Source organism: Leptosomus discolor, chromosome 6 (genome assembly GCF_034619465.1).
Source record: "Leptosomus discolor isolate bLepDis1 chromosome 6, bLepDis1.hap2, whole genome shotgun sequence".
Lineage (NCBI taxonomy): Eukaryota > Metazoa > Chordata > Aves > Leptosomiformes > Leptosomidae > Leptosomus > Leptosomus discolor.
Genome location: NC_141396.1, coordinates 50,802,899 through 50,914,994, shown reverse-complemented (window position 1 = coordinate 50,914,994; position 112,096 = coordinate 50,802,899). Strand labels below are relative to the sequence as shown.

Genomic DNA, 112,096 nt, shown 5'->3' with positions numbered 1-112,096 from the left:
ACTACTGATGTATAACCTGAAAGCAAATAAATCTTAATATCTGAAACATAAACTTTGCTGCTGCTGCTGTATCTTGTTCTATCGCATACAAGGATCATGAGAAGCAGTTATAGTAGTGAAAGCTTAATTATTCTTTACTAATTACTGCCTGAAATAAATTAAATGTCAAGGGTGTCTGTAGTAAAAAATTGACATCATGTATGATATAATTAAACACACAAAACTATGTTTAAATAGCTGTAAGTGTCTGGCTAAACCAAATCAACCAAAAAATTCAAAGACAATATTGACAGACTGTTACATCACACTGTTCTGAATAAAAATTTGTCACAGAAATCGTGTTAATTTTAATTATGAATTTTCTGTAGGTTAAGGTTTATTTTGTATTTCATGATTATTCATTTTTATTTCTATGGTAACAAAAGCCAACGAGAATGTTATATTGAATAGCTGGCATATTTGAGGGGGGATAAAAACGAGTTGATCAATGTATAATATCACCTTGTTTATAGATACAGATATAGTTATAGTTTTAGTCATAGATGTAGTTATAGATACAGATATAGATATAGATACAAGTTGCCTACAGGCTCTGGGAAGAGCTGTCTAAGTGTATAGTGTGACTGCTACCAAGTTTTGTGCCTTCAGCAATTTGGACCTCATGTGATCACAACAAAATGTCTTAAATTGAGTGTTCTTGATGTCAACATGGCTTGAAAATGTTCGTGCAGTCTGACCAAGACGTACAAAAGCCTGCGGCAGAGCAGGAACTTGCAGTGGCTCCAGTGGTAAGTTTGATGCTTGGCTGGAGCTTCTCCCTTCCTGCAGCTCCAGAGAAACTCAGCGTTGCTCTTGCTGACAAGTAATATCCTATGTTTCAGGATGTAGCATATGTTAATGATATTAAGAGAGGAACTTACATGGTGTAAATGCTGACAGAGACCAAACAGGAGTAGCATGAGTGGTTACTGTAATGAAAATCCTTAAAAGAAGGATACCACAAAGAAGGTATAAGAGAAGGATGTCATAGCTCCATATTATTTAATACCACAAACCTTGATTAACTTATACTACCCATTGTCACATTTAATTTTTAATATCAGGTGCTCTTGGCTGATTTGAGATGAGGAAGCTCAGCCTCGGCTCTTCGGCCGAGGTCGCTGTGGTAGAAAGGCGGTGGTGCTGGTGCGGCTGGCGGCACTCGGGCAGCAGGCTGGCTGCCTGCGAGCTTTGTTCCTTTGTTCCTCTCGGCCCTGCTTCCCCATCCAGACCAACCTCCATGCAGCCTGGTTGTGGCTTTGCTTTTCCACCCCCCTGCTCACCTGCAGTCTCTGTTCATATTGTTTTATGGTACTTTAGACAACGGGTTTTAACAGCTAAACATAAAAGCCACTGAGAGCATAAACAGGAAACTTGTGTTTAGGTGGGAGTGCCTAGGAATTTTATACTGCTGACCACAGAGGCCATGGGAGAAAGGAAATAGGAAAAACACTGTAAATACCTGGGTGACTAATGACTTGTGCTGCTCATCTGGCTTTTCAGAACATGAAAAGTTCAGCCTCTTCCAGGCGGAACAGCGCAGGGCAGGCAGAATTGCTCAGGTCAATACTCTCCACGCCCCTTCGCTGCCTGTTTCCCCACTCCACTCCCACCACGGAAAGCATCTCGTTCCTATAAAGTCAAATAAACCTGCAATAATTTGTCGCCTGGCCCTCGAGGCTGCGCACATTGATGGCAGAGGGGGGGAGCGTGACATGTGAGGGTGTGCGCCCGCTCTCCACATTTGCACCACCTAAGAGGATTTAGATGAAAGAAACCAAATTTGCACCCCCCCTGTTTTGTGCTGAGGCAGCAGCTGGAGTTTGGGGGCAGCATGTGCCTTTGTCTGGCCTTCCATCGCCGGCTCCCGAAAGGATTGCTATTGTTCCTGAGGGGCCTCTGCGGGGCTGCTCCCGCGCCCGCTCCCTTTTATCGGCAGTTGCATGGCTTGTGAGAGGTTTTGTCTTTTGCTGGCAGCAGCAGATTTGGCTGATCGGCATCTCCCACGCAACGGCACTGGGGCGGGATTTCCAAGTTGGCCATCTGCACAGAGGGGACTGGCAGAACGGGGCATTTCGGTGGCCTGACAATTCCCTTCCCAGGGCCGGTGCTGCTGGTGAAATGACCACATCTGGTCACCTTCACTGGGAATGTGGGGTCCGATTTCACTCGAAAGCTGAGGGGGTTTCTCACATTGAGATTGTGACCTGGCAGAGATGGGGTGAAAGCAGATGAGGGTGCTCCCTGAGTGTCACGTTTCTAGGGGGGAACTGCAGCCCTGCGGGAAGGCATCGAGGCCAGGCCTTCAGCTGGGGCATGGGACACGAGTGCATCCCTCCGTGGACCGCGGAAGCCCATCTGTAGCTCTCTCCAATGCCCACCCTGGCTACAGAGGGAGCACAGCTGAAGGGCTAGTGCTGCAGGCAGGGCAGGGCAGGGCAGGGCAGGGCAGGGCAGGGCTCTGTGGGCTCTGGGACGCTTCAGGATCCTTTATTCAGTCCTTGCTGCTTCTGTCTCCCACAGCAAAAATATGACACAGAATAACTACTTCATCAAGCTCCCATAAAACTAATAACCTGCAAGTAATACTGACGTGCCCAGGCTGCTGAAGAGAAGGACCAACATGTCCAGGGATGGGAGCTCTGGTTCAGCAGCTGGGTCTTGCCAAAATCAAGTGTGTTACTGAACAGGGGTGGAATTTCACTCATGGAAAGTTAAGCACATCTGTAAGCAGTTCTCTGAATCCAGGCTGGGGTTTCATCCATAATGAACCTGTTGTTTGATTGCTGAAGAGATACGTATGATAAGCTATAGCAATGTCTGGCAGGGAGCTGGGGAGGACAGCTTTGTTAATATCCAGGCACGATCACTTCCAGACTATGCAAACAGCAAAGTTTTATTGATACAGATGTATGTATATGTTACTTGTATGTATACTTGTATGTACAGCTTATATAGATACAGGTATAGATACAAATTGACCCAGTCTATAATAGCATAGTTACCTCTTCCTACGCCCTTATAAAAATATATAGAGAAGGTGGCTGTGATCACAAAACAGGAGGCCAAACATCTACAATTAGATTCTTTCATTTTTCCATGAATATTGTAGCAATGAAGGGTGCTGGGCTTTCTGAAGTCTCCTCTTTTCCTAAGGACAAGCACAGACCAAGAACACAGCAGTACAAGCTGACCCACGCTATGTTTCCATCCCGATCTGAGAGGACCCACTCAGACTCTGTCCTCTCAGCAGGCAGTACCTCACCTGCAGCTAGCACGCAAACTCACCGCTGTCGAAGCTAACAGCTAAATGCTTGTCAGGCAGGTGGAAAATGACATTGCTAAGTGACAGCCCCCACTCAGAAGTCACAGAAGGACTTAGCGGTAGCAGTATTGCAACAGTGGAGTTTTAGCTCCCTGCCACGGCACATGCAGTGTGGGTGCCTTGTTTTGCTTGCACGTCACCTGGAGGGGATGCAGTGCTTGGAGGCCAGCGAAGCACGCATGGCACTGCCCGTGCTAGCCTGCAGCATGGCTAATTCAGGGTGGGAAGGACGTTGCTCCTTCCACTGAGCTGAGTACCTAAGACAGCTCTCACACACTGACTCTGAAGCTGTGTTCAGAAGACTGTAGTGGCCAAAGTACTTCTCAGGTTTTTATTTCTAAATCCATTCTCCTACATAACACTGAAAAGGGGCTCTGACCCAAGACTCTTCTCGATTAAATACTCAAGCTGCCAAGCTATGGATTTCAGAGATTCCTTTTGAAACTCTTCCACTCTGTACAAAGCGATTAAATATTCATTGGTGCAGGGACTAGGAGCCAGCCTCCTGGATAAGCACCCCCACCCCAAGCCGCAGAGCCCTTTTCACTCCCATCCTCTGAATATTTAATCAGCTCATACAAAGCAGAGAGGCTTCAGCAGGGAAAGGCCTGGGTAGTGAGACCCCCTGATCACGGTACGCAGCAGAGGGACCCGATCCCAGGGCCCTGCTCCAAAGTAGGCAGATGAAGGATTTAGGTGTTTCGTTCAGCATGGCTGCGAGTGCGTTAGCTATTCACAATGGAGGATGTGACACTCCCTTTCTTTTCGCTCTCCCACCCTGTCTTTTATGCCAGTTAGATGTGGTTTAACCACCTCGGAGTCCAGTAGGAAGACAGGATGAGGAATGCTTCATTTGTGCCCTGAAAACTGTACAAAATGAATGGATGAAAATTTGATGAGAAGTTTTTCAGCCATTCAGGCACCTCTCTTAATAATTCAGATGTTTGATTTTCTTCTTCAGTATGCAGTAAGGATTAATACACTTTGGAGATGATACAGAAACTTTAGTTTTCAGAAAAGAAAAAAAGCCTCAGGTTTGAAAAGAAAGTCCCACATAGGAGTATGACACTATCATGTGAGCTTCGACCCTCCTGATTCTCTTTACTGGGGACTGGCACAGGCTTTGCGCTGAAATTTCGGCATAGAGAGCTATTTTGCAGCCAACCTCTAATAAACAAAGTTCACAGCGGAAATGCTGACAGGCTGTGATCAAAGCAGCACCCTCAGGTGTTGCTGTGATATACTGCTTGCTTACTAAAACACAGCAGTTCAAACAGCCTGCCTGTATTTAATTGGGATCTATAGTATTTCCAACTTGGGAGAGCTCAACACCAAAGAGGGTTTCTCTTAGATCTTTCACTCTGCGATTGTTCTGCTATTTGCTCAGAAGAAAGACATTTAGGACACCAAGTTTTGCTGTTTCAAGTGGAACAAGGACTCTAGGACTATCATAGCATTTCCTTGAACTTTATAGGAGGCTGCCCTGTGAGCACTCATCTACTGTTTTCACTCAGAAGACCATGTTCTCCTCTTCACAGCTCTGTGAAGCAGCTCTTCTCCAGTGGTGGCTGAACATCTTTACTTCAGTCACATCAATTGCGTATGTAAAAAAGTGACACTAACAGTACAACATAATATAGTTTTGGTGTCTTTAAAGTATTACAACAGAGAAGGAGAAAACCATCCAGATGGTGAATTCTTGGAATTACCAAAATAGGCTCTACCAGTCACCATTCAGGACTTGCTACAGTCTGGAGCAGTGCTTGACTCCATCCTCAAAGTCCACAACTCATTCTCTGAAATTCAGATGTGTGTCTAAAACTTTGGCCTTGCCTGACCATTGGAAATACAAGCTATGTCTCAAGGATGCCAGTTGGATCTGAACTGCTCTAACACTCAACCTGGGACTAGAGCTGAGAGATTTCTTTAGGGACACTTCTTTCAAGAGACCTCTGCAGCAGTTAGAGAGAATGGAAAGGAAGTCTTTCAGGCAGTAGGATCTGCTCCTATCTCAGGGAAAGCAAGGGAAACCTTGCCTGCTGAGTGATACATACTAAACATAGTATCATAGAATCACAGAATATTTTTTGTTGGAAGAGACCTTCAAGATCATCGAGTCCAACCTTTGTCCTAGCTCTATCAACACCATGGTGCATCTAGATTTGGGGTGAAGCCAAGTCATTTGGGGTATGGTCGTCTCTACTCTCAACACCATGCCCTTGGATAATGCACATTGAGCAGAGTTCCTAAGATGGGTAGGGCACAAGTCAAATGCAGGAATGTGGATCAGCATGGTTCTCCCCACAGTCTTTCACCATTGAGTCGGGGCAGGGGACAGACTTTGACATCTGGAAGGAAAGTCTTGGGGAAGATGACAGTGATGTTGCATGAGGGAAATGTCAGAGAGAACAAAGGACTTCTCAAGAAAGAATATTTGTTTCTTGCTGAGTTCTCTCACAACATGCACCACAGTCCCAGATCCTGGCTCTCAGCCTCAGCGTTCTTAACCGAGCACTCCATACCCCACCACTGTGACCTCCCTCCATCTTCAGTCAGTGAATTCCCATTCCTAATCAGTTTCTACTGCTTGGTCCCACCATTTATTTGTGTTTTTCCTTTAGTCGAGTTTTTGCCTCCTTTCCAGTTGCTCCAAAGAATTCCTTGTTTACACTGCCTCAATGCCAGCAAGGATGTTTCTGAGAGCTCCCATCCCTGACTTTTACCTGGAGCAACCACTACTGGAGAAATCCACTTTCTTTGACTTTGGATGGAGGACATTCAGCCCAGGGTGAAGATGGTGCACACATTAGCTTGGTCCCAGGCAGGAGCTGCGAGGGGACAGAGCATGCAGCCACTCTGTGTGAATGAACAGCATCTTCTATGCTCCACTCCTGCAGCCCTGAAAAACCTGCATGTGTGCCTTAAAGATGGAACATATGGAGATACTAGTTCCTACAATAAAAATGTCTCTACTTAGCACAGGCAAAGTCGGTGTAATTTCAAAAGTTTCTAACTGGACCTAAACGTCAGACTTCTATAAAGACAGCCACAGGCATTTCACAACTGAAAAGGCCATTTTGCCTCCACTCCTGCATTTTGTGTCACTGCTACAAAACCCCGAACTGCTTTTTGAAAAGCAGTGTGTTAGCATTTTTTGTAATATGAAAAAAACAAAATGTCTTCTCTATTCCTCTTCCCAGAATCTGCTAAACTGTTTTGACAATTTTTTTTCCAAAAATTCAGCCTTAGGCATACACCTGGAATATAAAATATCAGCCCAAATGGTTAAAGTCTGACAAAGTCTCAAGATGTGGTTTTATAATAGGAAATATTGGGCAAACTTTGTATTATGCATTATTAGCCCCGCCTATTAAAAATATTTCCTTAGGTGTAGCAAAGAGCTTTATACAAACTAGCATTTGCAGATGTAGTCACTATTTCCTAGTGTGCAATAGCTCAGTAATTTTAACTTTTTCAAAATTACCAAGTGCAAGAAGACAACATTAATGGAATAACCCCTTGATGAATTTATTCTTTTAAATAAAAGCTTGCTTTGAATTATGCTGAAGAGAAATGAATCTGTAAATCTACTAATTTCCATTGAATTACATGGATATTAGTTAAAAACAGCTGAACAGACTTTTTATTTTTCAATTGTGAAAATTCTCTCCCAGGCTGAGCTCTTCCATGCCAAGTTTCTGAGCTGAGCACATTTTTACGGTCTAGTTATAAACCCTAGAAAAACAACGTTTATAGGAAATGTTGACACAACCTTAACTAAAGTGGTGCTAGCTGACACCTCTATATTTTCAATTTGGGGATTTCTACTGGGAAAATATAAACGCTAATGCAGTAAAGGAAGCCAACTATAATAAAACCCTCATAGTCTTCCTGTTCACCCCATGAAGACCTACTTCAAAAAGCACCAACTCAGACTGAGAGATGAGTTGAAGTTAACTGCATTCCTCTGAGGGTACTAAAAATTACCTGCAGGTAGTTCAGACTTACAGTTACTTGCAGGACTTCAGTTTGGTCAAAACCACGTGAATATCCATTAAAAAATCCTGAAAATGAGAATGTGCATAAGCTTAAAAAAGGGTGCTAGTCCATTTATAACCTTCCTAGCACAACCTAAAAAGAGGAAAATAGACTTTACAGATTCTAGTGAAACAAATGTAAGTACACACAGGGGTAAAATACAAAGATGGAAAGTGAAAAGTGAAGTTAGCTTTCCTACCTGCTTCTTTTAAGTCTGGCTCACCTAAAATGAACTAATAAAGGAAGGGCCAGGGCCTCTTCTTAGCCTTCTTTTTAAAGGTGTTTGCACAGATTCATCAGCCAAGTGAGATCAGGATGATTGTCAGGACATCTGAGTCTTGGTGAAAGAGATCTGAAAGTCTTGGGTAGCTGATCCTGCCTCAAGAATGAAACCTGATCATGTTAGTGATATATAGGGAGATAGTGTTGGAGGGAGGGTGTTGGAAAAGGTCGTAGAGGAATCTTAGGAGTTAAATATGAAATTCAGAATGAAAAAGAAATCATTTTGTTTAAGGGCAAATTGTGCTGAACCAGCCTGATTGCCTTCTGTGATGAGAGGACTGGCTCTGTACATGAGGGGAGTGCAATGGATGGTATTTATCATCTTTGAAGATTATTTCCCATAGCATCCTTGTAGCCAAACTGGGGAGACATGGACTGGATGGCTGGACTTGAAGATGTGTGGTAAACTGGCAGAATCATCAGGCTCAAAGGACAGCAGCCAATGGTTCACAGTCTAACTGGTAACCAGTTGAGTGGTTTTCTGGATTTAACAGTGGGTCTGATATCGTGTAATGTTTTCCGCAGCTACTTGGACTATAATCTATAAGGCACTCTCAGCAAATTTGCAGATGATATCAAATTGGGAGAGTGGTCAGTACGCTACAGGACAGAGCTGCCATTCAGGAGGACCCTGACAAACCGGAGAAATGGGCCATGAGGAAACTCTTGAAGTTCGGCAAAGGGAATTGCAAGTCCTGCACCTGGGCTAAATTAACCTCATGCAGCAGAACAGGCTGGAGTCAGCTGGCTTGGTGGTGGCTTGCCAGGAAAGTAGCTGGTAGTCCTGGTGAACAACATGTTGAACATGTCAGTAGTGTGTCCTGTGGCACCAAAGGTCTATCTGCATACCGGGCTGTGTTAGGAAAAGTAAAGCCAGCAGATCAAAGGAAGTGACAATTCTCCCCTTCATACTCAAGAGACCTTGTATGAAATAACGTGTCCAGTTTGGGGTCCCCTGGTACAAGAAAGACATTGATAAATGGTGGAGAGTCCAGAAGAAGGCCAACAAGATGCTCAAGGGGCTAGAGCACAAGGCACGTAAGGTGAGGTTGAGAGAACTGTCTTTGCTGAGCCTGGGGAAGAGAAGGGTAAGGAGAAATCTCACCATTGTCTTCAATTACCAAAGAAGTGGTTGTAGAGAAGATGGGACTGACTCTTCTTGAAGCTGCACAGCAGGCAGATAAGAGGTAAGACAAATATCAGCATGTGAAATTCCAATTCAACATAGGGGAGAAAAAATCCCAGTAAGAATAGTTGAACAATGCCCAGGTTGCCCAGAGAGGTCGTGATAACTCTGCCCTTAGAGATACTCAAAACTCAGCTGGACAAGTTAACCCTGCTTTGAAGAGCAGGTTGGGCAAGGTGATCTCCAGAAGACCTTTTCAACCTGAATGGTTCTGTTTCTATTTGCTATTTAGAAACCATCCTGACTTGCCAGTTCAAGAGCTGGGTGGAGAAACCAAGACTTTCCAATGTCCCTTCTGGCATTTACTTGCTCAGTGGAAGAGGAGCAAGTGGGACAGTGGCACTCTGAGCAGCCGCCTGCTGGGTTTCAGATGCCATTCGGATTCCTCCTTTAGACAAACCGGCTGCTGCTGAAGTGGGATACTTGCCTGCTTCTGAGAGCCCAGCCTTCTCTGTTTTTAAAGAAAGGCATGCTGAACTCTCTAGCAACATTATAAAGTATTGGCCTGGCTTTTTCTTTAGTTGATATCATACCTAACCTTCACCTCCTCAGAGGTGAACACTAAAATGTTATGTAAAAAGCCAAACTGAATCATCCTGGTAAACAAATGCAAAACATATTGACCTTGTCTTAGACTGGTAATGACCTACCCTTATATAGCTGTAACCCACTCCACTTCATGCAGTGAACAAACTGTAGTCCTTTGATTCAGTGAGATACTTGCTGCTTTTACCATTATTTTTGTGTTAAGTCTAATTGTCTATTAAGAAGGTAATTTGGGTTACACCCCAATTAAAGTCAGACATATCTAACCTTCTGCAGCTCCCAAGAGACCTTTCCCTAAGGTATCTCTATGTGCAGAAGAGCTTTGGATGATGTTTTTTTTTGACCTTGCTAACATTTCAGCCGTGCTAGCAGCAATTTATATAGTTTCTGCCCGCTGCCTCCTTCTTCTTCTGTTTTCCCCAAAAGGTTTCACAAGATATCACTGTAACCTTGGCAAAAATGTGAAGTCTACTTTAAGGTTAATGCTAAACTTCTGTAGTACATTATTTTAAGGTTTAAAAGAAAGATAGTAAGTTCCAGTATGTACCTGTCAGTACTAAATGATTGTTCATTTCCTGTGAATTGGGAATAAAGTAATAACACACATCTGGCAAGCTAAGACATGTTGCTTATTTCTTTTTTCTTCTCTGAGCCATATCCTTCACCAGCTGTGAGACATCACCATGCAAAATCTCCAAATACCTTTGAGGAAAATTAAAACAAAGGAACAGAGGGCTGGAAGGGACCCCCTGTGTCTCCTAGCCCAGTCCCCCACTAGCCCCAGGCCACATCACACAATGCCTTTCATCAGCTGTTCGCCCTCCATCTTACAACCCCTCTTGTGCCCCCATACTGGCTTTGGAAGTCTGCTCTCTCCAGCACTGATTGCTCAACTGGCTAGATAATGCCTTTCAGTTTCCAGTCAAAATGCACTCATGGGCAGTTTATGCCCATTTGTTCTTGTGCCAACACTGTACTTTATCTTCGAAAGATCTTTCCCTTCCTTGATGTTTAACCTCCCGGTGTATTTATAGAGAGTAATGACATTCCATATCAGCTTTTGTTTTGTTACACTAAGTAAGTGAAGATCTTCTGGCCTCCTTATGCAAAGTAGGCTTTCCATTCCCTATCATCACAGTACCTCTTTGCTGCCCTTGTTCCCAGGTCATCTTTGGCCCAGGGGGCTATTGCTGCACATGGTGTTCCAGATAAGGTCTCACCAACTTATTTTATTAGTTGCTAACCGATTTCTCATGTGAATCATGCCAGAAGATGACATGCTAAAAGGATATACATCACCAAATGTACTAAATACGTTGAGAAAAATCCAATTACAAATCTCCTTCCCTTCTTTAATGTAATATTTCTAAATGTTAGGTGCTTGTGGGCTTTGCAGGACAGTGGACTTCTGATGATGGATACTGAAGCACACGTTAGAGCCTAGAAAAGGAGGTTGAGGTATGACAATAACAGCCAAGGAAATGCAGTGACCAGAATGAAAAGAGTCCAAGGGAGAGGTGAAGTAGGATTTATTACTGTGCTGCAATGGATGATAAAGGAGGTGATTAGAAATTAACTGTCAAATGCAATTCTTTACACTGTCCTGGCATGAAAAACACTTGAAACAGAACGATACATATTTACATGAATAAAAACCTCAGTCTGTGGCATTTTCACAACATCTTCCATTTGAAAGCATAAAGGATGGCAAGCAAAATTTACTTTATGCTATAAATACTCTTTGCTTCCTGCATATCTCCAAGTCAGAACAACAGAAAAATGTAACCAGCATGATTAAGTGGAGAAAAGAAGGTCCTTTGCATTTTTCTCCACATGCACTCAGTCTACTCAGCTCTTGAGTAACTTAATGTAGAAGTTTAAATTTTATGTTCTCATTGTTCATTCCCGAGGCAGGACCTGAACAAAATCCTCAGGGGGAAAAAAAACCAAAAAAACAAAACCCAAAAGGTCTTATTGATTGAATGTTAGTTGTTTAGTTAGTATACGTTGTTTATTATGATACTAAAAAACCAAATTTCTTCAGTCTTTCAGAGCAGTTCCAGAAATTAAAAGTCTCTTTCATGATTCCTGCCAGCACTGAGCTATGCCCCAGTAGAGTAATTTTCTTTAGTATCGTACACCACATAAATATCATAGTTTTATCTGATTGTAATGAATCTTAGAGGCAAATAGTTCTTTTTCCAGCCCTTTCATATTATATTCATAAAGGTATGAGGGCAGCTTGAATCATTAAACATTAAACTGAAGGCAGCATTCGGAAGAGAGCTGAATGGGGACCTCCCTGCTGGATTAAATGTAATGCTCTCCTTGCAGAAAATGGCTAACTCGGCTGCACGCAGGTTAGCTCAACTGCTCTGCTAGCTCCCTGAGAGAAGAAACTGTGGTTTGTGCAATTTTGCTTTATGTAAGAAGCAGACTCGCCATCATTGTTCAGATGCAGTTGCATTAGGCAAAGTCTTTGTACCTCTTCTGCCCTTTGTGGTTCTCTAGATACATGAGCGTTGTCTTTCTGCATGTAAATCTTGGTGTGTTTTGAAGATATTTTTCCTCTGTGACCTGCCTGTTGGACTGGCTAAGGCTCAGATTACAGTGGTTTTCAATGGACATTAAGCACATGCTGGTACATTTTCAGGCAGGAATGACCTCTTGAATCCAGAGCTGTAAAAAGCAGCTACTGTGTTTACTCAGTTGAGGGACAAATCGTGCTCCACAGGCCTCATATTCTCAGGTTGGTGGTAAACCTTTTTGTTTTGCTTATACTATGTTCTGGGACTCAAATTTCTCACCCTCCTGGGGTCGCTGCTTGTATGAGACTCTCTTGAAAAATATGACTGATTCAGTCCTAGTTCTGCATCAGTCACACGTCCAAATCCTTATGTCAGCTTAGGCACAACGCCTGATAATGGAGAAAACTCAGGCACTGAAACAAAGTTGCTACATGAGATGGTCTTTTTTTATTCTAATATCTTCAAAAGAGGCTATTTCAGGAATTGAGAATAATTCTCTTGGAGCAACAAAGTTTATATAGCCAACATAAACAAACCTATGCTTGCTTCATGCCAGGGGAGGAGAGAGGGGGTGATATTTCTTTTGCTCCTAACATAGGCTCTTTTGCTTGAATAGTATTTTTGGCAGATGCTACCATATTTAACTTCCTACAATGGCACTGTTTATTTAAGGCCAATATAAAACATCTCTGGCCCTTCTCTTAGATTTTTCAGTCCCTTGGTTGACTTTCATGCATCCTTTTAAGCACATTTTTTGTGGTGCCTTTGGAATCACTGCTCCATGCCTTTAAATGAAATACTGCCAAAGAATGAGAACTCTATCTTAGCAAGGCAAGGAAATAACCTGTACCAGCTACACCACTGCTCATGGATTTCACTACTTTCTGTACACCTTGTTCTCATGAGTAGTTCACAGGAACAAAATAACTGCCAGACCAGAGGTCTACCCAGCCAAGTACCGTGTCACCAACAAAGATCAGTTGCAATTACTTAAGAGTGTAAAAAAAGTATAGTGGTGCTCTGCCTAATACATACTTGAGCTTCTGGGGGTCATTTTGTCCAAGGCTGCACTCTTTTGTTTTATCAGATTGACCTAGAAGAAATTTACTTCTGCGTTTTGCTCTCTGCATTTTTGTGGTATAGAAAAATGTATTTGCAGCTATAAATCTTTCCCAGCTTTGCATTTGATCTTAAATCAGATACCTGTAGCTGTAAAAATAAGTTTTAAATCCTTACAGGAAGTTTACTAGGTCCTTATAGATAATGGCTTACGGTCAGCCAACACACCCTCAGCTTTCTACAGAACAGAGATGTTTCTCACCCATGATTTCAGGCTGAAGCCTCCTTCTCTATGTGACACTGTTTCTATTCGTACCCGTTATGTGTAAGTTGCTGGTCTCTGGCTTCACATATGCTGCAGCAGAGCTGTGCTCCAATCAAAGCCATTACCTAACAATATCCAGCTGCTCTGCAAGCTGCCACAGCTCCTGATAAGCCACCACGGGCTGCCCCTTGTGAGTCACTGTGGCCACACTCATAGGACGCCTCTGTCCAGGAGCACCCTGCAGGTTTGGGGTTGGATGGCTCGAGCAGCCAGTGCTTCGCCTGTCTGCCAGGGACAGCTGGGGAATGCAGTCTTTACCCTTCTTGTCTACTGAAGCAAATGCATCAGGGATGGACTTATAGTGGCCTATCTGCATCCTGCCTAACCTTTCTCCCAGATGTGTTATTTCTGCTAAACAGTATTTACTGTTGGTATTTAGGTAAAGCTCTGGCTCTGGATGCTCAGAGCTTCTGGTCATGCTCTTCTACTGTTTTCCCCAGGTAAAAATATCACCTATTACTTTAGTACTTTCACCACCACCATTGCTTTTCCCCTGTGTTTTGCTGTGAAATAGTGTGGGTGCCAAACACAACCCAAATAGCCATCTGCAGAAACAGTGTCTCCCAGAGGAGGTGCAGAATGTGCACAAACATGTGCTCTGTTTTCCTAAGGACACCTGCCAGAATCCTGCTGATGCATCAAGCATAGGAAAATATTTGGCACAAGCCATGTCTCCAAAGATTTCTCCCCTTGTAGGTAGTGGAAAATACTCCCTTTTTGAAATACTTATTTCATTTTTTTGGTTCTCTCTATATAACCGAATTCTTCTGTCTTTCCCTGCTGCAGTGTCCAATAAGCACAGCCACTCGTGGTTTCTCAGATCTCTCAGAGCACTTATCCAGTCCCATTTTAGCTCCTGCCTCAAGGTGAGTGGTGTGAACTGTTGTCAAGCTGCACTCTTTCTGCTCTGTCCTGTGCTTCTGAGAGTCTCCTTTTTCCCCAGAAGTCTTCCCCTAATTATTTTTCAGTTTTTCAAGTCCTTGGACTTTCCAACAAATGCATCTTCTTAATGGCACTAAGATTTTTTTAACCCATTAATGGGTACTGCTTTCTCCAGTATAGTCACAAATTGTGCTGAGGTGGTGGCATGACTAGAATATTAATGAACAGAGCACTAGCTTGCTCAGGAAGGACAGGCAAGTTTAGTTGGAATGAGATAGACTGCTCTGCATTCAAGGGTACATATGTGTGCTGGGAGATCCAGAATGTGGAGGAACTTACAATCTCTGAGAAGGTAAAAGGTGAAAAGAATATGAGGGCTTTGATTGTGGGGATCACAAAATATCAAACAAGGAAGACCTGAGGCTTTTTGTGTCCAAAAAGCAGAATCAGCCAAAGGACAAGATTTTATATTAATGAGGGATTTTAACAATCCAGGTATTCTTTGGTGAAAGAATACAACAGAATGCTGATGTCCAGTGAACTCCTGTAATTACTGGCAATGTTGTTTAAGAAAGTGGAAGAAGGAGTCAGAAAGTAGACTTTTCCAGATACGATGCTAAGCATTAAAGGATTATGTGAGAGTGTCAAGGTGAAAGATAACATGTGTAAGAGAAACGTTGAAGTAACAGGGTACATGATCCTCGGAAAGGAAATGAAGAAGAGCAAAAAAAATGTGATGGACTAGAAGTGCAGAGGCTTCAATAAACTACTAGATAGCTGGTAGCTAAGTGAATAAAAGCATTAAAAACAGCTGCAAATTCCTCAAAGAAATGTTTCTAAGGACAGCAGTATACATTATTCCACATCAGAGAAACTATAGACAGTGTAAAAAGAGACCAAAATGGTTAAGCTATGATCATTCATAATGTATGCCCAAAGGAAGTAAAACGAAATCAAGTCAGATTATTTAGGGCACTGAAAAAAAGTAGCCTGATCATGTAGGACCAAAATCTGTGCTTTGTCTTTTCCGATTCTATTTTTTCTGATCCAAAATTAGATGTAAAGAGCAAGAGACAGGCGGCCAACAAGTTCGGCAGTAATGAGGGTGAATCCAAGCAATGTGATTGTTTCTACTTAAAAATGAAGGAAAGCTATAAAGCCAAGAAGGCTGAAGTAGATGATTTTGCATCAGTTTTCACTCAAATGATCATCTCTAACCAGCTGCCCTAGCACAATGATCGCAGAGCTTAGAACAGAGAATAGGTTAAGGAATTCTTAGAGAAGGTTAGGTGCTTCAGATTAGTTGCACCTGCTTGATAAACTCCGTCTGTGGATGGCACAAAACATTGGTTAGAAAACTGTATCCAGAAAAAAAATCTATTGGCAGCTCTCTGTTACAGTACAGGTATATTTTTGGAGGGCTGTTCTGGATCATTTCTGCTTGATGTCTTTCCTGAGGACCTGAATAATGCAATATATTTAATAAGTCTGCAGATGACATAGAGCTGGAGGGACTGCAGATAGACTGCACAACAGGATTAGAATTCAAAATTATCTTGAAAAAATTTATTGAAGAAATGACCTGCAAAAAACAGAATGAAAATGAATAGGGCCAAGTTTAAAGAACCACACTTGTGCAAGAACGATCACCTGAACACATACAGGTTGCAGGGGCACCTGGCTACCTGTCAGCTCTTCAAAAAGTCATCTGGGTCATGAGCTGAGCAGGACTCAACACAGTCATGCTGTTTCAAAAAGGCAGACTATGTAAACAGGAGTATAAGTTAGAAGGCGCAGGCAAGTTTTCACCGGCTAAATGCATTGCTAGGGCATCAGCTGGAGCATCATACCCAGTTTTAACCAGGAGAATGATTAGAAGAATGAAGGATGCTGGCAGGAGCACACAGCTTGAATGTAAATTCATGGTACGGGGGCAGGTTTTGTTCACCTTTAAGATTTTCACTGGAGTAAGCCGCAAGGTAAGAAAGAGAATCAGGAGGACCTAATGACTGAGGCCAGCTCCTCCTCTCTTCCTTAACCCCACTCTTCTTAGCAATTTTCTTAGAGATCTTGACTTGTACTCAATTTCCCCAGCAGCAGAGTTCATATGTACTTGATTACTCACACAGGAGACAATTTAACCATGAAAACCTCATATGTGAGGGATTAGCCGAGGGCAAAGTAGGGCTCTTAAACTCTTACTGTAAGTATAGTCATGACAGCACAGTTTGATTAAACTGAAACATTTCACTTAGCAAAGTATAGATTTAATTCTAGTAATTTTAAATGTATCAAAAAGGAAGGAGTACTCATTTCATTCAGCACATACTGTCTGCATATCTGTCTCCCTGAGAGGAACAGTGAACAAACCCTGCACAGAAAAAAATAAACAAGTACCTTTCCTGTACATCATTCATCTTCTGGTACTCGGCAATTGTTACGGACACATCTTCATTATCTCTACAAACCCTATTACACCTCATATAGAGAAATGAGGTTAGTCATACAAAGTTTTATTTGAGAGGCAGGACAAACTGTTTGCCTGTATTAAGAGAAAATATACTCCTGAAAGTGTTAGAAGTTCTCTTTTATTTCCTACAGATATAAAAAATAAATTTGTGATGTCATGCATGCAAATGTTCGTCAAGATAGTACTGCCATCTTTTTCACATTGTAACAGTTTCTCCACTGACCATGGTTTTCATGCTTAATTTTCATGTTTACCACCAGTCATGCAATGCCAATTGACATATGATTTGATTTTTCTGCTACGTAAACCAGTTTTACATCAGTGTAGTTCCAGTAACTGGGGCTACTCATGCCATAAGAAAACCACCAAGCCCTTTTTTATTTCCTTTAGTTTTTGTTTCCCAAAGTTCTTGGGCCAGATTCTTTGCTGATTTAATTTTTCTCTCTTGTCTTCAGCACAGCTCTGTGACTTACCATATCGGCAAAATATGCCCTTCATCATTACAAGTTAACTTTGAAATGAGTCAGTTAAAACTTCTGCTGTTCTGTTTTACTGAAATCTGTCTTCTGGGTTGAACTTCTTGAGCTCTCTTCCTGCCCTCATGGGCATGCATGTGACTTGCTAAAATAATTTGTGTGAAATTGCAGGCCCAACTTGCAAGGTAACAGCCTAAAAATAATTGCCTTGAAATCAATGGTCTTAAGAAACCTGGTTTTTACATTTTATGTGACGTGTTACATTACTGTATTAAGAGTTTATACTGAGAGTGACTCAGGTGGATGGTATGAACTGCTTTATCCACCAGCTAAAAATTTGTTCTCTTCTGCCTCACTTCTGCCTTGTAGAGAGGGGAAAAAACCAAAGTAGATTCCTGACTGGTTCTGACTTCAGTAACACAGAGAACAGCCCCGCAGGTGCATGTGGAGACTGAGAAAGTGTGCAACCGTCACCCTCTTACAATTGCTCACAATTTAAAAGCCAGTCAGCAGCAGGAACAGGAAGAGAAAAGGTCACAAGAGGACAGTGTCCATGGTCAGCATCAGGTTTCAGAGTAGGGACCACAAGGGAGAAAATGAAAAACATTTGGATTTAATTAAGGCACTAATCTGGAAAAATGAGGAACAGTTGAAAGCTGCAGAGTTGGGGCATTGTGTGAACTTCTTTTCTTGATTGCAAAGCAACCTTGAAATAGCTTCTGCTACTGAGAATAAGGAAGGAAGAGGTTGGTAGAAACTGTGGCTCTGAGGTCTATCCTAGAGCACCGGGTTTTTGTAGTGCAGTAGCATCAATAAAGGCAGAGGAGAGAGTACAATAGGAAAGGAGTCTGGGAGAAAATGACATACGTTGCTTAGAGCTTTGCTGCTCTACCTATAGCGCTTTCACATCTTTGAAAATATGTATTCTCCTAGAAGTAGCTTTTCAGTTGTCATCTTAAATTTTCTGCTAGGAAATTCTCCTTGTGCTTATATATAGTATAGAAATAGCTGGTAAATCTTGAGTTATATAAAATAACACTGTGGATAATATGCACGTATATTTGCTTGTATTTATCTCAAAAAAGGTAGTGAGGACAGGTGCACAAAATGAGATGAAAGAAGACAAGATGCTGGAGTCCCTTCTATCTTTTGCGAGGCCTATCTACTCTACAGCTCTAATTAGCTATAGGCAGCGATATACAACTTAGTTCCAGTCCTCTGTGGTTTGTCACTAGTTTGGATAAACCAGTGCTGAAGAACAAAATTAGGGGACTTTCTTACACCCAGTGGCCCGCCCATACTTCAATGAAAAGCACACTAAAAAAACGTTAGATCTGGGCATGCCAGACAGGCAGACACTGAAAATGCTTGACCTCAAAGGCTGTCCTTTCAACTGCTGTAAGTTGGCATAGCTATCCACCCAAGCAATGCAGTGCTGCTCAGTATGGCAGTGGTATAAATTTACTCATTAGAAGTTGTATGCACATGTATGAGGCTATTAAATAAGCAGGAATTCCAGTTAGAGAAGTTTCAAAATGTATGTTGTGTGTCAAAATGCATAATTTCTTTTTTCCTTTATGGCCAAAACAAGAACTAAGAAAAGTACGCTTTGTTCATGCGCAGAGACTCCGGCAGATTTGCTACAAGACTGGGTAAGCATGTGTTATCCAAAACTTGCTATGGAAAGCAGATTTCTAGCCCAGGATTCAGGACAGAGGGATGCTCATGAGCAGGAAAAAAAGGACACAGAATCTATTATTTTACGTCAGCTGTCTTCTAACTTTTAGAATCACATTTAATGAAGGGAGACAATCAATTTTCAGTATAATCAAATGAAAAACAGGGCATTAAACTCTTTTTTCCCCTTCTAGTTTCCACCTACAATTTCTCAGCTTTACCAGTTTGAGGACCGCTATGGCCACATCCTTATCTACAGAAAATTGCCTCCACTAAGACTAGAACGATGTCGACTTATATCATATAGGGGTGTGGCCCTCGGTGCAGGTACATCTTCAGTTGAGTGTGGGGCCCTGATTCTTCCATGCACTGCTTTGTATGCATCTGTCTGGGCAAATCAGTTGAAAACTGTGCATAGAAAGTGGCTCCAGTACCTGGTAGTAGCCTGCATCTAGTTTCCGTGATAAGTATAATACATAAAGACAAGGTAGTGCAGAATCAAAGCAACCTCTTGTTCCCTCCCACAACATACAGGAAAAGGATGGAGCATTGTTGTCTACTGAGGTAAGGAATTATGCAGTAACTTGATATTATTAATTAAAAAAATTAAATATACCTTATTTTTGATAGAAATACATACTACTCAGTAAGGGCACTTAGAAGTTTGTGGGTCTCACACGGAAGTTCTTTTAAAATTACATTTTGTGGCAATTCTAAAAATGGCTGTGGCATGCAGTAAATAGCACAGTTGTTGCTTTGAAAAAGTCTGTGTCTGCAGTGGTATGAAAATAAAATCCCACATCAAAGAGTACATTACAAGTTAGCCCTGACCCACAGACAAAGGATATTTATGGAAGGATGTGTGGGGTTTTTTCTAAGCAATGCTTTTCCATTTTGTTCTTTTTGAATTGCAAATGTTTTTCTTTTCTCTCGTTTTCCCATCACTGGTGAAATATGTTCCCTTTCAACCTTAGCAGAGAACTGGACAGGTGTACTGAAAGCCCCAAACTTGCAATTGAAGGGATGCCTGCATGGCCCATTAGAAATTAGTAGAGATTATTCTGGTATCATTTAAGCCAAATTTATGCTGATGGAACACCTCTGGGTGAAATCCAGGTCTTTTCAAACTCAGGGCAAAGACTGACTCCAAGGACGGCCAAATGAAATCACCTTATAGAGAAAGCATTGAAAATACCTTTATTTATACATCTGACTTAAGCCAAGTGATCTAACTCTTGATGAAATTCAGTAACTTAAGTCCCAACTGATGTCATTAAAGTCAACTGAGTTAATCTTGTTTTACATATGTGGGACTGGAATCACGATTTGTCCCAAAGATATTTTTCATTTGTTTAAGTGGAAGAAGTGAAACTAAAGGTTCTTATTTACAGCTAAATAAGGATGTAAAACCAAGAGTAGACATGGGAAGAAAGCAGGATTACAGTGAAGTTCTCTAAAGTGTCCAGCCTACTAGGGATCAGCTTCTGTTGCCACTGCCTCTGCCAGCCTGTATAGTTACATGCCATCCTTATGTTTCTTCCAGAAGCCTCATCAAGGAAGTTTCTGCCTTTTCTTCTGCTACCTTGCTCACGTGGAATATCAACAAGCAGGTTTTCTACTCCTTTTTAGCTCTTGAAAGGGTTGGCAGCATTTTAATATTTGTAAGTGGCATCTGTGTAAGACAGCTAGATGGGGACTCCTTTTCTTTTTTTAACCTTTACTGCTGTCTGAAGCAAATTTAGCCACAAGTGCCAGGCAGTAATCACTAATGCCCTGCCATGCACATGTGTAGACTGCTGCAGAGGTCCTGGGCTCAGCCCTGTCCTTCAGAAGCAGTACATTTAGTTCCATCTAGGAGTCACAGAACAAGAACATCTAGAAGGCACTGTCAGAGCAAATGAAGCAGAAAAGGTGCTCCCAAAAATCAGTGGACACAAATACCTCCCCTCTGCTTTCTAAAGAGCTGCCAGTTCCTCCTGTGTATACACCTGGTAGAGCAGCACTGCTCAAAGAAACATCTCAATCTTCCATGGCAACAAGCCCAGGAGCTGATCTGCCAGCCCCAACCTGGTTAACTACTAACAGGCAGTAAGTGGGGTTAGCCAGCTTCCCAAAGATCAAGACCAACCTATTTCTTCTGCATTGTGGACAACTGTCATACTGCTGCTTTGGTGCTGCAACTCTTAACTGACTTTTAGGACACAGATTTCACGGAAATGCCCTCTGTCTTTCTGGCAATCTGCTATGACCCCCAGTCATCTGAGTTTTGCTACACCACCTACCCCAGGAACTCTGCTAGCTGGCTGAGTCCACAAGCATGTCTCGTATCATGTGCAGCGATTCCAGACAAACAGCCCTTGAGTCTTCATCGTCCTGCTCCTTCTCAATTAAGCATACTCATATGTCCTCAGAAGCCCTATGAAACTACGCTGCCAAACGTGTCTGCTTGCACGCTTGCCAATGCACGTGTACTCTGATAGACACACTCGTGGCTCTCGGCAGCATCCCTTGCGCTGCTTGTCAGCAGGTCAAAAGTGGCACTGGCAAAATCATTAGATGCCAGTGGAAGAATCATGGGAGTTGCTAGTTTTAAGTCCAGTCTCTAAATTCCTATAGTTTCTGGTAGGCACCCTAGAATTCACCATTAGAAAAACCACTGTGGAGTAGCTTCATGGAATACTGAAGGATTTATTCATATAGACGCAGAGCTGTAGAGACTGTATGATTAACAAGATGAGCACCTTGACTGTGGGGGGAAAAAAAGGTGGTATGGGTGCACTTCTGTTTAATATAGTTTAATTACTGCTCTGTTAATGAATGAATAAACTAATCCAATGGAACGATGCCAAGTAGACATATCCAGGAATTTCTCAATGATGTCCCCCATGGCATACCCACGCTTTGCATCTTTTGTGTTTATTGTTCAGTAAAAAGGACTTCTAATTTTGTACACTTTAGTCTTCAGTCTGTTCCAATTAGGAGTCCCCCTGCAATAACTTTGTTTCATTCTCTCTTCTGTAGAGAGAAAAGCTTTTATGTTAAAAATGAAAACAACCCTTCTCCCATATTCTGGTTTTGTATTGTGTATATTTTGGCATCTTGAATTTTACCAATGCATATTCAGAGACATGATCTCTCTGCATGGGGGAAAGATGTAGTTATTTACACATAATATAGAACATGATTTGGTATGTGTTCCTAGCTAAATATATGAAAATGACAACTACCAACTCAACAACTCCTGAAAAATTAACATTCTCAATTCAGTGACATTTTTCATTGTGCGCCTTCATTTGGCTTAGTACTCTACGCATGAAAGCATCAGATCTACAATCATTGGTGACTAACTAACTTTCAGCTTTTACCCTCTGTTCCTAGGTTTAGGTTTGTTGGATTTTTATTTCAACATACTTCTGACTACATTTTCAAGTCTAAAGCACATGATTCATAAAAATATTAAGCCATTCACATACATCAGAACTTTTGTTTTCTTCTCAGATTCACCCATTTAATCTATCTAGGACTACACTTACATTTTAAAAGCTTGAAAATTTTGTACTGAGTGTCAATATCAATTAATTAGTGATGCTTTAAATAACTTTTTTGTGTGACATTTGGGAAAAACCTGGCAATAGCAAAACTTGTATTTTCTCTTTCTTCCTTCCAGGTGTAAATCAAATGTTGACTCCATCATACTCAACCTCTCTTTCAGATGTGTAATTTATACACACCACATTTCATCTCTAGATATGATGCTCTGACTCTCAGTTTCATGTAACTTAAATTATGAAATATGTATGCTCATGAATTAAAAGGTAGCTGTTGCTTTTTTGAAAGGAAAGAAACAGCAGGTTATATGCTACCATTGTTATCAAAGAGAGCTTTACTGAATTTTTCCTTTGACTATAGTATTAAACATTCAACTTCAAATCTCTGTAACTCAAGTATGAACAAATGGACTAATAAAACACTTTTCTGACCAAAGTTTCATCTATTCCAGTGTCCTGTCTCCTAGTAGATATTCAGGGAAGAGTATTACAAGAAAAGCATATTTCAGTACTTCTTTGGAATACTCTCCCACCTTCCATAATTTGCAGCCCTGGGGCTACCTAACCCAGAGCTCATTTTCTTGCATGTACCAGCCCTCTGTGAATTTTTCTACCAAGAACTTTTCCACTTGCTCTTTGAAGCCAGGTAAACATCTGAATACACCTGAGAGTTTAATCAATAGAAGACATACAGTGAGCAAAATGAATAGGCATCCCATTGAATGCTCTCAGTAAGATTGCTTTACACATTAATTCTAGTTCTTAACTGATGCTGCTTTTCTGCACTCCTTCCTTGCACGCTAACAGAAAGATGGTTGCTTCTGTACACCTTATGATTGAAATACATCAGCTTTTGGATCTGCTCAGTACTCCGTTCTTGTCCATTTCTCATACTCCTTATGTTTCTACAGAGAAACTTAGCTACAGGTAATATTTTTATATATTATTATTGTATATATTAATAAGATATCGTTAGTAGAATATAATACAATAATACGTTATCTCTATATTATATATAGTATACTTGTTGGTATCAGGCTACACCTTTCTCTAGTTTTACTCCATGAGCAGGAAATTCTAGCTAGATTGCTTGCGCCACGAAAATTGCCCTCCTCACTTTTTTTCCGACTGGCCCTGCTGAGTGGGAACCTGGCATCGGGGGGAGCAGCCATGGGAGACTTCATGTCCCAACAAGTTCTCAGCATGGAAACAATCCCAGTAGCTTCTCATACCTTGGGTGCATCTACTGCATAATGACCAGGATCTCTCTTACTCCTTTGCTGTCCTCTGTACCAGAGATATCACGAGGTTCCTGAGACCAGGCATCTCCTTTCTTCTCTCCTACATGTGCTAAGTAATCCAGTGAGTATACTAAATCTCTCTTCATTTGTGCTCTCATTCCTATGTGGACTATAATTGGTAGGAATTCCCTAGGATATCCTGCATCCTTCTTGTGATATATTTTGCCATTAACCCAGGAGACAAATTACCGAAATGGTTCCATTTCTTTCTATTCAGGACACAGATGTCTTGGCACAGGATTTGCACTGAAGAATCACAGCTCAGTATTACCGGTCTTTTCCTTCCTGTCATTGCTAGACTGCTCATGGCCAAAAGCTGGACTGTCACAGGCCTTATAAACTTCTATTCTTAACCTGACTGCTTAAGGAAATGAGACATTTGCAATACTGCTTTTCATCTGCCTGTCAGTGCCCTGGTAGTAACACAGGAACCCACCGAGAAACCACGTCTACATCTGAAAGAGGTAGAGTCTTGCAAAAAATTATGTTCTTACTGGGTTTGCAGCAATAAGCAGTTAGGGGAGAACAGCGAGCTAAAATAGTGCTGTTGCAGGGGATTATTGGACATAAATTGTGACACGTTGTAGGTATCAGTGGTTGGCTGACAAGCCAGCAAGCTCAGAGCATGCTAGCCGTAGTACTGGTGCTCCCTGCAAAACTAGGAGCATCAGGATAGTCCTGAATGAGACTGAGGTAGATGAATGTACGGGAAATTAAGATTCAGGAATTTTAAGACTATTGGAACAAATTCTTTTATTGCCTTACACTATCCTTTTAAGAATGTACTGTTCATGATTTCAAAGCTAAAATCAGGGTTTGTGTAACTTCTATTTGGGGATCACAATGTACTATATCAGCATTAGATTATTTTCACATACACACCTTCTGAAATTAGGCAATCACTGTATCAATAAGTAAAACATGCAAACTGGCTTTGCTCATTTAAAGTACAGCTCAAGCTTTTTCTTGGTGGACCTTATTTGCTAATACCTTTTTAATATACCTATGTCCAAATAATACATATGAAGAACAAAGTAACCGTAAATGTGTCAACTGTGTAAAATAGATAATAAACTATGATAATTACTAGGCTTCTTCACTATTGATTAAAAACTATACTAGTTTGTTTCATATGTATGTACGATATCAATCCTGAAAAGAGCAAGTATAAAGAATAATAATAAATTTGGAATGCTTTTAAATGTACTGGTTTTCTGAAGGACAGACTTTTGTTTAATCATATTTCTGGGCTGATGCCAGGCTGTCACTGTTCCCTAGAGCTGAATCTCTGGACGTCAGAGGTTCTCCCCTGGAGCTGCATCTATAGACATTAGAGATTCAGAGTTGTTACATACCTTAAGCTAGGAGAGACAGGGGACTTGGACCTAATTACAGCTTATGCCCACTTAAGGTTCTTTAAGCTTAATGCAGAAGCCTTGATGCAAATGAAAATCAGGTCCTCAGTCACTTCAAATGTACTCACAAAAAGGTTAAAATCCTGTTTAACTTCCTCTTCTTATCAAAGTCTTGGAAAAAAAGAGCCTTTTCACAACCACTGAGGCACTGCGTGTTTTATCTGAAGCTGCCGTTTAAAAGGGTGATTGATTTTTCCACATTAAGGGCAAAGTAGCAGGAGATCTGTGCCTCACTAACTCTTACACACATACCTGCTAGCAACAGAGAAGCTCACTATTCAAATCAAAATGGGATTTCTGAGTTTTAACTGTAGGACTTGCAGGACTCAATTCCTTTGGCATTGTCTTAAATTAAGAGCCAGAAATTATTTCCCCATGAGACTTCAAGTTAGATCTTTGCCAAGGCCATGGGTCACCTGATTGCATCCAGAAGTTTACTCTAAACTTAGCTGGTGATGTGTTGATGTGATGAGTTTTCAGCACATGATACTTCATAGTGACGGAAGCTGGTTCCCATGATTTTTTAATTCAGTTGGGGAATAGGAGTACATAAAATCCAAATACAATTTTTAGGGTTTTATTCCATGTTACATTTTTCAAGAAACACAAGCATTTACGAGGACCTTTGATTTCTCACTTCTATATGTAGGCCATAGAGTTATTTGTGGAAAGGAAAAATAAAACTGCCATGTAGAGGGACTGCTGTGAAAAAAATATTGCTAATTAAATGTGGAGTAAGTGACTATGATAAAACCTCTTGGTAATATGCCTGGCCACTGTGGGACAAGAGGTCATGCTTCACGTGCCAAGAATGACAGCGTGATGCTACAGGGGTTTGAGAACCAGTTGGAGAATCAGTTCTCTAGTTCAGTGACCTCACTTCAGTGGGAACTGTATAAACACAGAAGCCGACCAAAAAAATTTAGATGTATTTATAACTCTCTTGTGTAGTGAAGTACACTGAAGACAAGGGATGTAGAAATTACAGATTGCCAGTAATGGTAAAAGAAAACAACAACAAACACAATTTTAAATATATATTGTATAGAGCAGAAACGGATAAGGAAAAAAAAAAAAAAAAGACTTTCCAGCGAAGACTGCCAATAGTTCAGTGCACTCAGCTTTTCCATACCAGGACCCTTTTCCTATCTGGTTTGCCTCTAAGAGGAGCCTCCATCTTATTTAACAGTCTGGGCAGAACAGGTTTGCCGGGGTCCTCTGAGAAACCTTGCAGTAACATTAAGGCTTCCTCGCTGCAGTGCCTAACTGGAAAAGCAGAATGTAGTTCTCTTGCTCACTGGGTATCATACAGAGAGACTATTCAAATTCTTTCTTTAAAAAGTAAGAATTGCATTAAGACATATTAAAGAACTATTTTAAATTTCTTGAGGTTAAAATGAAGAAAATTCTTCACAGTCCAGTCTCCCACACATCCCGTTCCCATGCATTTTGCAGAGACCTATAGGATGATGTAAAACAAGTCCAGAAGACACAGGAGATGGCAATTTTCTTTAAAACCATTGGTCTATCTTGTGATTCAAGAGCAATTCTCTCACTCTCAACTCTGTATCTCTGCTAGACAGCACTGCATGTGTGCCACCTTCGCGCTCCCAGCACGTCCTGGGCAAACTGTCCTGGGACAATCACCTGCAAGAAGTGAAGACCCAACGAGCAAGTCTTCTGCATTATGAAACTGAAACACAGAGAGGCATTTCCTTGTATTACAGCACAGACATATTGCAAAAACACGCACAAATGAAGATTTTTATAAGAATGTGTAACAAACCATCTAGAAACTCGTAGGTTATCCTTGCCACAGATCATCAGGTATTAAAAGGAGGGCTATCTGTGTGGGGTTCCTGCTCTAGTCACTGCTTTGAAACGTCTCTCTGTGAGCTGCAATCTTCATTCAAAGGTTTATTTTTATGAAGCACGTCTGTCAGCAGCATGATGGCTTCATGAACTAACTCAAACTTGTAAGCAAAAATAATTTCATCCTTCAGTCTCTGAAGCACAGCATTCCCTGTTGCTACACAGCATTTCTAGAATAAGATGTATAGTGGGAGAGTACTATTTCCTGGATTGCAGTGACAAAGGGCATTCTATGCTCTCTTTGGAAAAAGAGGCCATATTTGAATTTTTTCAGTCTTGTAGTATTTGTGCCTCTTTTCAGGTTTCATTGAGAGCGCCATAGGAAGTTTCGCAGCAAATACTAGGATGTGTAGCAGCTGAGCTGGCCGATGGACTTACAACTCTGCCTGGTTTTCAAATGTTTCCTTAACTGCTTTTTAGGTATTTTTGTAAACCTTTTGTTACTTCTATGTTGTCCAACCTTTATGGAAATTTCTTTCCAAATGAACACAAAACAGTCTCTTCACTACTTCTGAATGATCCATTTCTGTCCTTCCCTTTTAATATTCTGCTTATTTTCAGTTTCCCTCCCACCTCTGTATTCTGTTAATGAAAGTTTATTTTCCCACTTTTAAAGTATAATTTTATTTTTTCTACCCTCCCATTTTAAAATTATCTTTATTGATGTACTTGTATCTCTTATCTTTCCATTTCAAAAAAAAAATCTGCTTTCTTTTTTGCTTCCCACTGCTATTGTTCTTTGTAGAGGTTCTTTAGTCCACAGCAATAGTAAAAAAAATTTCACGATGCTGAGAGAAATCGGCTTGCTTCTTCCTGCTTGCAAGCCTGCGGGTTTCCTCTCAGTCACAAGGGTTTCCTTGGCTTCTCATTAAGAAAAACAGAAAAAGAGAGAAGAACTATGTGTTCTTGTCTTGTCACAGTATTTTATTACCTTGAAGGACAGAGATCAACTTGTTGGGCATAAAATGAAAACTTTAGAACAAGGAGCTTTTTTTTTTAAAAAAAATAATTTTTATTTGGCATCACCAGTCAAGCCTTTCATGTTGCTGAAATCTATTGCTGTCTTTGAAAAATAAGTCATCCTAAGCCAGTACAAAATCAGTTCAAAGAGAGATTTTTTCTTACTTTATGATTTCTTAAAAGCTTTTGAAAGCGTCACCTCAATAGAAGGATAATAAATACTTAAAATATGTTCCTACTGTCTTCTATGAAGCAATAGTAATGGATATAAATTCTGGCCTTCCACATATCACAACACAAAAGCTATGCTGAAACAATATTCGAAGGTTGAGAAATCACACCCTGAGAAGTTAGGAAATGTCAACCAGCATTATTTTGCCTTTCGCGCACTTATGCATGATGATACAGTTCTTAGTTATGTGTGTTCACCTTTTTTTTTAAAAAAACAAACAGAAGAAAAGGTTCACTAACTGAGCAATTGTCGCCTATTTGCTTTCTCTTTACAGCTAGGTGGTTGATCCATCACACAGACCTCTCTTGTTTTGGCTACTGGGCTGACCACCAGCAGTGATGGATTCCCATCTTCTGGGCAAATGAAGTTGTATGTTTTTGACCTTTAGTCTGCAAATATAAGTTATTGTAAGGGGAAATATGAAAATTAAGCATCTTGGATCCATTCCAGGATTTGGAATGGGTTGTGTTCTTGTGTGCAAGTCTGTTCTGCTTGTTGTCCCTAAATTTGATCCTTTCTCCTTCTATCTCCTCCTGCAAGTCTACCTGCTTCTCCACTCAGCAGATTGAAGTCTATCATCTACTTCACTTATGGACCTCTGCCCACTCTCAGTCTAGTTGTGCAGTCAGTTTTAAGATAAGATCAAAATCGTTATCTGAAAACCTCTATTTGGCCATCTCCTAACACTGGAGGTACTAGACTCCGAAGAGCTGGGATTCATCTATTGGAGGTAATTGCTGTAGGCTCCTTTTACAGTCAGAGGAGAAGAAACAGGAACTTACAGAGCACCATTGATCCATTTGAAACTTTAGGAGATAAAATGCCGCCCAGACTCCTCTGACACATTGTCTTAACACTCATTGACTATGAATTTTATGCGAAGGTGTTTCTTAGTAACATCTAACTGCCCTTAAAATTGCTGGCAGCACTTGTTTCAGATCATCTTCTCATTTTTCTGAGCTGTATCTTTTTAGATCTGCTCTGTTCCTTGGATGTTTTCCTCATATTTATTTTACTTGCTTGTTGTGCTTAATCGATCTGGATCTTCGCTTCTTTATTGTCTTCATTGGCATTTCTGCCTTTTTTTTTTCCATAAGCAGTGTTTCAGCATTTAAAGGTTTGACAGGTTAATGATGACAAAAAGGAATATACTTAAACCTCTCCATATTTTTCAACTTCAAAGAGTTTTCCTCATATTTATTAATGTATCTTCACAATACTTAAGTCAGAATTACCACTGCCGTTTCAAAGCTAGGGGAACTGAGCTGCAGACATTAAAGCCTAACTCTTACACATTTAACAGGTACAAATAGCAAGCAGGAGGCCCAATCTGTGCGAGGCAGTAGAAGTCTGGTACTTAGAGGGTTTTCAAAGCTTGTATTTGGTGTTGTCTGACTTCCCCAAACTCTTTGAGTCTGTGCTCTAGTGTAGTGAACTTAAATACCTTAATCATCTTTAAAAACCATAGTATTCTCAAAGGCTGCTGTAGTATCCCTAACGTAAGTATCTAAACCAAAACTAACCTAAAACAATCTCTACCTGGTCTAAACCAAACCAGTACTTTGCAGTAATGCCTTACTGCAGGCGGGTGCATTTTCTCTAAATGTGGTATAAAACTCCTCCACGTACACTGAAGCACAAGAGAGAGCAGCCGACGAACGATTAATGTTCTAAAACTTCACAGATTATGTGAGGGAGGGAAGTATTGCAGTCGTTTGTCCGAGCTGCCCTCCCCATAAAGGCTTCAGTTCAAAGCACTACAGAAGACAGTGCTCTCCCCTTCAGTACAATGTATCGGCATTTCCACTTGTGCTGACAGATGGCAAAAGCATTACTGTGCAAACACCTCTATTGATTTAACTTTGCAAATATACTGCACCGCTAAAGACAAAAAGAATAAATGTGGGCCTCAATACTATGAAATTTTTTTAGCCAGTTTATTACCCTAAACTACTAATACCGATTCTAAGTAGTGCACGTTAATACTGTACATCATAAAATTCTTCAGCATGTAGGTATGCTCTTCAGTTTATTCTATGTGATTAGAATTTACAGATGATGGAGGAAGAACGTTCTCTACATAATATTTACTCTAAATCATTACCAACGCAATCTTTAAAAAGTACCTCTTTGTCCATTGTAGGTTGTAAAAAGAGAAAGTAATATCTTCATCAGGTATCATAGCTTTCTTTTTATTCTACTGTATTGATTGTTCATTTGTTACTTTCAATTCTAAGTATAAACTCATTCTGGCACTTTGGTTTTAAGAAAAACTCCTTCACAAAAGCCTGTAAAATAGAATTGAAATCACTGCTACACTTTTCCAGAAGATATTAAAGAAAGAGCGCTTCAGAATATCATAACCTAGGATGTTGAGGTGCTACTCCACACAAAATATTATCTTCCACAAGTTACAAATAATTTTTCCCAGTATTGTTTTAAAACTTGATATTCCAGATTGACATTAATTACTGCCGCTACGAAGTTTCTATAGTTTATTTTGAACGAGGTTTGAGGAAAATTAATATATCCTCTTATAGAAATAACTGATCATTTCTGTGAATACTGAAAACAATCTGTAATGGAAGTTTATATTGTTATGAGCTCCCTTTTCTTTTTCACCTGCAACAGATAAATCCATTGCAGTATTTTATTATATTTTTAAATGAAAATTAATGGCTGGTAAAGGCAAAAATACATTTGCACACCAGAATTAATATTTTGTGTCTCTCTAAGTGGCACATAATACATCAAGAACCCCCGTATGCTAATTATGCCTCATTTGTGGTTCAGAAAGGCAGTACACATACATGCTGAATGTAGTAATGGTTTTGCTTAAGCAACAGTTAAGACTTGTATGGCTTCAAAAGGAACTATAATTATCTGAGACCACCTGGACGATTCACCTTCATATTAATTGTATTTTATAGGTTCTGTAGCTGCAAAACACTTCAGCTTTAGTAGGTACAAAAAGGTGGAGAACAAGTATGTTTATTTTTAAACTTCAGTTCCTGTTGAAATTTTAAATGGCTTTTAAATGAAGCATTCTGAGCACAGGAAGAGTTATTTCAGATGCAGAGCCTCCAAGTGGAACACGTGACTGAAGGACAGTATCGTATCATAAATGTGCCTTGGTTCTGAAAGGGCTTTGAGCCAGCCTGCCTGTTTTATCACCTCACATTTCATTTGCCAAGGTGAAGTGACTTTATTCATAAAATTGTGTTTACGTTCAAAATAACTAATTCTAATTCATGTATATTTTCATGAAATCTGAGTTCAAAAAGAGCCTAAACTTTTAATTTCTTTTTTATTGTTTGGCTACACTGGAAAAACAGTTTTCAGGGCCAAAGACTCAGGATAACTGCTTCTTTAGCTGCCGCTTTGCCGTTAGCTGCAGAAACAGATTCTCAGAAAACTGCACAGATATTTTAAATGTATTTCTAATGGTTAGCAGCATACTGCGTAAACTGGCACAGTTAAAATTTCAGCCTCAGGTACATGTGGAGAAATGTGGACATTTGGAAGGCAGTCCATATTCCTTGTAACTTCTCCCACGCTGACCCCTATTTTTGCGATTTTTGGTGCTTTTGGACTTGATACCACAGCAGCAGCATGACTCTAAGCACGTGATAGCAAAAGACATCAGAATTAAATGCTTAGCTTAACCCCATTTCCCCGCTTTCTCTTGCTCCTATGTCCCAGGCACTGTGCCAATGCTACTTCAGAGACTCTTTGTTCCAGCGGTGGCTGGGCGTTCCTTGTTGTCCCCTTCTTCCAGCAAAGGGCTCCGGCACAACAGAACAGCTGTGCAGAGTGCGGGCTGGTAGGAGATGGTGCTGTCCTGGCAGAGTACATGCGGGAGGAGGCCGGGAAGATGGAGGTAGTCCTGTGTCACAGGATGATATTGGAGGAGGCAGTCCCAATACCCAATAACCTTTGAAGTCATGCAGGCAGAAGTCCTTTTGTTCCCCACAAGGATCATCTTTATTGAAGAACAGATGGTTTGAAGAACAAACAACCCAAAAGGTTCCTTTTTTTTTTTCCCCTACGAATGTTAAGTTTCCCTTCTTTTTTCTCTCCTACATATTCTATGCTTCCCTTCTTTCGCCTGCACCTTCTCATCTCCCTCCTGCCCAACAAGCCTCTCCCTTCAGCCTTCCCTTAAATCTGGTATTATCCTATTTCTGTCACAGTTCCGTTTCTCTTCTTTCATAGAATCATAGAATCATTTAGGTTGGAAAAGAACTTTGAGGTCATCAAGTCCAACTGTTAACCCAGCACTGCCAAGCCCACCACTAAATCACGTCCCTAAGCACCATGTCTACACATCTTTTAAATACCTCCAGGGATGGTGACTCCACCACTTCCCTGGGCATCCTGTTCCAGTGCTTGGCAACCCTTTTGGTGAAGAAATTTTTCCTAATGTCCAATCTAAACCTCCCCTGGCTCAACTTGAGGCCATTTCCTCTGGTCCTATCACTTGCTACTTGGGGGAAGAGACCAACACCCACCTGGACACACTGCTGGCTCATGTCCAGCCGGCTGCTGACCAGCACCCCCAGGTCCTTTTCCACCAGGCAGCTTTCCAGTCACTCATCCCCAAGCCTGTAGCGCTGCATGGGGCTGTTGTGACCCAAGTGCAGGACCTGGCACTCGGCTTTGTTGAACCTCATACAATTGGCCTCAGCCCATCAATCCAGTCTGTCCAGGTCCCTCTGCAGTGCCTTCCTACCCTTGAGCACATCAACACTCTCACCCAACTTGGTGTCATCTGCAAACTTACTGAGGGAACACTTGATCCCCTCATCTAGATCATTGATAAAGATACTAAACAAGACTAGCCCCAGTACTGAGCCCCGGGGGACACCGCTTGTGACCCATCACCAACTGGATTCAACTCCACTCACCACCACTCTTTGGGCTCAGCCACCTAGACAGTTTTTTACCCGACTAAGCCATGAGCAGCCAGTTTCTCCAGGAGAATGCTGTGGGAAACGGTGTTAAAGGCTTTACTAAAGTCTAGGTAGACACATCCACAGCCTTCCCCTCATGCACTATGCAGGTCACCTGGTCATAGGAGATCAGGTTGGTTAAGCATGACCTGCCTTTCATAAACCCATGCTGACTGGGACTGATCATCTGGTTGTCTTGTATGTGCTGCACGATGGCAAAGATGATCTGCTCTATAATATCCAAACTAACCCACCCCTGGTGCAACTTGAGGCCGTCTACTCTTGTCCTGTCACTTCTTACTAGGGAGAAGGAACCAACACCCACCTCACTACAACCTCCTCTCAGGCAGTTGTAGAGAGTGATATGGTCTCCTCTCAGCCTCCTTTTCTCCAGACTAAACCACCCCAATTCCCTCAGCCTCTCCTCATCAGACCTGTTCTCCAGATCCTTCACCAGCTTTGTTGCCCTTCTCTGGACATGCTCCAGCACCTCAGTGTCTTTCTTGCAGTGAGGGGCCCAAAACTGCACACAGTACTCAAGGTGCAGCCTCACCAGTGCCAAGTACAGGGGCACGACCACCTCCCTGCTCCTGCTGACAATGCTATTTCTGATACAGGCCAGCATGCTGTTGGCCTTCTTGGCCACCCAGGCACACTGCCGGTTCATGCTCAGCCGGCTGTGCTCTCCTCCAACCCGACGCTTGCAGGCCCCTCACGCCCACTTCCCACAACAATCTCTGCCCTTTTTCTAACACACCTCCCTGAAATCCCCAATCCCACCGCCCCTAACCCGCAGCTTGATGACACTTGGATAGCAAGGCTCCCCCACCCCAACGGCTGGTTGGGGAAGGAAGACCTCACTTCAAGCACAGCGGTGCCTGGGGAGTCAGCCATGTAGCCCCGCGTCCCAGGGGCAGCGGAGCAGAGGCCCGGGCGCGGCCGCGCTCGCCACCGCCCCTCGCCGCCCTCGCAGCGGCGGCCCTACCCCTCGCCCGGCGGCAGCGCTGCGCCTGCGCCGCGGGCGGGGGGCAGGCCACCAGCGCGCACACGGCCTTCCCGCTGGGTGTGACGCCACACGGCGCCGTCGCCGTGACGTCGCGGAGGCGTGACGCAGGCACGCAGAGGAGTGCGTTCGTAAGTTCCCTTCCCCCCGTGGCGGTGGGGGCCGCGGCCCGGTGTGGGTGGGGGCGGGCGGGTGACGCCGAGGCCGCCGTCTGCACCCGCTCCCTCCCCCCGGGCGGCGGCGGCGGCGGCGGCGCGGGGCTGCGGGGAGGCCGCCCCGCCGGCGGCCGGGAAGTGGGAGGCGGCGGGGCAGCGGCTGCCGGTGGCAGCGCCGTTTGGAGGTGGGCCTCTTCCTCGGCCCAGCCCCCGGCGAGCCTGCGGGGTTCCTCACCGGGCCCTGCTGCCGGTGCTCCGCGGTCCTGAACTCCCCCAGTCGCGGGCAGGCGGGTGCAGGGCCCCGCAGTTCAGCCGTGCCTCGGCCGGCGGAGGAAGGGCTCGCCCTCGGCAGCCGGGCTGGCTGGCTGCGCGCCCGCGGGCTGCCGGGGTGCGTCCGGGGCCCGCTCGGCTCCCACCGCCGCAGCCCGGGAGCGGCGGGGCGCGGCCTGCGGAGCGCCTTCAGCGCTGGGCCTAGGGGGGCGGCCGAGGCGGCTGCCCGGCGCTGCGTGAGCGCGGCGCTGACGCAGCCCCCGAGAGCCCTGTTCGAGGTGGTGTCAGCCCGCTGGAAGCGCGGAACCAGCGAGAGGGCGCGACTGCGACTGTCGGATGCGATGTTATAATAAAGATCTGCAGGAAGGCTTCTGCAAGTCGGGAAAGTCGCTTCTGCAAGTCGGGAAAGTCGCTTCCGCAGTTCCCTTACACTTCAGTCTTTAAGTACACGTGGCCATCAGATGTTGCACACGCGAGGGGTGGCAGTAGGTGCCCTCAGGTTTTCTGACGCTGAGCTGTGGAGCCGTTTGACTCGTGTGAAGTCCCCAGGCAAGCGTGAGTCAGAGCTGTGCGAGGGGCTTGAGACGCTCTAGGCCTGAGTGTTGCTTCATAAGCCTTCTGCTACTTCTATAAAAGTGCGAACACCAGGTGCAGGCCTCTCGGGATTTCTAGGTTTTGGAAGGAACCCGAGAGCCAAAGGGTTTTTGTTCTATGGCTGTAGGAATGGATGCAATACATGGGTGTAGTGTTTGTGCGTAACTGGTGCTGAGGCCTGCCAGCTTCTGACTCCATCAGAACTTTTTGTGTTGGTAACAATGAAATAAAGAATATATCTCAAGTTCTAAATGACTTGATGTGGCTGGCATTGCCAAAATAAGGAAGGAAATGTTTGAAAGCAGCGTAAGAGAGCTTTGGAAAGACTGCAGTAATGTCTGTGGTGTGGTGGACTTGAAACAGTGTGGGAGATTGGCTTGTTTAAATTTATTGAGTCCAAAAGTCGTGCCTTATTAAAAGACTTACCTAGTTCTATCCCTGAATAAAATGGATGTTGTACATCTTGCCTTTTATTGGCAGTCTTCTGCTGTTCAAGTCGTACTGCCTTGTGCTCAGTCCCTTTCTTTTCTCCATGCAAACTATAGATCTCGTTAAAGCTTTTTAATGTATGTGTTGAAGTGTCAGCAGTCAAATCCTTAAATGCTGTGTAGTTTAGCTGGCTTAGTTTAGAAATTATAGTCTTGAATTTGCTTATACTAATTTATTTGAACCTGTAATATGCCTTTAAAAATGGCCTTTTGTATTATAATTCCATAATAAAAAGGAAAGAGAAGGATAACATAAGGTAAATGCACAGCTCCCTCAGATCACAGTAGTTTGTGTGCAGAATTTTGTTTTTGCACAGGACCATTCCAAGAATCAAAACACTCATCTATTGCTTTTTTTTGTCTAGTCTTACTGTAGCCAGTTATTTTTAGTACTAGTTTTGAGGTTTTTTTAAAAAAATTAATTTTACGCGAAGCAAAATGTATATTTTAAGGATGAGTGCTATTTTTTTCTGCCTCTAGCTAGGAGAATTGGATTTTTTCAAACTTAAAGTTTGTCGAAAATCAGAAAGGAAAAGGCAGGAGAAAAGCTTATGACAGTTATGGTGTATCTTTAAAATATTTTCTGTGATGATCTGATATAATGTTCTTAGTGTTTAAAAAAATATTCTTGGGTAGTGGTACTGGAGGAGCAGAAGAAAACTAGTACCATGCTATGGTTCAAATGTCTTTAACTTTTGATCAGGCTGTTAAAGTAATAGATTGTGGGGTAACTAAAATTTTGTAATTAGAATGTTTTTCAAAGCATTCATGAAGGGAAGACTGTGTATCCTCTGCATCTAATTTGTGAGAATATCAGAACTACCAGTGACAGTGACAGCATATGAGGAGGTGTGTCTGACTTTCTCACATGAAACTGTAGATATATATAGTGATTGTCATACATACATGTTTTTGATGTACAGGTTCGATGATTATGCTGCGTTAGATGGAAGGAGTGTTCTTCATCTGTGACTTGGGGTCTTTCGAGGATTTTTATGTGCAGAGGTAATATGTTATTTATGGAAGTAGTTTAATGTTTTGAATGTCTATATGAAACCGGTGATGGTTTCATGTGTTTATTTGCACCTAGTGAGGTCGATATTGTCAGGTCAAAGTGAAATGGTCAAAACTACAACTTTGATCTGAAGCTGGCTGAAAATATTACTGCAGTTACAACTATAGAAACTTACAGAGTGTTGAAAGTACATGGTCAAATCAGGAAGGTGTGAAATTTATCAGTTATTTTAGCAGTATTTATTCAAATATTTACTATTGCAATTTCTAATCTCAGGTGCTCTTAATGTATGGTAATATGGTAAGCCTCAGAGGAGATGCCGTTGTATTGAGGCTAAACACGTTTTAGTAGAATTCTTGTTTATTTTCCACTTTCTAAAATGTATGCCTCTGGTTTTTTATTTAATATGATTTTCTGTGCTTTCCTAAATACATTTCCTGAGATATTGGGACTTTCTGTTTTTTGTTTTCCTTCAAATAGGGATTAAGATGGAAGAAATATTTTATTGGCCATAGCAGCAAGAGAATGTGTAAGGTGGGTATGTTGAAAGAATATGTTTAATATCCTTGCAGAATATTTTAATTTTTGATTCTATGTCTGTCTGAACACAAAGAAATGGCGTATGGGAAGCTAGGGTTCTTTCCAGTGGTAGTTGTAGGTAGCTTACCTGCTTTCAGCTGTGGTAAGCTGCTACCTGTTTAGCACAAGTTACATGCATAGATACAACCAGCCTTCGGTAGCTGATGCGTTTTAGTTTTGCATTGTTTAATGGAAACTCTTCAATGTCTCCTTTCTCTGAAGTTTGTGTGCTTTTTATTTTTTTTTAAACTGGACTGAGACATTACCATGAAGTGTTTCGGAATCTTCTTTTCAGTGTTCTGGTTAAATGTGATCAAGGAAGAAAATGATTCAGTTGCCATTTATGTGCTTCCTTTCTTAAACAGAGACAAAAACTGTCTGCTTTGAGTTGCTGTTTGTTTGTTTGAAATTCTTTAATGTCATTGAGGGTGTACTCCAATGAAACTAATTGTTTTCAGAATTTCCATAAAAGATATTAGTGGTTCAGCAGCAGTAAAAGACGTTTCATCTTCATCTGCAGTCAAGTTAAGATTTTGTCCTTATTTGCTTAGACGTAACGCTTCACTTTACCATTACAATTCACTTAGAAATCCAACATTTTACTTCAAAAGATTTATTTAAACAAAACTTAAAAGATGAACATACATTTTTACAAGACTAACATTGGCAAATAAAACAGTGATGCTTGAATAATAGTTGAGCACTTTCTCATGAAGTGTGTTTGCGTGTTGTTGTTATCAAAGCTGAATGAAATGCAAACTTCATAATGTAACAAATATAAATGTGTAGGTCTTTAATGTTTGGGGTTTTTTAATTTTGAAAATAAAAAGTTGTGATAATTTTTTTGATTACATGCTTTCTCTGCTGGTTTAACAAAGAGCTTCTTGCTGTCAGCTGAAAGTGGCATTTAGAGAATTTTGTCTTTGTTATATTGTTTTTGCTCTGTATTACTGTTGGTCTTGTCACCTTTCATGAAAACACACAGAACGACTGGGTAGAAACCATCCTGTTCATGTGATATTTGCTAATTAAGTGTGTCTTTGACTTATTATAGTACTATATTTGCAGGTGTTGGTTTGTCCTTAATAGCCTGATTAAATGTAGTGTAAGTAGTATTCAAGCATTATTATTTTTTTGAAAGGACTGATTTAATGGGTATTTATAGTTTAATTAAATGTTGTAGGAAATGTTATCACGGTTTGTGGAGCAATACATCTTAATTTGATAATTTTTCCTAATTAATATCAAAAATGTAATCAAAACACCATAAACCTAACTGTGGTAGAATCCTACTGTGTATTAAAAAAAGATGTGAAAGTGCATAAATTAAGGAGAGACTATCTTTGGTTTGTCACTTCAGTCTTTTACCATTTTAGGAAAGAACTGTTTCCTCACCTAAACTATGAACTGTTCTTTTTATCATTGGTTCTTTCTTGTATCTTTTTGAAGGGCATACGGTACTGAAAACCTTGCCTGAAGGGAGGCTAGCCAGGGTCCTGGTACCAGAACAGGCTTAGTATTGAGCTGTCAGTATGCTTTCAACTATTGCACAAATGGAAAGGAAAGAATATAATATGTAGCTTGGTGCATCTTTCGGAGTTCTAATGCATTGTGGTAATTTAATTTGTGGTTAAGCTTTTTTTGGAGAATGATGAAGGGTTTTTTTCGTGCGATATTAGTTTCTGTATATGTGTCCTGTAGTTTCATTCTGAGGCTTAGTCCTTTATTGTTTTTCAGAAAGTCTAAGCCCAAGATTGTTCATTTAGAAAAAGTATCATGGTTAATGCCAAGAAGGGGTCACGTGCTGGGAGGAGTTTCAAAGCTGGACTATCCCAGCACTGCTGAAATACCTCTGTCACAGAAAGTCACTGAGAAGGCAGGGAGGTAGGAGTCCTCCTGTAGCTTGCCTGGGTATTGGTATGGAAAAGCAGCTCAAAATTTTTGTGATTCAAGTAGGTATAGGAGTTGTGGGGGAAAGAAGCCACTCCTGACAGACTTACTAGGACCTATCAGTGAAATTGGTTTGGGATATTGGGTGGCTTCTAAGTTATAGTTTCATGGAGAATTTTTGCTGTCTGTTTGAGTTTGGCTAGCAGATCAGTCAGAGCAACGTTTCTGTACTCAGTCTTCTGCATGAAGCCATATGTTATCAGTAACTGAAGGTTGAAATGTCTGTAGGAAGTATTTAATGGTTTTACCTGACCCAAAAGCAGAAACCAAACTGAACAAAGCTTTAAAGATGTGTTGTCATACTTTTTGGTGCATTGTTCATCAGTTGTAAGGGACAGTTGCAAGGGACTCTTTCTTCTCTTCTGAGGACCTTTCCCTAGGGACAACATTCTGCAAATGATGCATGGTGACAAATTGAAGCATACACCAATGTATTTTATGTTGTACCCGTGCTTCTTTACCACTTCACTTTTCCGTTATATATGTTTGTGGTTCTTTTGGATGAACCATAGAAAACAGGGATGTTCCTGTTACTGATTTGTGTAGTTTTGAGCAACTTCAGTCTTCTGCGTTTCATTATTTTTTAAGTAGTAATGAGACAAAACTTTATTTTGGTAGTTTTTTTGGCTGTCCTTGGTTGGTTAGCCTCCGTAAGTGCGGCTACGGTCTGCCAGTTTTCCGTGACTGCCTGTAATTGCAGATTTATGTCAGGCTGCTGTTTCAAGGAGGTAGTGCTACAGACGCCAAGACATGAGCTTCTGACAGTTCTTGGTCTTGCTCAGCTCAGTCCAAACAGAACAGGTGGTGAACAAATAAGGTAGATCCATGTTTTTAGAAGGCGAGGCAGTAAAGTTTAAATATCAGCGTTCAGTCCAACATGAGTCACCGCTAATGATATACACTGTCCTAGAGCTAAAAGTATATGAACCCCCAAAATACTGTGAGGGAATCAAAAAGGATCAGTCTATAAAAACCTGCATAGTTCTGTTGTGTATATGAGTGTGCTCTGTGTATGGTGAATCAAGCACTTTGAAGTTACCAGTCTACTGGCAAAATGTCCTAAATTAATAACACGAGTGTTCAGTGGGTTTTGTTGCTTTTGTCATCAACACATTTTAAGGCTTTACTGAAGAAGGAAAACAAATTGGTATTAGATTTGGAAAGAAGGGACTGTTCTGTATTACAGGGCTGAAACTGAGACCACCCAAATGCCTTCAGCTGGCTTTTGTTATTTTCACAAATAGTTTATTCTTTTAGCAGTGTTTAAGAACAGAGAGTTGGGTCAATCACTTTATTATGTTTTTCCCTAAATGGCAATATTAAACAAACTTTGCAATACTGTTCATGATTGAGAAAAAAATTCTTAGACTTCTAATTCTCTTGGTTTTTTAGCTTCCAGAGAAAAATAATGTTAGGCAGTTGTGATTTCAGATCTTCAAATGCACCTTTTTCTTGGAAATGTGTGTCTAGTTTTGGCTGGATATGTACCTGTTAAGGGTCAATATAGTATCTGTCATGTTTTATGATACTTTAGTAAGTTAATTCAGGGATGTTACATGTTTTCTATAGTTCTTGTAGGGTAAGTGGGATGTAGAATGTTCCTGCCTTCCGTGTATACATGTGTTGTGTTTTCTGTTGAAGTCTTAAATTTTTCAAAGAGCAGGTCTGCTGTATTTATCTGCATTACAGACTTCTTGCACTGAAGCATATTTGGTGCCTCACTGAAGGCCTAAAGGTGAAAAGTCCACATACCTGCAGTTTAGGGCGGTTCCCTTTGCTTAGTCTGTATTCATGTTCTTTTGTAAACCAGTGATTTTCTTTCTGGCAAAATATCCTGATGGGCATATGACAAAGATTTCTGACTGTGATGGTGAGATATGAGGAAGAAATCATACTGAATGACGAAGAAGCAAAGCCTATCTGCCCTGAAATGATAAGCCTTCTCATCTTCGTAGTGCCACATGTTCAAAGTAGGGGGCTGTGTGTTAAGAATCTTGTTTCTGAGAGTTCTGTTAACTTCTGATTCCTGTGTTTGTTCTTGCAATCAGAGTAAATGAAGTGTGGTGGAGAATAACATGGAGAATAAAATGCTATGGTAAAAATCAGTATCTAACTGTCATACAGCATGTCATCACAGTGTACATGGTGCTGGATGCCTCCTCTAGAAAGGAAGATGTAAAGGAGATGAGATTCAGAGAAAAGTGATCCTTGGGGATGGGAATCTGTATAAAGAGAAATAAAAAAGAAAAAAGTTGGATTGTTTAGCCTTTGAAGGGCAGTGAATATGATGAAGTGTAACACAAGTACACAGAATGATGAATGGTTTGAGAAAAGTAATTCAAGAGCTTTTGTTCTGTTGATTCATGCTATAAGGGTGAGGTGACACTGTGAAATTAGGGTGGCAAACCAAGAAAGGAAACTTGAGAAAGGATATATTTCTTAATAAATTGATAAGACAGTGAACTCTGCAGTCTAGGGATAATTTTCATTTAAGAAAGTTCTAATAGGAATTGGATAGTTTAGAGTGCAAGAATATTTACACAGGCTCAGGTTACCTTTTTTCCTAAAAGAATATAATCCCCCATCTTTTCGTAATCTTATAAGATTATTTTTTCCATCATGATTTTTAATAAAGCTCATCTAAAAAGTATGTATCGATGATGAGAGTAAAGGAATTAAGTTTGCCTCTAGTTTCTTTACGGGCAAAATGGTTATAGCATCTCACAAACTTGTTTGCTCTCTGTCCCTGTGCTGGGTTATGTCTAGGTGAAATACCAGCTAGGTACTGTGTCTAGTTCTCTTGGGAGTATCCACTGATTTACTTTGTTCTTGTAAGTGGGGGTGTTGAGGAAGAATTTTGGGGAGTAACATCGGAGTCGTCGTCAACTTGGAGAGAAAATATGTAGGGCAGTTTTTGTGACTTGCCACTAGTGAGGCAGTGTTCTGTTCAGCTTTGATTTTTCTGTTGCCTGGGCTCACGCATTAAGTAGGTGTTCCTGCAGTGATTTAATCCAAGTCAGTGCACAAGTTTGTTCTGTACCTAGAGTGATGGAATATTTAGGGAGGGTGAGATGAGCTAACGCTGGCCTTCTGTGTCATCCAGCCAACTTCCAGCAAGTATGTAAAAAGTCATAAAAAATAGCAGTGGGGGTATCTTAATTAAGTGAGCATGCTTGTCGCTTTGCCAGTCTTTTCTCTTGGCGTGGTTCAAGTCCTAGAAACTATGTTTGCTTTCAGTCTCTATCAAACTCAAATATAAAACTGTGATAAAAGCATCAAAAGCAGCGTTCATCAGGAAAAGACTAGAGAATCAGCTTTTCTCATTCCCACTGAAATGTCCTTTTCACTCCATTTAATGGAGGCTGTAGTTTTTACTTTTGGTGTGTTTAGCAACAGATTGACTTAAATTTGTTGTGTTTGGCTCTAGAGCAGCCAAGAGCAGATGTCAGGGAAGTGCCTGACAGGAATAAAAAGATTCAGAAGGCTTGTGGGAATTTGAAGGGCGAGGGGGAAATCTTCCTGCTATTTTTTTCCTTCTAGAATCCATATTATAAGATTTAGAGTTGGCATTCAGTTCAAAACTTGCTGTGCTGCAAGGGTTGGTGCATTGACGCAGGCATTCTTTCCCACAGCTCAAATTGTAGAAACAGAGTTTATTTATAAGATAAGTATGCCAGTGAAATTATAATTGATACCTTAATTATGGAGAACTTGCCTGAAAGATGGTAGCTTAGTGACCTGTGGGATGTTTTCCTGGCTTAGAATAGCCACAATTTATACTGAAACATTTTCTCTGTATGAATCTTAAAAATGGAATTCCCCTGTCAAGGCAGAAGAACCTCAGTAACTGAGAGGTACTCTGTCAGGGATGATAAGCCTGAAATAATGGTCAACTTTTAAACATCTTTTAGGGTTGGAACATCTAAAAAATAAGCTTTGCTATTTGAGGATTGTCACTATTTGAAAAATATGCATTTGCCACTGCATGTTGCCAGTCTTTGCATAAGCAGGTGGGTGCCAGATGTATGTGGGATCCTGGAGAGTGTTGTTGGTTTGGTTTATTTCTTTTCACTTTTGTAGCGAGCAGAAAGCTTCAAAAGTTAGTGGCTGCTTTTGCTTTTTTTTTTTTTTTTTTTTTTTTTAAGGCTGGAAGTATTTTATCTTTGCCTTGATTCAGGGGCCCTTTCTGAAAACAGCTTGTGCGATTTGTAGGTTGGTAGAATGATTACTTGTTTGTTTATTTTTCTCACAACTTTTTTTCGCTCAGCATCTACCTGCACTTCAAGAATATATATTGCCACAATTTAGTTAATAGATTATAAAACCGTAAATGTGATGTAATTTGCAGTAATTTTGATTGCAGGTTGCTATATTTGAAAGTTGTGCCAATTCTCTCTTGTCTGATATGTATAATAATGTACTTTGCAGAGCCTAAGGAATTATTTTTATTTATGTGATGAAAAGGTGTTACTTAATAATCTGGAGATGAGGATAGTAATAGTTCTGCTTTTCCTTGAGATGGTGCTCCTTAATCTTGTATTAGTATTTTAGAAAATCACACTGCCTCCTGCTTTGGGTCCTCATGTTGCAGTGGTGATTGTAGTAGCTCTTACAGTTTTCTGGAAAGATGGGATTTGAAATAGAAGGAATGTATCTTATTGTGCCCTTAATCAGCATATAATGAAAAAGTCTGGCTTTTTTTTTTTTTTTTTTAAAGCAATTAGTATAGTAGAGTGAGTTGTCAAAAGCATTGCACGTGTAAGATATGTAATGTATGTGCTCTGTTCTTGGGGCTTACAAAGTCATGACTGGAGTACACTGTTCAGATTTGGGAGCAACTCCTCCCATAATTTTGCTGATGAGCAATGTAAATACACTGCTGAAAGAAAACGAGATGAACAAGCTTGCCTGGTAGCTGTAGCATGTTGATTTTCTGGGTTAGGTAGCTAATGTCAGTGGCTTGAAAGTGGCACTCCTGGAAATAATTGTGGTCAGAGCTTCTCCAAGTGGGTTGAGGGAAGCTTTTTGATTTCCTAAAGGAAGCCAGGTTTGATGAACAGCTGCTGTGAGCTTATTCAGACAGTCCAGTGCAGGATTTTGCACTTCTGACCAGTTTAGGGCATGTTCTTTGGCTTAAGGTGAGGTGCTGAAACTGTAACAGAGTTTAGTCTGTTTGATTAGCATCATTTATATCTGTCCTGTACTTAATTTCTTCCAGGTATTTTTCAATTGGCTGGCAAATTCCTTTGTTTACTGCAATGTCTGAAAGACTCTGTGACCACAATAAGTGTTAGAAGAACTGATAAATTATGGATTCTGTATTTAAAAACTTCATTCTAGGTAATTTAATCACAAGTTTTTGTAAGGTTTCTTTTACATGGTATGATTCCACTTTAAAAGAAGCATGAAATGGTAGGTTCCATTTAGGCTAGATCAAGACAAGGATCATACCTGGTTTGTTTATTTTTTTCATGATTTCATGCAAGTATTAAACCTACGTTTATGTACTAGCATGCTGTGACAATAGCTGTGTATTGCAAGAAGAGCGGTTTGAGATATTGTTATGGTGTAATTGATCAAATTCACTGTAAAAGTTTTGAAACCTTTTTGAAGGTGTTCTTGCATCTAAAGAGCTTCGCGTAATACACTATACATCATAATATTGATGTTCATTGGAAGGTGAAAGGCATGTCTTTGAAAGATTTAGCTGTTCAGCTTTTGAGAAGCAAAAAATTCCTTTATCTAAGAATACTGCTAACTAAGTTGATGGAAACTCCTGACTATAGAATTGATTTAGTCTGCATGTGTCTTCCTGTTTCATGAAGCTGTTCATTTTGGAAAAATGCAAAAAAACCCCAAGAACTGTAAAATGTTCATTATCGAAGTTGTGGAGTAATGGGCTTTAATTGGACCATCAAAAATGCAAGCCAAGGGAACAGTAAGGTCTTGATATCTTAATAATTTGCAAAGCCTCTTCCCCCTAGAAAACATAAAGTAAAAAAAAAAAATTATCATTTGGGTAGTGGACTGTACTTATATACTATTGCAACTGCCCTATCTTATCAGGGAAATAGGACAGGCTAAGTGTCCGAGGTCTTATTTAAACCTGGGAGATGTTGGTGGTGGGAGAAATAATAATCTTTGGCAGTATAAGCCTTTTTTTGTCTAAGTGGAATTGTGTTTTAAAGTGTGTACTGTTCTATAATGAAAACGGTTTACTTGAATCGTCACTTTGTAACGTTTCATACATTAAACACTTCAAAGACCATTTCCAAAGTGTTTATTGGTAATTTAAAGTTAATAGATAAACTTCAAAAATTTATATAGGTTAGTACTGGTTGGCACAGAATCACCATGCATGCTTTCTTCAAGATATTTACGAAGAAGAATTTCAGGGTTTTTTTAGCACCCTTTCTCTGCATTACTCATCTGTGAATGGTGTAGCTAACTCATAATTCAGTCTTTGGCAATTGTATTTAGAAAGCTGCTTTATGTTGGGAAGGAGAAAATGTTTAGCACATATACTTAGGTTAGGAAGAGACTGGGTGGGAATATTAACACATGTGTTACTTTGACTGTAGGTGACCCCAAAAGAGGACATTTTAAATTTCTGTTGAAATCTAGTTGTATTACAAATAATTGTATTTAGAGGCTTGATAATTTTTAAAACTAGTATCTTTGGAATTCACTTTTTTCGTTGTAAAGTGAGTTCACAGGCCCAGAATATGACATTCTTTCAGGTTTTTAAAGTTAATTGCATTTCTTTCTGGAAATAAGATGAATGCTAGTAACCTCTCCATTGAAAAGCATTACTAGTACTGGTACATTACTAGTTTTGAGATATAAACTCTAAAGAAGTACTGTAAAGAGCAGATGTGGTCAGGTGGAAAATATTGTTGATTTGCAAAGGAATATGATGATAGTGGTGCACACTGTTGTGAGCCACAGCACTGCTTCAGGGTCCAGCAGATGAATCAGTTACAAATTTATGTATTGAAAGGAATGCTCAGCTTCTGGGATGTTGCTTGCGCTTGAGAGGTACGGGAAACGCTTCCCAGTGCTGTTGCCATCAATTCGTTTGCATGGTACAAGTCCTTGTAGTTGGCTCATGGCTTCTAACAGGCCTCAGACTGGCCGGTTCACCTTGCTGAGAGAAAGGCTGTAGTTTTATCCTCATTGGACCTGTTGTAGCTTACTGAAAAAGCAATAGCAGTATCACTGGAAGTATTTTTGCTTTACATATAGAAGTCCTTTGAAGACAGGATATCTTGCAACAATATGGAAATATTTTTCTGACCGATCAACAAATGTTGCTATGTGATGTGTCGAGTTTATAGCCATTGAAAATTTAGTGGCTCATCTACTATTGCAGGTTTTTTTGGCTAAAGTCTTGTACGGCTGTTGTACTGCTGAATAGTTAATTTGCTGTGGAGACAGGCAAATTTAGGAGAAGTGACTTTAATCTCAGACAAACGTGTATTGACTGGGAAAGTTAGTTCAGTTTGTTTTTGCAAATCATCAGCCCTTAGAAGTGGGATTAAGTTTAGTGCAGGAGAAAGTGGAACTTTCCCTTCGTCTCCAGAATGAGGTCACAGTGCTTGTCTCTTTTCAACCTCCATCTCTGTAAAATAATAGAAAATATGATTGTTTCGTGTTTCAGTTTTATCTCCTGAAGAAGTTACTTCTGCAGGCCGTAATGTCAGCAATGACTTTTTGGCCTTCTTGATTGTTACTTCCTTACTGCACCGTATCTGTCCTGTTTGCGTGCCCATGCTCAAAATTCTCGATGCTGCTTTTGTATTTTATTTTTCCTTGATTTTATGTATTCAGTGATGCCACTGAGCAGGTAGCTGAGGAGACTTCAGTCATGCAGGAGTTAGATGTGCACACAGCGATAGGGATGGCAAAGGCCCATCTTAGATGTGAAGGCAAGGAAAAAGAAACAAAATAGGATCCAACAGAACAGATGAGAAAAAGCAGACTTCGGTAATAAAGGAAGGTAGAGGGGAACACCTGAGTGACAAGTTGGAAGAAAAGAAGCTAAAGTGCTGGTATGGGAGATGCACTGTAAATGCAGTGTATGATGACGCTGTTCTGATTTGTAATTTTAAGAACAGCTAAAGAAGCATGTTATTTAAATAGCTAAGATAATTTATTGGATTTTTTACTCATAAAAGTATCTTTGTCTCATTTCTGGGTAGATCAGATATACACTAATACTAATTTCAGGGGAGCTTATTTTTATTTACTATAATGATAATATATTAATCATAGTTTTAATCAACAAATTAATAAAACCACGAGTGCTTTATTGCTCATCTCTTGTCTGATCAGGGTTATCTGCTAATACTTCACAGCATTATCTGTTGGCAGATATAAGGGAGTACAATTTTCTTTAGTGGGGACCTTAACAAAAGTCTCTTGCTTCATTAAAACGGTTCCCAGGTCTGTGTGAAGAGCATGGATGTCTGATCACTGTTCACTTTCCAAAATGGTACTTGAAGGCTTTGTAACTAGATTGAACTACAGTCAGATTATGCAAATTCCCTTGTGTCCCTAGAGAACAGAAATTGCAACAAATACATAGGATAGCTTTAGCCCGTTCTGTTGAGTGGTGGGGTTTGTTTCAGAATTTGGAAGATTCATTTTTATGGAATAGATAACTGAGAGAGTTAGCATTCTTGCTTGGATAATGTACTGTTTATTTTGGAAGGAAGCTTCCCATGACTAAATAAGAACAAGATGTTTGACCACCTTCTAGGGAGGAGACTGACTGGTCAGCATAAAATTAAAAGAAAAAATTCGGAAGAAACAACTGACCATTCTTACGTGGTGTCTGAAATGTTTTCATGTGTCTTCTGGGCTTTAATTATACTGCATATACACAGCAAGAAGAAAGACCAGAGGTTTTTTTCTTTTCTTGGAAGTACAGCTTTATCACATCATTGGGAATTTATAACCTAGTAATATATATAGTGTTTTTTCCATTCCTGCATTTTGCAGTTGGTTTGTACAGCCTCATAGTTTGGCGTCCGAGAGCTCACTTTTTCATGATTTTTTTTGGCATGAAAGGGTTACTGTTCACATTTCCTGTGTAATTCCTTCTGATCTTGCTGGGCTGTAATTACTTTCTTGATGTTAAACATTCCCAGGCTCCTGTAACCTTCTAGCCTGCTTGCACTGGCCAAGTTTGTCCCAGGTGATCATGTGGGCGAACCTCCTGTTTTTAAGGATAAAAATCTCTCCTTCCTGTGTAAGATAGGCTACATACTCGTTCCTTTGCTGTGCAGTCTCAAGAGAAATCTTTTTAAAAATAATAATAAGGTAACACATCACTCTTTCAGAGTCAGATTTAGCAGCCAAACAGATGACAAATCAAGTGTGTGGGTTTAGAATTTGCTGAATCTTTGTTGAATGACTGTGAGTTCACATTAAAGATTATTTTTTCTTAATACATTTGGAAAATAGGTTATGATAGAAAAAGGCAGATTTTGACTGTATCTTCTTACTTTTGACCATATAATTGGCAAATCATTTTAAGCTTGCTTGAATGTAGAACTACTTAGTTGAGCCTTCAGGATTTTTTTTCTGTTGAATTCTTTGCCGTAGCTGCATATGTTACAAAAAATGAGAGGATATTACTCAATTCTGTCCTTCCCACGTAGTTCAATTATCCTTTATTTCTTCTGATTTTCATTTTGTGGTATATAAGCAGTAAACGCAAGGTATTATTTTGTTTTTAAATAGAAGTGACTGCATACTGCTGAAAAATGTTGGCTTCAAAGGTGTGGGAACTGAAGTGTTCTGTTCTGCAAAGGCACTGAGAAGTCCTACTTGCCACCGCTCGGCTGCAATTTAGCTTTAATCTGGAGAAGCCACCTGTAAGAATGCAAGTGAAGTTTGCTTTGCATGACCTTTATGCTGTTTTCTCACAGTGCCAAGAAAGATGCGAGGTGGTGATGGCAGGGTTTTTTTTAGGGTGTGAGGAGTTGTAATGTGCTGATATATTGACATTGGTGGTGGCTTTTTTTATTACTGACAATGTCGGAGAAAGTCGCTAGAGCTTCTGTGCACCATTGGTTCAAGATGTAGCCCAAATTTTGATACTGTATTCAAGAGCGGTCTCATTAGTTCATTACCTGTTATGGATAATTTTTTTGTCATAATCCCAGTGTTATTACCTCGTGCATTTATTTGACTGCTTTGTGAAATTCTTAGGCTGCAAGTAATGGTTTTGTTTAGCTTGCAACTCTGATATTCAGAAGTCTTCCCAGTAACTGACTGACTGAAGTCTTGTGAATGCAGAACTGTGTGTGAGCACAGTGGGATTTTACATGGAAGAAAATGTTGTGTAGGTAATAAATTGTAGCAGTTCGAGCCCTTTTCTTGGTTTAGTTCTCATGCATACCAATGCCTGTGCTTTACTACATAAATAGAAGTTAGAGCGGTTGGTGTGCATGATTTTAACTGTGCTGCTATGCTAGTGAAGGATAGGAAGAATACATTTTAATGAAAATGTCTCTTTAATTTTTATCAGGAAGTCTTCTTGAATTTGATGGCTTAGTTATAATTGGAATGCAGTCGTCATGCTGCCCAGTTCTTAACTGTGTACTCTGTCATGTAACTGGGAACATGGCTGTCAGATAGGCCTATTTTTGTTGTTGAACCCAGAGGTTCTTACTGGGATATTATTCAACACACAGAAATCCGGTCCTGGCATGAAGTATTTATACAGTAATGATGTGAAAAAAGCACAAACCATGAAGCACCAAGCGAGTGTAACTGAACAGGCAGAAGATGGTATCTTAAAATTAGACTGTTCCTTTGTCATTTTATCATGGCCTGCATGTTATCTCCAGGTACCTGAGATTTTCTAGGAAACTTCATATGAAATAAAGCTTACCTAAACACATCCACTCGGGTATACATTAAACATGTTGCAAGTGTTCTAGGCTTCCTGTGCAAGAAAGTGCAGCAGGGAAGTGCTTTGGTTAAAGCTTTTTTCAAAATAGGTTACTTTTGACTTTGTATGATGAAAACACTGATGAGTTTAGAGTTAGCTGAAAGTGAGTACAACTGTATTGAAGCCTGCTTTCCCTCTAATAGGATGTATAGATCATCTTTCCCTTCTCTTTTCCTGTTTAATTTTGCTCCTGCTCAGATGAAGACAGTGAGGAATTACATGTTATATTGTAATTAAAGGCAACCTGTTTTGAATTTACGTTGTAAAGTGCTTAGAATGTAACTGACCTGACTTTCAATTATAAATTTCACCTTTGCAGTGAAAAATGCCCTGAGTGGTAAGGAATTTTCTTCTATGAAAAATATGTGGTTTCAGAGTCCTGTGCAAATTACCTCCTGCTTTTTGTGTAGAAGGCTAGTTACAGGATGTAAGCTGGTGCTGTTGATCTTGTGTGTGTGTGCGTGTTGATCTTCTAGGGGTTTGACTTAAAACTCTTTTGGATTTAGGTGTCTCTAATGTACTGGAGACAAGGTGATGCGTGTAGCTGTGATGCAAGAAGAACTGGGCCTAATCTTAGTTGTATTTAGTGCAGAGAAAGAAGCTGGTTTTAACAAGCTACATTAGAATTAAGGAATAATTTGAATTAGGTGAGCCTTTACGCTTTCAAACAATGCAGTCAACTGTGTTTTTATATTCGGAGTTCTACAAGTTCTCTCTTTGAGAAGACATGTAAATTACTGTTATGACAAAATGCATAAATATATGTAGGATTTTACAGTAATTAATTCATTTCCCTTTTCTAAAGAAAGATTAAGTGCCTCAGTTTGAAACTGGCTATAAAAAGTAACATGTAAACAAATTTTAACACGCATCAGATGTAATAGCACATTTCTTAGAACTGCAGACACTTTGTTTTCAAATGCAGTGGTTTCTCACTTTCAATGTTCACAAACTGAAGTTTAGCCGCAGAGCACCTCTTGACTAGATTTTTAAGGGCAATTTTAATGTCCCTGGCTTTCTTGAGTGATTTGAACTATGTATAACAAAGTATTAAGTACTGCTAAAATGTTGATTAGCACTCTGAGAGAATTATGTTATTTACCATAGGTGCGCAAAAAGAATTATTGACTCTTTTGAGTTTTCTTTGATTTGTCCTGGTTCAGAAGATGCCATGTATCCACTGAGGGAAGAATCTTAGAACACGTACTTGTTGTGCAGCTGTCTTTCAGGATCTTTTTTCTAAATACTGGATTTGGGGGGCTACTAACATGAGAGTTCCACAGCATTGACTTCAAAATAGGTTTGTGTTGCACATCAGCTTTTTTGTGGTCTGCATTTCATCTTTGGCTCTTTGTATTGAGACACACATTACATACATATACATTTATATGTAAATATATTAACACTGATGTTTTTATAGGAGTTGACTATAGTCTTCATTCTTAGGTAGGCATTAAGCATGCATAAGATCTTTAAATTATGTCAGTCCTTTGTACGTTGACTATGTATGTACTGCATTCTAATTCCATCTGTCTACTTCCTGTGTATTTAGTAATGCTTACTGACTCGATGCACATAGTTTTGCTGTTATTTATTCTTTAATTTATTTACATATTTTCGTATCTTTACATATATTCATTCAATATAGAGCTCTATAGTGATGCTCTAGGGAGAAAGAGGTGAAACACAGAGCAGAGAACCCAGTGATGAAAGGGGATAAGGTGTAAGGATACTCTGCTAGCACAGTAAGAGGTTTTAGAAATCAGTAATATCAAAGTTAATTTGAATAATCATTTATTTTGAAAGGTTCATTATTTCCAACACGTGTTGGAAAGTAGAATTAGTAAGTTGAAAAAGGATGTGTCAAAAGTAGTGTGCTTTTGTGGGTACATGTTCTGGAGTCATAGAAAAATTTATTTTGGAGGGGACCACTGCAGGTCATCCGCTCAAATGCCCAGCTTGGAACAGGGCTACCTTCATAGCTAGGTGAGATTGCCCAAGGTCTTGTTTAATTGAGCCTTGATCATCTCCATGGATGGATATGATACAGCCTCTGGACACCCTTTTACAGTGTTTGATCACTTTCACTGTGGATTTTGTTTCTAGTATCTCGATTTCCTACGTGGCAGCTTGTCTGTAGCATCCTGTCCTTCTCTTGTGCAGCCTGAAGGACAGTGTCCCCTCATCTTCCATACACCCTCCTGTTTTAGGTAGGTGAAGACAGCAGTAGGCTTCCCAACTTAGCCATCTCTTCCTACAGCTGAACTTGGGTATGTCTGTGGGGAACCCAAACATGAGCACAGCCCTTTAAGTGCAGGACAGATGGGAGTATTCAGTTCTGTCACATTGCTTTTGTGTATCTATGGAAGCCTTTCTTGGCCTTTCACATCCCTTGCTAGTTGCAATTCCAAATGATCCTTGATTTGCTAATTCTGTGTACGTGCCCCCAGGCAATGTTTCTGTATTTATGTACACTTCTTTCATCTTGGAGCTCAGTTAGGAGTACTCTGTTCATCTGTGTTGGCTTCTTCCACACCTGCTGCATGTCAAAATGCTGGACCATTCTTGCACTTTGAAGACCATGAATATCAACCAGTTCTCCAGGGCTGCCTTATGTTTTAGGGTGGCCCTTTCAAAGGGGTCACAGCAGCTAGCTTTCTGAACAAACAGAAATGTTTCCTCAAGTTCAAGACTGCGATTTTACTATTAGTCTTGATTGCTTTTCTCAGGAACTTAAGAGTCACCATTTCCTGCAGCTAAAGCTGCCATTGACTTTCACATTCCTGGCTAGCTCTTTCTTTAGCATCCCCCGTCACTTTGGAAGACTGTGTTAAAGCATCACCGTATTTTCCCTCTGAAAGTAATTCCCTCTGAATGGTTTAAGCCTTGTTATAAAATACTGGCAACATATAGTAGGATGGAGTGTTGAAAAATGAGGCAATGCAGCTACAGTTCTGTGTTCTTGGTAGGAAATAAGTTTTTTATGACTCAAGTGTTAGAAGAATGAAATACTTTCCTGTTGCCTGAAAATGAGAATGTTTGGCATAAAAGCTTGAAAATGTTCTTGAAATGTTAATGGAAATGAATTTCTTAGTTTGTCAAAAATGTGTATGAGGAAGAAAAGAGGAATAGAACAGTTTGTCAGACTGTATGTTTGCTACTTGAGACCAAAATCTCTCTTCTGTTACGCTGCCCACTCAGAACTTCTTGGTTTGAGCACTGTTCATAAAGAGAAAAAACAGATATCCTGGGTAAAACTACCATCTTTCGTTTAAGAACTGAAATGGGCATAATTTCTGTAGCTTAAAATTAGATAATACTCGGTTGACAAAAGCAACTGTGCATTAAAGACTTGGCACTGAAAACAGTAATTTCAGATTAGATGAGAATCTCTACCACTGTAATAAGTTAATTGGTGGATTGTTGTCTTCGACCTAGTGATCTGCACAAGGTTTGTGATCTTTTAGTTTCTGAATCATACCCATTGAGACAAAAATAATTTGTTGTTTATCTGAAATAATTTAAACCAGTGCATATGTTCATATTTGTTAATGAATTTCAGGTGGCATTGTTTTGTTCTGGAATGAGAAACAAAAAGATTGGGGTACTGTGGTGATAATTTTCCCACTTACATCTAATATTTTAACAGTTCCATTTTGTGTTTCTGGACATTTCATATATTTTTGAAAGTATCTCTCTTCAAAATTCACAAGGCACGCAACCCGCTTATACTTATTCCCTGGATTTTTACTAAATAAAATAGGCAGTGACTTTTGCAGGGAAAAAACCCTGTGAACACCCTTGCTCTCTGCCATTTATTGATGTTTACAGTAGTGTAACAAGCAAGGTCCCAGGTGTCTGTTATTTCTGACCATTTACAGAAAGGATAGATGTTCAGTGATGGGAATAGCTTATTTGAGCTTATTTGCATCTCTTGCTGACTAGTTAAAACATTTTCTGTGCTCCATAGGCAAATACAGGAGCAAAAGATGCCTGATAGGCTTAGCTAATGTTAAGTTTTACTGCCCAGTTTACAACATTTAGAGACTACTGTTTAGCAGATGAAGAAAAGTGGATTAAGTATAGTGATAGACATGCTGGCATTTTTTCTGTGCCAAGAGAAAATGGAGTTTCATGACACTTTTAACATTTGAGATGAAGCATGCCCCAGAATTTTTTGAAGTTCTGTCTATATTGTTAAGGCTTTTTATTTGTAAGGTGTTAGATGAACAGTCATGCAAATAGAGAACTTTAAAAGATATTTTACAATTTGAAAGGGGTTAGGAAACAGGAATACGCTGCATCTTTATTATACATGTGTTTCTCCTGTGTAGAAAGAGTTCTGTTCCTGCCATGTGGTCTGATGCCCAAGTTAATTATATGCTTTCTGTGTGATCTGCTAAAGGTATATATATATGTATAGTCTAAATTTGTTAGATATTGGAGGCTGCTTTTAAAATCCTATCCAAAACTTTGCATTTCAGAAACTTAAAGCTCATTCTTCTGTCTATATAAAATGAATTTGGTTTCCAGTCTGTAGTTTTTCATCAGCTTTAAATACAGTAGGTGTTAGAGCTATTGCAGTGGAAGGTTTTGCAAATACTTAGAAATTATGTGTGTATGTAGCCTGAAATACTGAAAAAATGAGTCGTCTACTTATCTTTAAAGATAACTGTCTTCAGTGAAAATACCTATTGTTTTAGATTAATCAAAGGACTCTGGGTTTGAATAGAACTCTTTGTCATTGCCATTGCATTTTTGTTTTTTAAGGTTAATTCAGTTTAAACTTGTAGCATAGTCATTGACATTTACATGCTATGGATCATGAGGCCTGCACGCAGTAAGTGAATTCACACAGATCAGAAATATCTGTAGAAGGAAAGTGGAAAATGTCTTTGGCAGTTGTCACCATTATTTTTTTCTCTCCCCTCCTCCTATCCAGCGCTCTAAAAAAAAAAGTAGTTGAGCTGGATGAATCAATGTTCGATGCAGAAGAAGATGCAGGTTGTTGGCATGCACCCAGTGCACATGCAAAAAATACAAAATTTACAACACAAATCTTAAGTTATTTCACTGTTAGTGAAAGGTGAATGGGCTTTACAGAGAGAAGGTGGATGTGGTAGAAATAATATGCAGGGTTTTCTGCTTTGCTTCAAGGGAAGCATTGAGTTTTATTTTTACAGAAATGCATTCACTAATGTTCTTTCGATATTAAAATTCTTATCTAAATCTTAGAGGATACAGTGTTCTTTGTACAGACTTGTATATTTTTGCTATTTAGTGCTATTTTTTTGAGATAAAGCAAAATGATAAATTAAAAAAACCAATTACAGTTTTGTAATGGAAGTTGCAGTGGACCCAAATAACTTGTATGTTACAATTTTTTTAATGAGCATTTACTGGAGAACCTCTGAAAACTCAAATGTCACAACAAAACCTCATAGACTTTTCTGTGCTCTTGTGTATTAAATATTCTGTTGCCTACTTTAACAGTTCTCACAATTCAGAAGACAAGTAGAGAGGTACTGTGTCTGTGTTTTAACTGACAAAATATAGTGGAGGCTTTTTATGGAAGTGATTCAGAACCTAGAAACATGAGTAGTTCATTAAAACTCATTCTGTATTGAATAAAGGAAAATTAGGAGAATTCAGCCTGTTGCATGGGAGTTTGTGCTGATAAATTAGTGGCCACTGATCAGTTTCTGAAGCTGCTAAAGTACTCGTTCATACATATATATATATATATGGCCATTTTCTAAAAAATAAGACATGTTATTCTGGTTAATTCTATACAAGTTTTCTTTCTGGTGTGTGTAGAATACATAGGGCAGATGTGTTAGGAACTGACACCTAACTTTGCATGTTAGGAGCCAAGAATGAGTACTGCATGCACATATCTCCTACTTTAATCTTTTAAAAGAGCGGCAAACTTTAGAAGCAAAGAATACTTGAGCATGAGAGTCTGACTAGCTTGACAATTGCATGCTTATTTAATTAGATACTCCCAGAGCAATTCTTCTCTTAGGAAACATGATTTGCTTTGTTAAAACAAGGTGAGAAGGGGAATGAAGTTAGCAATACGAAGAACAGGGAGCTGATCATGGCAAGCACTACATGGCTTGGAGGCAGTTGGTTCAGCAGATAAAGATACTAGTAAGATCCCGTGGGCAGTAGAGTACAATAGAGTTCTTTAAATATAGAGGATGTTCTTGAAGGATACAAAAGCTTAGTAATGATAGAAGTCCAATAACGGGCAAGGATGATAAATTTCTGCTGTGCAGAAAAAGGCATAAGGATTCAATAAATATTATGTTCTGTGTTCAGAAAGAGGCTGAATTATGCTTTTACATCTCACCTCCTCCATCATTAGTGATGGAAAGAACATATTATCACTGTACCAGCAACTATTAATGTTAAATGTTTTTAAATCTGCTGCATTGACACCTACAGATACTAAAAAAAAAAAGCTTGGAAGCTATATGAATTATTAATTTTGAGTTTTAACGAATTATGGAACAGTGAAGAAATTCTAGAAGGCTGGAGGGGAAGGGGAACTACTGTGCCCAAATTTAGGAAGTATAATACAAGCACCTTGAAAAAGCAGATAGTAGTATGCTGTCAGTGAAGATTTAAAGAAGAATTGCATAATTAATGCTGATAAGAATGGGCAAGTCAGACCCTACCTTGTACTGCTGCATGGAGTTACTCCATGGGAAGGCACTTGCATTTGCCTTCGCCCTTGCTAAGTTTCACAGATTCCTGATAGCTCTTTCCTCTAGCCTGTCTAGGTCCTTCTGAATAGAGGCCCTGCCCTCCAGCTCCCAGTTTCATATCAGTTACACACATGCTAGGAGCGCACTCTGTAGCATTATCCAGGTCATTAATAAAGTTGTTAAACAGTGTTGGCCCCAGAATTGTTCCCAGAGACCCCCAGGATTGATTCCCACTGGTAACTGGTTGCCAGTTGAACTGTATACAACTGATCACCACCACCCTTTAGCCTGACAGTCCAACGTGTTTTCCATGGACCTTGTCATCCACTTTCTAATGCATGTCTCACCAATTAGGCTGTGAGGATACTGTAGGAGACCGTGTCAAAGATCTTCATAAAGTCACGATGAACAACACCCACAGCCCTTGCTGTATCCGCAGGACTAGTCACCTCATCACAGAAAGTAGTTAGGTTAGTTGGGTATGAATTACCCTTGATAAATCTGTGCTGGGTGTTCCCAGCCTGGCTGAAAATGGCTTCAAGGAGGCTTTGCTCCATAACCTTTCTATGGACTGAGATTTGTCTGACTGGCCTGCAGTTCCCCAGATCCTCTTGCCTGTCTTGAGGATAGGTGTGCTATGTGCCATTTTCCAGTCTGGGAATATCCCCTGATGCCATGACTTTTAAAAGATGGTAGAGTGCGTCCTTGCACTGATACTGACCAGCTTCCTCAGCACTCCTGGATACATCCTTCTGATCCTATGGATTTGTACATGTCCAGTTGTATTCTCTTACTGACCTACATCTTTTATCTATTTTTGTTAACGTTTATGTTAGTATCTCAGCTTTTTCCATGCCTTCTGCCACCTGGTCCCCTTCTCCCTTAAGCAATAGGCCCACGTTTTCCGTAGCCTTTCTTTTCTTGCTGGCATATTTGCAGAAGTCTTTTCATCTTTCCCACCCCTTGCTAGTTGCAACTCCAGGTGAGCTTTGCCTTTCTTAACTCACTCTGTGCGTGCTTGAGCAGTGTTTCAAATAGTTAAAACCACTGGAATTTAGAGACACTGAATATGACTACCAAAGTTTGAACTTCGCTGTAATGTAGGAATTAGTGCTGCTATTCAAAAAAAATAGATGTTTGGCTATTTAATTACCCTAAATGAGCAGAACTTCAGTGTTAGATTTTGAAAACTTGACATTACTCAAGCAGTACAGGTATCCCACAGCATGGTTTTTATGGGAATTAATAAAAAGGTACTGTATGTCAACCATAGAAACCTAGTTGCTTTAAAAGCTTGGTCATGCTTAATTGTTTTTCTCTTGAAGTACTAATTCAGTTTGGTCTTGCTTAGTTTGAGATTTAACTGAATGAATTAGAAATACAAATATCCTTAGGAACAGAAGGCAAAGCTGGAGGCCCATAGAGAAAGAAGAATGTTCCCAGGGTTAGCATAGTCTGCGCACCACAGCTGGTTGCTGGACAGTGGCCAGGAATAATTTTGACATGTTTATTTCACATTTTTTCTCCATGAACATGTTTTGAGGACACTTCATTAAGTATGTCCGATAGTCTTTGAAGCTCTGTGCATTTAACAATTTTCAAACAACAAACAGAGTGGTGCATACAAAAATGGAAATTACATTGGCAAGGACTGTTTGCACAATGAAAACAACTCGAGGTAAGCAGTGAAGGCAGTGAATTAGGACAGGTTAGACTTTGATTTATTTTTTTTTGCATTTTTATCTGTGTGAAGGTTTTTGTAATAAGAAAGTATGTTTCATCAGTAACATTGTGGTGACAGTAATAAATCCTGCAAAAAAGGTATCATTTAAGTAAATCATAGACTATGGATATACGCTTTGTCTTCCAAACATTGTCCTGTATAGTGCATGGTGAATAGTGTACCAGTTTGAAGAACAGCTGCTATTTTATGGGGCTTCTGGTTGCTAATCAATCAAGCAGTGTCACCAAATCTAGAGATAAGCCTGTGGAATATTTTTGTCTATCTAAATTTTACAATTGGTATTAAGAAATGTGTTTATACCAGATTGACTAGAAAATATACTCTATGTTCTGATTGTTCTTAAAATAAATGATACGTCAGTCACTTTGGCCCAGCAGTTGCTTTGTCAGTTGGGTCAGGCCTCTGGGAGATCCCAACTAGGGAATTAGGGCATTCCATGCAGGAGAATCCGTTGAAGCGGTAACAGTCCTTTCCCAGAAAATGAGAGGGAGATGACTGTTTGAGCAAAGAATGCAGGCAAACAGCTGAACTTCTCTGCTGGGGTCTGTATGAAATATTTTGGGCACAGCAGCAGCAGGGAGGGAGGATGCTGCCTCCTTTGCATGTGCTCAGCACACAGCTGGGCGATGGCTTCTCTTGCTGCAGTTTTCACAAGGATTCTACAGCTGTAGTCACCTCCTTTGTCCGTGGAAGTTGAACTGCCCTTAATTTTATGAGATGATTTTGACTACACTGGTTGTGTGTTGGGAATCCTTTTTATCTACAAGTATGAAATTTATGCAATATTCTTTAACACTTAAGGTGCTTACTGTCACGGAACTTATGTAAAATGTGACCTTTAATTTTTGCACTAAACTTGGAACTGAGTTTTATGATGGTGTTTCAGTGAGATTATGTTCTAATTTGTAAACTTAGTATTTGATGATTCTTCTGATGTAGAACAGTTTATTATATGCTTAGGTGGCAGTAAAGGTGGAAGTCATATGGGATATAAGTTGTTTATGCTAGTCATGAGATTTTTTTATGGGTTTCTTAAGTGTGATCTGTTAAGTATATATTAATTTCTTGTGTGTAGGATTGCGCTTGGGAAACACACGATATCATTTGTAGTTGGACAATGTTCAATGTTTTTAATGTTCAGCATTGTTAAGAAAATCCAACTATCATATTTACATTGCTGGTTTTAAAAGTGTATGTGTTCTTAAAGCGTACTGGGCACTCAGCTATCCAGAAAAATGGTCCCTAGCCCTGAAACACAGACTAGGTTGGTAATGTTAGAGCCAAAATTTGAGGGTAGAATCAGGGTAGCACAAAACTAGTCAAAACACTTCTTAGTACACCATCTGATCAGTTATCAGGTGTATTTTTCAGTACAGGGCAACCTGCAAGGACTGGTTGTGCTTCACAGCAGTACACATTCTCAAGTGAATTTTTCTGTAGGATTTGGAGGTTGTTTTTTATGTAAGAAAGCAGTTATTTTAGTGTATAATTTTTACTAAGAGCTTTTTTGTTTGAGAGAAATTAGGCCTTAGAATCTAGTATGCTTTGGTTGGTCTTAGGCACTGGACAGTTTTACTTTTCTTTTTTACACTCTTTTTCTCTTCTTTGTTTCTCTAACCTTGCTTTAGAAATGTATGTGTTACAGGTGAGCCCTTTTGAGAGGGGACTTTCTCTTAAAAGTCATTGGTTGATAGGCAATTGGAATTTTAACATCCTGGAAATGTGTACTGTCTTGGCCTAGCTCATTTAGTGCTTGATCAGGCACTAAGTTTGCCTTCTCACTTTGTCCTGTATGCCATGTAATAGTAAGCTCACTTTTTTTTTTCTCCAGTTCTTGAATGCTTGTTTTGCTTGAGTCTGTGAATAAGACACATTGAAGTTACTTTTTAAAGTGCAGTGTATTTTTTGGAGGACGGATGTTGTTGCACAAATATTATAAATGTCAGAATGTAGCTTTCCGGCTGAAAGCTGTCTAGCTGACTTTTTAAGAAACTCCATAATGGAAATTCTTGTAGAAACAACTATAGATGATGCTTACTTTACTTATTTAGTAACATGGCAAATTTAGTACTATGCTCAAGTATGCAGCTGTAAAGTCAGAAGTAATTCCATTATTTGAGCCAGAATTGCAAAAGCAATTCACCTTGCAAAATTTTGAGTGGGTTTTTTTTTTCTTTTTGTGAGCTGTTGGTTATCTTTCTTCTAAGTAGAACATTAACAACATGCCCAGACTTTATTAAAATAATAAAAACACTGTACACAAACCTTCCTGAAATACACAGTAAGTTTTATCTTACTTTCATTCCCTGAGGGATTCAACTTACTGTCCAAATAACCTAAAATACCGTAATCAAAACGGAAGAAGTTATTAGGGATTGATTGTTTCTTAGTTAGCCTTTACATAATTTAAGGAGCAGCTATGATTCTGCAACAACTTTAGTGCCATGTTTCAAACTTAATTCAGTCTGATTGTGCAGATGAATGTGTCATACTCTTTGTCTTAATCCTTAAATTATTAATGGATTTTTTAGGGCTGTATTATCTGAGACACTCAAATACGTTTTGACTATGTGTGAGTAAGTTCTGAGGTATCAAATACAGCTAGAATATGTTAGGACTACCAAATTAAGAAAACAAAACACTTGCTTTCCTTTCAGCATTGCAGTCTTGGCTGGTTATTTCTGTAGTCTAAATTGATAAATAACAGAATCCTAAAACTTCATTTTCACAGGAAAATTGTCATTACACTACCAGGAATAGCTTATTCCTCAAATGTCAGAGTTGAGGAAGATGGAAAAAGGCAAGTAATATACAAGCAATGTTTTTTTTGGGCTTTCCTTTAGTCACCTTTAATTATTTTGGTTGCTACCTTTGTACATTAACCTCATCCTGCTCTTCAAAATAACTTGTTTATCTGTAGTGTAAGAGCAACTAAATAAAGAGAATATATGGCAATTTATTACAAAATATCTTTGTTCCCTGCCACTCAGTCAAATTCTCTTTAATCCTTCAGTGTAGCATGAAATATGGGAAGGTTTTTTTTTGAGTACCTTTTTAGCCAATTCTGAAATCTACTAAGAGCGTTGCAGCAGGAATTGCTGGAACAATCTGTCCTATGTACATAGACCCAATGTGACTGTGATTTTTCAGGCTATCCTTTGTTGTCAAGTGGTAAATATAATTTGATTTCTGAAAGGCATTTGTTGAGGTTGGGAGTTTTTCAGGATCCACCTGGACAGAGCCCTAAGCTGAGTCTTGACCTTGCTTTAAGCAGGGAAGTTGGATGGGATGACCTAGCATGGTCCCTGCCAACCTGAATGATTATGTGATACCTGTGTACGCAATCGCAGGTGTTTGTCTAAAGCTATGTATGTGGTGTTATAACTGCAATGCAATAGTTGTTTAGTGTTTGTGATACTGTTTATCTGAAAAGAAAGCTAATGTACTGCAGCAGATATATAGTGAGAGATGAATGATGTATTCTGTCCTTGTTAGACCAAACCAGTCATTAGGAACAACGGCAAAGTCAAAAAGTCTCAGAATTTAATCGGGCACTGCAAACTAAAACCCAGCATGATGTACTGCAGTTCCACTATGAATGACAGTACATGTTGCTAACAGAATTGTAAGATACATAGATTCTGTTTTATGAAACTACCTTGTTAAGAATCCTGGCAAAACTTCTTAGCAGTTTGGACCCAAGCAATAAATTAATGCTTAGTTTAGGAATAGGATAACAGGGCAGGGTGCACATAGGTACGGAAGTTGAGTGCTGGATGTTTCTGTTTCTTGATTTTTTTAAAAAATACTAAATAAATTTGAACTTAAATTGTAAGAACTATTCACACCATAGATTTCATATAATATCTTGTAAAAATCAAATTAGTAGTTTGTATTTTCCAAAGCTGTTGTTTCCAGCTGCCCTCAGAATCAAGAATAAAATGTAGCAATTTGTACTGATTAATCATTTCACAGATCGAAGACTGTATTTTAAAATCAGAAGCTTTGACCTTTTAATACAGAATAATGACAAAGATGTCTAATACAGATATGGAACTTACACAGGACTCCAGTTCGCGGCATTCAAAGCAGTACTACTGAGAAAGGTTTTTACTAAGGAAAACATAAAATGACAATCTGTCATTTTAAATTGGAAATTGGGGAAAAGAGATATTATTTTTTGGCGTTCTATGTACTGTCTAGTATTAGGCATAATAACAACTGTGCTGTTCCTTGCTCATCTTTTTAGTTTTTCAGAATGGAGTTTTTTCCTCAAATGGAAAATAGTTAGGGTTATTTACAGTCATAAAAACTGTTCAGCTGCCGTTTGTTTAATACACATACATTTCATCAAATGAAGAATCAATATTGCTCCTTCTTTAGCCTTCTCTTCTCCCAGGCATCATTTTGAGAAACTTAGCTTTTATAAATTTTTTCACAGGTCCTTGAATTTGCTCTCTTGGAGATAGTTATAGTTGTAAAATAAGAATTACTGAGACTGTATGCTGGGCTCTCTGCAATAGTAGATGATATGTGGAACATCCTCGTTTCTTGCTGTGCATGTGCTAGTCTTGATTCATACAATTGAAAAACCTTAGAAGTTGATTTCAAAAGATTTATCTGCTCAAGCAAAGCAATCGCTTTTCATTTGCTTTTTATTTTAAGCCAAACTATGAAGTTGCCCTGTGTTGCTTCATAAATACCTTTTATCATCATCAACATGTTATTCAAAGTAGCATAGAACCTGTTGTGTAGGCACAGTTCCACTCTGACAGATGGGCATAGTGTAGGCGTGCCAGCCAACCATTCTATACATCACCTAACAGAGTATGAAGGGAGGAATTTTTGTCCGGGATTGCCACTGTGGCATTCAGTACATGTAAGGCTTAAAGTTCAGGAAATGCCCTCAGACTGGTCCATCTCACAGGATGACCCAAAGTTTAAAAATAGCCTGGGTTTTAGATTCTGCTGGGTTTGTACTGGGAAAAGCAATAGTTGCAATGAGGCTTCTGTTTCTTTTTGGCTATCTGCTGAAGTCACCTAATGGGCTCAGCCAAAAAAGAATTCTGCCATGGACACATTTCTCCCTGATTAATTACCTAAGTATGGAAGCATAAGCAGGGTGTAATTTCTCTTTTAAGAAAGCTGTTGTTTGTGGCTATGTGCATAGCTCTTTGGATATAGAATAGGAGGATGAGGATCTACTGAGGTAGGATGAAATCCTAGTGTGAAAATGACTCAGAATAAAATTTTGAATAAGAATAAACCAGACTTCTGCAACTAAAGACTTGGATAGTGAGACGCAGAATATTTTTTGCAGGTTTTCAGAAATGCAAATCAGCTGTTGCTTGGTTATTGGGGTTTGGGATTTTGGAGGAGTTTGGGGTTTTTTAAATAAATTGGCTTAATGCCTTGTGCTTGATTTTATAAAGTAGCCAAGCAGGCTTTTGGCAAATACACTTGGTCTGAACAAATGCTTTTGTGTGTTACACTAGTTATCTTTATGTCTGTCATTTTTACCTTCCTCAGTATTTTTGCACAGCTTCAGTGTTTTAATCGTTTATTTCAAGTCTAACTCAGCCTTTAAATACCACAGATTTTGCTAACTTCCCTGGAAGTTATGCCGATATGATACATTCATGCTTTTTGGGAAACTTGGTTTCTGATAAAAAGTTTCTAAATTTGGGGAAATAATGGTTGCATGGCACTGTCATTTATGAGATGGCACAGTCTGTGAAAGAACAGGTATGAAAAATGAAGTGAATAAAATTGCCTTTGAAATATAAATTGGCATTTCATGGGCTTCTGTTAGGAGAATATCTTTTCTAAACTGCACTAAGTATTTAATTTTTCTTTTTAGCGGAATGTTTTCCTTCTGAAATGAAATTACATAGTAATATTTAGCTAACACTTCCTTATATGCCTAGTTTTAAATTAAAATTCATAATTAAGCTTAAAATGAAATCATAAAATTTCGTTTAATGTTTTCTTCCAGTAACTGAAGTAATGCTCACTGCCTTAGAAGGTGCAGTCATCATTGAGAAGCTTTGTTCTTTTAACAAAAGGTACCGAAAATAAATTCAGTTAGGGTCATAGTGGTTTAGTTTAATACTGTTATGATAATGAGTACTCTAATTACTTTCAGATAGTTTTTCCTTCCCAGAGGATGAGATTTTTAGTTTTGATGCCTGCTTAAAGCACAAGAATGACAGTAAAATTAATGTCATAACCTTTATGGCCTATTTATCGTTTTCTGTGTAGTATCCTAAAGGATTTTGTGTAACATCTGAAATAAATGTCTTAGTATGGACAAGCATCAAATTGGGTTAATTGGGTTCACCTGATATTCAGAGTCAGTCTGTCTATCAGGACACCAGTTTCATATAAAAGACCTGTGGGTATCTTTCTGTGAAAATTGCTTTTAAATTATTACATGTATATGCTCTGCTTCCTTTGATTGTTAAAGACCAATTTACAGTGTAGGTTTTTTCCTAGTTTATTTGATATTTTTGCTTCTTCTGGTTGAAAATTCATTTATCCTTTCATTCTGTGGTAACATAAGGAGTAGTATAGACATGATAGAGCTTGTTTTGTAGCATTAAGATAAATTTTACTTTTTAATTCTGTGCAACTTCCAACTCCACTTCACTTGTAATTCTTGTAATACATTTCTTTTCATGCTGGTTCCTAGAAGCATTTTAGAATTGCAAAATTACATCAGTGTGGTCTGGCCCGTTCTTGTAGGTTAGCAGGGAGTTGTCTGTATGTTACCATGACGTGAAACTACACATAGATGAGCCAACGTGTGTTTGTATACTGGGTCGGACAGGTTTGGGTTGACTCCGTAAGGACCACGGACAGAGGCTCTTTGAGGCAGCCTGGGATCTGCTGATGGTATCGGCAAACTTGTGCCAGGAGGTGCTGGTTGACGTACAGGAGCTTCTTATTGCATATGACTTGGCACAGAAGATACAGGTGCCAAAGAGCCTCACCTGGTTGCTACATGAGAGGTCTCTTTCCAGCAGCCACACTCAATTTTCTTTTATGCTTTGGTATTGAAGTTCCTGGAAATGGGATTGGTTTTGCCTCTTTTATACTTCACTGCTGCCCACAGAACCATCTCCTTCCTAGAACCTCTCCATTGCTTTTTGAGAGTCAGTTGCGTGACAGCAAAGAAACATATTCAAGGCCTATTTTTGTGTTTGGTAGTTGCATCAGAATTTGTCCTAACTATTTTTGTGTTTATCAAAAACATCCTTTTGGTACTTCACGTGCTAAGAAAAGGGCTCTTGAGTGCACGTCTGGAATGTTCTTTATGTAAGAGTCTACCAGCTGTTAAATTGGTCAGAAAAGTAAGCAAACTCCACAGCTGGCTCTGCTCATGGGAAATGTTGTGTTCTGGTGTGAAAGCATAGATCCAAGTAAACCTCCAAGTAGTTGGAGTTCTGTCTGTGTTGGTAAATGGACTTGTCTGTTTACCTTCCCAAAGCCTCCAGCCGCATCAGGAGAACAGGAGTTCTCCTGTGTGTCTGGTGTAATATTAGTGGTGTTCAGCTGAACCAAACTATTATGCAGCCATTCCAAAAGCTAGACCATATTATGATAAAGAAAATCTAAGTGGATAACAACACAACTTTGTATTGTTGTTGCATTATACTATGTCTTTCTTGACTGTTGAACCACATTTGACCAAAGCTTAAGTGTCACATTGGCTGCCCTGGAAAGAAATAGCCAAGTCTTAAATTACTGGGTGGCCACTTGATGTCATGCTATTTTATGTAAAACATTATGCATCAAATTTTGTGATAAGTACCAATGTCAAATTCAGGAGAGGTGGCACTGTAATGTTTGCTTCACAATTGCAAGCTAATACTTTCGTTGTAGCATCCATGGAAGATTCTGCTTGTCAGTCGGTTATATGGGAACCATGTAGTCATATGTTTGAAGGAAAATGTTTCCTTAACCCTACATTGTCTATGAATGTTCAGAATGGACTGTCACATTGAAGTTCATGATGTCCTCTTTTTTTGGCTTTAATGGGGGATTTCAACTACAGGAACCCTAAGTTAGTTGTACCCAGTGTTGAAATATGGAGACTGCATATAAGGGTACGTGTGATCCAGAGAAACACTTTGTTTAAAACTGGTGGTGTTTTGCATGAGGTATGGGCATAGTGGGATCTGTTCTGAAATACAATTTCGGGGAACTATTGCCATTGTCCTTTTTTTCCCTTTTTTTTTTTTTTTTTTTAAAAAATGAAAAATTATCAGAACTTCTAAGTGTCTGTATTTCTTCTTTCCAGGAACACTGTTGTAACTATTAAAGGGCATAATGCAGAATCCTTTAACTTTTTCTGCAGGTACAGTATACTTTCTATACTTTTTTTGAGAAATAAGGTGCTTGTGATTCAAAATGTGAAAGACGTATCATCATCATTAATAAATCCCTGTATAAGTCGTGTTTACTATTCTTCACTAATATGGTTAAAAACAGAGAAGCCATTATGCTGCAGCATTTATCACGTTACACCATTGCAATAGCTAAGATTGTTTTCTTTAGGATGTAGTTAATTACTGTTACCACCTGTAGTTGAAACTTGAAATATATAAATTTGCTTCTGTTGGATTCAGCAGAATTAAGTGTTAAAGGTTTATTACAATTTTTTTATCTTTATGTATTTGAAAATCATTGTCATATTTGACCCCCATGTAATTGGGGGTCAAATCTATTTGCAAATTATGCTACTAGACTAGCAGAAACAAGAAAATAAATATTTTCTAAATATAAACTTAGATTTTTATATTTTAATTCCTTTTTCTCCAGCATTTCTATCCTTTCCAACATGTTTTGTGTTTAACTATATTTCTTCTACATTTTGTCTTTTCAGAAGTCATCTTTTGTTGATTAGTTTTCTGCAGGGTTAACATCTTGAATTTTCCCTCTGTTATTAGTAAGGGTATTTGTGCTGCAACTGTGTATTCCCAAGCCTCTAAATATGCAGATCTAACTTTTATTTCCTTTCCCTTTTGATCTGTGTCACAAAGCTAATGTTTAATCTGATTTTTAACTTGAATGTAATTTTTAATGTTACTTCTTAAATGTGAGTGTTTGGTGGATGTGACATAAGCTCTAATGGACCTTCCAGAACCATCGCAGATTGTCAGTTAAGTTTCCATTGTTAGTACTTATGTTAATTAAGAAAAGCACTATATATTGCTTAACTTGAAGCCTTGAGCTTTTACTGTCATGTAAGTTTGTACTTTACCTGTTTTGTGAAGACTGAGTATTTTTATGATACTGTAGTAGTTCTGAGGAAGCTATTCCAGAAAGATGTCATGCAGATTGATCTTAGTTGATGAGTTCTGTGTCTAATGGGACTAGTCTTTCGAGGAAGACAGTATTTACTGTTGTGTAAAGCCATCCACTCTGCAGTGTGCTCTATGTCCCTATGCTTATGGCTGAAATACTTAATGCAAATACTTAAAAGCCTTATTTTTTCCTTTAATTAACAGGAATTTGACAGCGGTTGTAGTCAAATTGAATGTGTTCTCTTTATGTTAAAACCATTTCTGAATAACAAGAGGACAATATAGACTGAAACTGTTTGCAAACTTGAAACTGATGAATCATTTACTTTGAGATTTTTTTAAAGACTTTTTTTGTTCTAAACAAAAATCCATTCTAGTCAGTATCCTGTTACCAGCTTGCACCCAGAGCGATTTGTAGGAGTCATGTTGTAAACTTCAGAAGTGAGAGCATTCGTGTTAGAAATCATAGGCAGATCCTGACCAAGAGCCGTATCACTGTTGAATCATGATATTCTGCTAATATACTAGTCTCGGTATATTTTTTTGAATTTTTTTACTAGTAGTCTTTTTTTTGTCCTTGTACCAAGCATCGCTCTTGTTTCTTAAATGTGTTATGGCACTTTGAAAATGTTGAGGCTATTAGCAATTTATGGTGATTTATATACAACTGTAGTATTGATACCTTTCTTAAAAATGAAAGGCTTGAAAATAAATGGTATTGGAAGTAGAACCTATCCATCAGTTACATTCAATATAGTGTTTTTGTCAGTCTTTCTATACTTTGAAAGTGCTTGTTATTTTTCAGTTGAGTATGGAAGTAATGGTTAGTGCAGATTCTTTGAGGGACAACATAAACCCTTCTCTGCTACCATTTGTCATGTAATAGCAGTTCTGTAATTTGATACGTACTCCTTCATGGCATCTGTATTTTTCTGAATTTAAAATATTTTAAAGAAAGGTCATTATAATTTATGTAACCAGCAATTGTAACTCCATGTTCAAACAGATGCACTTTTCTGAATAATGATAAATATTTAGCTTCTAAGATTTTATTTTTTTCCTAGGATTTATGAAATTCTCATTGAAGCATCGTATTCTGTCATTCACACTCATGTTGATATTTACTGTTGAGCAAGTGCTGGGATTCTTTTATAGTGCTCCATAATGATGTAAAATACTCTAAGCATGCCTTAGAGAACTGAAATACCTTTGGCATTGTCAGATTTAGCAAATTTTTTTGTTAAATGATTTTAACGTAAAATAATTTTGTATCTTACACAATTTTTGTGCAAAATATAAGGCTGCCCTGGTTTATCTATTTAATACTTTTTTGCCTTTTTAAAATATTCATTAGAAAAGTGTGTCACAGGTTGAAATCATAGTTTTGCTCCTTGAGTATGTTCATTTTAATTTTTTTAAAAAATCTTTTTTTTCCTAAAAGTCATTGGATAGTTTAGCGTATTTTGTATCCATATTAGTATGGTCATTTGGTGCTGGGAGATCTCAAACTTCAATTAGGCATGTAAATGTGTTTCTTAACATCAACTCGCACTTTGCTGGAACCCCTGCTGCCTTTATATCATTAACATAAATGCAGGTGCAAATACTATTTAAGTACTTTGATAGAAAGCAGTTGGAGACATTTCACTGTGGGACATGACACTTTCAGATTGTGTACATCTGTTCAAATAATGTATCCAAGCCAGTGACATGAATGCAAGGATAAAAACATCTGCCCCTGAGGCCATTTGCCATACAGCAGATGCTTACATCTTTATTTATGCAGATGGTTTGTGTGATGAGCTGAGCAATGATGAAAGCAAGAAAGTTTGACAAAGATTTCAGGGTATTGCTTGGGATGGGAAAATAACATTGGTAACAGGGCTTCGTTCTCAGATGTTGACCAAAGAAGAACATCTGTTATGAGTACTGATGTTTTTAGTAACAGGAACGTGTTATTTGGGACGTGAACTACATTAACACAAAATCAGTAAAGGATTTTTTTTTTAAAAAAAGTCTCTTACGCAAGAATTGTACTGCAGTTACAGATACTAAGTGGTTAATAGAAGTAATTACTTTTAACAGGAAGGCTCAGCTGCTTTGCTTCAAGATGTTCTCAAGTTATACAAAACATAGAACTGACTGAAAAGTTTGCAAAGGTAGAATATTTTGAAATAATAACGTAACTTGTCATGAAGTTGTTCAGAGGTTGTGTGCGGTGCTGTAAAAGATTTCATGACGTCGGGGATTTTTCAGTAGGAGTCTTATTTAGTGCTACAAAATTATTAGACAAGTAGTTTAGATTTGTGTTGTTGGAAAATTACTGTAGGGTAGTGGACATGAGTCGCAGATCTAAACTGAGCTGGCACTTAGCAGAAGGAACAGAATGTGCCCCGCGTGGCCTCCTGGCCGCAGCTAGGCTTGCCCGGCTCCAGCAGTGGCCGGAGGCAGCGGTGATGGGCGCCCGACTCCCCCTGCTGGACTCTGCGCCAAGGGGCTCCTTTGTCTGCCAGCGCACGCCAGGTACACGTGAATTTCATTAGAAATGTGCTGGTATTTCGGCACACGGCAAGTTCAGGATATCATCTCCGGCCTGCATTCCTGTTGACTGCATTCCTGGCTTATATTCCCTCCTGTGTTGGCGCCCACTGGTACTGTATCACTTACCAGCTATGTATTTAGTTGGTTCTCTTGCAGCACATACAGGACCACCTTTTGAGAGCCTTTAAACAATGCAGCGGCTAGCATGGGCAAGCTTAGCAGTGCCAATAAGCATTGCAAATAATTGTAATTATGCACAGGGGGAGGAAAAACAGTTGGATGCTGTAATTTAAATTGTTTCCTGCTACATCCTACTGCCAGAAAGGCCTAGCTGTGCTCAGGTTCAGCAGCAAGTGATAATTTTGTATGTTCTGAAAACTAATGTCTTCCTAGCCAGGACTAGTCTTCCTGAAGGTCTTTTAGGTTTCCTATGCTGTACAGGGCTGTGTCTGTCTTTGAAAAAAATATACCTATCTACTTGAAGTACTGTGGAGATTCTCTAATCTTTATTTTTGTTTTAATCCTTAGTGGAATTGACTACAGGTGGCAGTGTCTTGTGTATCTCAGCCAGAGCTGTAGAGTCCTTTTCTGAAGAAGTTTGGGTCATGAAGAAGGAAAAGGGGGGACAGCTAGAACAAAGAAAAGCCCTGGACAGAGATTCCCTATTTAAAAATTAGATCACTTAGGTCGTTTTCAAAAGAAATGAGCTGTTTACAAAATCCCTCAGAAACTACTCTCCAACTATCATGTAAGTTTAACAATGTGTTCTGTGTTACGGCCCCTTCTTTGAGGAATGATAAACCCTGTGTATAATTCATACTGGAAGACTCAAAATAGGCCAGGCTAAGGCTGACAATCCTCTGATCCTCTGTTCGTCATTAATGAGGGAGGACTTTCCAAGGTTTGTACTACAGAAGTCAGAGATGCTTTTAATGCCTCAAGTAAAATATATTTGCTCTGTTGAGCCAAAGTGGTGAATTAATTGTTTGTTTTCTCTTGCATACAGGCTCTCTTCAGAAAGAAGTGCTCTGATTTCCACCAAAAAAAATGATACTGTATAAGACGAATAGCAATTTTACTCTTCTGTTGTGCTCTATTTGCACATCAGTATATGCAAAAAATAAATTTTGGGAGTAAGATGTGTTATTCCGTTACTGCAATCAGACGTACGTGTTTTCTGTCCCATGGAGGGAAGGGAGGAAGGTTGAACTCTCAGTAAGATGAAGATAGATTCTATTCTCAGCTTGTTTGAAAGGGGAGCAAAAGTCTAGTCAGAAAATATTTCATGATTTATTCATAAAATGGTTCTACTTGACCTTTTTGTGCTGCATAGTTTCTGAGGAATTCTGCCTTCGTTGTTGTAGCAGACCTGGTCATTATTGTATCCTGCACTTAAGGAAAAAATAAGTCTATTAATTACCACTTACATTAGGCATATCAAGATTTTGTCGAGGTTGATATGATCTTGATAGACCTTTTAAAAAGGACTTTACATTGACTTTACAGTGAATGAATTACTGTTTAGCTCCATATCTTTCTTGAAGCTTGCTAAAAGACATTTCAACTGGCAGTTCTCCCAGAAAATAGTTTTTAAAAATCCAATTACAACCTCTTCTTTTGAATCTTCTGTTTATCCACACCTTCTAAAGGATCTAATTTATATTTGCAATGCCATTGACTGTTTATGAATTGTGAGGTGTGACCAGTGCTTCCATCACCTCCCTTCAGCTATTTTCTGAACAATTAGTTCCCCCATGTGGCTGTGTCACTGAAGCCTTGCTTCACAAATGTCCAAGGATGGTATCCTCTATCAAACAGAATGACTGGGCAAAACCAATAAAGATAAACCACTGGATTTGCAGTGATACCAAGATAATTTCCATTCTACTCAACAGAGTCCTGTCAGAGCAGCTTGGGTTCTAGATAATGCCCACTTGAAGTCTGGCATGCTTGGTTGCTGAAACTAGTAGAGGCATATAGAAGCTCAAACACAGACTTTGATGATATATCTAAGAGTCTCTCTCAGACAGAAGTTCCATGCTTTAACAGAAAAGAACCAGTGTTTTCATCTTTAATAGTGATTTGTGTGGATGCAGAGGCCAGGCACTGTCTTGAGCCCATAGACTTATCTGCAGAAACTCAAGTTCTGGTATTGCCACAGTGAGAAAAATCTGTGTCTGATTTCTTCAGCTGTAAAAGTGGAAAAAGTTATTAATAATTACAGATGCTTTATGTCTAGCTCTCCTTACGTCACTTTTCATTTCTTGATATGAAAATGTTTTGATCTGCTTAAAACCTATTAATTGTGTTAACCTTAGTATGAAATGAGTAGTTTATAACTTGAAAGGCTGTGCCTTCAAAAAGATTGAAAGCTTTTAAAGTTCACAAGCACTGCGTGAGAGGTGTTAAGAGAGCAAGTGGATCTGCTAATAAATGTATTTTAAATTCATTACAAAAGCATGTTTAAAAATCTCTTACGTATAATATGTTCTGACTTTTAGGAAAGACTTCCAAGACTTTCTTCCTTTATACAGTAGCACAGAAATGGCTTTTTTTATGGGATGTTGTGTTAAGCCTTGCATTGGCCACATTTTATATAAGATGTTGCTTTTGAATATTGATTTGCCCACATATGGCTAATACATTTGATGTTACAACTCAAAAATATTACCTCTAAGCTCTTGGCCACTTGTTATTCACTATAGAAACAGGATTTTATACGTATTTAAAAGGTATTTGTGTTTGGACAATATAGAGATACATGAAATCTAGATCTATGAGAAATCAAAAATGATGTCTTAAATTATTATTTGTGCTAATGCTGATAATATAGTGTCTAGATGCATTGATTTCTTGATGTGTTAACTTTTGTTGAACAGATGCGTGCATATTGTTTTATGTTATGGTTTTCTTTGAGGACAGAGATACTGGAGCCAAGATGCTGGTGAGATTATATTGGCAGAAAGAAACCTAAATAGAATCATAGAATGATTTGGGCTGGAAGGGACCTTTAAAGGCCATCTAGTCCAACCCCCCTGCAGTGAGCAGGGACATCTTCAGCCAGATCAGGGTACTCAGAGCCCCGTCAGCCCGACCTTGAATGTTTCCAGGGATGGGGCTTCTACCACCTCTCCAGACAGCCCGTGCCAGTTTTTCACCACTCTCATTGTAAAAAATTTCTTCCTTATTTAAGTCTGGTCTAAATCTCCCCTCTTTTAGTTTAAAACCATTACCCTTTGTTCTATTGCTACAGGCTCTGATAAAAAGTCCCTCCCCATCTTTTTGGTAAGCCCCCTTTAAGTACTGGAAGGCCGCAATAAGGTCTCCCCAGAGCCTTCTCTTCTCCAGGCTGAACAACCCCAACTCTCAGCCTGTCCTCATGGGAGAGCCGTTCCATCCCTCTGGTGGTTTACATGGCCCTCCTCTGGACTGGTTCCAGAAGATCCATGTCTTTCCTGTGCTGAGGACTCCAGAGCTGGACACAACACTCCAGGTGGGATCTCACCAGAGCAGAGGGGCAGAATCACCTCCCTTGACCTGCTGGTCACACTTCTCTTGATGCGGCCCAGGATATGGTTGTCCTTCGGGGCTGTGAGCGCACATTGCTGGCTCATGTCCAGCTTTTCATCCATCAACACCCACAAGTCCTTCTTGGCAGGGCTGCTCTCAACCCCTGCATCCCCCAGGCTTGTATTGATATTGGGGGCTGCCCTGACCCAGGTGCAGGACCTTGAACTGCACCTTGTTGAACCTCCTGAGGTTCACACAGGCCCACTTCTCGGGCTTGTCCAGGTCCCTCTGGATGGCATCCTGTCCCTCAGGCGTGTCAACTGCACCACTCAGCTTGGTGTCATCTGTGAACTTACTAAGGGTACACTCGATCCCCCTGGCTATGTCATTGATGAAGATACTAAACAGATCTGGTCCCAGTACAGACCCCTGAGGGGCACCACTCATCACTGGCCTCTGTCTGGACATTGAGCTGTTGACCACTACCCTCTGGATGCAACCATCCAACCAGTTCCTCATCCATTAATTAATCCATCTGTCAAATCCTTGGCTCTCCAGTTTAGAGGGAAGGATGTTGTGGGTGACTGTCAAAGGCCTTATTGAGGTCCAGGTACATGACAGCATAATAATGAAGCAACTCCTGTGTACACTTCAAACAACAGACAAAAGCAATTCTGCAAATGGAGAAAGTGGAGTTACCTAACAGTAGAGATATATTAATATAAGTTATGAAGTCACATAAATTATGTTAGACACTAATTTTCTGAAGAGTAGATCCATATAAACTTGGCATATATTAGTATATAGTTGGTAGTGCAATATAAGGATGTTTCAGGGAAAAAAAAGACTGGATTAGACAGGAAACTGAAGAACTTCTATAAATATGAACTGTGTACCCATGATCTTGGATTACTGTATGAGTTACATCTCCAAAATGACTCCTTATGCTATTAAAGGTTTAGTTTATTCTCACCCTGAAAAATATCACTAGAAATTTTGAGGTTGAGTGTCTGCTTTAATGAAGTACAGTTAATGTCAAAAAAACCCATTTTTATTGTGTAACTTTGTAATGCTCTCTTCTAAGAGGAGTCTTTTGGAGACTATTTAAGGAATCCAGGAAGCATCCCACTGCTCACAGAATTTCTTGAAATGCAGTATAATCCTAATCCTTTACGGTAATAAACTTGCCCAGACTTTAAAGCAAAGATGACCTTTCTAAATTATAAAATGCTTAGTGCACAACTACCAAAGCATCTTGACACTCAAATCAGAATTAATTATATATAGCTTTAAAGAGGTCTAATATTCCCTTTTAGCATTTTAACAAACTATTTTGATCTTATTCTTCCTGTGGTGTACCAGAACACGTTTTCTAAACGTATTTATAGTTTCTGTATCTTAGTGTTTGTGTGAATGATATACTGTGATTTTCCAATCTTGCATTAGAATACTTTGTTATATTGTTTATTTTATAATTAATTTAAATTGCTTAAAATGACTCCTATGTAGACATAACTATATTATTCTTTAAAAAAATCAAAAATCAAGTGCTAAGAAATGCAAGATAGGACGTTATCCCTGTGGCTTAAATGCTTCTCCTTTCCACGTCACATGTAACAGTAATGTTTGTTATCCATCTTAAATCTGTGTTTAATTCCCATATCCCACCATGACTCTTTCGCCTAGACACTTTCCAAGTCTCATTTCTAGTTTTCTTGTCCTTTTCCTGCTCGCCCTGTATATATCCTTGTCTCTTTTCCACACTGTCAGCTCAGCAGTTAAAGACAGGCCATTTCCTTGTTCCAGCTTGGGTGTTTTGGCCTAAAGCTATACAGTTTTGGGAAAAACCCAGCCCAACCTGAAGCAGGAGCATGTTCAATAGAACGTAATCATTGGAAAAATCAGCTGCTTAAGGTATCTATTGAATACATGCCAAGAGCTTACAACTTTGCCAAATTTGGGCAGTTTTTCACAGACGAGAGAGATGTTACTGTGTCAAATATCAAGGTCTTCGTCTAATGCACAGATGTATCACTAGATTATTCTTTTCTTTTTATTTTTAAATGCAGACATACCTGGGGATGGCTGGCATTTTCTGTTGAAATTAATTTTAGAAAATTATCTGAGGCAATACACCAGAACCTTCCACCCAAATAGTTATTATTAGGCAAAGATAGAACAAACTGCAAATTAATTGTTAAAACATCTGGAGTTGGGCACTCCTGACTTGTAGGCTTCATTACCCACCTTTCTTTGTACAGGATTGTGGCAAAACTAGTTTTGAACGTAGAAGGCCAAATTCTATTTTCTGGACTATCTGCAGTTCCATTGATTTACATGGGATTGCAGAAAGTGTAAATCGGCATGGAATTTAGGCACCGTATTTAAAAGCCTCACTTAAGCTACTGTATCTTCATTTTTCTAAGCTTTTTGTTTTGGTGCTGTTGACTGTCTGCCATGACACTGAAGCTAAAGCATCCCATCTGTTTACCACATTTACCAGCTTTACTCAATTATTAAGCTATCACCTTGCATTTGGTGTGTAATATGTTAGATTTTAAAACATTTTTTGAGGAGAGAAAAATGGCAAAGAGCAAGAAGCAGTAGTTTGCTTAATGCATTAACTGGAAGTTAATGTTTTATATTGTCATTTTATATTGTCTGTTTCTGGGTTTTGTTGGTTTTGGGGGTGGTTTGCATTTTTTTTTGTCCTGGGATCTATTTATAACTGACTGAAGCACTTTTGCAGGTGGTGTTTTTTTGCATGCTAATCCTGCAGAGAAACATTGTGTCCAACAAAGTATGCTGGGTCAGCAAAACCAAGAAACTTGTGCTGGAAAGACAGTATCCACAGGTATTTAGTGTGTATGGAGATTTGGCGAAATGAATTATTAACTGTCATTGACAGAAATTGTCTGTTAGAAAGTTGTGCATTTTTTTTCTTTCCCTTAGAACAGATAGTCTTCCTTTCATAGGCAGCAAAAGACTCAGCAATGTAAGCGTGCATTTAATAAAATACTTCATTAAAATTTTTCATCTGTATTCTGACTATCCTTTTAAAACAAATGATCCTTTTTGTGTTATTTTCTGTCACTTGTCCAGTCATACACAAATATATAGCTACACAACTGAGATGGTCCTACAAGGATTATTTAAAAAAATTAACACTGTTCCACAGTGGTTTCTGACATTTTGATGGTTTATTTTAATGATCAGATTAGTGGGGAAAACTAGATTTCTTCTGATGATTTCTACAGTGTCTGAGTTCAGCCAGACACTTTACATAGGGAACGAACTGAAGGAGGTACAAAAAGAAGGCAGAACAGACTGGAGTAGGCCAGACTTTAATGACTTAGGAAGGAAGGGGAACCATGAATCAACAGAAGCCCTATGGAAGACTTTCTTTCCTCCAGAGGGCTCTTCCCAGCATGGCTATATTGGAGACTTTGATGCATCATTGAGGTTTTTTTTTATTGGTGGAACACTGTCTGGTCCTATGCAATTTTAAGGTTATTTAGAAGGGGTAACAGCTTATGATATTCTGCAAGTTTCTGAGTGATTTGATACTTGTGGGTACTAGCATGGTAACCATTAATCTTTTGACAGAGACTTTTAAAGTAAATGGATTGAATTGCATTGTATTTAACCTTATGCTTAATTATTTAAAAGTGTCTACCTGTTGCCCCAACTTCATGTCTATTTGCAAGACTGAGAACACAGCAGTTAAAAATGAGCTTCACATCATTCAGATATTGAATCTAATGTTTACATTAATTTCCTTTATTCTTAATGAAAATTTTAGAGAAAGTATAAAAATTGTTGCCTTCCAGTGAAGGGTCTGTAGACTTGACTTTAGAAAGAATGTTGTCTAAAACCAAGGGCTATCCTCAAAGATACCATTGCAGAGCCTCCCTTAACTGAAATTTCCCCTTTTTATAGGTACAAGACTTCATGGGTTTGCATAGGCATGAAGGCTTTTCCGCAGGTCACAACTGTGAAGTCAAAATGAGTCCTTTGAATCTGTGACAGAAATAATTTGGAAGAAGGTGTGGAATGGCCATGAAAGGTGCCTGTTAAGTTTCCAAGTAGCCTTCTGGTAGCCAGGCAGCCAGAACATATTCAAGTCTTTCAGTGTCAGGGTGACAAAGACATGAATTACTGTAGCAATCTCAGTGTGGAAATTGTTGAAACTTTTCACCAATTGTAAATAGAAGAAATAGTTTTGGTCACTGATGATGCTTGCATGCTCTGGGTGGGGTCAGTAGGACCTCTGATCTTCAGATTGACTGGTTGCTTTTTCCTGATTCAAGATGCTAAACAGTCTTCCACCAGTTCTTCAGATTAGCTTTCCCAGTCCACAGCAGAATCTTACCAACTGAAGGATCATCAGACTGCTAGCCTGCATCTAGCCTGTCTCTATATTTAGTCACTGGTTAAGCTGCTTAACTACAGCAGATGTGTTGGATGAGAGGGAAATACAGGGTTGAGTATACTTTGCTTATTAGAGCCGCTGCAATGAGTATTTCTTCACTAAACTGTCTAATGTATACTTGGGGGAGGGGGGGAGAGAAAAAAAAAAAAGTTGAACTGAAGGCTGATACCAAACATAGCTTGCTTGGAAGACGTATTTGTAAAATAAATATGCTAGTTGGAAAAAGAGCATTGGTACAAAAATACCTTCTCAAACAGTTACGTCAATGCTTACTATTGTGTTAACTGCATAAGAAGAATATTGATCTAAACAGACGTTGTTTCAAAAAACATTTTGTAGGTGATGTTCATGAAGGTCTTGGCTTCTAGAATGATACTTTCTTGTGGAATGCTGAGAAAATATGTAGAGAGACAGTCTTTAAAGAAAAGTAGTTTTGTTGCCTAATTTTGCAATAGGCAAGTCAATGTATTTGAGAAGCATATGCTTATTGTTAAACCTCATGTCATGCATTATTTCAACAAATATTTCCTCCTAACCTCAAATTAACCTTTCTTTTGTGGTGCTTTGGCTGCCATTTCTGCACTTTTGTAGAGGTGGCACATCCACAGCAAAAATTCCTGACTTTTGCTGACCTCACATCATTTGCTGCCATTGGTTGGAAAGCAGGTGTCCTATAACTTGGGATGTAAAGTAGCACAGGTAGCAGTCTGCTGAAGTGCTGGATTTCCTAAAAAGTTTATGCAAATCAACGAATGAGATTCTGAAGCAGAAAAGGAGGTACAAGCCAAATGTGAGAGAAAATGGAAACTACTTCACATTGAATATTGTGGCAAGCTGGATAACAGGTGATCTGGAAGAAGTCTTTAATATCAGTATATGGCAAGCATAATCTGAAAAAATAAGAGCAGACTCTGTCCCTTAAAAGAAAAATACACTCCTGTCATCTACTGTATTTAAGCTGTACAGTTTGACCTGTAACTGGCATTGAAGTTCAGGGCTAGTTTGGTTAATGATTAAAATACTTTAAATCATTTTATTGTACTTCTCAGAAGCCCTTGAAAGTGTTTCCTCAAAAGCAGCAAGAAGAAGATACCTTGCAGGAAAAAAAATAATCTGAGTATTATTAGCAATCTTAGCTGCAAAGATAAAGGTTTCTGTATATTTAGTGATTGTAGATTGTCAAAAGTGGAAGTTTTTAGTGAAAAATAGTACATGCTTTTTGAAGAACAAAAAGGGCTGTAGGGAAACAGACTTTTAAACTTACCATGTTTCTGCTTTTTCCATGTTGTTTGAACTCTGTAGGCCTGGAGTTATCCCTGTGTATAGGGATCTCTTTATATTTGTGTAGGTTTCACATATGTACAGTAGCCCACTCCTCACAGAATATCTAGAAATTCTGGACATCTCTACAGACATTGAGCAGAAGGAAAGTTATGGTGGTGCGCAGTGGTTTCACTTAATTGGAGGATCAAGAAGGTGCATAATAGGTTTGGGGTTTGATGCTGTAGGTGGCAATAAAAGGATCAAAGGTATATGCCCTACGCCCTACATAGCTATTAGTGTATGAACCTGCTGTAGGTCAGAGTTTTGAGAAGCACCAGACCTACTGTGTATGAACTGTACAGTTTATGTGTGACTGCTCAGTGGATCTAGCATGTCCTGAAGGTGGTGGATTTACTGCACATGTGCATACCAGGAGTATGCACGTATATCTGTCCAGGAGTTCTGGTCATGAAATATGGTAGCTCTGTAACTTACAGTGCATGTTGCAAAGTGTGTGATGTCTGAGAAGAATATCCAGGATTAAGATAAACTTAGTTTCCAGTGTTGGTAGTAACTCACCGTTACCTCTTTTAAGTCCGTAGCCATGTATAAATGTGGTTTTAATACAGGCTTTAAAATGGCAAGGAATGGAAGCTTCCCTGTGGAATTACTTTACTGCATTATTTCCAGGTCCCAGCATTCACTTTTACATGTTCTATTCAAGTGTGATTCCTCTCTCAAAATGATGTTTTCCTTACATTGTTGCCTTCCCAAATTGCCTTTCTGCTTGAGATCTTTGCAGTTGAGTTTTCAGTGGTTGAGATTGTTGGGAATTCTTTTATTTTCAGAAACCCTATCCCAGTTTTTGTGAACTGGAAGCATCAGTAGTTGAATTTGGGAGTAGGTAATGAGGCTGTTCTATGACATGGTAGTGGTACAGTTAACTGTATCAAATCCTTTTTTATGGTGTGTCTGGAAGGTCAGCGTATATCTCTTGGTCAATGCAAGTTATGTCTTATATTTTTTACCTTTTTCTTTCTATTTATTTTACTTGATTATCTTCACAGTCTTCTTTACTGAAAATATTCGCAACATTTACCAACACAAGTAGAAACAGGAAGGATTTGTGTTACAACCTTGATAAGAAAATATTTGAATGTCTTACCACAGTAGTTCTGTTGTGCATTAAAGGCAGTAAGCAATGTGTGTGATTGGGTATTTAACAATGGTGCAACTTCTCTCAAGTCCTCTTTGATTTTGTTACGCATTATTTGCATAATTGCAAATAAATTGCATATTGTTTTCTAGCAGTAATTTGTTAGGCTTCATCAGGTGGGCTGTGGTCTGTATCTGATAAAACCCACAAGCTCCAAATGTTAGAGAAACTCTGAAAGATAGCATGACTTTGAGAGATGATCACAACAGGTGCTCAGGAAAGTTCTGTATCATGGAGTTTAAATCCTGTCCCTGTTAGTTCTTCCAGCTGCATATTGCCAGCATGCTAGTGCAGCTTTTCCAGAGCGTAAGTGCAGTTTGTTCTGAAATGCCACGTACTTTCTAACCTATAATGAAACATCCATTTAAGATTAAATTAAGAGGCGTTTTTTTGCATATCTGTATTCAAGCACATTGCTTTGGGGAGTGTCTTTGTTTTGCCCATGCAACTTTTGCAATTCTCAATGTAATAATTTAGTGGTCATTTAAATACCTAAATACTTTCAATAAGTTTGTGTGTAATAGTATCCTTTGTAAGCAGTGTTAATTTCAATACAGTAATTTTTTAAAAAGATGGTGTATTATATTACATCTTTATGTTATTATTACAGATAAACACAAATCCCCTTCAGATATAATACGAAGTTTTCAGAAGAAAAGTCAGTTTCGGACCATTGCTCCAAAAATGGTACCAAAAATTTTGACATCTGGAGTGGTTTCTTGTCTTCAGTCATCTTTGCCTGAGCAAAATGCACCAATTTCAGCTGCAGGTTGTAAACCACTGGTGGTACCAACTCAAAACTATGCTGTCATGCAGGTGGCTGGTCACGAGGGGACTTTTTCTCTGTTGGCCTTGCCATATATGGCCCCTGCCCTGACACAGCAAGTCCAGCAGTCAAATGTTTCTGAAAACCTAAAGCTGCCTATCCCTAGGTACCAATCTGTAAGAAATAAGTTGCTGAGTGACAAAAAAACAGCACAAATCTCTGTATTGGGTGCATGTAACAAGACTCCTACCAAAGCATTGATCTCATCACAGACTTGTCCCATGACTACTTTAACTGAAGACTGTTCTGAAACTCATTCTAGTTCAGATTCAACTGAGCAAGCGATGCTAGCAGACTCTGACTCAGCTGAAATTACAGCTGCCACATTAGTAAAGAAAAGTGACTGTGTGGAATCTGTATCTCCTTTAGTGAACAAAACTGAAATTGCTAATGATAATGTTTCTGGACCATCTGTAGTTAAAGACTCTTTATCCAAGCCAGCAAGTGCAATTAATCCCATAAAACTAAGTCTACGCTCTGCAAAGAGAGCATCTGGAACCACAAAAGAGTCAGTCATAACGTCTGAGACACTAAAGGAAAAACCCACAAATTCTGCTGCTGTCCTGTCACCGGCAGGTTTTGGCAGTACAATACAGATGACTCCATCAGCACCAAAAGGAAAACTTCCTATTCTACCTTACTCAAGGATGAAAAATTCAGTGTTGTGTAAATCTAAGCAGAATAATAATGTTACGGATGTATCTGGTCCTTCATTAAGATCTGAAAGTGAAAAGATACCAGCTTTGGCGAAAACTTGTCATATTCCTGCTAAAGCATCTGATAAGCGGTCAGCTGTATCATTTACGCAAGTCCCCAAACAAACCATTCGAGAAAATACATTATCTCCATCCAATAAAGTGGATATCGACAGTCTTAAAAAATTGAACAGTGCAGCCTCTCTAAGAAGAGGCAGGAAAAGAAGATCCCCAGATGATTTATTGGCTTTTCAGACCAAGCGAAGGAAATGCGTCATAAGTAAGTTTAGAGAAGGAAGAGAGAAGGCAAAAGTTGATCTTCAGCCACCTGAAGACAAAAAAGCAGAGGCAGTAAAGAAATACCGTAGTATTAGACCAAAACCTGTGGTAGTTGTGCAGGCTTTTGCACCGCTGACTTCTGCAGCAATAATAGAGGCACCGTCTCCTGACCGTTTAGACCAAGACATTTTTTTAAATAGTTCATTTCCCAATAAATATTTAAGTTACAAGCACAGTGATGCAACATCAGCTCAATCAAGTGATTTAAGTAGAAATGCATGCTCAACCGTACCTAGGCCATCACATAAATGTCATGTTTGTAACCATATATTCCAGTTTAAGCACCATCTTCAGGACCACATGAACACACATACAAACAAACGGCCTTACAGTTGTCGAATTTGCCGGAAAGCCTATATTCATTCTGGAAGCCTGAGCACACATATGAAACTCCATCACAATGAAGGCAAACCTAAAAAGCTTGTGTGCTGTGAATTCTGCGCTAAAGTTTTTGGCCATGCAAAAGTGTATTTTGGCCACCTCAGAGAAGTGCACAGGGTTGTTATCAGCACAGAGCCCTCTACTAGTGATCAGCAGCTGCAAGATGCTTTAAAGAAGAGAGGCACAAATACAAAAGAGGCAGAAGAAGCAACAGAGAGGTGAGCGTTTTCACTAATTAAATACTAGTGAAAACAGGATTTCAGGTTGTCAGTGGAAATTCATGAACATCACCATTATGAAAATTTTTGCTTTTTATTCCACCCTAGTGAGATTCCTAATGGCTTAAATATTTTCGTAAGGAATCTAGTCAGACCTTCCGGTACACTTTAGCAGATTTATTGAATATAAATGATTACTGACACTTGAATATCCAAAGTAATTTTATATGTATTCTAGTAATACCCAGTATACTGCCAGTGGAGCTGTTTTGGTCAGTTGATTTCTCACAGCTCACTCTTTTTCTGTTAATCTGCACTGTCTTCTGTGTCCTACCCATTTTGGGATTTTCCCCAGAAGGTAAGTGAACCAACTGCAATAAGTGAAAAGCAATTCACATTTCAGTATTAGCTTGTAGTTTGTTTACCCTATTAAATATCATTATCCCATTTCCTTCTCTGGAGTGCTGTGAGCTAATCTGTCTTGTGCATTGATTACTGCTGGTTTTGTACTCACTTAGCCAAATAGAAAAGCTAATGTTTACCATGTTAAGATGGATAGAACATTCTTTTATCTCCATATTATGATTTTGAGGTGAAATTTCCTGACATGGTACGGAAGTTGGCTTTTTGTTTGTTCCACTGTGTATTTTCTTTCCTTGAAGTGCACTTTAAGCTCAGCGCTTTAACCTGACACCTCAGTACAACACTACAGTTCAGTTTTACACGTTTTGCTTTGCATAGCTCCACTCACTGGGGCATTGGTTAGAAATTTTTAAGGTATTGAACCTGAGAAACACCAGCTCTTCTCTTTCAGCCTTACCAGCCATCGTACAATGAATCATTCAGGTTATCTGTTTTGTTGGGTGATCTGTGTAATGTGTATAAATACACAGTATTATGTGGTCCTTTTTATAGACGTTGAGAGGAGGTTTCTGTGGAGATCTTCTTTTGATAAGCTTGACTTAAACCAGGGACTTGCTAGCTCTGCGTGTATCTGTTCCCGTTGTACTGCAGAGCTGTCCAAAATCAATGAGAGGGGCTGTCCAGTTGTAAATTAGCTATTTAAACGTTTTAAAACTATGTTACAAACTTTTAGGGGAAAAAAACCCAAACATTGATGTTTCATTGTTTCCATCATGGAGTAGGGGGGTGGGACATGTAATTTTGCCTTGAATTGACCTTAGATCACTCAATGTAAACAAGTTTGTTTCACTTAGTAGTGTGCTACCGGCAATACTCATTTTCACTTTTCTAGCACAGAGCTAGAAGTATTTGGATTGACCTCACTGAATTGGGAACTTTAAAAAGCCATTATTAACCTTTTATTAAAAGGTTAGTGTTGTTAAAAATTTGTTTCTACCAAGGCTAATTTTGGGGGCGATTCTTAAACTCGGCAGTGTCCAATAGCATTTGATTGCAGTTGTTTCCTAATCAGCCTTGTTATTTCTTTTTCTGTTCCAAATAAGTTAGATACTGTAGCAGCTGTGTGTGTTTTTAATTAAAAGAGTGTTTTTTGAATGTCATCTCTTCTTGGAACTTATAAGGACAGAAATTGCCGTCTCTGTTTTGTGCATGGCTAATACTGAAATAGTTCATATTTCCTTTTTTTAACAGGGGAAATAAATGCAATTTTGAGGACCTATTCCATAACCCAGGAGAAGTGAAATTACAGATCAAATGTGGTCGATGCCAGCTTGTTGCCCAGTCTTTTGGTGAAATGAAGTTTCACTTACTGTGCTCTCATGGAGAAGAGATCCAGGGAAGAGTAAAGGAAGGGGTTTTGCAAGGAAATAGAGGAGCTAAGGGGGATCTGATCAAACACACAACCCCCTTCTGGAGACAGCGCAATGAGAGAAGACATTTAGCAAAATGCAGTGGCCATGAGGAGTTTTATGCTTTTCCAAAACTGAAAAGGCAGATACACTTTCACCGTCAAACTAATGTTGATATGTTACCTAAAAGTGAGCTAACTCAGTCAGGAAGCGGTGAAGCAGCCAAGGAGATGCAGAATGTAGGTTTTAGTGCGCCAAGCAAAAAAATAGAAATTTGGTCTAAAGCAGGCTATAACTGCATTTTGTGCAAACAGTTATTTGGAAGAAAAGAGGATCTTTGTACTCATTGGCAGAGTCATCATAACTGTGAAGACCCTTCCACTTTATGGACAATTTTTAGTTTGTTATCAAAACAAGGAATTATTGAACTTTCTAATAATGGTGAATATTGAAGATCAGTTCTACGATGCTCTGAAAAACATCAACTAACTTACCAAATTGTTTATGTTTTTTGCTCTGTTGTTAAGCTAACTCAAGAGATGTATCAGTTCGGATGTTTGTTTGCTGGGTTTGTTGGGGGTTGGTTTTAAGTTATGGTAACCTTTATTTTGTTAAATAGAAAGTCTATTTATCCAGTATCGTTCCAGATGAGTACATGCAAGCTGATATGAAACACTGTACTTCGAGTAAATACTCTATACTAGTGGTTAACATTAAGGAAAAAGATTTTCAAGTTAAATTATGCTATACACACAGAAATCAGTTTGTATGAAGTAATCTGAGTCTCAAATGGAATGATGAACCAGACTGGAAGTGTAATTTCAGTAATTTCAGTCCCAACTGTACTTCCAGACTTTATGGTAAATATATATTTTCCTGCAGTTCTCTGGATCATTCAAATGTGCATACATGCAGCCGGCATTCAGGAGCTTTATGATCTATAATTCAAGAGCTTTTGATTATTGTTTTCTTGATTTCAGTGTCATTGCTTGCAGGTTTGTTATTGGCAGGTCTTTCAGGTGTTATATTCTGTCCTGGTAACAGCAAGGATATTTGGATTTTTAAAGTGAAAAATTTACACATATTTCTTTGCCTGTAGCTCTTTAGGTTGAAGGCGAGTTAGTTGCCACCTATGAAGATGGAACCCTCAAAGCTTGACTGCTTTATGGAAAAAAAAAAAACAACCAAGTTTCTTTTAAAAATAGTAATCTGACTTGGTTACTCCTGGGAAGTTTGACATTCTGCAATAGACTGCATGTTTCACAGTGAACTTTTAGCATATTCCTTGCACCTCCTGTGACAACAGCACTAATGCTGCCAACAGCATTAGCACTCTGCCTTTCACGCTCTTGGTATACAGCTTTTGTGCCTCTGCAGCTCACCCAGTCTGTGGCTTTAAAGGGAATTGTTCCTTCGCTTCGAAGTCTGTGGTACAGGTAGTGAGGTTTTTTCACTTGTGTTGCTAGATTTACTGTACTAGAGGAACTGCATGAAGCACCTTAACTTTCCAGTATCAGGAGCCAGTCACAGGTACCTTACCAGGATGCAAAGCTGTAGCAGCCTGTAGTGCAGGAGCAGTGCGTTTGTGTCCCCCTGCTCCAGAGCAGGCATGGTAAGTGACCGATTCAGCACATCTCCAAGGGGGCAGGTCAGCTCAGGCGGTAAAGAGATGGAGTTTCGGAGCTCAGATTTGATGGAAAGGTCATTGAAGCCATTGAATCTAGTTTGAAACTGGTATTTAAACTGCTGTTACTTAAAGCCTTATGTACCTCTGAATTATTTGGGGAGCAATAATGGAGACAGTGTAAGAAATTGCTATATCACTGTTCAGCAGAAGTCAGAGCACACCAGAGGGCAAACTGAAAAATACACCGGTACTGTCTCTACAGTAATACTATATTCATTTCTTCTTGTGGTCAAACTGTAATTGAGGGATTGCAATGATGAAAGAGTCATTCCTAAAATGTCCTGGGTTGCCTTTCAATGTTTTGCAAAAGTTGTCGTGATGAGAACATGAGAAGAGGTCTAAAAATGTTGGGTTTTCTGAGTGGGATTCCAGAAGCTGTTGCAATCTTTTGTGTATGTGTTTTGGTTTTAAACAGTAAAGGCAATTTTGATGAGCTGTTAGTTTTGAATTTAATTTTTGTCATATGGTGCTTTGCCCTGGAGTTGAACTATAAGACTGGAGCCAAGAAAAATAAAAGAAAAAGAGAAAGTGCTCATAGAACTGTACAGGTGCTTGTTAAGGTGGAAGAATCCCTGTGGATTTTCAAAGCTATCTGTTGCTGTAAGTACATATTTGTGGTTGTTTCTTTGCTTTCGTATATTACTTTTGTATGCTGGAATACTTTTAAAATACTACTTGTTCTTATTCTTGACACACCCATCTTTTAATACCTACAATACCTACAATATATTCATATTTATTTTCACTAGGTAGATGGAGGAGAATGTATGGCGTATTTGGAAAAGAATAGCTAACTTTAAAGTCAGTGTTTCATATCAAACTGAGACTGTATTCAACTCAGTAGAGTGTGTTTGCATTTAGAAGCATTTTTTACCCCAGCTTAATCCTTTAACTTTCAAAATCAAACAGCTCTGTGTTTTCCCCGAAACAGAAATGTGAGAACAATCCCTCCTTCACATAGTTATAATATATCAAAGGGAAGTTCATTCCCAGTGTAAAGCATGCATTTTAAGAGTTGGACAGAGAACATTAAAAAGGTTTGGTCATGTTCATTATTTACAGCGGACATTAAATCACCTTTCTTGCACAATCTGCCGTCCCTTGGTGTGGTGTAAAATGAGCTGAAATGAATGCAGCTCTGAGACGGAGCCCCTCGTGTTCAGAACAGCACCAACGATGGCAGAGTTGTCCTTCAAAAAGTGTTTGTTGAAAAAGGTGGTGTGTCAGAGCCCGTGATGTAGATGAGTTGTTTGGTGGTAGTCATCAGGCAAGAAGAGTCACTCCCTTTCATTTCGTGTAAAAAGAGAGGGAGGTGCAATGATGATGGGAGGAAGGAGGTTTGGGATGAGGGAGTGGGCTGCATGGTTTTTTTGATGGAAATTTTCGTGTACAGTCTTTTCATCATATTTCTGCACTTCTCTTCCTTTCCTTAGTCCAGGCCAAATGGGTAACGGGGTCTCAGCTTTCAGCAATTTAAACATGTTTTAAAGTATGGTTCTCAGCCATTTCTCGGTGTCCTCATAAATGTTTAAAATTAGAAGCCTTTTTTTCTGAGCCTGAAAGCGTTCTTATGTTTCAGGCTGTTACGATTGTGGTAGATTATGAAAGGTTGGGATTTTTGAAAATAGCTTTGCATTAAGTACAGATGTGTCCTTTGTTTAAAATGTGTTTGTTTTGCGTTCGTGTTCATTTTGATAACATTTGGAGGTATGAAGTGAGCCTTATTTACAGCAACATTCAATAACGCATTTGCTGTTCTGCGGAAGGGTTGTTATGAATACAGCTTGCTGTTTACCTTGAAGCTGGACAAGTTAACATCTGGTTTTGCACATAAGTTGTATTTTTAAATTGTTAAAATGAATGTTACTGGGTTTGTAGCTGTAGTTTTGTTCCCCTCTGATTTTTCATTAAATCTCTGTTTCAGCTTTAAAGCTGTTCCTCACATGGAAAGTTGTTCCTTCATCATCACACCATAAATAATCAAAGCTGGAGGAGTTCCATTGCTTCTCTGGCTTGCAGAGTATTGCCCTTCTCCAGCTGCCGAGCTACAGTTTCCTATGGCTAACTTGACATAGTTGCTGGCATTAAATTTTTTACTTCATTTATTTATTAGAATTTAGATCTCTGCTGTTTAGCTCCACCAGAGTTGCTGTCATACCTCATTAGATACTTATTTTATCTGCTATTCACTGAGCTCTTTAGAGAAACTGTCATAAGAAGGATGAACAGGTATTTAAGAGAGCAGATTTCAGCCCTAACTTTGTGCAGATGATGCTGACGTTTGAGAATCACCAGCTTATCTAGGCTCAGCCGTGTAGTGTATTATATTTCTACAACACATCCACCTACATGCGCATCTATTTGGGAATGAAATGTATACTTCAAATTCAGCTGTCAGTTATTATTATCAAACCTGTACAATGTAGGTTTCTGATTATTATGCATAAAGATTAAAATGCTATTAACTGTAGTAGGTTTACTTGTCAAATTCCTTATTGCTTTGAAAAATGAAAATCTCTGCGTGCTGAGTATGACACAGGATAAATTTGGTCTCATGAAGGAAATTCTGATGGCTTAAAGGTTGTCCTCATTTCAGTGTGTGCTTTTATAGCTGATCTGTCACATTGTAGGATTTTCTCCACGTTTTATTAAATTGCCATAATTTTTCTTGGTTAGGAATACTGGAGAAGACCTGAGCCTGCAAGCAAGTTTCAGGAAAAAACATGTTTACTTCCTTTCTCTGTACAGGCAGACACGTCCATGGAATCAAAATGGTCTTGGTGGCCCTACATACACATGCACAGTGTGCGGCAACATGCAAGATTTGGGCTTCAGTGTATGACTTTATGTGGCTGACCGTTCTGCAGGGCCAAAGTAGAAACTGCAAATTTGAGTGTAAAAATAACTTGGTTTTCAGACTTGAGTGAATTTCTAATACCTTATTGACAATAGTTCAAGAAACCCTAAGAAATGACGATAGCATACTTCTCTACTTGTGCTGTGTTTGACAGTTTTATTGGTGTAGTAGCACGAATAGTGTTCTAAAGTGTGATGGGTCTGGTGCTGTTGGGTACAAAGGAAGCTTTCTCCCTTCCATTTTTTTTTGCCTTTTACTGGCTTTTCCATGTAAGCATTAGAAATGAGGGATGAATCATGATTTCTTCTGCTGACAAATCCAGAAACATTATTCTGAAGTTATTTTGCAGAAACTTCCAATTTTAGTCTAGAATAACAGATGGAATCAGTGAAAAGAAAATTCTATTGGAAAGAGATACATAAGCAAACTGTCCCATATGTGGATTTCTCTGCACAATTACACTGCTGTAGATGGAATTTATAGATGATAGGTCTTCTACCGGCAGGTGTGAACAGTTTGTTCTTATCCAGTTACTTAGAGTGGCCAAGGGGAGTAAGAATAAAAAAAATGTCCATACCTTCTCTTTGACTTGAATTTTGTTAAATATTTCTGCTGTTCTGCCAGTCCAGATCATGGTCTAAGGCATGTAGGTACTCACTTTCTAGGGGACTTGCAGCATAATTCAGTGGAGGAAAGGGGAAGAAGTGTGTGAAGGAAGTGATGGTGATGAAGGTTGGCACAACTTACTGAATATAAGGTAAAGCTTCAGTACGACTAGCCTTTGATGGCCTGTGTATGTGGAAGTGTCCTGTAGCCTTCGTCTAAGCTTCTCCCTTCCACCCCCTGTGGCTACATGGCTACAGAGTCTGCTTCCACGTGAGGCACGTCAGTCTGGTGCACCGTCGGCTTCCCTGGGCACGAGCTCTACCCAATGGCAAAGCTGGCTTTGGGAATGTCCTCTTCTTTTGGTGTCTCGGTTGCACGCTTGTAGTTAGGTGAGCCACATGAGGGCTGCTGAGACCAGCTGCTGCCAGACTTGAAATGTAGTCTTTCAGTTTTCTGAGGAAAGCCTCTTTTAGCTTTAGTCCATAAAAGTGAAATCAAATGCTGCATCTGTACTTAGAAAATAGGAAAACATCTCACTCTGTTTCCTGCAGATGCAACCCTGGTAAGTAGTAGGAAAAAAAAAGTAAACTGTTGCTGTAAGAAAAAAAGCTGTTAAGTGTGATTTGGGGTCTTTATGTGCTGTTGTAAAAGACTAGAATGTCCCATCAGCTGGTTAGAGTCATAGAACAGAATCGCAGAAGTTCCATAAGTGTCTCACACAGATGTGGTGGTATAAAGCAGCAATTCAGAGACACTGTGACTGAGATCCCATTTTCCTCTTCTTTCCTCCCCCTCTCCTTTCCTTTCTTTCCTCCCCCTCTCCTTTCCTTTCTTTCCTCCCCCTCTCCTTTCCTTTCTTTCCTCCCCCTCTCCTTTCCTTTCTTTCCTCCCCCTCTCCTTTCCTTTCTTTCCTCCCCCTCTCCTTTCCTTTCTTTCCTCCCCCTCTCCTTTCCTTTCTTTCCTCCCCCTCTCCTTTCCTTTCTTTCCTCCCCCTCTCCTTTCCTTTCTTTCCTCCCCCTCTCCTTTCCTTTCTTTCCTCCCCCTCTCCTTTCCTTTCTTTCCTCCCCCTCTCCTTTCCTTTCTTTCCTCCCCCTCTCCTTTCCTTTCTTTCCTCCCCCTCTCCTTTCCTCTTTTTGCTTTTAAGATTGCTTTTTCTGTTTTTCTTTCTAGCCACCCTGCCTTTTGCTCTGTGAGCTGTTCGGGCTGAATGCAATTTATAAATGTCTGATTCAACAAAGTCAGCATTGTGTCTGGCGTCTTTGCTACTAGCCGAAAGCCTGGGATCGAGTGTTTGTGAATGCTGTTTTGCGGAATGTTTCACGAAAACATTGCTTGCGGGGGACCTCGCAGGCCAGCTGGGCCAGCCTCCCACACGAAGCAGGGCTTAGCACCAGCCCAGGAGCAGAGCAATGATGGGCTTTTTGGAAGTCATTTCAGTTGCTGTTCCCACTAGTCCATCACCAGTGGTGAAGTCACAAGCGTAAATGAGGCTTCAGTATGGTAGCTACTACTTTAAACACTGCCATAAGCTATTTTATGATATTTGTAAAGAAAACAGAAAAATTGGGACCAAAAAATCCCCCAAACTCAAATAAAGTTACAGTTTTCAGCTGGTGATCCTTCAGTAGTGAGAACTTTGGCACAAAAACCTGTCGATTTTGTTGTAGACCATGGCCAAGCCTCTTGCCAAGCTGCATGAAGCAGCTTGCACTCCTTTGCCTACTCTGTTTTCTGGGACTTCAGGCTCTGTGCCTTTCACATGCAATGAATATACTGCTTTTTTCTACAGTTGATTCAGGACGAAAAGAAAGCGTTTTATTTGCTGTATGCTGAGTAATTTTGTGCAGCATCAGGTTTTATCTGACTTTTGAACATACACCCGATCAAGGAGATCAATAAACCTTCCTGTTGCTAGAAGCAATAAATGACACAGTGGGGGAGGAAAGCAGTAAATATCCCTGCGACCATACCTTTGAAACAATGCAGTTGCTTTTCACTGGAAGTTTAATTTCTTCATGTTTTCAGTTAAAAGCTTTTATTAATTTTAACTGAAGTTAATACACTGCTATACTTTGCTATTCAAATAAATCCTTTTTGAGCTCAGAGTCCTTGGAGTTTGAATCCTGTCCAGCCATTTTCTGCTATCTGCCAATTCCTTGCTAAGTGCAAACCTGACACTCTTGCCAATAAATCCACCTTCGTGCCATTTAAAGTCATCTGCTGTCTTTTCTATGCAGCTAATCAAAGTTTGCAAGAAGACTTTTTTTTAAAGGAGACCAGCTCTAGAATTCAGGCAATTTAAATTGTGCAAATTAATTAAAAGAAATTGCAGTGAACTATAAAATAAGAGAAGTGGTACAGGTTGGTTGGAAGCTCACTTATTTTTGTTCTCTTTTATGAATAATTGGAGAGGAAGTTTTCCAGGAAAGAATTTGGGTTTTCTGCTGGTTTGAGTGCTGTCTCCTAATCCGCTTTTTAGACTCTCTGGAGTATAGCACAGCAGAGCCCAGCCATGCTTCATCAGTCGATTGCAGCCTGTTAAAGCACCATTTTATTTTTACCTTGTGAGACAGCTGGGCTGATAAATGGATGGGATACCGGCACTCGAGGAACAACAGCGATGTCTGCACAGTTAATAGTCTCATGTCTTTCAAGAGCAGCATTTCCAGTGTGTCTATGCATGCATGCATGCATGATCACACACAAAATTATAAAAGGATTAAGTGTGGAACGTTTTTAGCTTGTCTGTTAGTGTCACGCTATACAGTGTATTCCAGTTACTTTTTCTTTTGCTAAAATGCAGTAACGGTGTCATTATTAAATTGCTAACATATCTGCGGCTGATCTGAACCCTGAGATACATACGCAGTGGCCACCTGAGTTCTTCTAGGAAATTGGATTAATTATTGAATTGTTGGAATTTCTCTTAAAGAAACGTGCTACTCCTGCTGGTTAACACCACATGTAGGGTTTAAATGATATTTCTGAGAGTGATTTATTGGTCCAGCAGAAAAGTCTGGTGCTAAACCTTTCTGCTGGGATTTGCTTACATTAGGAAGCAATGCAGGTGGCAGTCTATTTCAACACTGAATGGATTTTTCCCCTTTCTTTCTGATAAATGAAGTGCTTATGTAAGGTGAGAGATTGAAAAAAATGAGAAGCCTGAGGCCCTTAGAGGATCCGTCTGAAAGCTCCAGGCGTGGGCAGAGGAAGAAGGCAGGGTAAATCTGATGCGGTGTCTGTACCTGCTCACCTCAAGCGTGATGGGAGCCTCCGGCTATGCCTCGGCCAGCTGTCCTGGGGATGCTGCTCAGCAAAAGCTCCTCATTGCGGCCGAGAGTTCGCGTTCATAAACACGTAGCATCGTGTGCGGCACGAGAGGGTATTTTGACACCAAAGGCGTTCTATCTGTCACTTGATAATAAATCGTTCCCTTACCTTCCTGGTAGGTAGAACCTTTGTTCTTTGAGCATTTGTCTCCTGTCCTCATGTTGTGCATAGTAGATAGGGTCTGGGTTTGAATTTGTGCACCACGAATTGGCTATTCCAAAGCTTTATTGTATGCGAGACCACTCCCTTTGGCTACCACTGATACCTATCTTCTTTCTCCCAAATGGTTCATTCAGTGTCATGTAATGACAAACATTTGATAGTTTTTACTGTCAAGTATTATATGTAGATCTCCTAGCAGTGTCATATTCTTAAATTATTGTAGCACTTGATTAAATTAGCCCTTTTAAAAGGGATCCAGGTTCACTAATAGTGTTTCCTGCAATGTGCATCTCTAGAGAAAACTGAGATCTGACTTTTATAGTCAGAACCAATTAGCCTCATCCTTTTCTTTGCCCCCTTCTCTCTGCAGCGTTCAGATGAATCGCATTTTTCAGGCACAGTTCAAGCAGTCTGTCAGGTCTCCGGGGCTCTCTGCCTCCCGGGCTTTGCATTGCCACTGTCAGCTGTGAAAAATAATTCCCCTTTTGTGGTTGTGTCCAAGGAAAGTAAGATGATAAATCCACAAGTTAAATTTAAGAGGGGGGAAGTGCATTATTGTTTACTTAGCATTGAGTAAGGTTTTGTTTTAGGAGATACTCGTGCTATGAGGCATGGAAAAGTGTTCTCGGGTTGAAAGCTTCCTAGCTCATGACGTTATTAGGATTCATTCTCACTTAAAAGAAAATGTAGGTGTTTGTTCGTAGTCAAAATCTTTTTGGAGTACCTAAGATGTGGCAGTGAGTTTCAAAAACACCAGGCTGAACAAATAAAAAAGGGAGAGAACTGTGAACACAGCGTAATGAAGCCTTGAGAAAAAATAAACAAAAAATCCCTATCTGAGTGTAAGTAACTTCTTTCAGATAAAATTTATGATAGAGTAGACTTGCTGTTCAACTGCTGTGATGAAACTGCAGTATAATTAAGAAGAACTTTCGAGCCAGAAGAAAATGTTAGATCTTTTAGCTCTGGAGGACTGAGAAGTTCTCCCTGAGGCAGGGGAGAGGTGCAGGTACAAAGTTAGTCACTTGGAGTCATTGCTTGGTTCTCTGTGCAGCGTTGTTAGCAGTATTCTTTTATTTGCAGTAATGCCATAGCAGTGCTTTGCTGTGGAGAATAGATGCTACAACTTTAATCACTGCTAAGTCTGCAAAGCGATTGAATCTTCAGTTTACAGTGACAGAAGTCTCCAGTTTAAAAACAAAACAAAACAAAACAAGTGCCATTATAATGAAGCCTTAAGTCTCTTGCCATTCACCTTTTCACCTCTCAAGTTTCCTGCCCCTCATTATGTCACTGTTGGTTTTAATACACATTGGAGTCAATTCAGCACAGCCATTCAGCACCCTTGCTCTGTGAAGGCAAACTCTGTCGCTATTTTAATAAACCTTTAAATATATCCAAATCCTTCTCAAGGCTTTCAGACAACATGGCAAATAGTGTTTTGCTCGCTGTCAAATGGAAGTGATTAGTTTATTTCTGAACGCCCAGCTTCTGAGAAATAAAGTAGCATGGTAAATGCAGACACCTTCCTTCTTTAACTTGGTTTTAATAGCTTGCTGTGCTAACGGCCAGAATTGTAATTGGGTGGGAGAGAGAACTGTGAGCGGCTCCATATTTCAACCAGTGGAATATTAATATTATATATTGGAAACACTTTCATAGACCGCAAAAGGCTAATGTGTCTCAGGAGTGAGATTCATTCGGAGGGGCCAAGGTCGCCATGCATCTCGGCTTGCCTGCTCCCAGGTAAGCCAAGCGGAGAGCCAGGCGTGTCGCCTCCTGTGCCTCGTGCTCCCCTGTCCCCAGCCTCTGCCTTTCCCCCGTAACAGGGGGCTGCACCTGCACGGGACCCCATTTGCTCTGCTGTTCCGCCAGGGCCGGGGCGCAGCGTGGGCCGAGGCCATGGTGCTGCCTCCAGCCCGAGGACCCTCCGGGAGGAGCCGCAGGTGCCCAGCCGGCGGTTAGAGCAGGTCCTGCAAAGATGTCATCTCTAGACGCTTTGGGTGTTTCTGTGGCAGTCAGTAGTATTGTCACTGCAAGCCTCTGCAGGACTGGCACCCGTGACATGACATCTGTGACACCCAGCCCCTTCTGGCATGCCACGGTTGCCCGATAGCCCACAGCCATGGCACTGGGCGAGTGTACGTGACCATATGTTGAAACAAGAGAATTAATTTGAATTGTGGAGCAGAGTATCTTATCTCTTCTAATTAATTAATGAGAAAATGTGTGTGTGTAACAAGAAAAATCCTGTTTCTTGTGCTGATCACAGCGATCCAAACAAGTCAAGAAATACCAGTACAAGAACCTTGCTTGGACTTCAGTGAGTGTCCTCACTGGTAGGTTGTTATCCTGTGAGTGTTAGTAATTACGGGATGAAGAGTGAAGTTCTGTCAAGAAGCCTAAATTGAGACAGAGGAAAACCAGAGTAGTTTTGCTTGCTTAGTTACAAAGAAAGAAGTTAATTACTGTATGCAATTACAATGCAAGTTGGAATAAATTGGTCTGAACTCACCCACCACATTGCAGTTTGCAGAAGGTACTGAACCAGGACAATAAAAGCTGGAGAGGGGTTGAAGAAATTCAAAAGTATTTCCAGAGCTCGATGTTTGGTAAGAACGAAAGCAAATAAAGATAACTGAAAATTTCTATTTTTTTTTTTTTTTTTTTTATCTGCTGAAATCACTGTATGGAATTAAAAGGAAAGAGTATTTGGTTCCTCATCTTGGGTTAAATTCAGTGGGGAGCTTTTCCTCCCTCCTGTTTGCTCTTTCACACATGGCCACATCCCCCAGGCACAGACTCTGCACAGGTAGGCAATGCCCAGGCTCACTGCGCTCATGCTGACTGCAGCGGGGGGTTGGCTGCTTCAGCAGAAAGCAGAAAAAAATCCCTTACTGTCATTTTCGTTACCATAGCCTGTAAAAAATCTGTCTCTGCAAAGAATAGCGGTACCTAATGCTAAGTAGAAATTACTGATTGAAGAGTGACTGGCCATGGATGGCCGCAGAGTCATTTCTTTCTCATAGACTTAAAAAGCACATTGTTTGCTTTAGATTTTTCTCCCTCACACAGAGTTTTCCTACCTGTAGCACTGGTTATTGATTGATGTTTTATAGGCGATCTGGGAAAAGTAATTAAGACGAGGGTCTGGAAGTATTTTCAGGGCTTTCAAATAGAGAAAGATTGAAATATGCTTGGAGAAATAGCCTTGAAAATGTAATAGCAGCTTGGTTTTCAGGTGTGCTGTGGCAAACTATTTTTTATTGTCTTTCTAGCTGTCTGTCTGTCTGCAGCAGTCCTTTCCAGCAAAAGCCTTTTAGTCATTCAATTTGTAAGAAACTTTAAAAAAATATTAGAAATTAACAAACAAAAACCCGGGTGTTTTTTTTACCAGATGGTAAAGCTGAGCATCAAAGTTGACTGAAGTGCACCCATGGACATGTAGTGGAATCCCTTTTCCTTTGGGAAGATGTGTGTCCAGGGAAGGGGAGAGGTACAAGCACGCCGAGCCTACCCCTGTTATTGTAGCGTTTCCCATCACTGCTGAGCCACAGCTGTCCCAGGTGCGGCGGTACCACCACCGGAGCTGCCTGCAGGCTCCATCGGTGTCCGAATAAGAAAAACGTGACTTGTTGCTGAGAACAGAATACTTCCTATCCCCTATGAAATGCTTTGCTAGTGAAATCTGATACGGGCTTCATGTTAAAATAATCGATGGAAGGTTCAGTTTGCTGCACTTTGATACTTGGACACTCGAAGCGCTTTGGTGAATGAGCAGGAGCAGGGACCACGCAGCCATCTCCTTCGCCCCTCAGCCCTGGGGCGCTGGTGGTGAAAGGGGGAAGGATTTTGGAGACAGCGGCAGGTTGGGAAGAGCAGCCCATCATTTTCAGTGCCCAGTTGCAGGGGTGGCTTAGAGACTTGACCAAGCTACAGAGACAGTACAAGGGTTCTCGTGGGTTTATTTTGTTGTTTCTCATTCTCTGCGTTAGGTGCGAGTGCCCTGAGCTGGTACTCGAGGAGAGACCGGCTCCCCCTGCAAACAGCCCCGGGAGCTGTGCCGCTGCTGGGCGGGAGGGTTACAGCAGCTCCCAGATGGCTGCAGGCAGCGGGGAAAAATGGGGCAGCTTCAGTGCCTTGTAGGAGAAAGCCTGAGCGATCGTGGGTGAGGCTCAGAGCAATAGGAATAAACTTCTCAGGTCGTAAAGTTTGATCTCCTTCCTTACTGCCTCATTGCTCTGGTAGCTCGTAATCATCTTGTGAGCTAATAGCCCTCCTCTTTCGCTGTCAAAGCCAAACAACACGTCCCCATGTGAAAGCTACGGTTCCACTTAGGTGTGTCCAGGTGCATGATGTGGAGTTGGTGCAATCACATTTAATCCATTTCTAATATGCCAACTCACAAAGTCATCTACATCTCACACATAATACTCAGGTATTCCCATCGCTCTCACAATACCAACTAACTGCCAGATCCACTGATTTTATTAGGATTCTCCTACCTGGTTAATAAAAAACATTAAATAAAATAACTTGAACTGCTGAGCTGCAAAAATGGTGGTACCCATCTTTACCTGATGGCTTCCATCCCAGCACAGCCCACAGTTGTCTTCCTCTTGGCCAGCTTCTGCCCACAGCAAAAGTGCTTAGTTAAATACCTGGTTTCTGTGTTTTCTCTGAGGTGCAGGTAGCTTACACCCAACACCCCCCCCTGTGCAAAAGATTGCATGTCTTACTGAAGAATGTATGAGATTAGGTTGAAGGTAGACAACTTTGGGGAGTATACTCAGGCCTTCATGTCTTTATCTTTTGACTTCATAAATGTTTCCAAATCATAGTTCAATATTGAGGACAGACTAAAATGGCTATAATTGTTGAGATTGCTTGGTTTTCCCTCTCTATGATGGATTTTTGACTCACATATTCATGCTCTTTGTTTGATAGATGTTTTGCAGCAGAGACAGGCTGGTCATTCCCAGTTTCTGTGCAACAAAATATTTTTCAGGTGGGATATGGGCACTTTTGGTTTTACATTCATATTTCCATTTGATTTCATTTGCAGTGTCTAACTGGCTTTGTCCACATCCCCACACCTTCTTATCTGTAACAGTCAAATTTGCTTTGCCAATTGGTTTTGTTTTCAGTAATTCCTTCAGTGCTAACTCCTGCTACCCTCTCCGAGGTGGCAAGATAAGGCACCTTCCTTACAAAGTTTTTCTCCTTGTTTGGGATGCTGTTTTTTAGATAACATTTTTATGTTTATGGAGAGAAATGTCTTGCTTGTCCCACACTCGAGTTCTTCAGTTCGGCTGATGTTATTAACCTATTTCACTGATTTCTTAAAGCTTGACATTAGAAATTGAAAATCTGACTCAAATACATACCTCTATTGCCTTTTTTCCTTCTCTTTAAATTTAAAATAAATCAAGTCCTAAGGAAGTGGCATCAATGTTTTACCTAGATGGACATCAGCTAAGACAATTTAGCTCAATTCCATAGTGGAGTGTGTTTTTTTTTGGCATATGGAGCAATACTTAGCCAGGCTCAGCATCAGGTGGGTGCAGAGATCCCACTGTAGGCAGGGAAACCTCAGAGCAGAAGGAAAACATTAAGTGTTTTGAAAGAGTTGTGAGAGGCTCTGCGGAATTTATGGCCTTCAGGGGCCCATGAGAGGTTTACAAGGCTGGAAGGTTTCTGGGGAGCACTTTTGTGTGGGCTTTTGCAGGTGGCTCCCCAAGATCATACGTTTCTGTTTGCTGGAATTACCTCGTTGCTGGAACTGGTGCTGCTTTGACTTTCTGAGCGGCTAGTCACGTCTTTCTGGGGAAATGGGCAATTTTGCTGCAGAGCAGCAATCATGTTCTTGGGTCCTCTGCATTACCAGGAGGACAGGAGGCTCCTGGCATGTCACATCAGTATCAGGAATCAGTGAAGATCGAGGTACTGTTTTGGAAATCAATAGTTTGCAAAATGTCTGTGCAAAGCCAGAAAGAAAAAAACCCTTGTATTCAGGTCAGACTTAACGGAACAAATTTATTCCTCCAGCTGTTTTTTTTTTCAGTGAAACTTCTTGCAACAATACAGAAGATAGTGAGTGATGTGCTGCAAAAATCTAATTTTATGTATATTCTCTTTGACTTTTCATCAGAGGTCTATTATGATAATTTGTTATAATTCCTTTAAATAGCAAGAACATGATTTTAAGTGGTTTATTTAGTGTAACGTATAAAGATTGTAATAGGCCAGAAACCTCTCCAGGAACTGTGGCCATGTCAGTGCCTCCTTTCCTGAGATTACCTTTCTAGTCATTAGGAGCCCGATAAAGCTGTTGGGCACTGCTGGAAACAGCGTTCTTGCCAATGTTTTGTATGCTTTTCATTCATTGACCACAAAGGCTCCATTTCCCCATCCACGCCACCTCACTCTGTGACTGGTGGGAGGTAAGCACACAAGTTTGCAGCTCCACACTTGCTGTCCACAGGTGACTGCAGGGTTTCCTTCTTTGGGTGACCTGTGCATTGTGGGGGGAAATGCAGCCATGCAGGTACCTGGCTGGTGTTACAAATTCATGACAAATTAATTTTTCTCACGGACTGCTGGGTCTCCCCCTCGCAGGCTTTGAGGCAACACTTCCAGTGAGAGTGAAGTCTGTGGCTTCCCCACCTGGCCTGGCTCGGCAGCGGCAGGTCCTGGTGCTGTGTCCCAGCCCAGGCTGGAGAAGTTGGGAAACTCTCACTCCGGTCCTGGAGGGTGGAGATTACTCCTATTTCCCCAGGCTTGCCTCAGTGGCCAGCCCTGCCTCCCAGACACGTTGGTGTTCTGCTGCCTTTCTTGTCCATATCTAACATCTTTTGGCTTAATTCCTATCTCTTAGGGCTTTGGCTGGAAGAGAAAATGGTGGAGGGGGAGGCCTCTGCCACACGCTGATATGCTAGAGACTGTGTGGGGGTGCCCCAGTGCTTCCGTCTCAGGCCAGATCATGTCCTATTGCATGTCCCACCCACAAGCCACATGCCAGGGAGGCGAGCTCAGGCATTTACTCAGCTTCCAAAAAAATCCTTACTGGGGCTGAGTTGTGAGTATTGACAGTATTTCACTGAAGCCTTTATTTACACAACTGCTCCAAGTATCACAGAAAGATTATTGCAGAGGGGTGGATGAGTGTTGTTTAAAGTGGATGTCAGAAAGAGTACAGGTATTGATAATTCAGTTTTATGGATCACAAAACCAGGCAGCTAAAACTTCAACAAGGAGCTATTAGGTAACTTGTAGCATAACCTGCCCACCATATAAAGGTATTATCCATCCTTGAAGAGGTTGCTCTAGCTGTGTTTTAAGGGATACACCTGAATGTAGTTATTTCACTTGAGTTTTGCTCTCCTATAGGGCTAGCAGCTGGAGAGCATGCTTTCTGATCATATTTTGGACTTATTTTTAATTCATTTTCCCCACCTTAAAGTATTCATCAGCTGCTGTAACCTGTTGTCTCAGACAGCTGCTAGATCCTAGCTGATGGAGTTTATTGATTTCTGACTCTGATCCTGCAAATCTTATTTCAAATTCATCACCTGCCAGGGCTGTACTGGGAGCCTGACCTGAACTGCAGCGTATTACAGATCACAGAACTTTCTCGTGAGCTTTCTAGTGCCACCGGCTGCAAAGCCCCTCTGTGTCCTCTGCTCTGGAGCAGACCACCCTGATGCTCCAAGAGGCCCCAGAGCAAACCCTGACCCCTTCCCCTCCTGCAGCCCTAAGCCCAGCTCTGCCCGACACCTCGGTGTGCCAGCACTGGCTGTGCCACGTTGCACTGCCGAAGAGGGGAGACGAGGAGCTGTGCACAGCAGACGTCAGGCAGTGGTTTGGTGGCCCCCACTCGGCGTGTGGCAAGCCTCACCATCCCAGCCCACGTCCAGCCCCGCTCTCCTCACACACGAATTATGGTCCAGTCCTCTCCACTGCACGAAAAGCCTGAAAACCTGAACCAGATGCAAGGTTTCACCTGAGTTTACAGACAGCCTGGAAGCAATAACTCTGGGAGGTATGAACTGCTCCTTTCATCGTAACAAGATGTTAATGGGGGGAAAGCCCCGCTGCTCCAGGCAGTCCTCTATTAACGCTGCTGCAGCAACTGGGAAAGGCGGATCTGCTGGTTCAGTTTCTGCAATGCCCACCCCCGTGCATCCCCCCATGCCCATGGCTCAGGCTCTCCAATTCACACGTCCCCTCTGAGGTGGTCCCCCTCCCTGAGGCAGAGGGTGCCTGGTTGTGCCCCCTGCACAGCTCTGGATCCCCTGGGGTTCCGAGGTCTTCGGTGAGGGCTGTGGGCAGTGGTGCACAGCGCTCCTCGGAGGGATGAACAGAACATCTGTTTGCCATCACTTTGGGTTGTTTATAGCATCTTGATGCTCTCTTCTGCAACATTTTATTTTAAAGAGCCTGGTGATACTCCCATGCAGAGCGCAGCAGAAGTGCAGCTTGCTCCTGGTTCATGTATTTCAGCTAAAGTTGCCTAACAGTTTGCGAAGTTCACAGAGCACGCTCCCCTCTGATGCAACGCCAGACACAAGAGCATCGTTCCTGGTTCTCACGTTGCTGATCGCAAGCCAAGCTGCTCTGCTCTCCCCCTCGCTTTCTATGGGAAGGGATGTTTGGGCAAAACCAAACTGACCGTTCTTTGACTTGAAGTAAAAAATGACATTCTAACTTTGGAAGCCAGGCTGCAATTTCTCAACATGCAGCATGGGATCAGAGGAGCCCAGCCCGTGCCCTCCTCTGCAGTGCTCTGTACCTGTTTGCTTTTCTATCGCAGTCCGTACACGTGGTATGTGGCTCGGGCAGCATTAAGGTGAGGGGGAACAGAGAGGTAATGTGGTTTCTGCTGGGCAACCTTATCCGCTCTGATCGTGCTGGATTTTCAACCAAGTGTGACTGTGAAGGATAATTACCGTCATGTGTTACCTGAGATTACAGGGTTGCTTTCCAACTTACGACACTAGGAGAACCAAGCAGTTGTTAATATTTAATCAGACTCTTGGCTTAACAATTGGATAAATGAGGTGTGTAATTACACAATTATAGAAGACATTTCAGATAGGAACTGTGCCGTTATTAATAGTGAAGGTGAAAGCTGGTGAACATACACCGTTCAGTCCCATCAAGCATGTCATTAAAAAACATCTTCATCATGAGAGTCTAACAGCATGTCCTATGAGATGGTAAACAAAGGTTTAAGCTGCTGTTGAGATAAAAATTCCTGCTTGGCCAAGAGGTTTCAATGTAAGAAAAATACCAGACCAGATGTTTTGTTGATGTGGCAAGCTGTAATCAGGGGTAACTAGGGAACATTTAAATATGCACACAGACTATACCACGCGTTTACGGCTGTGCTCTAGGTATCATTTCTCAGCAGTCAGGTGATTATTTTCCCTAGGTTATTCATTTTAAATTTTATAGGAGACAGAGAGGTACCTTTTACCTTTTATTTCAGTGTAGTACTTACCTGCCCAGTGGAACTTTTCTTTAAAATAAATGTTTGCTGTATAGCACATGCAAGGTGTTGTGTTGGATTGCAAAGTACCAATCAGAATGAAAATGGAGATGCTGTCTGTAATAATTTCATTAGTCTGTTCTTTCAATGCTGTGCTTTATCTCAGCTACTTAAAACGTTTTATTTTTTCAAGTGATCCTGATTTGGAAAGATTGCAATAGTTGCAGTTCTTCAGTGCTCTGCTACAGTGAGCATTAACTGTATCTCTCTTGAGAGTCAATTAGAGGGATAGTGGAAAGTTAACATCAAAATCAAAGAACTTCTTGACCAGCATGATCATAGGTTAGTGAAATGAATCTGAATAATGCATAAAATTAAATCTTAGAAATGCTTTGCACAATGCAATGAGGCAGCATTAAGCTGTTAATGTGGTTTCTCAAATGAGAGGTTGTAAAAACAAGAAAGCACATTTGTTGGCAGATGCTAGGGGCAGCAGTGTTTTGATTCCCTCTTCCCAACTAGTGTTCCTGAAAAGTTTGCAGTAATCCAGATCTGGATGCACAGACATTGCTGAACTTCTCAGTGTCTAACTGTAACTAGATACCACCACCTCTGCTTTGAGATCAGCGGAATAAATGTCCCATCAGAGTTACATTAACATTTTTCTTGTAGAGATAGTTACGTTAAGAAATCATGTAATCAGAGAAATGGCTTGCATGTTCACTGCTCAGCTGAGTGCTGGTTTTGTGCCAGTGGCTGATCTGCACCATGAGCTGTCAGGTCCTTCTGGCATGTGCTTGCGCATCAGTTCCTCTTTAACAATTTGTACTTGGTGTTGAGCTCACGCTGTGAAAAGAGCAGAACCCTTCAATTATAGTGATGCAGAGCCAACAGAGATAATTAGGAAAATAAGCTCTCAGCCCCCACGAGGTTAAGATTTCCGTATATGACATGTTGGCATAGAATTGTAAAGGAGATATAAAGAAATGCACAACCAGAATAATTTCCTATGGCATGTTACCTTGGATCCAGTTTAGTGCAACCTGTTTCTTCCTCCTCTTTCTTCTCTCCTCACCTTGAGTCTGCCAATCCTGTCTTACTCAAACTGGTGCCACTGAAATAATTTTCCTTTATTCTGACTTGGTCATGCACCTTCCCAAGTCTGCAGCTCCCAGCCTCACTTTTGAGTGCTGTATAGCCATGGACTGTGGCTTCCAACCTCCTTGGCAGACCTCCGATGTGATACTCACCTCCTCGTGCTCCCCATTTCTTCCAGTACTTTCATGCCATTGGCACCAAGAACATCTTTGATACATAAAGAGATTTGCAGCTCTTTCCTTTTCAAGACATGATTCCTCTGTTTTGCTGCCACCATGGGCTACCTCCAAATTCCTGGATGAAATATGGTTCAAAAACCCGGGAAACTTGGAGCTATAATATTTGAACATTGCCCAAACAAGCTAAAATATATTGAACCTGTTGGGTTAAAACACAGCTTTCATTTTCTGCTGAGAACTCATGCTCATGTCAACTCCATCCGTGAATTGTCCAGGCTGTCCATTCTCCAAGGAAGGACCAGCTATGGCACTTGGCTGTGAAACACTTCATGTCTTTATATCTCTGCATAAACAGACTGGAGATAATGAAATAAGCAGCCCACAAGGCTTTCCGCTCCCACCTCACAGATCCCTGCTAGCCTGCCCTCTGAGGGGTGAGAGCCCAAGTGGCCACATCTCTTCTGGCCCGTTTGACACACAGTTTTTCAGCGAGCAGAAGGGAAACTGCTGTTGGCTGGTGGGTTTGTGGCGGGCTGAAGAGAGCACTGCCTGCAAGTCCTGCCTGCTGGGAGCATGGGCACAGTGATGAAAGCTTTGCAGCCTCCTCTCAATGCACTACTATTAAGAGATGTTTTAATTATCTCTAAAGCTTTTTATTGTATCACATCCCGTTAGTCAAGACATGATCTGTGCCCAGTGCTCCTCCAGCAGTTATGATAATGGCCTTTGCTGTTGGTTTTTGGGGGATAGTCCAAGACTGACAGAGGGACTTTTCTAGCTAAGGCAAGCAAGATTTATTTGTTAATTAAACTTTGTGGCACCTTGAAAACAGAAAATGCTGCGTATGTCCTTAGTATTTTTCTAATGTCAAAGTGGCTTGCATTTAAACCTTTTGAGGCCCTAATGACTTGGTCTGCGAATCCCTGGTCTACTCTATCTATAAAATTAAAAATAAACCAGGAAGATATTGAGTCCTGGCATCTAAAGAAGGCTCCTTTTCTCCCATGTGTGGGGTAGTCCTTTTTGTACCTCTTGGAGGTTTTAAGTCCAGAAGACTGCAGAGTCAGTGACCATAAAGTACTTATGGCATGAATGCATAATACACGTATTTAATTAAAATGTTAAAATATGTAGAATGTTTCAAGGGTGCTGCTTTGTAGATTTCTGCAGACTGGGCACATCAGTAATTTATGCACTGTCTGGCTTTGTGTGTTGTATTGGGCTATTTACACTTGTCCTCAGCTGAAACATGGACCATGGCAGCCTTTCCACTCTGTGCACTACCCGGCGAGACAGGACGCTTTGCAAAGGGAACACACAGTGACAAATGCCGTCTCACGAACATTTGAAGCAGTGCACACACAGATACGCATGGACAAGCAATTCTCAAAGAAAGACGAGTTGCTGTTATTGTGGCGCTTGGGAGTAAATTTAGCTTTCTGCCAAACCGATACCTCCATTTCTCTAGTTGTGATTTGCAAAGGCAACTTTCATGTGTTTCGTAAAATCAGTTTGTTTCTGTCTTTTCCTTTGAAGAAAGTCAGTGTCACCCAGACCTCACAGAGCTCTCAGCTGGATGCATATATTGACTGCCCTGTTTGTTCCCCACTGAGCTAAATGTGGTTTTTTGCATTTAACCTCCTTTGAAGGGAGAGAGAATCCAGCAACATATCATCTGTCTGTGCTAAGCCAGGGGGATCCTTCCATGGGTTTATCCCACAGCCCCCAGAGGTGGTATTCAGGGCACTTTATAATAACTTAAAGACACCAGATATTCCTCTGTGTAATAACTCCCAAAAGAAAGGAGAAGAGGTTGCAGGGTGGATAAACTTCTGGGCACATCTTACCTTTCAATGAAACTCTAAATATCAAAAGTAAATCTGCTAATGTGGGTGGCGCTAGTCAATGGAGAGTAATCAAAAGGCTTACTCAACTTGCTTTGAAGGTTTGAATAAAGAAGGGCTTCTTTTGGTGCTTCAGATTCTGGTCAATGGGCATGTTAAGTCAAACGCAGTCAATGAAGTGCAGAGAAGCAGAATGGCTGGGGAAGCCCAGGGAGAGGGAAGATGAGCAATGAGCTTGTATTTTGGCAGGGGGGTGACTGCAAGCCTGAACTCACTTCAGCATAAAGAGACAAGTGAAATAAGGCAGTGTTGGGTTCTGCAGGACCCACTTATCTTTTATCTGTAGATTTTAATTTCTATTTGTAAAAGAATAGGTGGATGTTATGAAACATTTTTCTGATACTCCAGCTGTGGAAAACAAAGCACATCTGGCACATAAAATAACAATGAAATTATCTGAAAGCTGTTCTGTTCTTAAAAGCAGCTACAAGTACGTGTTCAAATAACTTGCTGGAAAAGAATAGATCCAATTTGTCATATGATAATACATAAGCTTAGAAGGAGTGAAAAATTAAGCCAAGAGAAATATTGCACTTCAGAGAGTTCAAATAAAGAGGTTTTTTCCCACCAAACTTCTGTGGGCTTGCAAGGCATAAATTACACAAACAGCATTAAAAACAGGAATGCAAAAATCAAAGAGCAAAATTAAAAGCTCTGTTTGTGTTCCAGCCGTGCAACAAGTGTGCAGCAGATGTCCGAGGCCTGTGGTTAAGAAATCCCCTGGTCTGGATGCACAATTTCCAGCGTGTCCTGCTGGCACGCATCTGAAGGTAGGTTGTAACAAACATACTGTCAGCTACGTAAAATACACAGTCCATGAGAAGGGAAAATACTGTAAATCTGGCAATGATGCTTTCCCTTGTGTTTCTCTAACGAAGATGCTATTTCACAGCGTTTCTGAATGAGGGGCTACCAGTGGCCTGAGAGCTGTCACACTCCATCTCAGTGAAGACCCATCTCCTTTCCCAGTTCCTCGCTCGTGCTGGTGTTCAGGTTTCCAGTGAAGCACAAGGTAACTCACTGCCTCTTAAAATGGAGCAGTTCACCTTAACTGCAGCTGACATTTGGGTTCGGAGGACGTATCCTGCTTTCATGGTCCATTATACCCTATTTGGGTGAAAAGACCTGTACTGCCAAAGGCAGAAAGGAGTAATAAAAGTAAAAATAGCGTACTGAAACAGTATAGCTGAAGGAAATTGTCTAAAGACTATTGATTTGTTTCTGTGTTTTTATGTTTAAGGTGATTTCTAAAGCTGCAGTTTGATAATGTTCTTAAAATATGTCAGACTTTTTACACGTTAAGTGGTAGAAAAATACCATGCCTCCTACACTCCCAGCAGCAGGCGAAGCACATTGTGATGACTATATAAAGCCCATCATGCAATTGAGTTGTTCTTAATTTAAATATTTTTACCTACCAAACAACAATATAACATCAGTCAATACCACACACAGACTCCAGATGAATGCAAGACTGAATGCAAATTAAAGGCTTTGCTGGCAGCCTAAACAAGAGGGGTTTCATGCAGGTCTGCAGGCTTAACATTAAGGATTGGGTTCTCATTTAAACAAACTCCCCTTTACATCCCCTCTGCAGTTCCAATGGACCTTACTGTGGGAGTAAATTACACGCCCGCTTAATCTGAGGGTTTAGATTAAATGTGAAGTTTCATCCTGGGGGTGGAGGGGATGGGCTGGCTGGGGAGAGGGAGGTGGCAGAGGGAGATGCTGTGTACGAGCCCAACATGAAATCAAATTAACTAATTCTGCTCTGTGTACATTTTATTCCTCAGAATAGCTGTGATCTGAGCTGAATCTTGTGATGGGTAATGCTGATTGTCTGTACCTTCTCCCTCCTATTACTGAAAAGCTTAAGAAAAAGTATGGTCACATCCACATTTCCAATGTGTTTATTAATATGAAAAGTATAAAGTTTTTGGAGTCCAACACTGCAAGAGCAAAGCATGGGAAGGCAGGCGTAAAATGTCCTGTTTCATGTCGGTGGCAACTGCAGTTTCATTTCTGTGGCAGTGATAAATGACAGGAATTCACAATTTTCTCCCAACTCCCTTGGAAGATGTATTCTATAGAATGAAAATAGAAGCACTGAATTATTAAGAATCATCCCCTTTACATATGAAAACGATATGGTGTCATGTTAAATACACCGTATTAAGAGGTCAATTAGAAACCTATTTTGAGTTAATGGAATTAGTTTTTTTAATTTTACGTTTTAAATGCAATCTTTCAAGGTGTACTGGAGATCGAAGGAATAGAAAATAGACTAATCCAGTTAAAGGCAGTTAATGCTTGCAGAATGCCTGAGAGCAATGCTGGCGGGTGAGAGGGTGCGATGGGGCAAGGGCGGAGCAGACAGCATCCTTTTCTTCCCATCTACACTGACTCCCTTGTGACTGTGAGTGAGAAATGCTATTTATTTTAGTACATTCCCTATATCTGAGTAGACCATAAAACAAGGGGAAATATGCTTGGGCCCTGGCTCCCAGCCACAGCCCTCATTTCACTAAGTCTTATAGCACTTTCTTTAAATCCTATTTGGTGCAGTGGAAATTGAGTATATACAAAAGTCCTGAGTGCAATATTGCAGCTGGTCAAGGTACAGTTGTTACATTAGTCACTGGGCAGTTGTTCAGCTGCAGATCTGCGTTGGAATCGGCTCCAAAGGGAAATAGCTAGAAAGAGCTTCTCTACTCTTCAAAGGATTTGCTGCTCCTGTGATGCCCCTGGAATATTAATGCATGTGGAAATTGCTTCCACCCCCATGTTACAAGAGAGGAGATGTCTGCAAAAGGGAAAGCCTCTGGACCAAAGGACAAGTCAATACATGAGGAATATTTTGGCATCCAAGGACTGTTCTGCCCACACATCCCTCAGGGCCCTTCCTAGCCCTCTCCTTCCACCCTGCCCAAGCTCACGTCCGTTTTGGTCGTTGCACTGGGGACCTGGATTCAGCTGGAAAATCAACCTGAGGAAAAACCCAATAGTGTGTTTTTCTTCCAGTTGCCTTATTCTTGTCCATGTGGCATAAATCGCTGCCAAAATAGATATCTATCTATACTCTCCTTTGCCTGGTCTCTAGATAAGGTGCACACGGCACTTTCATATTAGGAACACTGTTTATGGTATAGATGAGCAGGATGGCAGTTTTTGTTGCCAATTACTGTTTAGCTAAAGAGGTGATATGTACACTGCATGAGAGGGGACACACTTATGCTGTACAGAAAAGACTGGCAATAGTTCAGCTCACGCTTACCCCTGGGCTCACACTGCCACTGAAGAGACTAGACCCCTCTCCAAACAGTACCACTGTCCTAGTGCTGTCCCCATGGCTCAATTTCTCTAGCAGAGCAGGCATAAATTCCTCTTGATTCATCTTGTCTGGTCACAGTTCAGGTTTCCAAAATGTTTTGGGCCAAAGATTTATTTTATTTTGGTGATTTGCTCCCTGCAGAGCTGATTTTTGGTACCTAACAAAGAAAAGCACCAGGTCCTAAGCAACTCCAATGCTTGTATAATGGTAATTTGAAATTTTTATTTGGCGTAAAATTAAGAATATTGCATTTCCAGTTGGTTGAACTATGTAACTGGGTAGGGCCCTTCTCTCCGTCACTGCTGGGACTAAAAGGTGGATGTCAATGTTAGCATTAGGAGGAGACTTGTCATCCAGAGCTGTGCCACAGAGCCCGCGTCGCTACCTCCTGCCACTGCTGCAGCCAGACCCCGCACGGGAGAGATGCCGGCAACCAAGCCACCCCTCCCGGCTGGGGAATACGAGCCACTCACTTTCCTGTAAGCTGGGCCACAAGACCACTCATTTCCTGGCACTTTCTGGCTCTTGATCTTATTCCACTGATTTTTCCTTTACAAACAACAGGGGAAAAGATGGGAAAGCTGTGGAAAACAGAAAGGAGAAATAGGTCACACTAGAAATTCTGAAACCTCAGCAAAGCTCTTGTTTAAAGTGATTAATTCAGTGACCTCTGACCACAAGGCAGACCTTCAATTTGCCAGCAGAGGATAAAAGAGTCAAGATCTGAATGAGTAAAGAAGGGATGAAGGGTGAGTTAATCCAGTAACTGTGAAGGAACATTGGAAATAAAAATACTCAACATATATTCTTCTTCTCTTTAGTCCTTCTATTGCATGCAGTTTATTTCTGGATATACTGGAATATCAGGTACATTTATATTCTTTTTGATCTCCACTGTTTGATCCAGATCCAGCCAGCAGAGCAGACTGGTGCTCTTAATGCTATTAAGTAGCACAGTCTGCATTTATTTATTTTTTTAGAAAAGAAACTAAAAAAGCACTTGCAAAATGGTACAGATTTAAAAGAAAATGAGGTATTCCAGCAGCTTGTAACATTTCCATCTTTATTTGCTGAAATTTCTCATTCTAAAATACATGTTTTTTGTGATGGAAAGCAACAAAGTGGTTAGTGACATTGAACACTTTTGCCCGAGTTGCCTGGAAAACTCCCATGCAGAACGTAATCTTTCATCTGTAGTTATAAGCCTGTAAGCTGCTTATACTATTTTTACTCTAAATTCATCTTTCATTTGGTTAGTCTCCAGCAATTCAGACCAAATTTACACTTGGAAGTTCCCTAGTAATTTCCAGTTAACACTATTACAAAGTGAGAAAGGAGTCTTAAAATAAATTGTCTCAGTAATGCATGTATTTTTTGCTGCTGGACTGTAAGCAGATACCTCATTTGCAGTATCTGATATCCTTTGTGTGATAGCTTTGATCGTATCATTTTCTCCCAAGTAGAAAAGAAGACTTGTGAGAAACTGATTTTGAAAATGCTGTTGTTCAACAATGCTAGTAGCGTGAAGACTTCTCCATACTTGTTTATGCCAGTAGCACCTTAAAATAAGAGAAAGACCTTGGAGTAACATAAATCTCCTGATCGGTACCTCCTATAGTCCATTACTTAGTCAAAGTTCAATCACTGCTTGAACAATTTTCTACTTTCATGTGTGGTTTAGGTTCCATTTTACAGCAGTAAAATATCAGGCTGTTACTGATTGTTTGATTTTACTGTAAGCAATAAATGAAGAAGTGAAGATAAAAATATAGGTAAAATAAAAACCTTGTCTTCACAACATCATAAATGTTTTAAGAATCAATGAATAACACAGTAGACTTCAATGTTTTCAAATAGAAAAACACTTATTAAAAGTGTGTATTAACTCTTGTTTCTTAAATGCAGGGGTTTTTTTATGGTTCTCAGAAAGGAATCCTGAGAGAACCAATGACTTTGTTTAGGTCTGCACAGCAAAACTACCGTTTGAATTGTCTTTGATTAAATCATTATCTTCTTTCTTCTGCTTTATTCCCTCCGGACACATAAGAAGACATTAGGAGCAGAGAGAAAGCTGTTGAGAGTCCAGAAACAAAAATGGGACATATTTATATTTAGCTGTCTGGTAAAAGATTAGAAAACTGAGCAATTGTTTTATAATATTAAAGGATGAGGTAAAGTTTTGGCTTTTGAAAGGTATGATGTGATAAAACCAGAACTGCCTATAATTAATATTTATTGTTATTATTTACTGAGTACGCTAAAGCGTGTACTGATTTACAGGGAAATATACAGATAAAATCCCCCAGATGGGAACTTTAAGTAACAAAATAAATCGTAACAGAACTGATGATGACAAGGAGGGTC

General features: G+C 40.1%; 1 protein-coding gene across 2 annotated transcripts; it reads left to right on the top strand.

The window, feature by feature from the left end:
• The first annotated feature begins 36,589 nt into the window (after window positions 1-36,589).
• On the top strand, window positions 36,590-89,245 carry ZNF438 (zinc finger protein 438). Of its 2 annotated transcripts, XM_009955015.2 has the most exons (6): window positions 36,590-36,628; window positions 37,119-37,172; window positions 66,890-66,946; window positions 76,696-76,800; window positions 81,468-83,316; window positions 84,931-89,245. In XM_009955015.2, exons 3-6 carry the CDS (start codon window positions 66,919-66,921, stop codon window positions 85,538-85,540), a joined length of 2,592 nt encoding a protein of 863 aa, XP_009953317.2. In that variant the 5' UTR covers window positions 36,590-36,628; window positions 37,119-37,172; window positions 66,890-66,918; the 3' UTR covers window positions 85,541-89,245. The 2 variants fall into 2 exon arrangements, with proteins under 2 accessions (XP_009953317.2, XP_086322888.1); XM_086466762.1 differs by lacking the exons at window positions 36,590-36,628; window positions 37,119-37,172; window positions 66,890-66,946; window positions 76,696-76,800 and adding an exon at window positions 77,984-78,012.
• The last annotated feature ends 22,851 nt before the right edge of the window (window positions 89,246-112,096 follow it).

Bases quoted from the DNA above. Each gene is read 5' to 3' on its own strand.
- ZNF438 (XM_009955015.2), top strand. From the start codon at position 66,919: ATGCAGAATCCTTTAACTTTTTCTGCAG. The intron at 66,947-76,695 runs GTACAGTATACT...GCACTTTTGCAG, and splicing joins TCCTTTAACTTTTTCTGCAG to GTGGTGTTTTTTTGCATGCT. The intron at 76,801-81,467 runs GTATTTAGTGTG...TTATTATTACAG, and splicing joins TGGAAAGACAGTATCCACAG to ATAAACACAAATCCCCTTCA.